General features: G+C 48.6%; 2 protein-coding genes across 2 annotated transcripts; both read left to right on the forward strand.

Moving 5' to 3' along the window:
• The first annotated feature begins 25,704 nt into the window (after positions 1–25,704).
• Positions 25,705–51,178, forward strand: LOC141178747 (uncharacterized). Its single transcript, XM_073660592.1, has 8 exons — positions 25,705–25,765; positions 28,529–28,590; positions 34,352–34,501; positions 34,631–34,810; positions 34,893–35,016; positions 35,096–35,193; positions 35,392–35,482; positions 46,486–51,178. Exons 3-8 carry the CDS (start codon positions 34,424–34,426, stop codon positions 48,207–48,209), a joined length of 2,295 nt encoding a protein of 764 aa, XP_073516693.1. The 5' UTR covers positions 25,705–25,765; positions 28,529–28,590; positions 34,352–34,423; the 3' UTR covers positions 48,210–51,178.
• Positions 51,179–72,361: 21,183 nt separating this feature from the next.
• Positions 72,362–90,036, forward strand: LOC141178783 (gastrula zinc finger protein XlCGF66.1-like). The gene is made up of 4 exons (XM_073660623.1): positions 72,362–72,424; positions 89,364–89,503; positions 89,633–89,812; positions 89,896–90,036. The coding sequence occupies exons 2-4, from the start codon at positions 89,426–89,428 to the stop codon at positions 90,034–90,036; spliced, it is 399 nt and encodes a 132-aa protein (XP_073516724.1). The 5' UTR covers positions 72,362–72,424; positions 89,364–89,425.
• Positions 90,037–144,179: the final 54,143 nt, after the last annotated feature.

Raw genomic sequence — 144,179 nt, forward strand, 5'->3', positions numbered from 1 at the left:
GACATGTCGTTAAGGGGTTAAAGCTGTCAAACAGTTGCAAATCATGCACACGGGAGCGATTCAACCATATCACCGAGCAGCTGTAAATACTCGGCGCTCGGCCCGAGCATACTCGGACAGAACATACTCGCTCAACACTAGTTAAAACAAGTTATCAACGATCCATGGGCTCTACAGGATAGGTGATCACTTATTGAGCATTTGTGTCCAAACATTCATTCTCTTAGAGACTTGCAAAAAAGAGCAGCGCTCACAGCCACTGAGAGAATGAATGGATCAGTGGTCGCATCTCACATGCCGCTCCAGTCTAATGGGGAGAAAAGCTCCACATTCTGCCGGTGTGTGCAAGCAGTCAGACCCCCACCAATCAATATTATCAATGATCCTGTGGAGAGGTGATTACTTGTTTTCACCGGAGAACCCCTGTAAGTGCATCTCTGCCGCTCTGGTCCAAGTATTTAATCGCTAAGGCCACGGCCCTACTATCAGTATTCGGTCAGTGTCCAGTCAGTATTTTTTCTCAGGAGTGGGAGCCAAAACAGGTGATGAACAATCAGAGAAAAGGTATAATAGAAACAAGTCACCAATTCTGCATTAATCAACCATTCCTGGTTTCGGCAGCCACTCCTGAGAAAAATACTGACCAAATACTGATGGTGGGGCTGTGGCCTAATGGAAAAAAATCTTTTCCTAGTTAAGATCAGCGAGAATAAAATGACCGCCATACACAACACAGTCTACTATATCAACACCAATAATACCACATACAAAAGGGACAAATATCGCCACACCTTGACTAGATCACATATTACCACTACATAGTGACCGAATAATACCACATACAAGGAACAAATATGGCCAAACTATGACCAGACCATATATTACCACCCCAAGGTGACCAAATACTACAATACTGATCATGAATACAAAACCACAATACTAACAACACTGTTATTACCACCAGCAACATTATACACAGGAGCTCTGTATATAGTGTCAGTGTACAGGTAACACAGTGATCACCAGTGACATTATAGACAGGAGCTCTGTATATAGTGTATAGGTAATACAGTGATCACCAGTGACATACACAGGAGCTCTGTATATACTATATACACACGTGGTCAAAATTGTTGGTACCCCTCGTTTAATGAAAGAAAAACCCACAATGGTCACAGAAAAAACTTGAATCTGACAAAAGTAATAATAAATTAAAAATCGATGAAAATGAACAAATGAAAGACAGACATTGCTTTTCAACCCTGCTTCCACAGAATTTAAAAAAAAATTAAACTCTTGAAATAGGCCTGGACAGAAATGATGGTACCCCTGAAAATAATGTGACAAAAGGGACATGTTAAATCAAGTTGTGTCCACTAATTAGCATCACAGGTGTCGACAATCTTGTAATCAGTCAGTGGGCCTGTATATAGGGCTACAGATACTCACTGTGCTGTTTGGTGACATGGTGTGTACCACACTCAACATGGACCAAAGGAAGCAAAGGAAAGAGTTGTCTCAGGAGATTAGAAAGAAAATTATAGACAAGCATGTTAAAGGTAAAGGTTATAAGACCATCTCCAAGCAGCTTGATGTTCCTGTAACTACAGTTGCACATATTATTCAGAAATTTAAGATCCATGGGACTGTAGCCAACCTCCCTGGACGTGGCCGCAGGAGGAAAATTGATAACAAATCAAAGAGACGAATAATATGAATGGTAACAAAAGAGCCCAGGAAAACTTCTAAAGAGATTAAAGGTGAACTTCAAGCTCAAGGAACATCAGTGTCAGATCGCACCATCCGTCGTTGTTTGATCTAAAGTGGACTTCATGGGAGACGACCAAGGAGTACACCATTGTTGAAAAAAAATCATAAAAAAGCCAGACTGGAATTTGCCAAACTACATGTTCACAAGTCACAAAGCTTTTAGGAGAATGCCCTATGGACAGATGAGACAAAAATGGAAGTTTTTGGCAAGGCACATCAGATCTATGTTCACAGATGGAAAAATGAAGCATATCAAGATAAGAACACTGTCCCTACTGTGAAACATGGAGGAGTCTCTTTTATGTTTTGGGGCTGGTCTGCCTCATCTGGCACAGGGTGTCTTGAATCTGTGCAGGGTACAATGAAATCTCAAGACTATCAAGGGATTCTAGAGAGAAATGTGCTGCCCAGTGTCAGAAAGCGTGGTCTCAGTCGCAGGTCATGGGTCTTGCAACAGTATTATGACCCAAAACACACAGCTAAAAACACCCAACAATGGCTAAGAGGAAAACATTGGACTATTCTGAAGTGGCTTCTATGAGCCCTGACCTAAATCCTATTGAGCATCTTTGGAAAGAGCTGAAACATGCCGTCTGGAAAAGGCAACCTTCAACCATGAGACAACTGGAGCAGTTTGCTCATGAGGAGTGGCCAAAATACCTCTGGAGAGGTGCAGAAGTCTCATTGACAGTTACAGGAGTCGTTTGATTGCAGTGATTGCCTCAAAAGGTTGTTCAGCAAAATATAAAGTTAAGAAGAACCATCATTTCTGTCCAGGCCTATTTCATCAGTTTATTTTATTTTTTTAATTCTGTGGAAGCAGAAAAGCAATGTCTGACTTTCATTTGTTCATTTTCATAGATTTTTAATTTATTATTACTTTTGTCAGATTCAAGTTATTTCTGTGACCATTGTGGGTTTTTCTTTCATTAAACGAGGGGTACCAACAGTTTTGACCACGTGTGTAGTGTAAGTGTACATGTGTGTCACCCTGGCCTGGATGCCACAAGTGTAATTAAAGCTGTGTCTGAGAGCAGGGGGGAGGTTCTCTAGTCAGGGGAACATTAGCATGCAATGCCTCCTGTCTCAGGCCAGTAGGGGGAGCAGGCTGCCCCTATAAAAGCTGGTGCTGGGGGCAGGGTTAGAGAGAACCCAGATGACCTGTCTCAGGACTGAGACGTGTCTCAGCAGAGCAGGGACAGACAGTTGCACTGCACCTAAGAGGAAGTGTGGCAGGAGGAGAGCCACAAGCCAGAGACAAGAGGCGAAGCAAGCCTGTCTTGGCAGATAACAGACTTAATCTACCAGACTTTGGTGTCTGAGGCTGGAAGGATTCCACATCCCCCAGCAGAGAACCAGTCCGCAAGTGACTGTATATTCCTTGGCCTAAGAAGCCTGGAGGCCCTGCCACAACAGAAGGGACCAGTAAAGCCATACAAGGCTGGGAGCAGAAAGGAACCCACGTCGCAGGCCATACAGGCGAGAAAACACGGAAAGCTCGGAAACGTGGGCTGTTACCCTATCAGGAGGAGATAGCCAGAAGGAGCGCAGAAAGCACGGTAGGCCTACACCCTCACCCTGACCAGGGCCAATTTCCCCGTTGCTCTCAGACATCCAGGTCCCCTCCTAGCCGGGACTGTTTGTGGGTCAGTTTACCTGTTTAGTAAAGACCCTGGACTGCAACCTGTTGTCTGTGTGCTCCTTGCTCCTCCAGCACTATCAGCACTGGGACTACCACTACCATCACTCCCAACATCCATTATACTGCCCTGGGGCCGCACTCTTCCCGTGGAGAGTCACACTACCCTAGCTGCACACCTCATCAGCCCCAGCGGTCTGCATGCAGCGGCGGTTCCTAATAACCGCAATCCACGGGTGGCGTAGTCGGACATTATCAGCAGAACATAGCAGACTACCATTGGCCTGACCACCCTGAGCCACGGAACCGGGTCGCCACTACTACCCCCATCGTCTCCCTATTGCCCGGATCCGAGTGCCCCACGGCCCAGGGGGCGAGTCACATGTAATACACTGACTCACCAGTGACGTCTCTAGGTGAAGTCCTTCATCTTCGCTTTTCTTCTTCATCTGGCACAGACGGCCATCACTTCTTCCAGCCAGGAATCATCTCTGCAGAAAATAACACACAGTTATCAATAACTGATCTCTTCTAGGGAATATTCCGACTCCACCCCCCGACTTCTACACTACACCAGTTGAAGAAAAAAAGCGATATAGTGCCGCCCTGCACAGTAACAGGAGCCCGCTTTTGTCCTATCCCATGGAAAACAATTTCCTAAAAAGTAAATTATATTACAGAAGTAATAATGTCTCTAATTGGACTCTAAAATAATAATGTTCCTCACTGGCCACCATAAACTAATAAAGTATGTTCCTCAATCTGGCCCCAAACAGTAATTAAGTCCCTTGTTCAGCCTGGCACCCCCATATATCCATCCTGGCCCCCCCTTCCCTGCATATATCCATCCTGACACCCCCCATATATCCCTTCTGGCCCCCATATGTCCAGTGTGACCCCTCCATATATTTATCCTAGCCCACGTGTATCGAGCCTGCCCCCTCCCATATACCCATCCTAGTCCCCCATGTGGCCCTCCTGTTCCCCCCATATATCCATCCTGGCCTCCATGTGTCCAGCCTGCCCCCCCATATATCTGTCCTGGCCTCCATGTGTCCAGCCTGCCCCCTCCCATATATCTGTCCTAAAGCCCCATGTGTCAAGCCTGCCCCCCATATATCCATCCTGGCCTCCATGTGTCCAGCATGCCCCCCCTACATATCCTTCCTGGCCTCCATGTGTCCAGCCTGCCCCCCACAATATATCCATCCTGGCCTCCATGTTTCCAGCCTGCCCCCCATATATCCATCCTGGCCTCCATGTGTCCAGCCTGCCCCCTCATATATCCATCCTGCCCTTCCCCCCTGCATATATCCATCCTGACACCCCCCCATATATCCATACTGGCCCCCATATGTCCAGCGTGGCCCCTCCATATATTTATCCTAGCCCACGTGTATCGAGCCTGCCCCTCCACATATCTATCCTAGCCCCCCATGTGTCCAGCCTGCCCCCCACATATCCATCCTGGCCATCATGTGTCCAGCCTGCCCCGCCCCCCATATATCCGGCCCCCCCATATATCCATCCCCCTCACATATCCATCCTGGCCTCCATGTGTCCAGCCTGCCCCACCATATAGCCATCCTGCCCACCCTTTCCCATGTGTCCAGCCAGGCTCCCCTTTATGTGTCCAGCCAGGCTCCCCCCCTTGTGTGTCCAGCCAGGGTTCCCCCTTGTGTGTCCAGCCAGGCTCTCACCCTTGTGTGTCCAGCCAGTGTTCCCCCTTGTGTGTCCAGCCAGGGTTCCCCCTTGTGTGTCCAGCCAGGGTTCCCTCTTGTGTGTCCAGTCAGGGCTTCCCCTTGTGTGTCCAGCCAGGGCTCCCCCTTGTGGGTCCAGCCAGGGTTCCCCCTTGTGTGTCCATCCAGCTCCCCCCTTGTGTGTCCAGCCAGGGCTCCCCCTTGTGTGTCCAGTCAGGGCTCCCCCTTGTGTGTCCAGCCAGGGCTTCTCCTTGTGTGTCCAGCCAGGGCTCCCCCTTGTGTGTCCAGCCAGGGTTCCCCCTTGTGTGTCCAGCCAGGGCTCCCCCTTGTGTGTCCACCAAGGCCCCCCTTGTGTGTCCATCCGGTCCCCCCCTTGTGTGTCCAGCCAGGGGCCCATCCCATTCTGCATCCACTCATATACACACAGACACACACACAGACACCTCTTACCTTCCTGCTCTCCCGTGCGGTGTCCTCCTTCTCCGGCGGCTGAGTTGCGCGCCTCCTTCACTGCAGGCGCATGACGATGACGTCATACGCCGGCCGGGGAAGGGAGACGCGCAGCTTCAGCTGCTTCACTGGGACGTGTGTCACGGCGGTTCAGGTAATGAACGCCGCGTGAGCGCGTCCCTGCATACACTGTGCCTGCGCTTTTAAAGGGCCCGTGCCCCTTAAAACCGCAGGTTTTTTTATTTTTTCATTCTCTTCTCCCCCTCTTCTCTGCAGAAGGGTACCCCGCCAGCCCAGTCCCACCCTGTTGATGACTTATCCTAAAATCGGTCATTAATATATAAGTCCTGGACAGTCCCGTTAAGCTTGTTTTACCTAGTTATAAAAGCCCTTTAAGTCCTCATTATAAGGTAAGGTATGAATGGATCTAATTAAATTCTCCAAAGAGAACTATTTATACATTTTAGTCACTGTGAGCTTTCTACAAGATATTGCGGGCAGTATATAGCGAATATACGGACACAGAGCCATTCGCCGGCTCAGATTGCCAATAAGCACCTTGTAAATATGAGACCTTGACATCATAGGTTACTTGGCTTAATATGAAATTGTCCCTCATGTGTACCGCATTGTGGGCAGGGACTATATGTACATCACTGCAGAATATGTTGGCAATAAAAAGTCAACAGAAATGAATATCATGCAGATCCTCACCAGGACTCCAGCAGTGTCACCATCCTGCCACCATACAGCTATAGAAGGACAATAAACCTGCAGGGTTCTCCCCTCAGTTATTTTTTCCTTTAATTTTATTATCTGTTTCTTACTCACAGTGACAGAACAGTCATCAGATATTTTATTGTTCACTTTTTATTTTACAGTCTCAGCTCTGAAGAATAGAACGTCTTATGAATAAATGACAGCTCACTTATTACAGTGGTGGCCAAAAGTTTTGGCACCCCTGCAATTCTGACAGATAATACTCAGTTTCTTCCTGAAAATGATTGCAATCACAAATTCTTTGGTATTATTATCTTCATTTAATTTGCTTGCAAGGAAAAAACACAAAAGAGAATGAAGCAAAAATCAAAACCTTGATCATTTCACACAAAACTCCAAAAATGGGCCAGACAAAAGTATTGGCACCCTCAGCCTAATACTTGGTTGCACAACCTTTAGCCAAAATAACTGCGAACAACCGCTTCCGGTAACCATCAATGAGTTTCTTACAATGCTCTGCTGGAATTGTAGACCATTCTTCTTTGGCAAACTGCTCCAGGTCCCTGATATTTGAAGGGTGCCTTCTCCAAACTGCCATTTTGTGATCTCTCCACAGGTGTTCTATGGGATTCAGGTCTGGACTCATTGCTGGCCACCTTAGAAGTCTCCAGTGCTTTCTCTAAAACCATTTTATAGTGCTTTTGGAAGTGTGTTTTGGGTCATTGTCCTGCTGGAAGACCCATGACCTCTAAGGGCGACCCAGCTTTCTCACACTGGGCCCTACATTATGCTGCAAAATTTGTTGGTAGTCTTCAGACTTCATAATGCCATGCACACGGTCAAGCAGTCCAGTGCCAGAGGCAGCAAAGCAACCCCAAAACATCAGGGAACCTCCGCCATGTTTGACTGTAGGGACCATGTTCTTTTCTTTGAATGCCTCTTTTTTTTTCCTGTACACTCTATGTTGATGGTTTTTCCCAAAAAGCTCGACTTTTGTCTCATCTGACCAGAGAACATTCTTCCAAAACATAGTAACATAGTTTGTAAACATAGTTAGTAAAAGCCGAATAAAGACTTGCGTCCATCAAGTTCGACCTGTTAGTTCTGTAATTGGTAAAGTTGATCCAGAGGAGGGCAAAAACCCCAAATGATTTGGCCAATCTTCACCTGAGGAAAAATTCCCTCCTGACTCTGAAACCAGCAGTCAGAATAAATCCCTGTATCAACTTACTATTTTATTTTATTTTTAAGTATATGCTGAAATCTGCCTGGTATCTAGAAATGCATCCAGTCCCCGCTTGAACTGGTGTAGTGAATCTGACATCACCGTCTCCTCACTCAGTGAATTCCATATTCTCATTGCTCTTACCGTAAAGAACCCCTTCCTATGCTGGTGCTGAAACCTTTTCTCTTCCAGTCTTAGTGAATGCCCTCTTGTTACCGTAATATCCCTCCTTTTGAACAAATCCCTGGCAAGGTCTCTATACTGTCCCCTAACATATTTGTACACATTTATTATGTCCCCCCTCAACCTTCTCTTTTCCAGGCTGAATAGTCCTAGTTTTGCCAACCTCTCTGGGTATTGCAGTCCCTCCATTCCCTTTATTAATTTTGTTGCCCTCCTTTGTACCTTTTCAAGCTCATTTATATCCTTTCTATATATTGGGGCCCATAACTGAGCACAGTATTCCAAGTGTGGTCTGACCAGTGCTTTGTACAGTGGAAGAACAATGTTCTCATCCTTTGCAGCTATACCTCTTCTGATACATCCCATTACCCTGTTTGCCCTTACAGCAGCGGCCTGACTTTGGGCACTCCAATTTAGTTTGCCATCAATCAAGATGCCCAAGTCCTTCTCCATCTCTGCATTCCCCAATGATTTCCCATTCAGTGAGTACTGGTGACTTCCATTTTTCCTTCCCATATGTATGACCTTACATTTCTCCTCGTTAAACCTCATTTGCCATTTAATGCTCCACCTACCCAGCTTATCCAAATCCCTCTGTAGGTCGGCACTGTCCTCTTTTGTATTAATTGTTTTACATAACTTTGTGTCATCTGCAAATATTGATATTTTACTATTTATCCCGTTGACTATGTCGTTAATAAAGATATTAAATAACATTGGGCCTAGTACAGACCCCTGTGGTACCCCACTAGTGACGCTTACCCAATCTGAGTATATTCCATTTATAACCACCCTCTGCCTTCTATCCCTTAGCCAGTTAGCTACCCACTTGCAGACATTTTCCCCCAGCCCCATCATTCTCATTTTGTATACCAACCTATTATGTGGCACGCTATCGAAAGCTTTTGAGAAGTCGAGATACACGACATCCACTGGTTCCCCCTGATCTACTCGAGAGCTAACCTCCTCGTAGAAGTCAATCAGGTTTGTTTGGCAGGAGCGATTCCTCATGAATCCATGTTGGTTCGGGATTAAAAGATTATTAGCATCAAGATGCTCCATAATTGCCTCTTTAATGAAGCTTTCAAAAATTTTGCCCACAACGGACGTCAGACTCACCGGCCGATAGTTTCCGGCGTCACTTTTCGCTCCCTTTTTGAATATTGGCACTACATTCGCCTGTCGCCAATCAAGTGGCACAGACCCAGTCTCAACAGAGTCCTTAAATATAAGATATAACGGTCTGTCTATCACATTACTTAGTTCCCTTAGTACCCGTGGGTGTATGCCATCAGGTCCTGGTGATTTGTTTATTTTAATGTTACTGAGGCGTTTCTGTACCCCAGCTTGGGTTAGATTTGTCATACTTAGTGGAGAATTAAGTTTGTCACTTCTCATTTCTCCTGTTAGTTCGATTTCCTTTGTGAAAGTTGTCGAAAAAAAATTATTTAATAGATTAGCTTTATCCTCATCTTTCTCTATGATTTTGCCTTCCTCACTTTTTATCGGTCCAATATTATCCGATTTAATCCTTTTACTATTTATATACGTAAAGAACAGTTTGGGATTTGATCTACTTTCCCTAGCAATACGTCTCTCTGTTTCCTCCTTCGCTATTTTTATTTGTTTTTTACAGGTTCTCGTTTTTTCCTTGTAACACATTAGTGCCTCCTTACTGTTTTCCTGTTTTAATCTCTTGAATGCCTCTTTTTTGCTATTTAACGCCCCTTTTACGTTCTTGTTCAACCATATTGGTTTCCTCTTATTTCTGGCCCTTTTATTCCCATACGGTATATACCTCTCGCACTGAGTATTCAGAATTATTTTGAAGGTTTCCCATTTACTATTCGTATTTCCTTGATTAAGAACTTTGTCCCAGTCTATAAGTTGAAGGTTTTCTTTCAGCTGATCAAACTTCGCCCTCCTAAAGTTTAATGTTTTAGTTGTTACCTTATTGATAACCCTACTGAAGGGCATTTTGAAATTGATAATATTATGATCACTATTACCTAGGTGCCCCCCTATCTGTACCTCAGTTATTCTATCAGGCCTATTAGTCAATATTAAGTCCAACACGGCCTTCCCTCTCGTTGGTTCCTGCACTAGTTGGGAGAGATAATTATCCTTGATATTTGTCAAGAACCTTTTTCCTTTCTGCGATCTACAGGTTTCTGTTTCCCAGTCAATATCCGGGTAGTTGAAGTCCCCCATTACAATCACCTCATTATGTTTTGCTACTTTGTCTATTTGTCCTAATAGCAGTTTCTCATTCTCCTCTGTTATATTGGGTGGCTTATAGCAGACCCCCAGTAATATTTTATTATTTTTTGCCCCCTCTATCTCTACCCACATGGACTCGACCCCCTCTTCTCCCTCTCCTATATCTTCCCTTAGTCTGGGCTTTAGACGTGACTTTACATATAAGCAGACTCCTCCACCCTTCCCCTGTTTCCGGTCCCTTCTAAATAAACTATAATCTGTTAAATTTACCGCCCAGTCGTAGCTATCGTCTAGCCAAGTCTCTGTTATACCTACGATGTCATACCTCTCCTCCGATATAAGCGCCTGCAGCTCATCCGCCTTATTGGTCAGGCTTCTTGCGTTGGTCAGCATGCAAGATAAAACTTTGGGGTTATTTAGCATCCTATTCTTCTCTAACGATCTAACTGTACTATCCCCACCCCCCTCTCCACCCTCATTATATTCACTTCTACCCTTCCCCCTTGCTTGCCTCACATCCCACCTATTTCCTTGGTTTCCCCCCCCCGTTTCTAGTTTAAAAACTCCTCCAACCTATTAGCCATCTTCTTCCCCAGCACCGCTGCACCCTCCCCATTGAGGTGCAGCCCGTCCCTACGGTAGAGCCTGTAGCCGACAGCGAAGTCGGCCCAGTTCTCCATGAACCCAAACCCTTCTGCCTTGCACCAACTCTTTAGCCACTTATTCACCTCCCTAACCTCCCGTTGGCGCTCCTGTGTGGCTCGCGGGATTGGTAGTATTTCTGAGAAAACTACCTTGGAGGTCCTTGCCCTAAGCTTCCTACCTAGATCCCTGAAATCATTTTTAAGGACCCTCCATCTACCACTCACTTTGTCATTGGTGCCAATGTGGACCATGACCGCTGGGTCTTCGCCAGCCCCACCCAGTAACCTGTCAACCCGATCCGCGATGTGCCGGACTCGAGCGCCAGGGAGGCAGCACACCGTTCGGCGATCCCGGTCTTTGTGACAGATTGCCCTGTCTGTCCCCCTAATAATAGAGTCACCCACTACCAGGACCTGTCTAGCCTGCCCTACACTTCCCCCCTCCCCCTCATTACTGGAGCATACACTCCCCCGGCGGTCAGAGGATCTGTTGTGCTCCAATAATGCCGGTTCTGAACCAGCCTTCCTATACTTCTTCCCTCTATCCCTTCTAACTGTTACCCAGCTCCCTGCCTGTTCAGCCTGCGCTTCCCCACTAAGCTCCACCCCCAGTGTTGACCCATTGAGTGTCTGCTCGGTGAGCAGCAAACTCCGTTCCATGTTGTCGATGCTCCTCAGTACCGCTATCTGAGCACTTAGATCCAGGATTTGGGCTTCCAAGTGCACGATATGCTCACATCTCTCGCAGCAGTATGGATCCAATCTGACGTGTGTAACTTTATGTGGTGACAATGTTGGAATTCTTCACAAAGGATAATAGGAAATAAATGGACCTTACAAATTATTTCCAACTTCTCTTGAATGTGACAATCCCCTATATACGGTTGTACATTCCTGTCTGGGCACATGGCAGGGTAAGAAGAGAAGGAGCGCCATTTAGCTATTTGAATGCAGATCTTCACCTGTTCATATTCACCTACCAGCTCAAAAGATGACCACAACGAACAGGCTTGGCGCTATAGACTCCATTTTCTAGATCCCAGGGATTGCCTTGCCCATCACCCTTTAACCCCTCTACATGGATCTGGACTTACACAGAGACCCCTAGACTTGGGCCACGTAGTGTTACCTGCTGTTCTGTGGAGTGAGATGGCAAGAAGAATAGTCAGGTAGCCGGGTCAGAAGAACAAGGAGGGCAGAAGATACAAAAATAGTCAGTAAACGGGCCGAGGCCACAACGGGAAACAAATACACAAGTCAGGAGCGGAGCACAGAGGACTGAACCAGAGGAGAACAAGGCTGGATCTGGCAGCTTCCGGCAATATGCTTCCAGCTTTAGTAGGGTGCGGTGCTTTCCAAATGGCTGAAGCAGGGAGCAGATTACTCCAGCTGGACAGCACACACACCTATACCGCCAGACTGGATGGTACTACTGGTCCCAGGCTCCCTAATCTTAGTGGCTGGACAGAGCCTGCACCACCCAGAACTTTTGGTTCTCACATCTCCTCCACCATCAGCGCCGCCTGGTGACAGAAGCAGATGTCACGGGAGCAGATCCTAGAGGAGATGGGACACACCATTGGCAGAAGACCTAATATGTCAAAATGGCCGAAAACCAGAGCAGTAGAAATCCGCATAGTAGTGACTATTTTGACTCCACAGCCACTTTAGAGCCACTACTCTAAAACAGAAGTCATGAATATAACTTTTAAAGCTGAACTGACACAATAACTGATTTCTAAGTTTCCCTTTAAGTGGCAGAAAGACGCAATTAAGTACCTGGGTACACAAATTCCGAGGAACTTGTATGATCTGTATTGTTTAAATTATATCCCCATCCTTGAACAAACGATTCAAAATCTGATGAATTATAACTTGAAACCCTTGTCCTGGTTTGGTTGTATTATTGTGATCAAAATGGACATTTTATCAAATCTTCTTTATACACTGCTCAAAAAAATAAAGGGAACAACAGACTATAACTCCAAGTCAAACAAACTTCTGTGAAATCAAACTGTCCACTTAGGAAGCAACACTGATTGACAATCAATTTCACATGCTGTTGTGCAAATGGAATAGACAATAGCTGGAAATTATTGGCAATTATCAAGACACCCTCAATAAAGGAGTGGTTCTGCAGATGAGGACCACAGACCACATCTCAGTACCAATGCTTTCTGGCTGATGTTTTGGTCACTTTTGAATGTTGGTTGTGCTTTCACACTCGTGGTAGCATGAGACGGACTCTACAACCCACAGAAGTTGCTCAGGTAGTGCATCTCATCCAGGATGGCACATCAATGAGAGCTGTGGCAAGAAGGTTTGCTGTGTCTATCAGCGTAGTGTCCAGAGGCTGGAGGCGCTACCAGGAAACAGGACAGTACACCAGGAGACATGGAGGGGGCTGTAGGAGGGCAACAACCCAGCAGCAGGACCGCTATCTCCGCCTTTGTGTAAGGAGGAACAGGAAGAGCACTGCCAGAGTCCTGCAAAATGACCTCTAGCAGGCCACAAATGTGCATGTGTCTGCACAAACGGTTAGAAACCGACTCCATGCGGGTGGTATGAGGGCCCGACGTCCACAGATGGGGGTTGTGCTCACAGCCCAAAACCGTGCAGGACGCTTGGCATTTGCCACAGAACACCAGGATTGGCAAAGTCACCACTGGCACCCTGTGCTCTTCACAGATGAAAGCAGGTTCACACTGAGCACATGTGACAGACGTGACAGAGTCTGGAGACACCGTAGAGAGCGATCTGCTGCCTGCAACATCCTTCAGCATGCCGGTTTGGCAGCACAGACTGTCCAGGAGTTGGCGGATACTTTAGTCCAGGTCTGGGAGGAGATCCCACAGGAGACCATCCGCAACCTCATCAGGAGCATGCCCAGGCGTTGTAGGGCGGTCATACAGGCACGTGGAGGCCACACACAATACTCGGCCTCATCAGGAGCATGCCCAGGCGCTGTAGGGAGGTCATACAGGCACGTGGAGGCCACACACAATACTGAGCCTCATTTTGACTTGTTTTAAGGACATTACATCAAAGTTGGATCAGCCTGTAGTGGGTTTTTCCCCTTTAATTTTGGGGGTGACTCCAAATCCAGGCCTCCATTGGTTAATAAATTTGATTTCCATTGATGATTTTTGTGTGATTTTGTTGTCAGCACATTCAACTTTGTACAGAACAAAGTATTCAATGAGAAGATTTCATTCATTCAGATCTAGGATGTGTTATTTCAGTGTTCCCTTTATTTTTTTGAGCACTGTGTATATATATATATATATATATATATATATATATATATATATACACTACGCAAAGAAGTAAAGGGAACACTATATACAGTATATATATATAATTTAATTTACATTTATTATTTTTTTACTTTGAAACAGAAATGGGCACATTACTACAGGACAAGAGAGCAACACACTCAAGTAAACACCAACAATGGGTTGGAGAAGCGGCATCAGACCTTGAAGTACAGCTATCTGCATTCCTACAAACACTACTCTTTGAGTCAGATGGTGCGAGTGCTACATTTCGGATTCTTTCCAGATGCATATAATAAGTTAACAAATATTTCATGGTCCTTTAACACGTGACAATACAAGCTGTATGGGAACAGAAGCAATCGTGAAAGGAAACCTGTCACATCCCCATATGGTATTAACCTGGAAATTTTGTATTTATATGAAGGTTAATTGCATTCCGAAGCTGCCCTACTCCGGAACAAGGTGTACCCACTGGGGAAAAAAATACCTTTATTCCTCAAAAATTACCTTTATTCCTGGGATTTTCAGAGGCGGCGGGTTCAGTCACCGTTCTTTACCTACTGATTGTCGGCTATAACCAAGCCCCGGCACTGACAGCCAGTTCGGCACTGGTGCTCTACTGTTCTGGCTGTCAGTCAGTGCTGGGTGCGGTTATAGCCAACACTCTGTATGTAATGAACGGTAACAGAAGCCATGTCTATATGACTGAAAGGGGGAGACTGCCAGAAGTATAAACACTCATTTGCTCCGTATTGACTGTCCACAGCACTTAAAGTCTGGCTGTTTCAGAACGATATTAACCCCATATCTGCAGGTTAATAGCACTTGGGGATGTGACAGGACTCCCTTTAACAACGTGGGTCTGTCAATATACAGCATAATGTGCTACAAATGACATAATTTATGGGCCCTGCATGAATTAACCAATCACTGAAGAATAATAACTTTGCGCATTATTTTACTGGGGAATGTTTAAACAGGTTGATTGAAAATGCATCATAATGCACCGATTAACTGTAAATGGGACTTCTGATTTACAAAACAATTTTATAATATACTTTACAAATTAATTTTATATAATATTGGTATTTGTGTGTAAAATATTTTTATTTTACTTTTTGAAAGGTATGTCTAATTAAATGTGATCAGCTCTGAACAGTACCGGAAGTATGATGTCAACGTTCCAACATTTCTGCACAATCGTTCACGACATTTTATTAAACATATTAAACATGAGCATGTGACCATTTGGTCATGTGATGTGTCTCAATGGTTATTGGGGTGCGATGTTCAGGTCTGACGATCAGCTGATACGATTGAGCGTGCGGTAGTGCGCTTCCGGTTTGCGTGGAGGTGTGTGCACGCACTCTATGGTCTGTTGTGTGGTACATGGTATATAAAGGTGGGTGGCTGATATGCATATGTGCCCCTTGATAAAGGTTTCTTCCGAAATGCGCGTCGGGGTGACGTGTACAGTGGTGCTGAGCTGCCAGTGGCTATCCAGGTAATCCCTATGCATAATTATATCTTATAAATGCTTGTTGCACATTGCTTTGCTTAGTACGAGATCTATTACTATGAACCCTGGATTCCATGATTTTACATACATGAGTTAATATTGTCATGAGAGTATTATATATATACATTTTGAATATATGGATTATATACACATGTATAAGTGACTCTCGATAGATTATTATTCTGGTTAGCTGTATGCTGCCACGGTTTCACATGTTTTTATATTATATTTTGGTCTTCATCAATCTGTCCCCTTGCTGCTGATTACTTGTATACAGTACAGACCAAAAGTTTGGACACACCTTCCCATTTAAAGATTTTTCTGTATTTTCATGACTTTGAAAATTGTACATTCACACTGAAGGCATCAAAACTATGAATTACCACATGTGGAATTATATACTTAACAAAAAAGTGTGAAACAACTGGAAATATGTCTCATATTCTAGGTTCTTCAAAGTAGCCACCTTTTGCTTTGATGACTGCTTTGCACACTCTTGGCATTCTCTTGATGAGCTTCAAGAGGTAGTCACCGGAAATGGTTTTCACTTCACAGATGTGCCCTGTCAGGTTTAATAAGTTGGATTTCTTGCCTTATAAATGGGGTTGGGACCATCAGTTTCACGTCTGGATATTTCCGGAAGTGGAAAAAACAGTACTGGAGATGTCTGTGTGGCCACATCAGGATTGCATGTACCGGAGCTTGGGAATCAGTGGTACAGTTAACACTGTTCCTAAGCGAAGGGTGCTGAACGCTACCCTCATCATTGTCCTTGCTTGCACTGAGATCAGCACCATCAGGGGTCCATGATGAGAGTAGTAGTCTGCTCCCGATGTCTCCAACTGTTAAAATAAGAATAAAGTATAAAATCCTTAAACTCACCCGTGTCCCCCACTGTAATCCATGCGACCGTTCTCGCCGAGGAGCCAGGAAGAATGACTCACTGCAGCAAGCAGCCCCGAGCTGCACTCAGCGAGTGGTGTCCTGTCACTCACTGAGCTCAGCGCAGCTCCAGGGCCGCTCACTGGAGTGAGTCATTCTCCCTGGCTCCTCGGCGAGAGCGGTCAGATGGATTACAGTGGGGGACATCTTCTGACAGGTGAATCTAAAGATTTTTTATTTTTACAGTTGGACACACCGGGAGCAGACACTACTGCTCTCATCATGGTCCCCTGCTGGTGTTGATCGCAGCTCAAGCAGGAAACTATGATGAGGGCAGTGTTCAGCACCCGGCGCTTGGGAACAACACTAACTACACTGATTCCCTGGCGCCGGTACATGTCATCTGTGTGGGACGTTTTTGCGTGTCAGCGTGTTTTGCCCATGGACACACAGTCCGTGGAAACACTCAGACATGTGCACAGACTCATTTGAATGGGTCTGCATGTGTCAGTGTCACCAGTACCAGTGGAAACTGTGACCACACATACCTGAGACACTGACATCTGAGTGTGAACATAGCCTAACGCTGTATTTTAAACATACAAAACCCATCAAAAGAAAACCTGTCATCACAATTTTCAACTCTAAAATAGCATCAGTATTTTTTAATGCTTATTAAAGGGAACCTATCACCATGTTTTCCCCATATAAAGTAGGGTACGCATCTTTCAGCCCTCTGTTAAAGCATTCTAGAATGCTGCATATACACACATGGTCAAAATTGTTGGTGCCCCTCGTTTAATGAAAGAAAAACCCACAATGGTCACAGAAATAACTTGAATCTGACAAAAGTAATAATAAATTAAAAATCGATGAAAATGAACAAATGAAAGTCAGACATTGCTTTTCTGCTTCCACAGAATAAAAAAAAAAATTAAACTCATGAAATCGGCCTGGACAGAAATGATGGTTCTTCTTAACTTAATATTTTGTTGAGCAACCTTTTGAGGCAATCACTGCAATCAAACGATTCCTGTAACTGTCAATGAGACTTCTGCACCTCTCCACAGGTATTTTGGCCACTCCTCATGAGTAAACTGCTCCAGTTGTCTCGTGTGTGAAAGTTGCCTTTTCCAGACGGCATGTTTCAGCTCTTTCCAAAGATGCTCAATAGGATTTAGGTCAGGGCTCATAGAAGCCACTTCAGAATAGTCCAATGTTTTCCTCTTAGCCATTCTTGGGTGTTTTTAGCTGTGTTTTGGGTCATTATCCTGTTGAAAGACCCCTGACCTGCGACTGAGACCAAGCTTTCTGACACTGGGCAGCACATTTCTCTCTAGAATCCGTCGATAGTCTTGAGATTTCATTGTACCCTGCACAGATTCAAGACACCCTGTGCCAGATGCAGCAAAGCAACCCCAGAACATAACAGAGCCTTCACCATGTTTCACAGTAGGGACAGTGTTCTTTTCTTGATATGCTTCATTTTTCGGTCTGTGAACATAGAGCTGATGTGCTTTGCCAAAAACTTCCATTTTGTCTCATCTGTCCATAGGACATTCTCCCAGAAGCTTTGTGGTGTTACGGATCCGGGTGGTGGAACCTCTGTGCTGCGGTGGAAGGAGGGACCCAGAGGGGCGTAACTAGGTATCAACTCGGAGCGACCTAGGTCGTACGGCGGCTCAATCGACTCCGTGACCAGGGAGGGTCCGAGCAGAGGGACCAGGTGCTACTCTGGGGACGACCTTGTAAGGGAGCAGGTGACTCCCATGGTACAGATGGCAGGGACTGACCGGTATTGCAGATGGGCACAGCAGGCAGGCTGATGAGTAATCCGGGTGGATGGACTGGCAGACACGGCAGGCGACAGGTGGGAGCCTCTAGGTAGGTTGTCAGGTGGTCACGGCAGGTGACAGGCAGGAGCCTCTAGGTAGGCTGTCAGGTGGTCAAGGCAAGTGACGGGCAGGAGCCTCCAGGTAGGCTGACAGGTGGTCACGGCAAGTGACAGGCAGGAGCCTCTAGGTAGGCTGTCAGGTGATCACGGCAAGTGACAGGCAGGAGCCTCTAGGTAGGCACAGCAGGTAGCAAGCAGGAGCCTCCAGGTAGGCATGGCAGGTAGCGGGCAGGTGCTTCCAGGTAAGCAGGCGGGCAAAGCCCATAGACAGACTGGCGGACTGAACGGAAGACAGACTGTCGGGCTGGAGAGTAGTCAGGCTGGTGGACTGGACTGGTAGTCAGGCTGGCGGGCAGGACTAGTAGTCAGGCTAGCAGCGGGACCTGAGGGCTGAAGCAGAGGTAAGTACACTGTGCAACAACTATTGCTCGGGCACCTCCATATTGGAGGAGGTGCCTTATATATGGGAGGACCTCCGGCAATTGGCCGGGGACTCCTTAGGGCGGCGCGTGCGGCCCCTTTAAGAGGGAGGGAGCGCACGCGCCCTAAGCACAGTGCCCGGGAAGCTGCGCGCACTGGCAGCAGCAGGAAGAGGAGCGCTGGAGAACGCCGGGCGGGGAGCGCGGCGGTGAGAGGGACGGCGTCTCTGCCTGGCAGGGGGCAGAGACGCCGATGCTACATGTGGCTTGTCAACATGTAGTTTGGCAAATTCCAGCCTGGCTTTTTTATGATTTTTTTTCAACAATGGTGTTCTCCTTGGTCATCTCCCATGAAGTCCACTTTGGATCAAACAACAACGAATGGTGCGATCTGACACTGATGTTCCTTGAGCTTGAAGTTCACCTTTAATCTCTTTAGAAGTTTTCCTGGGCTCTTTTGTTACCATTCATATTATTCGTCTCTTTGATTTGTTATCAATTTTCCTCCTGCGGCCACGTCCAGGGAGGTTGGCTACAGTCCCATGGATCTTAAATTTCTGAATAATATGTGCAACTGTAGTTACAGGAACATCAAGCTGCTTGGAGATGGTCTTATAACCTTTACCTTTAACATGCTTGTCTATAATTTTCTTTCTAATCTCCTGAGACAACTCTTTCCTTTGCTTCCTTTGGTCCATGTTGAGTGTGGTACACACCATGTCACCAAACAGCACAATAAGTATCTGTAGTCCTATATACAGGCCCACTGACTGATTACAGGATTGTAGATACCTGTGATGATAATTAGTGGGCACAACGTGATTTAACATGTCCCTTTTGTCACATTATTTTCAGGGGTAACATCATTTCTGTCCAGGCCTATTTCATCAGTTTAATTTTTTTTTAAATTCTGTGGAAGCAGAAAAGCAATGTCTGACTTTCATTTGTTCATTTTCATAGATTTTTAATTTATTATTACTTTTGTCAGATTCAAGTTATTTCTGTGACCATTGTGGGTTTTTCTTTCATTAAACGAGGGGAACCAACAATTTTGACCACATTTGTAAGTCTTCAAGCCGCTCTGCATAATGCAAAAAAGACCTTTAATCATACTCACATGCAATCCGGTCCGATGGGCATCTCTGGTGTTGATCCATTGCCTCCTCTCTTCTTGCAATCACTGTTTCTTGTGGATGATGCATCCTATGGGATGGGGCTGTGCAAATTTTTATGCATTCAGGAGGCACTCTCCTGATTTATTTATTTTTTTTGTATTTGACCAATTTTTTTATATTTTATAAAGTTTTGCACTTTTATGAAAAAAAATTGTACTTATAAAAGGGATCGTGTTCTTAGCATTATTGTAAGAAGGTGAAGTTGTCATTTTTCAAATACATCAGAAATAACAAAAATAAAACCTACTAAAGTATAGAGTTTACAAGGCTAAAAAATCACTTTTAGAAAAAAGTACTTTTCTATATATAATGTTCAAATGTTATTACTACAATATTTAGTTCTGCTAATGTTATTTAAAGAATATTTCTATATGTAAAAAGGTTATTTATACAATATTTATTTCTGATTAAAAGTTAGAGATTTCTGTGAGTGATTAGTAATTATTGTGACTGTAGTTAAAACACTTCTACTCTGAGGCAAATTACACATTTGGATTTTAGACTTTCACTATATGCATGTGGCAGGAAAAGCCCATGATGCATCTGTATATAGCGTCCTATTAATAACATGACTTGGACATTTAGCCTACTTTTAAAGTCGTGTTCACTTGTACAAGCTGCATGGATGTAAACATCCTTAAAGGGGATATCCGGGACTTTGTTAAGGAAAAAAAAGGTCCGAAGCATTAACAGGAAGTTAGGCTGCGTGCCCACTATGCGTTTTTCAAGTGTTTTTGCTTCAGAATTTCCGCAGCGAAAACACTTAAGCCCCGGAGCATTTTCCGTTTTTGCATTTTCGTTTTTGCTCCCCTTGTTCCCAGAGCCATAGCGTTTTTATTTTTTGGTCAATATGGCTATGTGAGGGCTTATTTTTTGCGGGACGAGTTGTACTTTTCAACGCCATTACTAGTTTTACCATATCCTGTACGGGAAAACGGGAAAAAAATTCCAAGTGCGGTAAAATTGCAAAAAAAGTGCAATACCACAGTTGTTTTTTATTTATTTTTTTTACCACGTTCACTGAATGCTAAAACTGACCTGCCTTTCTTATTCTACAGGTCATTACGAGTTCATAGACACCAAACATGTATAGGTTCTTTTGTATTTAAGTGGTGAAAAAAAATCCAAAATTTGGTAAAAAATAAAATAAAAAAATAGCGCCATTTTCTAAGACCCGTAGCGTCTCCATTTTTCGTGATCTGGGGCTGGTTGATGGCTTATTTTTTGCGCACTGGGCTGACATTTTTATTGATAACATTTGGGGTAGATCCGATGTTTTGATCGCCCGTTATTGCATTTTATTGCAATTTTGCGGCGACCAAAAAACGTAATTCTGGCGTTTAGAATTTTTTTCTCGTTACGCCGTTTACCGATCGGATTAATTCTTTTTTTATATTGATAGATCGGGCGATTCTGAACGCGGCGATACCAAATATGTGTATGTGGGGTTTATTTTTTATTATTTTATTTTGAATGGTGCAAAAGGGGGGTGATTTAAACTTTTATATTTTTTTATTTTTTTTATATTTTTAAAAACTTTTTTTTTTTACTTTTTGCATGCTTCTATAGTCTCCATAGGAGACTAGAAGCAGCAACTATCCGATCGCCTCTGCTACATACAGGGGACGAGCAGGTCCCCTGCATGCAGCAGAAATGGTCCTGTGCTATGAGCGCCGACCACTAGGTGGCGCTCATAGCGACAAGATCATGACAACCACAGGCGTCTGCTGCAGACCCTGGGTTGTCATGCCCCCCATCGGCGACCCGCCATCACGTGACGGGGTCGCCGGTGGGCGGGGCTTATGACGCACTACCCGGAAGCGCGCGTTAAATGCTGCTGTCAGAGATTGACAGCGGCATTTAACATGTTAACAGCCGCGGGTGGATCACGATTCCACCCGCGCCTGTTGCGGGCACATGTCAGCTGTAAGAATCAGCTGACATGTGCTCCGTTCAGTGAGGACTCAGCGCAGCAGACCTCACTGAACGGGCAGTACGCAAATATGCGTACTAATACGTCCCCGGTATTTAAGGGGTTAAAAAACGCTTGGTAATACGTGCCCCATGGTCCCCAATGATAATCCTCATGTGCTGTGCAAATGCTGTGGAAATTTCCGCTGCAGATTATCATTGCGGAAGAATACGCTCCATGTCCATTAATTTTGCCGACACGCAGCGTAATTGCCGCCATTGACTTGCATTGAATCACTTAATATCCGCATGACTACATGTGCACATGCAGATATTAAGCGATTCAATGTGCGGATGGCACCCGGGTCTGGAGAAGAGGAGACTCTCCTCCAGACCCGGGTACCATAGAACCTGTAAAAAAAGAATTTAAAATAAAAAATAACCTTATTCTCACCTTCTCATGGCCCCCAGTATTTTCTCCGCTGCGTCCGGTCTCTTGTACAGCTCGCGGTGGTGTGAAAGGACCTTCCATGACGTCATTTAGTCATGTGACAGGTCACTCGTCTGCTATATACCTGACAGAAGCCCATACATTCTCCTGCCTCCAATAATATATACCTGACAGGAGCCCATAGATTCTGCTGCCTCCAATAATATATACCTGACAGGAGCCCATACATTCTGCTGCCTCCAATAATTTATACCTGGTAGGAGCCCATACATTCTCCTGCCTCCAATAATATATACCTGACAGGAGCCCATACATTCTCCTGCCTCCAATAATATATACCTGACAGGAGCCCATAGATTCTGCTGCCTCCAATAATATATACCTGACAGGAGCCCATACATTCTGCTGCCTCCAATAATATATACCTGACAGGAGCCCATACATTCTGCTGCCTCCAATAATATATACCTGACAGGAGCCCATACATTCTCCTGCCTCCAATAATATATACCTGACAGGAGCCCATACATTCTGCTGCCTCCAACAATATATACCCGACAGGAGCCCATACATTCTCCTGCCTCCAATAATATATACCTGACAGAAACCCATACATTCTGCTGCCTCCAATAATATATACCTGACAGGAGCCCATAGATTCTGCTGCCTCCAATAATATATACCTGACAGGAGCCCATAGATTCTGCTGCCTCCAATAATATATACCTGACAGGAGCCCATAGATTCTGCTGCCTCCAATAATATATACCTGACAGGAGCCCATACATTCTGCTGCCTCCAATAATATATACCCGACAGGAGCCCATACATTCTGCTGCCTCCAATAATATATACCCGACAGGAGCCCATACATTCTGCTGCCTCCAATAATATATACCCGACAGGAGCCCATACATTCTGCTGCCTCCAATAATATATACCCGACAGGAGCCCATACATTCTGCTGCCTCCAATAATATATACCCGACAGGAGCCCATACATTCTGCTGCCTCCAATAATATATACCCGACAGGAGCCCATACATTCTGCTGCCTCCAATAATATATACCCGACAGGAGCCCATACATTCTGCTGCCTCCAATAATATATACCCGACAGGAGCCCATACATTCTGCTGCCTCCAATAATATATACCCGACAGGAGCCCATACATTCTCCTGCCTCCAATAATATATACCCGACAGGAGCCCATACATTCTCCTGCCTCCAATAATATATACCTGACAGAAACCCATACATTCTGCTGCCTCCAATAATATATACCTGACAGGAGCCCATACATTCTGCTGCCTCCAATAATATATACCTGACAGGAGCCCATACATTCTGCTGCCTCCAATAATATATACCTGACAGGAGCCCATACATTCTCCTACCTCCAATAATATATACCTGACAGGAGTCCATACATTCTGCTGCCTCCAATAATATATACCTGACAGGAGCCCATACATTCTGCTGCCTCCAATAATATATACCTGACAGGAGCCCATACATTCTGCTGCCTCCAATAATATATACCTGACAGGAGCCCATACATTCTCCTGCCTCCAATAATATATACCTGACAGGAGCCCATACATTCTCCTACCTCCAATAATATATACCTGACAGGAGCCCATACATTCTGCTGCCTCCAATAATACACTGCTCAAAAAAATAAAGGTAACACTTAAACAACAGAATATAACTCCAAGTAAATCAAACTTCTGTGAAATCAACTGTCCACTTAGGAAGCAACACTGATTGACAATCAATTTCACATGCTGTTGTGCAAATGGAATAGACAATAGATGGAAATTATTGCCAATTATCAAGACACCCTCAATAAAGGAGTGGTTCTGCAGGTGGGCACCACAGACTACAGCTCAGTACCAATGCTTTCTGGCTAATGTTTTGGTCACTTTTGAATGTTGGTTGTGCTTTCACACTTGTGGTAGCATGAGACAGACTCTACAACCCGCAGAAGTTGCTCAGGTAGTGCAGCTCATTCAGGATGGCACATCAATGCGAGCTGTGGCAAGAAGGTTTGCTGTGTCTGTCAGCGTAGTGTCCAGAGGATGGAGGCGCTACCAGGAGACAGGCCAGTACACCAGGAGACGTGGAGGGGGCCGTAGGAGGGCAACAACCCAACAGCAGAACCACTACCTCCGCCTTTGTGCAAGGAGGAACAAGAGAAACACTCCCAGAGCCCTGCAAAATGACCTCCAGCAGGCCACAAATGTTCATGTGTCTGCACAAACGGTTAGAAAACGACTCCATGAGGGTGGTATGGGGGCCCGACGTCCACAGATGGGGGTTGTGCTCACAGCCCAACACCGTGCAGGACGTTTGGCATTTGCCACAGAACACCAGGATTGGCAAAGTCGCCACTGGCGCCCTGTGCTCTTCACAGATGAAAGCAGGTTCATACTGAGCACATGTGACAGATGTGACAGAGTCTGGAGACGCCGTGGAGAGTGATCTGCTGCCTGCAGCATCCTTCAGCATGACAGGTTTGGCAATGGGTCAGTAATGGTGTGGGGTGGCATTTCTTTGGAGGGCCGCACAGCCCTCCATGTGCTCGCCAGAGGTAGCCTGACTGCCATTAGGTACTGAGATGAGATCCTCAGACCCCTTGTGAGACCATATGCTGGTGCGGTTGGCCCTGGGTTCCTCCTAATGCAGGACAATGCCAGACCTCATGTGGCTGGAATGTGTCAGCAGTTCCTGCAAGATGAAGGCATTGAAGCTATGGACTGGCCCGTCCATTCCCCAGACCTGAATCCGATTGAGCACATCTGGGACATCATGTCTCGCTCCATCCAGCAACGTCACGCTGCACCACAGACTGTCCAGGAGTTGGTGAATGCTTTAGTCCAGGTCTGGGAGGAGATGCCACAGGAGACCATCCGCAACCTCATCAGGAGCATGCCCAGGCGTTGTAGGGAGATCATACAGGCATGTGGAGGCCACACACAATACTCAGCCTCATCAGTAGCATGCCCAGGCGTTGTAGGGAGGTCATACAGGCACGTGGAGGCCACACACAATACTGAGCCTCATCAGGAGCATGCCCAGGCGTTGTAGGGAGGTCATACAGGCACGTGGAGGCCACACACAATACTGAGCCTCATCAGGAGCATGCCCAGGCATTGTAGGGAGGTCATACAGGCACGTGGAGGCCACACACAATACTCAGCCTCATCAGGAGCATGCCCAGGCATTGTAGGGAGGTCATACAGGCACATGGAGGCCACACACAATACTGAGCCTCATTTTGACTTGTTTTAAGGACATTACATCAAAGTTGGATCAGCCTGTAGTGTGTTTTTGTAGTGTAATTTTGGGGGTGACTCCAAATCCAGGCCTCCATTGGTTAATAAATGTGATTTCCATTGATGATTTTTGTGTGATTTTGTTGTCAGCACATTCAACTGTACAGAACAAAGTATTCAATGAGAAGATTTCATTCATTCAGATCTAGGATGTGTTATTTGAGTGCTCCCTTTAGTTTTTTGAGCAGTGTATATACCTGACAGGAGCCCATACATTCTAGGCTCAACCGTGCATCCACTGAGGCCCCTGATCATGTGACCCCTGACTCCTCCCCTCCTGTGACCTCATCACAGGTCCTGTGCGCACACAGCAGCCATATATGTGGTGGCGGCTCTGCAGGTGGAGGTATGTGGAGACCCCATTACTGGGCACAGGGGGCATTAACCCCTTCAGCACAGAGGCTCTTTGGGGGTCTCTGTGTGGTGTGAACAGTGAGGTAACAGCTGTGGACAGAATGCGGCTTCGCTGGTTCCCGTCCACATTAGATCCCTTCAGACGACTGCAGGATGAAGGACAGAAGCCCAGAGACGTCCTCACACAATGGCCGCTGCTTCTCTCCTAGTTCCCGCACAGTGATGTAGATACTGGTGATAATCGCCCCCATATTCTCTGTATTCCTCCGGTGCGATGGATTTACCCTCAGGTTCAGCAATGCTCCTCCGCCATCTCTCCTCCACCTCAGCTATTTACCCTTACAATGCCACAAAACTGAACGTTCTTACAGTCACCATTGTGCTCTCTTAGGAAATGTGTGGAATCGTTGGAGGGGTTAATGGCCGCGGGATTAGTGGGGTCTCCTATGTGCTCATTAATTCTCTGCCTTATTTACGGGAGCAGCAGCCGACGTATCTGACAGTACATCCCAGACACTGAATACCATATACTACAAATTCACTGCTGCAGGCGATCCATTGTTTAACCCCTTCGCGACCTTGGGATTTACCATTTTTGCATTTTCGTTTTTCACTCCCCTTGTTCCCAGAGCCATAGCGTTTTTATTTTTTGGGCAATATGGCCGTGTGAGGGCTTATTTTTTGTGGGACGAGTTGTACTTTTAAACAACATTACTAGTTTTACCATATCGTGTACGGGAAAACAATTCCAAGTGCGGTGACATTGTAAAAAAAAAAAAATGCAATTCCACAGTTGTTGTTTGTTTTTTTTTCTTTCCAATTTCACAGTTGTTTTTTTTACCACGTTCACTGAATGCTAAAACTGACCTGTCATTATTATTCTCCAGATCATTACGAGTTCGTAGACACCAAACATATATAGGTTCTTTTTTTATTTAAGTGGTGAAAAAAGAATCCAAAGTTTGCTAAAAAAAAAATGGTGCCATTTTCCGAGACCCGTAGCATCTCGATTTTTTTGGGGGATCTGGGGCTGGGTGAGGACTTATTTTTTGCGCGCCAGGCTGACGTTTTTGATACCATTTTGGGGTAGATACGATGTCTTGATCGCCCGTTATTGCATTTTATTGCCATGTTGCGGCAACCAAAAAAACGTAATTGTGGCGTTTGGAATTTTTTTCTCGTTGCGCCGTTTACCGATCAGATTAATTCTTTTTTTTATATTGATAGATCGGGCGATTCTGAACGCGGCGATACCAAATATGTGTATGTGGGGTAAAAGGGGGGTGATTTAAACTATTATATTTTTTTTAAATATTTTTAAAAACATTTTTTTTAAACTTTTTGCATGCTTCTATAGTCTCCATAGGATACTAGAAGCAGCAACTGTCTGATCGCCTCTGCTACATAGAGGTGATCAACAAGTCACCTCTATGTAGCATAAATGCACCTGTACTATGAGCGCTGACCACTAGGTGGCGCTCATAGTAATCTTTGCATGACAACCACTGGAGTCTGCTGCAGACCCAGGGTTGTCATGCCCACCCATCGGTGACCCGCGATCACGTGAGGGGGTCACCGATGGGCGGGGCTAATGCCGCGCTTCCGGCGCGAGAATGTTAAATGCCGCTGTCGGAGATTGACAGCGGCATTTAACATGTTAACAGCTGCGGGTGGATCGCGATTCCACCTGCGGCTGTTGCGGGCACATGTCAGCTGTAAGAATCAGCTGACATGTCCCCGGTTCAGTGCGGGCTCAGCGCCGGAGCCCCCGCTGAACAGGGGGTGACAGCCTGGTGAGTACTAATACGCCCTGGGCCATTAAGGGATTAATGAAATGTTTTTATTTAATGTGATTAAACCTATTTCTTGTGTTCGGCATATTTACATGGTGGACATTCATCAATGCCGCATTGGTGAAAACCCAGAGGTGTAAGGCAGGTTCTCGTTATCGGCTTCTCTTGGGATTAAACCAGGAGACAGGAGATGTGAAAGGGTCGGGGCCGAGAACAAACAACCATCTCGTAAAATCTAATTTAATTGGCTATCAATATATAACATGGGAAGGTATTTGTTAATAATTCCTTTAATCTGGCTATTTTCTTTGCTGTAAATTGTTACAAATATAGCTTTATCTAAGGTTACTTACTTCTCTGAATGTTTGATTAGTAAATCATAAAAAATTACGTTATCTGCTACTTTAGTGGCTCTATTCATTGCCCATCTATTATAACTGCCTTTTTGGAGTCTGTTGTAAATGATGTTTTTCCTTATTATATTGGAAACTCTTAAAAACGCTTGGTAGAAGGTCTGCCATGTTCCCCAATGATAATCCTCATGTGCTGTGCACATGGTGCGAAAATTTCCGCTGCGGATTATCATTGCGGAAAAATCCACAGCACTACCAATTATTTTGCGGAATTGCTGCGTTTTAGCATTGGACCGCGTGACATCCGCATGACTACACATGCACATGCGGATATCATGTGGTTCAATGCACGGATGGTACCCGGGTCTGGAGAAGAGGAGACTCTCATCCAGACCCGGGTACCATAGTACCTGTAGATAAAAAAGAATTTAAAAAAAACAAAAAAAAAACCTTATAGTCACTTTCGGCGCCCCCGGTCTCCTCTGAGTGGCGCTGCTGTCTCCTTGGCTTTCGGCGGTGGTCTGCAAGGACCTTCCGTGACGTCAGCGGTCAGTTGATGGTCACGTGACATTCACATGACTAAATAACGTTTAGTTATTTACTTTTTAGAGCACCTGGAGCCACCGAAGATACCGGACGCATCGGAGAAGGAGACCGGGGGCCATTGGAAGGTGAGTATAATGTTTTTTTTAATTTTTTTTTTTTTTTTTTACTATTTATGCTGCATTTGCAGCATGATAACTTGGTCACACTATATAAATCCATGCCGGTTGCATGGATTTATATTGTGTGACCAAGTTGTCAAGTACTTTTCCAAGTGATGCTAAAAGCGCTTGATAACCCGCATGCGAAATCGCGCTAAGCTTCTACCTGGAAAAAAAAACGCACGTACAATCCGCATGCGTTTTCTCTGCCAGGGAGATGCAGAAACGCTCAGGAAAAATCAGCAGCATTTCTGCATCGTGGGCACATAGACTTAGAATGGTGTTTACATCCACAACAAGCCATTGACCTTATAATTTTGCTAGCTTTAAGTATATATTTGTTAGTTCTGATTTTAATGCATATATTTAATAAAGGTTTAAAATTTTACTTCAGAGAGGTTTCTCACAGTAATGCCCCCTACGCACACATTATGGTACTACCCCACAGCTGATTAATAAATACTATAATGCCCATAAATTGAGAAGGCTCAGTGTGACTCAGCACCAGGCACCTTGTCCCATGATGGTGATACCATTGAATAGAATAGTGAATCAGGGAGATTTAAGCTCTCCGATCCACCATTCACCCTTCACCTGTGAGTCTAAGACTCCGTGCACTGCAGGCACAATGGCGTCACTACATCCCACCTGTAGTACGGAGCCTCAGTACTCACACTGCACAGACCGGAGCAGCGCACCTCAGATATGGGTTGGATGAGGTGTGTGTGTGTGTGTGTGTGTGTGTGTTTTTATTGTTAACTATCAGGAATTGTTGGGGCATCATATCATATTAAGTGAAGGGCTGTGGGGGCCATCATACTGTGTGGGATCCCTCATTCTGAGCTATATGAGTACACAGAAATACAGTGTCCATTTTAGGACACGATCAGGTATCAAAATCAAACATCAGAATTATGTCAGTTTGAGGCTAAATACCCTGTCTGAGAACTGATTCTGACTAGTGACTTTTACAACTGTAATAATAATAAAAAAAAAAAAAAGTAACTGTTCACTGATGGGACTTGAACCCAAAATTCTGTGTCCTAAAGCCAGTGCACTAACACTGTAGTTTCAGAGGTAATGCCATGCCTGGAAGCAAGGAGGGGTCCCCTAATCAGGTATACCAGCATACAACGCTTTCCTGGCTCCAGACCAGCAAGGAGCTTCTCCCTTTTTACTCAGGGACGAGGGCTGCAGCATAGCTATACACAGCAGGGCCAAAGAGGTAGCGCAAAGGGAAGGCCTACAACTCCACCTGGCTAGGTGGATCCCCCCAACTTGCTTCCAGGCCGCCCGGACCTCTACTACCAGCTAGTACCCGTGCCCCGGTCTGCCTAACCACCGCAAGTAAAGATAAGAGGAAACCGCCACTAAGTTGTGGACTGATTATTAACTGCGCCATCCTCTGCACTACACCATAACCGCAACGTCTACACTGCCCTGGAGCTAAGCTCTGCCTGTGGAGAGCTAAACCAACTCTGCTGCATTAACAACAGCTCCAGAGGACCTGCTCCGCAGCGGCGGCTCCACATAGCCGCATACCACAGGTGGCGTCACAAACTGTATATAAGAACTTTTATTCCCTGAAAATATCCCCTTTTTACTGACCGCCCTGGGTCATGGACTGGGTCTCCGCCACTGTGACATCTCCCCTAGCAACGACCGGCCCGGCACCGAGTACCCCACGTCCCAGGGGGCGCGTCGGATGCCTTACCATTGCGCTATCCAGTCAAGTGATGAAAATACTCAGGGTGACTAAAAGTCATTGTGTGACTTTCTTCAAACATCAGAATCACACATCAAAATCACACATCATTTGAATTTGGCTTGCTTGCAGTCTGTGCATAAGTCCCAATGAGTTTTAGACAAGTTGCACTGAAAATCATATAACCAAATAGAACTCCTAGGTTTTTAAAACTGAGTTAATAGCTTAGTGGTTAGTGCACTGGCTTTGGGATGTATAATTTTGGGTTCAACTCCCATCAGTGAACAGTTACTTTTTTTTATTATTACGGTTGTAAAAGTCACTTGTCAGAATCGCTTATCAAAATCACTTATCAAGATCAGTTCTCAGACAGGGTATTTAGCCTCAAACTGACATCATTCTGATGTTTGATTTTGATATCTGATCATGTCCTAAAATGGACACTGTACAGGAGAACAATTTCCTGGTGATGAGTCAGATAGGGATAAGTAAGTGAGAAATACAGACCTTTGTTCTATCTGGTTGCAGACTTGAATTGATAGGGTGTTGTGTGACAGGAGGGAGACATCAGATTGAACGTTCTGAAGGAAAGATATAATGGCAGTGTGAATCCAGATTCCAGGCAGGGAGCATAGCGGAGTCATAGAGCAGGGAGAAGTCCTTAGCTCAGACCAGGAGGTCTACTTAAACAGTATAGAACTTCGCCCTGGAGGGAGGGGGCAGAAGGCCAGGAGGCCTAATTAAAGAGGTAAAACTTTAAGGTGAGCAGCAGGATGAGGTTCTTAGCACAGGCCAGAAGACCTACTTACAGTAAATGGTGCAAAACTTTGCCCTGAGGGGGCAGAAGGCCTAAATAAGGCTATGTGCACACGATGCAGAAATGAAGTAGAAAATTTCTGCATCTCCCTGGCAGAAAAAACGCATGCGGATTGTACATGTGTTTTCCTGCGGAATACATGCGGATTGACAATCGCTTTCCAGGCGATTTTAGCATCACCTGGAAAGTGCTTGACAACTAGATCACACTATATATAAATCCATGCAAACGGCATATATAGTGTGACCGTAAAAGAATGTTTAAAAATAAAAAAATAAAGCTATACTTACCCTCCGATGGCCCGGCGTGTGCTGCCGCGTTCGTTCCTGGCTTGTTCCTGGCTGCTGGGATATCGCGAGACGCTGCGCTGAAGGACCTGGGTCACATGACTGTGACGTCACCGAAGGTCTTTCAGTCTTGCACGCGAGCAGAGGGAAGGAGACCGGGGGCCATCGGAAGGTGAATATATCTTATTTTATTCTTGTTTTTACAGTTTCTATGGTACCTGGGTGTGGAGGAGAGTCTCATCTTCTCCACACCCGGGTACCATCCGCACATTAGAACGCGCCAATAACGCAAGTACAAATGCAGTCTTGCGGAATTGGCGCGTTCTAATGCAAGTCAATGGCGGCGAAAACGCCGCGTTTCCGCAAAATTAATGGACATGCTGCGGATTTTTGAGCGCAGCGTAAACGCGGAAAAATCCACAGCATGGGCACAGCACATGCGGATTATCATTGGGGAACATTGCTGCCCTTCTACCATGCGTTTTTAATGCATTTCCGCAGCTGCAAAAACGCTGCGGAAACGCATTAAAAACGCATCGTGTGCACACAGCCTTAACGGGATTAAGTTAAGCATAGATTCCTTATCTTAAAGGAAGAGGATTTAAGCAAACTATTGTCTATAGTAGAGAGGAAGTTACAGCGTCACCAAACTGGGACACGAGTCCTTCTACAGAGAGTTGAAAATGCAGTGTCACAGCAAGGAGTGTGTGGCCCTCATTGAATGTATTTTGAGCGTACTATACTAATGAGGAGTCGTACGAGATGCACCTCAGCCAGTAAGGTCCTCACAAATGAACTGGAAGCTGAAAGTAGCTCTAGGGGCCGTAGTGACACATCTCGACCCGTATGGTCCCCACAGGGGATAATGGACCTTCCCATAATGGTTTGCTGGACTGTTGTAGCTTGTAATAAAACTTATGTACTGCCACATGTACCCAGAAAGCTCGTAACTCTGCATGAATGCAGAAGAATTCATAAAGTGTTGTGTCTGATGTCTGATGTGTATATACTTCTCATTAAGTTCTTGTTAAGTAAAGAAAAGTTTATTTTTGGATTTTGGTCTCATTCATTCATCTCCATACCATGTGGTCTGTTCCTGCCGAGTAGAATAGCAGCATGCGGTCTGCAGAGTCGGGAGATATGACTCCTTCCAAACATGCCTAGATATTTTTTTCCTTTTGAGGTTGAGAGGCCCAATTACAGCTATTGATGTGGGCCCTGTGATTTCAATCTATGCCACTGTGAAACTTATTGATCTCATAGTACAATGTCCCCCACACAGTATAATGTTCCCACAGTACTGGCATCTGTCACACAGTGTTGTGCCTACTATCTGATGTATATACTTCTCATCAAGATCTTGTTAAGTAAAGAAAAGTTTACTTTTGGACTTTCGTCTCCCTCATTAATCTCCATACCATCTGGTCCGGGTCTGCCAAGTACAATGGCAGCATGTGATCTGCTGAGTCAGGAGATATGACTCTGCCAAATACATTTATATATATTTTCTGTTTGAGGTTGGGGATCAATTACAGCTATTGCTGTGGCACCTGTGATTTCTATCTACACCATTGTGTATAGGATAATAGAGTATAATAAAGTTGTTATGGATGTGACTTAACTAACATTGTGCTTTGAATGTGTTTTCCCTATAGTGACGAATTCTTGCTTGTAAAACTGTGATATTTTTATTTCATATTAAAACTTTTTTAAAAGTTTAAGCAACTCTCATCAATGCGATCATACACCATACAAGCCTCTGATTGCTCAGGTGATGCACTGTACTACTGTAGTGCCGTGTATTATCCCTGCCTGTCTGTGTAATACTAACGGCCCCATACACATGAGATAAGGGATGGCTAAACGGTTATTTGGCAGACGACATATCTCTCCAGACACCCCCATACGCACACATATTCCAGCTTTCCTGTGGGCAGCATGAGAGAGTCGCCTCCAGACTCCTCTAGCGGAGGGTTATCTACAGCAGTGGTCCCCAACCTTTTTTGCACCAGGGACCGGCTTGAAGCAAGATCATTTTTCCATGGCCCAGCAAAGAGGGGGTGGGGTGGGCGGGGCTTTGGTCATATGGGGGCGGGGTAATGGAGGGATTTGGAGTTTAGTGCATACTTATCATATAGTGTAGACCAGGTCCCCGCCAGGAGCTATGCCAGGAGCCCCACATAATGTGCTGTGCCAGGAGCCGCATCACTGAGGCCCCATCACGCCCTGCAGCAGGACAGGGCAGCTGTCCTGACAGCTGCTGTTCAGCTGCATTTACTTCATCCCAGGGGCGGACACAGACTGTAGTGGGCCCCTGTGCAAGAAATTTTTGGGGGCCCCCCCCTGCCCTTCATAAGGCAACAAAGTTATGTAAACATAACCCCCCCCATGTGCATCTCTCACCCCCCCATGTGCAGCTCACCCCCCGTGCATCTCTCATCCCCCTCCGTGCATCTCTCATCCCCCTCCGTGCATCTCTCATCCCCCTCCGTGCATCTCTCATCCACCCCCCGTGCATCTCTCATCCACCCCCCGTGCATCTCTCATCCACCCCCCGTGCATCTCTCATCCACCCCCCGTGCATCTCTCATCCACCCCCCGTGCATCTCTCATCATGAAGTAGTTATTTCTCATGTCACGTGTAATGAATATCTCCTGCAGTATTACTAATGCTGATCCCAGTGTCAGTAAATGAGATGAGAATTAGTGTTATGGAAGATGAGTCTATGAGAAACGTATTCAGCTGCCGACTCCGAGGAAGAAACTGCTTGTTGTCTGTGGCCTAAAATATATAGGTTTTATTAGTAGATGTAAAGAAGAAAACTAGATACTGTAAAGTAATAAATCTCATATCTCCAGTAATTGTATTATTACACTGAATTCTTTATGATGTTACATTTTTATCTTTTTCTCATTCAGGTCTCTACAATATCAGATCATCTCAGTGAATATCTTCTACAAAAGGGAATTTTACTGATTTACCCAACAAATATGGATATGGACAGAGACAAGATGGCGGAGAAGATATTGCACCTCACCCTAGAGATCCTCTTCCGGCTTACTGGAGAGGTGAGAGATTCTGATGACGTCACATTACATCATTCTTATCTATGGGAATAACAGATGGACAGAACTGGAGAGGTGAGGACTCTGGAAATGTCTGTAGTGAGATTTATTAATGTGTCTCTCCATAACTAGGATTACATAGTAGTGAGGAAGACCTCTAGTGAGCGCTGTCAGGACCCTGTGTCTGAGGGATGGGGAAGACCCCTGAGCCCAATCACAGGGCCTCCATTTCACCCCCTGATACATGAGGACATCAATGACCAGAAGATCCTAGAACTCACCTACAAGATGATTGAGCTGCTGACTGGAGAGGTGACACTGCTGGGAATGCTGGGACATTATACAGTAACGCTATGGAGGGATCGGGGGATGATGGTATCATTGTATGTGTCAGGTTCCTATAAGGTGTCAGGATGTCACCGTCTATTTCTCCATGGAGGAGTGGGAGTATTTAGAAGGACACAAAGATCTGTACAAGGACATCATGATGGAGGTTCCCCAGCTCCTCACATCACCAGGTAATAGGATTAAATACACACGGCCTATAATTATCTGTATGTAAAGAATGAATTCAGTCCCTGTATGTGTTTCCTCCAGATCTATCCAGTAAGAGGACAACACCAGAAAGATGTCCCCGTCCTCTTCTTCCACAGGACTGTAAACAAGAAGATCCCAATGTTCCTCAGGATCATCAGGTAGATGGAGAGAAGGTGTCATGAGATCTCCCCTATGATGTGTAGACGGCTGTGAAGGTCTTGTGCTCAGTCTTGTTTTATCCACCATTATTATATGTTTTATACTTGTGTAATGAGAACGGTGGAGATGGCAGGATTAGAGCTGATCATAGATGTGACTTCTCCATCTGTCTATGATTTTTATAATATTTGTTTCAGGGTGAAGATCTGACCCATATTAATACTACAGAGACATATGTGAGGGGTGATGAGCGGTGTAAGGAGGAGATTCCTACATATGACTACCCAGGTGAGTAGTAACCACTAAATGCCGAAAAGTCACAGATTCTTCTCAGTCACTAGATGTGGTTATCTTCTCTTCGGTGTAGTCCGTTCATATCACAATCAATCAGTCACCCTTTTCCTGCTAAACCAAAACTGTCCCCATTACTTTGAGCGTTGACAGTCCTGTTGGAGTGAGACATGTTCCGACCAGAGCTTACAGTCCGGAGAACGCACCCTACCCCCTGGGATTAGTAGACGCTGACCCTTACCTTCACAGATCCCTAACCCGCAAAGCAAAATGACAGCGTACGTAAAATTTGCTGACAACATAGAAAATCATGTGAACAAAAATATAATCCGTATGGTGGGCCTTGCTTTTATGACGAGACCACAGTCCAAGTCCTTTTTATTTATATGCTCAAATATAAACCATAGTCACAAAAACACAAGAAATATAATAGAATTATATATTTTCTCCTTTCTTTTTCTATTTAAACACTTCCCTGCCACTCCCCCATTCAGAGAAGAGAAAAGAAGAGAAAACCCTTCAATCAATAATTCTTGCCCATATTTCTTAAATTATTTTGCTCCTACTTATTCCAGCTATTCATTTATTGCCTAAGCTGTTGTTAGAAAATTATATTTTTCTAAGTTATCCAGTTCTTAAAAATAAAACCCCTTGCAGATAATAACTGTGAAGTAATTAGATCCTTAGTAGGAAAATCCATCCTGACTCCTATAAAAAAAAAAAATGAAATGACAAAACAATATTCAGCCTCTCAGCAACAAATGTGTTAACTGGTTCCCAAAATTCCCTAATTTCCCGGCAGTCCCAATACACATAAGATAGATCTGCCGCCTCTGAGTTATGATGTTTTTAATTGTAAGTTTTTGTATATAAATATTACAATACACAAAAGTATCCCCACAAGTCCCCAATCCCTCCCGCCCCAACAAAATACAACAAGATATATTAAAGTGCAACATAACCAGTAAAGTAGATTCACGGTTCAGTAAAGGATAGGGAGGCCGGAATGACCTCTAGTTGTGCTCAAAAGTTTACATACCCCGGCAGAATTTTTCCTTTCTTGGCCTTGTTTCAGAGAATATGAATGATAACAAGAAACCTTTTTCTCCACTCATGGTTATTGGTTGGGTGAAGCCATTTATTGTCAAACTACTGTGTTTTCTCTTTTTAAATCTTAATGACAACAAAAAACATCCAAATCACCCTGATCAAAAGTTCACATACCCTGGTGATTTTGGACTGATAACATGCACAGAATTTGACACAAATGGGTTTGAATGGCTACTAAAGGTAACATCCTCACCTGTGACCTGTTTGCTTGTAATCAGTGTGTGTGTGTGACGCACCCCTGGGCCTGTGTCGCACAGCGTTGCGCATGCAGGAGCTTACCCGGAGCCGGATCTGTTGAGGGTTGTAGTCTCGTGGCGGTGACCCGGTCCGTGCCCAGGGAGTCAGACTAAGTGGCGTTGTATTAGCGGTAGATGTTGGACGACTACGCCACCCGTTGAATGCAGCGAAGGAGCTGCCGCTGCAGGGCAGACCGCTGAGGCCGGTGGTAGGATTGTGCAGCGTGATAGTATCACCCCCAACGGGAGGGGTATGGCCTCAGGGCAGCCGACGTGGATGATGGGGGTAGCAGGAATCACTCAGAGACGATGCGGTGTAGTTCAGGGTCTTTACTGGTGATAAAGATAGACCCTCCCGGAGTACTGGCTAGCGATCGGGGCCTGGTCAGTCCTTGAGTAGATGGGATCTCCCCTGGCCAGGCGGAGTTGTAGGCCTCCCAAACTGACTGTACTCTTCTGGCTACCTTGCTAGAGGCGGGTATAAGTAGCCCACGTCCCTGAGTGTACCGTGTGGTGCTCACCCGTATGGCCGGTGACTCGGGGCCTTCTAGTGGCGTCCGCTCCACGACGGCGGTGCTGGTCCCACGCGTGTGACCGTGCCTTCGGGTTTCTTGGCCAGAGGACCTGAAATCCCCTGCCGGTCGGTTTCTGCTGCTGGGTAGGAGTTAGTCCCCACAGCCTCGGACTCCGGGTCCGGTGATAGCTTCTCAGTCAGGGCGAGCTCTGCAGCTGCCATCCCCTGACTCCTTATAGCACTGCTCCCACAGAGCTCCTGATGTTCTTTTCCTATATCTGCTTCTCTTCTCTGTCTCTACTTCTTCTCTACTCACTAACCCTGCCTCAGCCCTAGGTTTATATAGGGGAAGTTCTTCCCCTCCCAGGACTGGGCAGGAGGTGTGGCATGCATAGGATCCCTGACCAAGAGACCTCCCACCTGCTCTCAGACATAACATTGCTGTTACTGTGGAAACCAGACCCCTGGGGTGCCACATGTGTATAAAAGCTGAGTGAGTTTCTGGGATCCAGACAGACTCTTGCATCTTTCATCCAGCCAGTGACGTTTCTGGATTGTGAGTCATGAGGAAAGCAAAAGAATTGTCAGTGGATCTACGGGAAAAGGTAGTTGAACTGTATAACAGATGAAAGGGATACAAAAAGATATCCAAGGAATTGATAATGCCAGTCAGCAGCGTTCAAACTATGATTAACAAATGGAAAAATCAGGGGCTCTGTAAAAACCAAACCACGGTCAGGTAGACCAACAATAATTTTGGCCACAACTGCCAGGAAAATTGTTTGGGATGCAAAGAAAAACCCACAAATAACATCAGCTGAAATTCAGGACTCTCTGAAAACTAGCGGTGTGGCTGTTTCAAGATGTACAATAAGGAGGCACTTGAAGAAAAATGGGCTGCATGGTCGAGTCGCCAGATGAAAGCCATTACTGTGCAAATGCCACAAAGTATCTCACCTACAATACGCCAAACATCACAGAGACAAGCCTCAAAACTTCTGGAACAAGGTAATTTGGAGTGATGAGACCAAAATTGAACTTTTTGGCCACAAGCATAAATGTTACATTTGGAGAGAGGTCAACAAGGCCTATGATGAAAGGAACACCATTCCTACAGTAAAGCTCGGAGGTGGATCGCTGATGTTTAGGGGATGTGTGAGCTACAAAGGCACAGGAAACTTGGTAAAAGTTGAAGGAAAGATGAATGCAGCACGTTATCAGCAAATACTGGAGGCAAATTTGCACTCATCAGCCCGGAAGCTGCGCATGGGAAGTACTTGGACGTTCCAACATGACAATGATCCAAAACACAAAGCCAAGTTGACCTGTCATTGGCTACAGCAGAACAAAGCGAAGGTTCTGGAGTGGCCATCTCAGTCTCCTGACCTCAATATCATTGAGCCATTCTGGGGAGATCTGAAGCGCGCAGTTCATGCTAGACAGCCCAGGAATTTACAGGAACTGGAGGCTTTTTGCCAAGAAGAATGGGCAGCTTTACCATCTGAGAAAATAAAGAACCTCATCCACAACTACCACAAAAGACTTCAAGCTGTCATTGATGCTAGAGGGGGGCAATACACCGTATTATGAACTGGGGTATGTAAATTTTTGATGAGGGCCATTTGGATGTTTTTGGTTGTCATTATGATTTAAAAAGAGAAAACACAGTAGTTTGATAATAAATGGCTTCACCCAACCAATAACCATGAGGGGAGAAAAAGGTTTTTGTTATCATTCATATTCTCTGAAACAAGGCGAAAAAAGCAAAAATTCAGCCGGGGTATGTAAACTTTTGAGCCCAACTGTACCATTTGTCAGAATGTATAATGTATTTCGTCATTTGCTAATATAGTACAAATAACATCGATATCACATGTATACCTTCAGGAATTCTATAGTATAGGATTTAGAAGCTTAAAAGAGACCTAGACATTATCTTTGCAGTTCTCGCGAAGCACAACCGGATCTATCAATCCAAAAGGCCCATCGATTTTCAAATTTAGTGATAGCATTTCTCTTGAGATATTTCTTTCCAAGTTTAGGAGAAAGTTAATCTTGTTTATGGATTCTGGGATTGTGGGGGTCTGGTCGGTTATCCAATGTTGAGCTATTAATTTCTTGGCCATATATAACATTTGAGAAACAGCAGATTTACCATGTTCATCAATAACTAAATCTTTAATAAACCCAATATGCATACCAAAGGAGTGACGTCTATTTGTACTAAGTAAATTCTGTTTATAGCGTCTTGTACGCCCTTCCAAAAGGATTCCAAGTTAAAACAAGACCAAAGCATATGTAATAAGTCTGCTGAGTTTGTCTTACATCTAGCACAGTGAATGTGGTCTCAGCCCACGATCAAATAGCAATTTATGTGTTCTATAAACTTGATGCATCACCTATAGCTGGGAGAGTCTGTGAAGTTCCCTTAATCCCTTTACCCCCGAGGGTGGTTTGCAATTTAATGACCGGGCCAATTTTCACAATTCTGACCACTGTCACTTTATGAGGTTATAACTCTGAAAAGCTTTGAAGGATCCCACTGATTCTGAGACTGTTTTTTTGTGACATCTTGTACTTCATAATAGTGGTAAAATGTATTTGATATGACATGCGTTACTTGGTGAAAAAAAATCGGAAATGTGAAGAAAATGTTGAAAATCATGATCCACCCGCATCTGTTTACATGTTAAATGCTGCTGTCAATCTCTGACAGCAGAACTTAACAGCGCCGCGCCGGAAGCGCGTCACTTACCCCGCCCATCGGTGACCCCGTCACGTGATCGCGGGTCACCGATGGGTGGGCATGACAACCCTAGGTCTACTGCAGAGCCCAGTGGTTGTCATGTAAAGACTGCTATGAGCGCCACCTAGCCGTCGATCCTCATTACTGCTACATAGAGGTGATCTGTTCATCACCTCTATGTAGCAGAGGCGATCAGGCAGTTGCTGCTTCTAGTTTCCTCTGGAGACTATAGAAGCATGCAAAAAGTTTAAAAAATGTTTTTAAAAATATTAAATTTTTTTTTTAAAAATAAAGTTTAAATCACCCCCCTTTTGCCCCATTCAAAATAAAATAAAAAAATAAACCCCACATACACATATTTGGTATCACCGCGTTCAGAATCGCCCGATCTATCAATATAAAAGAATTAATCCGATAGGTAAACGGTGTAACGAGAAAAAAATTCCAAACGGCAGAATTACGGTTTTTTTGGTCTCGGCAACATTGCAATAAAATGCAATAACGGGCGATCAAAACAACGGATCTACCCCAAAATGGTATCAATAAAAACGTCAGCCCGGCGCGCAAAAAATAAGCCCTCACCCAGCCCCAGATCCCGAAAAATATAGACTCTACGAGTCTCAGAAAATGGCACCATTTTTTTTTTAAGCAAATTAGCAAATTTTGGATTTTTTTTCCACCACTTAAATACAAAAGAATCTATACATTTTGGTGTCTACGAACTCGTAATGTCCTGGAGAATAATAATGGAAGGTCAGTTTTAGCATCCAGTGAACGTGGAAAGAAAAAAAAAAAAAAAACAACAACTGTGGTACTGCACTTTTTTTGCAATTTCACCGCACTTGGAATTTTTTTCCCGTTTTCCCGTACACGATATGGTAAAAGTAGTAATGGCGTTTAAAAGTACAACTCGTCCCGCAAAAAATAAGCCCTGACATGGCCATATTGACCAAAAAATAAAAACGCTATGGCTCTGGGAACAAGGGGAGTGAAAAACGAAAATGCAAAAAAACGGTAAATCCCAAGGTCATGAAGGGGTTAATAACCCTTCAGGTGCGTCAAAGGAATTTTTGGAATGTGGAAGAAAACAATGAACATTTTAACTTTTTTTCACAAAAATTTTAATTTAGACCCTAATTTTTTTATTTTCGCAAGGGTAACAGGAAAAAATGGAACAAAAACTTTGTTGTGCAATTTCCCCCTAGCATGCAGATACCCCATATGTGGGGGAAAACCACTGTTTGGGTGCACTGCAGGGTTCGGAAGGGAAGGAGCGCCATTTGACTTTTTGAATGTAAAATTTGCTTCAATAATTAGCGGACGTCATGTTGCGTTAGGGGAGCCCCTGATGTGCCTAAGCAGTGGAAACCCCCCACAAGTGACCCCATTTTGGAAACTAGACCCCTCAGGGAACTTATCTAGATGTGTGGTGAGCACCCTGAACCCCCAGGTGCTTCACAGAATTTTATAACATTGAGCCATAACAATAAAGTTTTCACATTTTTTCCACGAAAATGTTTTTCGGACTCAAATTCTGCATTTTCATAAGCATAACAGGAGAAATTGTACCAAACCATTTGTTGTGCAATTTCTCCTGAGTACGCCGATACCCCATATGTGGGGAAGAACTACTGTTTGGGCGCACGGCAGGGCTCGGAAGGGAAGGAGCGCCATTTGACTTTTTAAATGTAAAATTTGCTTGAATAATTAGAGGACGCCATGTCACATTTGGGAAGACCCTGATGTGCCTTAAAAGTGGAAACCCCCCACATGTGACCACATTTTGGAAACTAGACCCCTCAAGGAACTCCTCTAGATGTGTGGTGAGCACCTTGAACCCCCAGGTATTTCACAAAAGTTTATAATGTAGACCCGTGAAAAAAAAAACCTAACTTTTTCCACAAAAAATGATATTTTAGCCCCAATTTTTTTATTTTCACAAGGGTAAGAAGAGACTCCAAAAATTGTTGCGCAATTTGAACTGAGTACGCCGATACCCTATATGGCTATGTGCCCACGATGCAGAATTGAAGCAGAACATTTCCGCAGCATTTCTGCATGTCCTTGGCCATAAAAATGCTTGCAGATTTTACACGCGTTTTTTAAGCTTTTTTGCAGCGTTTTTAACAGGCGGATTTGACTTGCATTTTTCAAATGCATTGAGTAGTCAAATCCGCATGCAAAATACACAAATAATGGACATGCTGCGGATTTTTCCACACAGAAAATCCGCTGCGGAAAATTCCGCAGCACGTGCACAGAACATGCAGATTTTCATTGGGGACCATGGGGCACGTATTACCAAGTGTTTTAAAAGCGTTTCCGCTGCGGAATTGCACGTGTATGGTAGGCAATTCCCAAGTGTTTTTTTTTTTAGCTGTATAACAAATGCGAAACATATGGGGCGGAGACTCAAGCATGTCACTTGAGCACCCGCGATACTAGGTGCATACCCGAGCACCTGATGTAGTCAAGTAGCGAGCACTTGCGCTCAACACTAGTCGCCATATCGTCATTTTTTTTCTTTACTGCTAACCCTAACACAACCCTAACCCCAACCCTAATCGTAGGTTTAATCCTAACCTCAACACAACCCTAATCCTAATCGTAACCTTAACCCTAATCCCAACACAATCCTAACCCTATCCCAAGGAATCCATTCACTATAATGAGGCAGCAAAGTTACTCTGGAGTTCGTCTTGCCTTTGTTTAGTGGTGTCCTTTCAGAGGTTTACAAAACTGTGGCCGAGGGCACTTTTATGCACGCCTAATAAAAAGACAGACACTGGGATCACAGGCCAGACGGCGTCCACCGTGCCTCCATCTACCTCATTACAGGGAATCTTCTGCCGCGGGTTCCGTCTGAATCATTTATTTCAGAGATTCACATGGAAACCCCGGTGTAAGTGCTCAGCACAGAGCGCAGGATAAATGTGAGCCGAGCCTTACTGCGATTTTTGGGAGGCAGAAGGAACAAATCATCAGCAGGTGAAGAATTGGTTTTATTTATTTTTTACGCCGTTCCTCGTGCAGTATAAGTGATTAGACAACTTTATTCTTTGGGTCACTGCGATTACAGCGATACCAGATTTATATCTGATTTTTATGATTGAAAGCTATCATACACTATAAGACTTTGCAAAAAAAAAAAAAAAGACTAGTTTTTCCATTGCCATATTTTGAGAGCTATAATTTTTCCATATTTCGGCCGACAGTCATGTAAGGCTTGTTTTTTGGGGGACAAGTTGACGTTTTTATTGTTACCATTTTCGGGCATGTGACATTTTTTGATCACTTTCTATTCCGATTTTTGGGAGGCAGAATAAACAAAAACCAACAATTTTATCGAAGAATAATTTTTTTGCATCGCATAACTTTATTTTTCGGCTGAGGAAACTGTCTGGCAGCTTGTTTTTTGCAGGACAAGATGACGTCTTCAGTGGTCCCATGTTTATTTACATTCGTCTTTTGATCGCATTTTATTTCACTTTTTGTTCGGCGGTATGATGATGATAAAGCACTGTTTTTTGCCTTTTTTTTTTTTTTAAACCGTGTTCACTAAAGGGGTTAACTAGTGGGACATTTTTATAGGTCAGGTCGTTCTGGATGCGGCGATGCCAAATATGTGTACTTTTATAGTTTTTTTTTTTTTCAGAATATTTATTGATGGGTATGGGTACATATATATATATATATATATATAGTACAGACCAAAAGTTTGGACACACCTCATTTAAAGATTTTTCTGTATTTTCATGACTATGAAAATTGTACATTCACACTGAAGGCATCAAAACTATGAATTACCACATGTGGAATTATATACTTAACAAAAAAGTGTGAAACAACTGAAAATATGTCTTATATTCTAGGTTCTTCACAGTAGCCACCTTTTGCTTTGATGACTGCTTTGCACACTCTTGGCATTCTCTTGATGAGCTTACATACAGTATAGACCAGTGGAAATCTGTGCTTTGGTCTGATGAGTCCAAATTTGAGATCTTTGGTTCCAACTACCGTGTCTCTGTGCGATGCAGAAAAGGTGAACGGATGGACTCTACATGCCTGGTTCCCACCGTGAAGCATGGAGGAGGAGGTGGGATGGTGTGGGGGGGCTTTGCTGGTGACACTGTTGGGGATTTATTCAAAATTGAAGGCATACTGAACCAGCATGGCTACCACAGCATCTTGCATCATATATATTTTAGCCCCACTTTCACTTTCTGCAGTCTGATCGCAGTTATAAGGGGTCTCTGACCCAAGAGCAGAAACGCTTTTGTCCCTCTGCTAGCTCGCTAAATGCTGCAATTGCATCATTTATGGGGTTAAAATGCCGGGAGCAGAGCGGGCACCGCTCCTGGCACTGAGTGATGGGTGTCAGCTGTCAGAATCAGCTGACACCTGGTGGCTGTCGTACCCGCACAGCCTCTGTGCGGGTGCGATCCGCCAAATGTAATAATTATTACTTATAATGTCAAAAAGGGGTTAATGATTACATAAAGGAGCCAGAGGAAGGCCAAGGAGTAGAACGATAGAGCTTAGGTGGTAAATAAGTTAGGTATCAGATGAGTATAAAGGCATGTTAGGTATAGGGCAGAGACATATCAGCAATATAGGGCCCCACTCAGATAAGTAATGAAGCTTATTAAGTAACAGGGCAGAGACATATAGGGAGTACAGGTGCCCAAACAGATCAGTATAGAAGCATGTTATATGATCTTGCCAGGTGGCTTGTCTGTCTGCACAACGTGTGCTGGATGGCTACCTTTAATGGAGCTGTGAACTGGCGTTCCGGCGCTCCCACTCCTTTGTCTCGTGCATCTGTCTCAGGTTGCGGCTGGAGGATTTAGGTAAGTTTCCGCAATTACTGCTGAACTGGAAGTGCGTGCGTCATACCCGCCCACCGGAAGTTGTGTCACGGGCGGGTGACATGGCACAGGGACTGGGTCTGTTGGGTAGTGCCTGCTCACTGTATGGTTGTGTCACATGTAGCGTAACCATTGCGATGGGCAAAGTCCGCGCTTGTGCTGTAGGTTATATGCGATAGTTTTGTTATATTGTCATCACGGTGTGTGGATGAGCGGCAAAAGTGAGGTTGATCTGGTGCCCTGGATTAAAGCAATAATGGAGAGGGATGTAGGAAATGTATGGAGTCTTGTATGAAACTATACAGTGAGAGGGTATGTCCCTTGTATGTACTTAGATTTGCAAGAATGACACATAGGAGCTGTGTGTAAGAGGAGGAGGGCAAGGGGTGGAGGAGATCTGAGTGGGAGGGCAGGGGAGAGGGGAAGGGGTTTGAGGAACTCCCTTGGAGAGGGGGAGTAGGAGTGGGTTATAGAGCTGATCTAGCGTGTCTGAAAAAAAGATCAGGTTAGCCAATCTATTTCATGGTTGAGAGCCTTGAGGGACAGTGTATGAAGGGCGTGGATCTAGAACCACTCCCACTGTTTATGGATTTTAATAAGGTTATCACCTTGTCTGGGTCTGGATACTTGTTCGATCACCTGGAACCTGAGTTGTTATACTGTATACCTGGCGAAATGATAGGTTAGTAGTAACCAGGTTTTGCCGCAACGGATAGTGGATTTGTGTTTGACAATGCGGTCCCTAATGTGTTGAATAGTTTTCCATACGTATTGTAGACCACATGGGCATTTGACTACATATACCATGAAGTTAGATTCTCTGCAGAATGAATGAGGCCAAGTATGGTGACAGAAGCAGATGCCGCAGGAGCAGATCCCAGAGGTGATGAGACCCACCATTTGCAGAAGCCCTAATATGACAAAATGACAGAAAATCAGAGCAGTAGAAATCCCCAGAAAGTGACTCCGTTTTGGAAATTATAACCCTCAGGAAATGAATCTATAGGAGTAGTGACTATTTTGACTCCACAACCACTTTCTGGAAATTTGCACGCCTGGATGTTGGAGACTGAAAATTGCAAATATATTATTTTATTGCCCAACACATAGTGTTCATATTGTACTCCAGGAGACGCACCCACACTATAAATTAAGTGGGTTCTTCTTACCAGAGTAATGCCAAATATATGGATGCTAAATGTGGTTTGGGCACGCTGCAAGGCTCAGAAGCAAGGGGGAGATTTGAGAGATATTGCTGAATTGGGTTATGGAAGCCATGTTGCTTTTCAGGAGCATTTGAGACCATAATAATGTAGAAACTTCTGTTTTTACACTGGCAGATGATGGACCACGCTCTACTGGTTCATGCTATGAGGTTTTCTATTAGACTGTGAACTGTCAGTGTCTTAGTGAATAATTCAATGTTATTACATAATTTTCCATTTCTACAGACAGTTTAAATGTTCAGAAATATAAAATTCAAGGATATTTTCTTCAAAAATAATAATTGGTTTTATTCTTGGCAGATGACTGTACCAGGAGATCAGAGGGACAGCTGACATCTTCAATTTCTAAATCAGATGATCTTGAGATCCCACAGGATACAATTGAAGTGAATGCCATTACTCCAGATTTACCATCATCCCTTCACAACAAAGATTTGTCATCGGATTCTTTAAAACAGGTCCTGACTTCTGATTCATTACCGACTACTAAGGAAAATCACAGTCACAAAAGAGGCATTAACAGACGAACTGCTCCTAAACGAAAGAAGCCATTTTCACAGTCAGACTATGGAAATAGTTTTCCCCTCAAAAAGTATATTCTTAAACATCAAAAAATGTACACAGGAGACAATCGAATTTCCTGTTCCAATTGTGGGAGATGTTTTAACCAGAAATCGGATCTTGTTAGTCACCAGAGAACTCATACATTGGAGATGCCATTTTCATGTTTAAAATGTGGGAAATGTTTTGTAAAGAAAATATATCTTCTCAGACACAAGAGAACCCACACAGAAGAGAAGCCTTTTTTATGTTCCAAATGTGGGAAATGTTTTAAATGGAAAAGAAATCTTGATACCCACCAGAGAACCCACACAGGGGAGAAGCCATTTTCATGTTCAGAATGTGGAAAATGTTTTGTACAGAAAATATCTCTTCTCAGTCACCAGAGAACCCACAACGAAGAGAAGCCTTTTTCATGTTCAGAATATGGGAAATGTTTTAAATGGAAAGCAAATCTTGATGGCCACCAGAGAACCCACACAGGGGAGAAGCCTTTTTCATGTTCAGAATGTGGGAAATCTTATACATCGATAACAAATCTTTTCGCACATCAGAGAACTCACACAGGGGAGAAGCCATTTCCATGTTCAGAATGTGGGAAATGTTTTGTAAATAAATCAGATCTTATCAGACATCACAAAACTCACACAGGGGAGAAGCCTTTTTTATGTTCAGAATGTGGAAAATGTTTTAAACATGAATCAGATGTTGTTAAACACCAAAGAACCCACACAGGGGAGAGGCCATTTTCATGTTCAGAATGTGGGAAATGTTTTATAGCGACATCAAATCTAATCAGACATCAGAGAACCCACACAGGGGAGAAGCCATTTTCATGTTCAGAATGTGGAAAATGTTTTAACCAGAAATGTTATTTTGTTAAGCACCAGAGAACCCACACAGGGGAGAAGCCTTTTTCATGTTCAGATTGTGGGAAATGTTTTAACCAGAAATCAAATCTTATCAAACATCAAAGAACTCACACAGGGGAGAAGCCATTTTCATGTTCAGAATGTGGGAAATATTTTACACGGAAATCAACTCTTAATAAACATCAGAGAAGTCACACAGGGGAGAAGCCTTTTTCATGTTCAGAATGTGGGAAATGTTTTAACCAGAAATCAAATCTTATCCAACATCAAAGAACTCACACAGGGGAGAAGCCTTTTTCATGTTCAGAATGTGGGAAATGTTTTAACCAGAAATCAAATCTTATCAAACATCAAAGAACTCACACAGGGGCGAAGCCATTTTCATGTTCAGAATGTGGGAAATATTTTACACGGAAATCAACTCTTAATAAACATCAGAGAAGTCACACAGGGGAGAAGCCTTTTTCATGTTCAAAATGTGGGAAATGTTTTAACCAGAAAGCGCATGTTGATAGCCACGAGAGAACCCACACAGGGGAGAATGACTCAACTACACCCAACTGGTCTCTGTATACACTAGAAAGGCCCTAGCTGCACAACTTAAAACACCACCTCGGACCTAACTACCAAATAGACAGTTGAGGAGTTTCTCGTATTTCCTGAGGAACCAGAGGGGAGTCTGCAACACACTGTCAACAAGGGGAAAGAAAAGTGTGACATAAGATATGAAAAACCCTGAATGAGAAACTAAAACACATTCATATAGGGCAAAGAAGGCAAGCTAATGAGAACCAAAAATAAAAGGAGCAAGTATAACTTCCCAGAAACCTAACAGTGGTAGAAGGAAAAGGTACTGGGAGAGAAAGCAAACAGACCAGGAGGATTATTTCACCTTTGTGGTGAAAATTACAAAATTCATCTTCGCCCACAATTATTAGAATTTGATAACATAACATATATCTACAAGAGACTGGTACAGCAATAGGAAGTAACATGGCTCCACAGTACGCAAATCTTTTAATGGCCAAGCTTGAAAGTGACTTCTTGTCTACATGTCCCATCAGGGCTCTTGCCTACTACCATTACTTTGATGATATTTTAATCATCTGGACGGAATCTGAGCAACAGCTTAAGACGTTCCATGAACACTTTAATCAATTTTATCTCACCATTGTTAAATATTAATTATGGATATTCATTTTATTCTTAATTCTGAATTCTGTACCATACATAAGATTGCATCAGCCATCGTGCTGGGGTTTCTAGATGACATGCGCTATTTGTGTATTTTAATTCAGCACCATAATTAAAAGAACAGGTGCTATATGACAGGCCTATAAAAGCCCATGTTAGAGACAGGGGGGGTCTCTTGCCATTCCACAGGACAAGGATATGTGTGTAAACCAGCTGCTGATGTAGGCCCAAGGAAACACGTTCTTTACCCGGACACATGGTGTCATCCTGAGACGTGCTGGACACAGACATATGCAATCTACCATCCAGGATCCCAGGGAAAGATGGGTGAATCTCAATTATTAAGCTAATTATGGACAAATGGACAATCACTCTGTAACTATTTAATTATTTTATGTAATCATTCTTTTTAATGGACAATCCGAGAATAAATCGATACATTTTTTCATAAGAATATCGTGATAGTCATTAATCGATCACATCTGATAAGAAGTCCTCGATAGAAAAAATATACGGAAAGAAGTATTTTTTTACAACCATCAACTTAACACTCAACTACTCCTGTACTGAAATTAACTTTTTGGACACCTTCATTAAGCTACAGAACAATGAAATAGAGACATCCAATTAACCGTCCAACATACCTTAAATGGGTCAGTTCAGTTTCCATCCAAAACACATAAAAAAAACTGTATGGGCTAAAGCCAAGCCATCAGATACAATCGGATATGTTCCAACCCTATGGACAGAGACAAACACCTTGGTGGCCTCAAAAAGACCTTTTTGAACAAGGGCAACTTGGTGCCTCTAGTAGTCACCTACAATCCAAATTTGGCAGCGCTAAAGAGAGCTGCATGGAAATTACAACCTTTATTACAAAAAGATGCCCGGTTACAATCTATATTTCCAGATCTCCCACTTCTGTGTTTTAGGCAGTCCCCAAATCTAAAAAGCATCATTGTCAGAAGCTCCCTGTCCACTCCAATAGCTACATGAACCTTTCCCTGCAACCAGAAAAAATGTAAAACCTGTCCATTTATAATGACACTGACAAGATAAAGATCCCAACTCACATCAGGACCCCAAGATCTCGGGTACTTTCAGCTGCATCACATGTAATGTACTTAATTATATGTATCAAATGTCCAGCTGGGGGTCTGTATGTAGGGGAGACAGGGCAAAAACTTAGAACAAGGATGAATTCTCATCGCCACACAATAAAAGAAAAAAGAATAGATCTACCTGTGGCCAATCATTTTTTTATCCCTGATCATAGCATCATAGACATGAAATTATACCAAAAATAATGAGTACATAATGGCCCAAATAAGAACATCAAGAATGTCCATGCTAGTGCTCAAAATGCAATTATGTTTATTAATCGGTTACATTGTGGACAGCTTATACAAATCTTGGAGACAATAATAGGATAAACAAAGGACTGAGCAGAGAGCCAAGGTAGGGGAAAAGAATAACACGAAGGCAACAGAGGGGAAATAAAGTGCATCTGGTACAGTTAAGGGTCCTTGTGCAAAGTAGCAAAATTGGGTCCCAGTATTATGACAAGGGTAAAAGAATCCGCCCCTATATCCCTCTCTAAAGTGCTAACAGGTCCCCAAATGTAAATTATTGCTCACCAATACTGTATCCAGAAGTCATGCGTCCCTCCATGTCAAAGTGCAGCCCTGACACGTGTTTCGCTAGATGCTGCTTCCCGGGTCATGTGGAGAGGAGTGTGCAAATGGGGAGTTTTATAGGAGCGCCTCTGATGCTTAATTGGCATCACCGGCGCATGTGAGCTGTGTCAGGCCGGTAGAGGAGCAGTGAGGAGGCGTTTCCGAGTGGCCACGGGTCAGGAAGAAAGACTTCCTGTTACGTCAGAGACACGTGACCAATCTGATGGAAGCCCCGCACACATGCTCATTCCCAGCCCCACAGCACCCATGCGCACTGCCAAATCGGCCATCTTTGTTCAGGGCAAGTTAAGGACAAAATCTGCTCTTCCCACCAATAAAAATAGACATGAAATTACTTGTATTGCAAGGTAACTTCAGATCTCAGAGAGACAGGAAAATGTGGAAGTACAAACTTATGACAATCTTTGACACACTCTGAGCTGGAATGAATGTGTCGCATGGATTTATGTCTTTCTACATCAACTAAGGAATGGGCTCCTCAAACCGTTTGGGGGCATCACAATCATGGACCAGACCTCAATCACAGGACAATAAAACTTTCACACTCCTTATCTATGAACTCTTCTAATATTCACCACCACAACTGCTTCTCCCTCTCCCATACTGATAGTTCTGCTTCACATCACTTGTCTTATCTATTGCATTATTCCTGTGCCATGTTGTGTATAAATATGTGACTCTGCAGGTTTTGTGTTATACTATGTCTGATGAAGAGACCTGAGTAGTCTTGAAAGCTTGAGATTTGTTACCATCTTTTCAGTTAGCTATTAAAAGGTATCAATCACTGAAGACTCTCAGATTTTAATATTTTTCTCCAAACAGCAATTTTAAGATCTCTCCACAGGTGTTCAATGGGATTTAGATCTGGACTCATCACTTCACAACGCTCCAGCACTTTGTTTCCACCCATTTCTGGGTGCTTCTTGAAGTATCTTTGAGGTCATTGTCATGGTGAAAGACCCATGACCTAGAATGCAAACCCAGCTTTCTGACACTAGGCACTACATTGCCACATAAAATCCTTTGGTAATCTTCAGATGATTACACTCCTGTCAGTGTATAGTGCTGTCTTCTACAGCAGTCACATCAGTGATTGATGTGGTTGCTGTAGAAGTGACCCGGATCGCCGTGGGATACACTGTATTACGTCACAATGGCGGACAGGTGAGGGATATGGTTGTTTTATATTTTTGTTTTTTTTCAGGAGACGAGGGCTTCAACGGATTAGGCGAAAAATAAATTATTAAAACCGTGTGCAATTTTATTTCAATAAAAGACTTAGAGATTCCTCTCCATTACTAACCTGGGCTTCATGTCAGTCACCAATACAAGGCTGACATGAACCCCAACCCTATTACCGCACTCGCCTGCGTTACATGGCAGTGGGAAGAGCAAGGCTAAGTGCCAGATTTGCCACATCTTATGGATGTGCCGTTTCTGGGTCCGCTGAGGGCTGATATTATTAGTTGTGGAGGGGGCCAGGATTTCAATTTCACTACGGTAGAAATAGTGTAATTAAGACCGACACCTCTTCCATTACAGCCAACCAAGGAGATGGAGACCTAACCAGGATTGTTCACATTTCCCTAAATTAGCACCTAACACCATCGAAGTGGCATCAATTTCATTAGAATAGAAGTAGTTTAATGGAGACCAAAACCTCTTCCATTACAGCCAACCCAGCAGATGGAGACCCAATAAGTAGTGTTCACATTTAAAAAAATTAGGGCCTAACACCAAAACAGTGGCACCAATTTCACTACAGTAGAAGTAGTATAATGGGGACCGACAACTCTCCCACTATAGCCAACCCAACAGATGGGAGACCCAATCAGGATTCTCCATATTTCCAAAAATTAGTGGCAGACAGCAGCAAAGTGGCATCAATTTCAGTACAGTAGAAATTGTAGAATTAGGAATGACACCTCTTCCACTACAGGCAAACGCAATAGATGGAGACTCAATTAGGATTCTCCACATTTCCAGAAAATTAGTGGCAGAAACCAGCAAAGTGGCATCAATTTCACTACAGTAGAAATAGTATAATTAGGAACTACACCTCTTCCACTACAGCCAACCCAGCAGATGGAGACTCAATCAGGAGAGCACCATCCTCTCCAGTCGTTCACCACGTGTCATACTTGTACTCTGTTGTGCTGGTGCATGAGCCAGACTAAAAAATGCGTGAAAGGGATCACAAAAATTGCTTCTGCCACTTACACTACTGCTACTGCTAATATTTTGGTGATGACGAATTGACGTGCTGGAGGTTGGAAGTGTAGAGCTGCGATGCACTCTGTGTGCTTCACTGCTGTCTTGGGGAAAACCTATCTTAAGGTTATGTAAAAGCGTGTTTCCATACTCCAGCATTCGCGGGTCCCTTTCCAGGGTGGGAAGCATCTGCCAAAATTTACTCTTATAACGTGGCTCTAACAGAGTGGCAACCCAGTAGTCAGCACTATTTCGAATCATAACTATATGGGAATCATGTTGCAGATAGTGCAGCAAAAAAACACTCGTATGTCGGGCTCTTCAATGAGTTTAAAGCCCATGCTGTGTTGGTAGCTGGGTAATTCTGATGCTTGCTTCCTCTGTCTCCTCCTGCTAAACACGAAAAACAGAGAGGGGATGATTATCCTCTTCATGTTCAGACTGTTGCTCGCCCCCATCACCTCTTCCTCTTCCATTTGTTCCTCGCCTCTTGCACCTTCACTAACAGTTTTTCTGGTATCACCAACCCCCCTCGATCGCAGTGAACCACCCTCCCTTGGCACCCTGAGATGTCTTCTAGTGTATGACGTTAGTAGCAGAAGAAAGTATTTTTTACTGTGGATGAGGCCGGTATAACATATGAGGTATTCTCCAAACTATTTCAAACTGAGATGTCCCCTGCTGTATAACATTAGGAATCGAAGAAAGTATTTTTTGACTGTGGATGAGGCCTGTATAACATAGAATATGTGCTCCAAGATATTTCAAACTCAGATCTAACCTGTTGTATCATGTTAGTCACAGCAAAAAATAGATTTTTTTTACCCTGCAGAAGCTCTGCATACAGCTGAATTTCACCGCCACTAAAGGACTAGGTGGCTTATAGCAGAGTGTAACACGTTGGTGACCGAAAAAAAAAAATTGTGGACTCTGGCTAGCAACAGAAAAAAAATATTTTTTACTCTGAAAACAGCTGAAGTTCACCGCCACTAAAATAGTAGCTTTCTTATAGCAGAGTGTATCACGTTTGCGACAGATAAAAATATTTTTTGTAGTTTGGCTAGCAACAGAAAAAATATATTTTTTTTACTCTGACAACAGCTGAAGTTCAATGCCACTAAAATAGTAGGTGACTTATAGCAGAGTGTATCATGTTTGCAACACAAAAAAATCTTTTGTCTGCTGTGCCCAGCAACAGAATTATTTTTTACTGTGCATACAGCTGAATTTCACCTACCAATAAATGACAAAGTGGCCTAATATAGCTTGCACTGTCACATTAGCAAACGAAAGAAAAGGTTTTTGTGCTCTACACTGACAAGCTCTGTAGATAGCTGAATTTCAACCCCACAAAATCAAAAGGTGGGCTACAAGGGCTTGCTTGTTTTATCACATTAGCAAGTGAAAAAACAGACTGAAGGGATACTTGTGCATACAGCACAATACAAGCAGTGCACAACACAGTTCTATGCCATGGACACTGCTGTTTCTGTCTGAATCTCAGTAATTGCACAAGAAAAAAATGTGCTGCAAGGTCGATTTCACAGGTAAGCAGCAGAGGACTTATCTACACTATTTGACTACCAAACAAGCGCCCATCTATCTAGCTAATATCTCTCAATAAACAGGAGGAGCACACTGAGCAGCGTCTGTCACTGGCAGTGACATGGATAAAATGGCGCCGAGTAAATATGGCCGCTCTTTATATAGAGAGGACATGTGATTTCAGCACCCAATGGCAGAAGCTCTTGTGCCTGGACAGTGTGAATGCTTCCAGCGCTCTGATTGTCTAGCCGCGCTTTCCTCACTTACAGTTACAGGGGGAAAAAAAAGATTACAAACGCGCTGCTGATATGTCCTGTTCTGAGCTATCACCAGCTCCTTCCTCATCTAACACATACCCCCGCTCATCATACACAAGCACTATGCTAGCCAAACTGTTAAAAATGCTGTAGCTGCCCGCAATCAAGTTCCCACACTTATTTGGCAAACGTTACCAATTTTCCCGAATTTAATAAAAAATGTTCATGTTTCCGATCACAAATTTGAATGTGCCATATTCGTGTCGAACTTAAGTTTGGAGTTCAGATTTCGAACATATTCGCTCATCACTACTTGTTAGCAACTGAAAAAAATAGATATTTTTTACTCAGCATACAGCTAAATTTCACCCCCGCAAAATGACAAGGTGGGATCTTATAGCTTGCTGTATCACATTAGCAAATGAAAAAAAAATATTTTTGTACTCTGCACTCAATTGCTCTGCATACAGCTGAATTTAAAGCCCACAAAATTAGAAGATGGGCTAGTAGGGCCTGCTGTATGACATTAGAAAGTGAAAAAATAGATTTTTTAAGACATACTCGAGCATGGAGCACAGTGCACAACAAAGTCCTATGACATGGGCCCTGCTGTCTTTTTCTGGAACACAGTAATGGCACAAGAAAAAAAAATCTGCTGGAAGGTCGATTTCACAGACACACAGGACACTAGTTATCTAAACTCTCTGACTTAGAAACAACCGCCTATCTAACTAGCTAAAATCTCTCGGTATGCAGGAGCAGCGTCCAGTAGCAGCATCTGTGACTTGTTATAATCAGAAATGGCGCTGACACAACATATCCGCTCTTCATATAGAGAGGACATGTGATTTCAGCAGCCAACGGCACAAGCCATTGTGTCTGGACAGAGTGGATGCTTTCTGCGCCCTGATTGGCTAGTCGCGATTTACACACATAAAGTTAGGGGAAAAAAAAGGGTCAGCTCTTCCCAGCCCCTCCGTCTTCAAACACATCCTCCCGCTCATCATACACCACCACTATGCTAGCGAAAGTGTTAAATAATTTCACCCATATTTTCACCGAATGTTACTGATTTTTGCAGATTTTAAGAAAAAATGCTTGTTTCCGATCATGAATCCCAATTTGCCATATTCATGCCAAATTTGAAATTGGTGATTGTTTTTCGAACATATTTGCTCATCACTAGTCATCAGACGTAATCCCATATTACTGCAGCAATAATCCTGAAATTTGGGGGGTGTATCAGATATTACACTACATTTAAATTCTGGCAAGCGTATGTTGGTCAAAAGTATTCACACTTGGTCACTTAAATATACCATACAATTAGGCGACTGCATAAAAACGTGGCCATCAGACGTGATCCTATATTACTACGGTAATAATCCTGAAATTTTTGGAAGCACATCAGATATTACACTCCATTTAAAGTCTTGCAGGTGTATGTTGGTCAAAACTATTCACACTTGGTCGCTGAGAAATACCGTACTAGTAGGCGACTGCATAAAACCATGGTCATCAGACGTGATTCGATATTACTGCAGTAATAATCCTGAAATTTCGGGGAGCGTGACAAATATTATAGTCCATTTAAAATGGGCAAGTTGCGTGGCAAGGGACGAGGAAGTGGACATGATGGTAATGGTGCACACAGAGGCCAAGGCCACGGGCAAGATAAAATTGTGCCTGCTGAGGGAGCACAACAAACACCCACATTATCTCGAACTAACTTCCTGTCCGAACTTCTAGGGGGCCACAGATCAACACTATTGAAGCTAGAGCAGTGTGAAAAGGTTGTTTCTTGGATAGCAGATAATGCTTCCAGTAAGTTTGCCACCACCACCACCCTGTCTTCCACATGGTCTCATCTCAGTAGCCGTGAGTCTGGACCACATATTCTTCACACTGATTCTCCTTCCTCCCACCATGCCGAGTGCCTGGTAGACAAGTGATCCCACACTTGGACACTCTGAAGAGCTGTTCACTTATCCATTTATAGTTTCGGGCCTCTTGCCCGGCCCAATTCAAGAGGGGCTACAGGAGATCGCATGTAGCAATGCCCAAATATTTTAACAGCCACGGTCACACAAAGTCAACAGTGGGAAACTGTCGCAAGAGGTGGATGATGATGAGACACAATTGCCATCAAGTCAGGAGGTGGCCCAGGGTGCGTACGTGGAAGACAAGGTAGTGGACGACAAAGTCACTGACCCAATCTGGCAAAGTGACATGCATAACGAGGACAGCAGCACAGAGGGGGAGGGAGGCGTAGCACCACAACAGGCAGGAACAAGCAGTGGGGTGGCCACAGACACAAGGCGGGCAACTGCTCCCGGAACACTAACACAAGGGAAGTTGCCAGTACAACTGTTAGTTCTTCCAAAGTCTGGCTCTTTTTTAAAGACTGTCCAGATAACCCCAAAAGGCCATTTGCAACCTCTGCTATGCCAACATCAGCAAGGGTTGCAAAACTACAGCCTGACCACCACCAACATGCTCAGGCACATGACAGCAAAGCACCCAACTAGTTGGCCGAACGCCAGGGTACAGAAACAGTGTCTGCGGGTGACACCACTGCGTGTTCCGCTGTTGTATGTGCACGCCAAGCCTCCGTCCATGATGCAGGTGAAGATGCCTCCTGCCCTGCACCTGTCGTTGCAGACTTGCAACCGTCAGCGTCCACGTCCTTGTCCCAGCACAGCGTTCAGTTGTCCCTACCCCAGTCCTTTGAACGCAAGCGCAAATAAGCAGCCAACACCCCACAGGCCACACTACTAAACTCACACATTTCTCAAATGCTTGCACTTGAAATGGTGCCTTTTCGGCTCATGGAGACAGAATCTTTCCGCAACCTGACGGCGGCGGCCATCCCTCTGTACTTGGTCCCAGCCGTCACTATTTCTCCCAGTGTGCTGTCCCTGTATTACACAAGCACGTGTCCCAGAAAATTATGCGTGCCCTCAACAATGCTGGGAAGGTCCACCTAACCGCGGACATGTGGATACGTGCTTGTGGCCAGGGATGGTACATCTCGCTGACGGCACACTGAATTAAGATAGTGGAAGCTGGGACCCAGTCGGATCCTGGTGCGGAATACATCCTCCCGATGTCAAGGATTGCAGGCCCTGGGTCAATCAGGGTTGCCCCCACATTGTACAGCTCCTGCACCTCCTCCTCGGCCTCCATCTTCAAAATGACCACATCAATCGCAAGCTGGAAGCACTGCCTCGGCCAAGCGGCAACAGGCTGTGCTGAAGCTAATATGCTTAGGTGACAAACCGCACACCGCTGCAGAGTTATTGACAGCTGTAAAAGAGCAGGCAGATCTGTGGCTGTCACCGCTGAACCTACAGTCAGGCATGGTCGTGTGTGACAATGGCTGGAACCTGGTGGTTGCTCTGAAATGAGGAGAGCTCACACACGCATCATGCTTGGCCATTGTGCTGGCCCATATGCCGATGTGCTTCCAGCTCACCGACTGGTGTGCCATGTCGTCACGCATTGAAACTCAACATTGCACATGTTGGGAATTATTTGTAAGCAGTAGTGGGCAGTTGTTGAGTAGCAGCTTCAACACGCCCGTTGGCATTCAGGTCATCCTCCGCACATAAGAACTGATGAGTGGGCATAGATGTCAGACATCTGTGTCGTCCTCCAAAACTTTGAAGACTCCAAGATGGTAAGCGGCGATGACGCCATAATTAGCGTCACCATCCCGCTTCTCTGTCTTCTGAAATGCTCGCTGCTCACAATTAAAGAGGCACAGCATGATCATATGGAGCAAGGAACCATACAGGCTGATGCCACAAAGCCCAGCCTCATCTCATCCCAACTCGGATTGGGTGCTAATGAGGAGGAGAAGCTGGTTTTGTGCCCTACAGACGGTATTACCCACATGACATTCATACCGTTTATTCATCGTGGATGGCCTGAGGAAAGGGAGAATGAGGAGGATGAGTAGGGGAGCATGGACAGTGGTCTTCTTGGTCAGGACAGGGAAGACTTGGCTGTTGGCAGTCCGGCACACATGGCTGAGTTTGTGTTCCTCTGCCTTTCTCATGACCCTCGTGTTGTACACATTTTGGCCTACAGTAATTACAGGTTGGTCACACTTTTAGACCCACGTTACAAGGAGAACTTTCTATCTCTCCTTCTCGCGGTGGAGAGGTCTAGTAAAATGTTTCAGTACTAGAAGGTCCTTGTTTCGTAATTTAAAAAAAAATTCACATCTGAAATTGCTGGCGGCAGAGGTCACAGTACCTTGGACAACCAAGGAGTACAGATGAGAGAGACACAAATATGATGCGCGGGTTACTTTGACAAAAAAGAAAAGTTTTAGAAGATGCTGAAGGACTACCTTGGCGACTGTACCAGCGTCCCGGTGCCTTACAACTATTTGGTATCCAAGCTAGACACATGGCATGAACTGTCTCTCTATGCCTTGGAGGTCCTGGAGTCTAGCATTTTGTCAGAGATGGTTTTTAGTGTCGCTGGGGTATTATAAGGCGCATCCACCTGTCAACTGAAAATGCTAATAGGCTGACTCTTATAAAAATGAACAAGGGCTGGATTGGACCAGACTTCTCATCACCACCGGATGATAGCAGCGGAACATAAAGTCAAATCCAGTGGCTTTTTTTGGGGGGGTCTATTCCCATGCACCTCTTCACACCCAGACATGGGTATACTCTTCCTGATTTTGTCTATTTTCTGTTGTCCTCCTCCTTCTCCTTATCCTACACCACCATATCACCAGGGTGACCGTGAAGCAACACCCACATAATTTTTTTGTAAGGGTTTTTATGATGCCCATAGGAATATTTTTTTAGAGGCCTACCTCTAACATTCTGTAGGTTATACAGTATGTTCATGTATACCCCACAGGGATAAAGGTTTTTCAGCCAATGCACTTAGTGCATGGGCATTACCAGTATAGAAGACCCGCTCCTTAACAATGGTAACAATTTTTTTTAATGAAGACCTCCTCTAAGTCTCTTTAAAGGTGTACTGGGGTTTTTCCAAAATTTGGGCAGCCCTTCCAGTCACTGCATACGCAATAACAGTATAGGAGACCTGCTCCTTATTAATGGGAAATTTTTTTTTAACTGAGGCCCTTCTCTATGTGTCTTCAAATTGGCATTGGGTTTTTTCCAAAATTTGGGCAGCCCTTGCAGTCACTGCATACACAATAACAGTATAGGAGACCCGCTCCTTTATAATGGGGACATTTTTTTTACTCAGGACCTCCTCTATGTGTCTTCAAAGGGGTATTGAGGCTTTTCAAAATTTTGGGCAGGCCTTGCAGTCACTGTATATGCTATAACTGTATAGGGAACCTGCTCCTCAACCCCTTTCTGACGCAGGGCGTAATAATATGTACCTGTGCCCTGGGCCTTAATGACCAGGTACGTATTATTACTCCTCATTGATCGCGCCCGTACAGAGGCTGTGCGGGAGTGATCGCCGCCGGGAGCCAGCTGCAGAGGCATGTGACCCAGGCGCAGCTGGCAGGGGGGCGCAGTCGGGCAGTTTGATGTGTCTCCCCCGGCGGCTGCGTTCTGCCGCCCCCCAGACTAGGAGTTGGCCATTCTCTGAGCAGAATGTCAAGCTGACACTGGCTCAGAGAAGCTGCAGCGTGCTGGCTCCCAGCGTTGACGCTCTGACCTCAGGGTCAGGTCATGTGATCACGTTGCTGACACCACTCACCGGGGCTGCAGCTGCAGAGGCGCAGATTGGTGGAAAGTGCTCTGTGCTTCAGAGCTGAAGACACCGAAGATGGAATGGAGATGAAGATTCATTGTGGGGGGTGATTTACTATGGAGGTGATTTATGGTATTGCTAAGGGATGATTTACTATGGAGGTGATTTATGGTATGGCTAGGGGGTGATTTACTATGGGGGTGATTTATGGTATGTCTAGGGGGTGATTTACTATGGGGGTGATTTATGGTATGGCTAGGGGGTGATTTACTATGGGGGTGATTTATGGTATGTCTAGGGGGTGATTTACTATGGGGGTGATTTATGGTATGGCTGGGGGGAAATTTACTATAGAAGGAGATTTATTGTATGGCTGGGGTGATTTACTATGGGGTGTGATTTACTATGGGGGTGGTTTATGGTATGGCTAGTGGGTGATTTACTATGGGGGTGATTTATGGTATGGCTGGGGGGAGATTTACTATAGGGGATGATTTATGGTATGGCTGGGGGGAGATTTACTATGGGGTGTGATTTACTATGGGGGTGGTTTATGGTATGGCTAGTAGGTGATTTACTATGGGGGTGATTTATGGTATGGCTAGTGGGTGATTTACTATGGGGGTGGTTTATGGTATGGCTAGTGGGTGATTTACTATGGGGGTGATTTATGGTATGGCTAGTGGGTGATTTACTATGGGGGTGGTTTATGGTATGGCTAGTGGGTGATTTACTATGGGGGTGATTTATGGTATGGCTAGTGGGTGATTTACTATGGGGGTGATTTATGGTATGGCTAGTGGGTGATTTACTATGGGGGTGGTTTATGGTATGGCTAGTGGGTGATTTACTATGGGGGTGATTTATGGTATGCCTAGTGGGTGATTTACTATGGGGGTGATTTATGGTATGGCTAGTGGGTGATTTACTATGGGGGTGATTTATGGTATGGCTGGGGGGAGATTTACTATAGGGGTGATTCATGGTATGGCTGGGGGGAGATTTACTATAGGGGATGATTTATGGTATGGCTGGGGGAGATTTACTATAGGGGATGATTTATGGTATGGCTGGGGGAGATTTACTATGGGGTGTGATTTACTATGGGGGTGGTTTATGGTATGGCTAGTGGGTGATTTACTATGGGGGTGATTTATGGTATGGCTGGGGGAGATTTACTATGGGGGTGATTTATGGTATGGCTGGGGGGAGATTTACTATGGGGGTGATTCATGGTATGGCTGGGGGGAGATTTACTATAGGGGATGATTTATGGTATGGCTGGGGGTGATTTACTATGAGGGCAGATTTATTGTGTGGCTGGGAGAAGATTTAGTGTGAGGGAAGATTTATTGTATGGGTGGGGTGATTTAGTGTGGGGGGAGGGGTGGGAGAGATTGTGTGTGTGGGTGAATGGTGCGGACACAGAATGGGGAGGATGGGTGCGTACGCAATATGGGGAGCGAAGGAGGGAAATGTATACGGACACAGTATGGGGAGCGAGGGTGATGTGATGTGTGCAGACACAGTATGGGGGATGTGTGAGGGTAAATATATGAGGAGACAGTATGGTTTACAGGGGGATGTGAGAGAAGACAGTATGAGGAGGGGAGGGGGAAATAATGGGGGGAGAAAAGTGTGAGTGGGCACAGAATAGAGACTGAGTAGTGTTGGGGGTGTAGTATGGGGTAACAGTGTAAGGGCACATCCAGGAGAGGACAGTAAGCCAAGGAGGGAGAGCTTGCAAAAGGCGTCCGACCTCAACTCCTATGCTGTGGCTGCCACAGCTGTGGGGGAGCCAGGCGCCATTTAATTGTATTATCATTGTATGTTCCAAAATGATACATAGCACTTCAATAAGACTAGAAAGTTCATAAGTCTGTGACATAAAATATCACAGACAAAGAAGAGCTCGGTGATCATAAGAAAATTCTAATTTTATTAAACTACAAAATTAAAATGACAATAAAATCAGGTAAAAAAACAAGGATACCTCAAAAAAGTGCCGGCCATTAGATTGTGACTATCAGATTAGTAATATGCAGAAGTATAATAGGAAAGAATTAATAAATTCTTAAATGCTAGTGCAATATATTCTCCCTATATGTTAATAATTACCCGCAGTTTATATATCATATAAAGTATTTTTTCTATTGATCCACTATTTCTGTTACATCACAATTAAGCCCCACATAGGATCCTTATCAGGTAAACTTATTTCACTTGAATGAACATAGGGAGTAGTCAATCTGTATACAAGTCTGCCCCCTTTTAACCCGACGCGCGTTTCACCGCTCTGGCTTCTTACTGGGGGTGTGTCTTAAGTGGGGGGCATAGCCTGGTTAAATATGTCACTGGACCAATCAGCTACAGATACGTTTTTACTCAATCGGCCAATAAAAAATGTCATCTGATGTCATGAAGTGGGTGGTGTCGTTGGCGCATGATGTTCCTGTGCCGCCTCATAAGGAAGTGATCTCCTTCATGTGCGAGGTGAACCACAAGCAGGATACGCAAGCGGTTACTATGATACCCACTGAGTGAGGTCTATGAGGTCCTCAGGAGACGCATGCGCATTACCGCCCATTATTACTTAGATGGTTCTCTGCGCTGGTTTTATATATGTTTGGATATTGACAGGAGAAGAAGGGAGATATAAAAGAATTATACGTATGAGAATGTTTGAATTACCAAAATAATCCAGATTATTTAGTATTTTTTGAATACTATATATGTGTTCAGATTACTAGAAATTACATATGTTGTTATAGCGTATACCTATCACTGTGAAAACTGTACAACTAATTTAAACAAGAAGAGCCCATGGGAGAAGAGTATTATTATACTTATTGTCTGGATAAGTGAAATTAGTGTAGGAAAAATAATTTGCCCAAATGTGTGAAAAGAAATTGTGACTAAGGGAGTATGAGGGAAATGGCGTGTGTTAACCAACAAATATGGAGAGGAGATGCCGAGAAACTGTAAGAAAAGTGCAAAAATATACAGACGTGTAGAAGTGATGAGACGGGAATAGTGGAGAAAATAGAGAAAAGACTTTATGTGATTTATAAACTGCGGGGAATTATTACCACACAGGGAGAATATATTACACTAGCACTTAATCATTTATTAATTCTTTCCTATTTTACACATAGTTCTGCACATTACTAATCTGATAGTCACAATCTAATGCTCTGCACTTTTTGAGCTATCCTTGTATTTTACATGAATTTATTGTAATTTTTATTATGTAATTTAATAAAATTAGAATTTTCTTATAATTCTAGAGCTCTTCTTTATCTGTGATATTTTATGTCCCAGACTTATGAACTTGTCATTTATTTGTAGCCCAGAGCTAATAACACTGGGAAATCCTGACAGCCGGCACCGACTGACCGGACAAAGCCTTCACAGCAGAGCTCAGACAACCATGACAGCCGGCACCGACCGGACAAAGCCTTCACAGCAGAGCTCAGACGACCATGACAGCCGCCACCGACTGACTGGACAAAGCCTTCACAGCAGAGCTCAGACGAGTCTCATCCCTATTGTTATTCCGTCCATGTGTCGTCATCATGTCCGGATTTATCAGCAATGTACAAAAGGTAAAACGGTAAATATTGTAGACGTAACCGTAAGAAATATATATATGTAGGGTCAGTATGTATATATTCTGTACTGTATGTATATATACATTTATAGAGATAAGTGATATAGTAACACCGCTCCGTTCCGTACACTTCGTACACGTGCGGCTCCGCTCCGTACACCTCGTACACGCACGGCTCTGCTCCGTACACCTCGCACACAAGCGGCTCCGCTCCGTACACGCGCGGCTCCGCTCCGTACACCTCGTACATGCAGGGCTCCGCTCCGTACACCTCGTAGACACGCGGCTCAGCTCCGTACACACGCGGCTCCTCTCCGTACACCTCGATCACACGCGGCTCCGCTCCGTACACCTCGTACACGCGCGGCTCAGCTCCGTACACTTCGTACACACGCGGCTCAGCTCCGTACACTTCGTACACGTGCGGCTCCGCTCCGTACACCTCGTACACATGCGGCTCCTCTCCGTACACCTCTTACACACGCGGCTCAGCTCCGTACACCTCGTACACGTGCGGCTCAGCTCCGTACACCTCGTACACGTGCGGCTCAGCTCCGTACACGTCGTACACGTGCGGCTCAGCTCCGTACACCTCGTACACGTGCGGCTCAGCTCCGTACACCTCGTACACGTGCGGCTAAGCTCCGTACACCTCGTACACGCGCGGCTCAGCTCCGTACACCTCGTACACGCGCGGCTCCGCTCCGTACACCTCGTACACGCGCGGCTCCACTCCGTACACCTCGTACACGCGCGACTCCGCTCCGTACACCTCGTACACGCGCGGCTCCGCTCCGTACACCTCGTACACGCGCGACTCCGCTCCGTACACCTCGTACACGCGCGGCTCTGCTCCGTACACCTCGTACAAACACGGCTCCGCTCCGTACACCTCGTACACGCGCGGCTCCGCTCCGTACACGCGCGGCTCCGCTCCGTACACCTCGTACACGCACGGCTCCGCTCCGTACACCTCGTACAAACACGGCTCCGCTCCGTACACCTCGTACACGCGCGGCTCCGCTCCGTACACCTCGTACACGCGCGGCTCCGCTCCGTACACCTCGTACACGCGCGGCTCCGCTCAGTACACCTCGTACACGCGCGGCTCCGCTCCGTACACCTCGTACACGCGCGGCTTTGCTCCGTACACCTCGTACACGCGCGGCTCCGCTCCCTACACCTCGTACACGCGGCTCTGCTCCGTACACCTCGTACACGCGGCTCTGCTCCGTACATCTCGTACACGTGCGGCTCTGCTCCATACACCTCGTACACGCGCGACTCCGCTCCGTACACCTCATACACGCGGCTCTGCTCCGTACACCTCGTACACGTGCGGCTCCGCTCCGTACACCTCGTACACACGCGGCTCTGCTTCGTACACGCGCGGTTCCGCTCCATACACCTCGTACACGCGCGGCTCTGCTCCGTACACCTCGTACACGCGCGGCTCCGCTCCGTACACCTCGTACACGCGCGGCTCCGCTCCGTACACCTCGTACACGCGCGGCTCCGCTCCGTACTCCTCGCACACGCGCGGCTCCACTCCGCACACCTCGCACACGCGCGGCTCCGCTCCGTACACCTCGTACACGCGCGGCTCCGCTCCGTACACCTCGTACACGCGCGGCTCCGCTCCGTACACCTCGTACACGTGCGGCTCCGCTCCGTACACCTCGTACACGCGCGGCTCCGCTCCGTACCCCTCGTACACACGCGGCTCCGCTCCGTACACCTCGTACACGTGCGGCTCTGCTCCGTACACACGCGGCTCTGCTCCGTACACCTCGTACACGCGCGGCTCTGCTCCGTACACCTCGTACACGCGCGGCTCCGCTCCGTACACCTCGTACACGCGCGGCTCCGCTCCGTACACCTCGTACACGCGCGGTTCCGCTCAGTACACCTCGTACAGGCGCGGCTCCGCTCCGTACACCTCGTACATGCGCGGCTTTGCTCCGTACACCTCGTACACGCGCGGCTCCGCTCCCTACACCTCGTACACGCGGCTCTGCTCCGTACACCTCGTACACGCGGCTCTGCTCCGTACATCTCGTACACGCGCGGCTCTGCTCCATACACCTCGTACACGCGCGACTCCGCTCCGTACACCTCATACACGCGGCTCTGCTTCGTACACGCGCGGTTCCGCTCCATACACCTCGTACACGCGCGGCTCTGCTCCGTACACCTCGTACACGCGCGGCTCCGCTCCGTACACCTCATACACGCGCGGCTCCGCTCCGTACACCTCGTACACGCGCGGCTCCGCTCCGTACACCTCGTACACGCGCGGCTCCACTCCGTACACCTCGTACACGCGCGGCTCCGCTCCGTACACCTCGCACACGCGCGGCTCCGCTCCGCACACCTCGCACACGCGCGGCTCCGCTCCGTACACCTCGTACACGCGCGGCTCCGCTCCGTACACCTCGTACACGTGCGGCTCCGCTCCGTACACCTCGTACACGCGCGGCTCCGCTCCGTACCCCTCGTACACACGCGGCTCCGCTCCGTACACCTCGTACACGCGCGGCTCTGCTCCGTGAACACGCGGCTCTGCTCCGTACACCTCGTACACGCGCGGCTCTGCTCCGTACACCTCGTACACGCGCGGCTCCGCTCCGTACACCTCGTACACGCGCGGCTCCGCTCCGTACACTTCGTACACGCGCGGCTCCGCTCCGTACACCTCGTACACGCGCGGCTTCGCTCCGTACACCTCGTACACGCGCGGCTCCGCTCAGTACACCTCGTACATGCAGGGCTCCGCTCCGTAAACCTCGTAGACACGCGGCTCAGCTCCGTACACACGCGGCTCCTCTCCGTACACCTCGATCACACGCGGCTCCGCTCCGTACACCTCGTACACGCGCGGCTCAGCTCCGTACACCTCGTACACACGCGGCTCAGCTCCGTACACTTCGTACACGTGCGGCTCCGCTCCGTACACCTCGTACACATGCGGCTCCTCTCCGTACACGTCGTACACGTGCGGCTCAGCTCCGTACACCTCGTACACGTGCGGCTCAGCTCCGTACACCTCGTACACGTGCGGCTAAGCTCCGTACACCTCGTACACGCGCGGCTCAGCTCCGTACACCTCGTACACGCGCGGCTCCGCTCCATACACCTCGTACACGCGCGGCTCCACTCCGTACACGCGCGACTCCGCTCCGTACACCTCGTACACGCGCGGCTCCGCTCCGTACACCTCGTACACGCGCGACTCCGCTCCGTACACCTCGTACACGCGCGGCTCCACTCCGTACACCTCGTACACGCGCGACTCCGCTCCGTACACCTCGTACACGCGCGGCTCCGCTCCGTACACCTCGTACACGCGCGACTCCGCTCCGTACACCTCGTACAAACACAGCTCCGCTCCGTACACCTCGTACACGCGCGGCTCCGCTCCGTACACCTCGTACACGCACGGCTCCGCTCCGTACACCTCGTACAAACACGGCTCCGCTCCGTACACCTCGTACACGCGCGGCTCCGCTCCGTACACCTCGTACACGCGCGGCTCCGCTCCGTACACCTCGTACACGCGCGGCTCCGCTCAGTACACCTCGTACACGCGCGGCTCTGCTCCGTACACCTCGTACACGCGCGGCTTTGCTCCGTACACCTCGTACACGCGCGGCTCCGCTCCCTACACCTCGTACACGCGGCTCTGCTCCGTACACCTCGTACACGCGGCTCTGCTCCGTACATCTCGTACACGTGCGGCTCTGCTCCATACACCTCGTACACGCGCGACTCCGCTCCGTACACCTCATACACGCGGCTCTGCTCCGTACACCTCGTACACGCGCGGCTCCGCTCCGTACACCTCGTACACACGCGGCTCTGCTTCGTACACGCGCGGTTCCGCTCCATACACCTCGTACACGCGCGGCTCTGCTCCATACACCTCGTACACGCGCGGCTCCGCTCCGTACACCTCGTACACGCGCGGCTCCGCTCCGTACACCTCGTACACGCGCGGCTCCGCTCCGTACACCTCGTACACGCGCGGCTCCGCTCCGTACACCTCGCACACGCGCGGCTCCGCTCCGCACACCTCGCACACGCGCGGCTCCGCTCCGTACACCTCGTACACGCGCGGCTCCGCTCCGTACACCTCGTACATGCGCGGCTCCGCTCCGTACACCTCGTACACGTGCGGCTCCGCTCCGTACACCTCGTACACGCGCGGCTCCGCTCCGTACCCCTCGTACACACGCGGCTCCGCTCCGTACACCTCGTACACGCGCGGCTCTGCTCCGTACACGCGCGGCTCTGCTCCGTACACCTCGTACACGCGCGGCTCTGCTCCGTACACCTCGTACACGCGCGGCTCTGCTCCATACACCTCGTACACGCGCGGCTCCGCTCCGTACACCTCGTACACGCGCGGCTCCGCTCCGTACACCTCGTACACGCGCGGTTCCGCTCAGTACACCTCGTACAGGCGCGGCTCCGCTCCGTACACCTCGTACACGCGCGGCTTTGCTCCGTACACCTCGTACACGCGCGGCTCCGCTCCCTACACCTCGTACACGCGGCTCTGCTCCGTACAACTTGTACACGCGGCTCTGCTCCGTACATCTCGTACACGCGCGGCTCTGCTCCATACACCTCGTACACGCGCGACTCCGCTCCGTACACCTCATACACGCGGCTCTGCTTCGTACACGCGCGGTTCCGCTCCATACACCTCGTACACGCGCGGCTCTGCTCCGTACACCTCGTACACGCGCGGCTCCGCTCCGTACACCTCGTACACGCGCGGCTCCGCTCCGTACACCTCGTACACGCGCGGCTCCGCTCCGTACACCTCGTACACGCACGGCTCCACTCCGTACACCTCGTACACGCGCGGCTCCGCTCCGTACACCTCGCACACGCGCGGCTCCACTCCGCACACCTCGCACACGCGCGGCTCCGCTCCGTACACCTCGTACACGCGCGGCTCCGCTCCGTACACCTCGTACACGTGCGGCTCCGCTCCGTACACCTCGTACACGCGCGGCTCCGCTCCGTACCCCTCGTACACACGCGGCTCCGCTCCGTACACCTCGTACACGCACGGCTCTGCTCCGTGAACACGCGGCTCTGCTCCGTACACCTCGTACACGCGCGGCTCTGCTCCGTACACCTCGTACACGCGCGGCTCCGCTCCGTACACCTCGTACACGCTCGGCTCCGCTCCGTACACCTCGTACACGCGCGGCTCCGCTCCGTACACCTCGTACACGCGCGGCTCCGCTCCGTACACCTCGTACACGCGCGGCTTCGCTCCGTACACCTCGTACACGCGCGGCTCCGCTCAGTACACCTCGTACACGCGCGGCTCCGCTCCGTACACCTCGTACACGCGCGGCTTTGCTCCGTACACCTCGTACACGCGCGGCTCCGCTCCCTACACCTCGTACACGCGGCTCTGCTCCGTACACCTCGTACACGCGGCTCTGCTCCGTACATCTCGTACACGCGCGGCTCTGCTCCATACACCTCGTACACGCGCGACTCCGCTCCGTACACCTCATACACGCGGATCTGCTCCGTACACCTCGTACACGCGCGGCTCCGCTCCGTACACCTCGTACACACGCGGCTCTGCTTCGTACACGTGCGGTTCCTCTCCATACACCTCGTACACGCGCGGCTCTGCTCCGTACACCTCGTACACGCGCGGCTCCGCTCCGTACACCTCGTACACGCGCGGCTCCGCTCCGTACACCTCGTACACGCACGGCTCCGCTCCGTACACCTCGTACACGCGCGGCTCCGCTCCGTACACCTCGCACACGCGCGGCTCCGCTCCGCACACCTCGCACACGCGCGGCTCCGCTCCGTACACCTCGTACACGCGCGGCTCCGCTCCGTACACCTCGTACACGCGCGGCTCCGCTCCGTACACCTCGTACACGTGCGGCTCCGCTCCGTACACGCGCGGCTCCGCTCCGTACCCCTCGTACACACGCGGCTCCGCTCCGTACACCTCGTACACGCGCGGCTCTGCTCCGTACACACGCGGCTCTGCTCCGTACACCTCGTACACGCGCGGCTCTGCTCCGTACACCTCGTACACGCGCGGCTCCGCTCCGTACACCTCGTACACGCGCGGCTCCGCTCCGTACACCTCGTACACGCGCGGCTCCGCTCAGTACACCTCGTACACGCGCGGCTCCGCTCTGTACACCTCGTACACGCGCGGCTTTGCTCCGTACACCTCGTACACGCGCGGCTTTGCTCCGTACACCTCGTACACGCGCGGCTCCGCTCCCTACACCTCGTACACGCGGCTCTGCTCCGTACACCTCGTACACGCGGCTCTGCTCCGTACATCTCGTACACGCGCGGCTCTGCTCCATACACCTCGTACACGCGCGACTCCGCTCCGTACACCTCATACACGCGGCTCTGCTCCGTACACCTCGTACACGCGCGGCTCCGCTCCGTACACACACGGCTCTGCTTCGTACACGCGCGGTTCCGCTTCATACACCTCGTACACGCGCGGCTCTGCTCCGTACACCTCGTACACGCGCGGCTCCGCTCCGTACACCTCGTACACGCGCGGCTCCGCTCCGTACACCTCGTACACGCGCGGCTCCGCTCAGTACACCTCGTACACGCGCGGCTCCGCTCCGTACACCTCGTACACGCGCGGCTTTGCTCCGTACACCTCGTACACGCGCGGCTTTGCTCCGTACACCTCGTACACGCGCGGCTCTGCTCCGTACACCTCGTACACGCGGCTCTGCTCCGTACATCTCGTACACGCGCAGCTCTGCTCCATACACCTCGTACACGCGCGACTCCGCTCCGTACACCTCATACACGCGGCTCTGCTCCGTACACCTCGTACACGCGCGGCTCCGCTCCGTACACCTCGTACACACGCGGCTCTGCTTCGTACACGCGCAATTCCGCTCCATACACCTCGTACACGCGCGGCTCTGCTCCGTACACCTCGTACACGCGCGGCTCCGCTCCGTACACCTTGTACACGCGCGGCTCCGCTCAGTACACCTCGTACACGCGCGGCTCCGCTCCGTACACCTCGTACACGCGCGGCTCCGCTCCGTACACCTCGTACACGCGCGGCTCCGCTCCGTACACCTCGCACACGCGCGGCTCCGCTCCGTACACCTCGTACACGCGCGGCTCCGCTCCGTACACCTCGTACACGCGCGGCTCCGCTCCGTACACCTCGTACACGTGCGGCTCCGCTCCGTACACCTCGTACACGCGCGGCTCCGCTCCGTACCCCTCGTACACACGCGGCTCCGCTCCGTACACCTCGTACACGCGCGGCTCTGCTCCGTACACACGCGGCTCTGCTCCGTACACCTCGCACACGCGCGGCTCTGCTCCATACACCTCGTACACGCGCGGCTCCGCTCCGTACACCTCGTACACGCGCGGCTCCCCTCCGTACACCTCGTACACGCGCGGCTCCGCTCCGTACACCTCGTACACGCGCGGCTCCGCTCAGTACACCTCGTACACGCGCGGCTCCGCTCCGTACACCTCGTACACGCGCGGCTTTGCTCCGTACACCTCGTACACGCGCGGCTCCGCTCCCTACACCTCGTACACGCGGCTCTGCTCCGTACACCTCGTACACGCGGCTCTGCTCCGTACATCTCGTACACGCGCGGCTCTGCTCCATACACCTCGTACACGCGCGGCTCTGCTCCATACACCTCGTACACGCGCGGCTCCGCTCCGTACACCTCGTACACACGCGGCTCTGCTTCGTACACGCGCGGTTCCGCTCCATACACCTCGTACACGCGCGGCTCCGCTCCGTACACCTCGTACACGCGCGGCTCCGCTCCGTACACCTCGTACACGCGCGGCTCCGCTCCGTACACCTCGTACACGCGCGGCTCCGCTCCGTACACCTCGTACACGCGCGGCTCCGCTCCGTACACCTCGTACACGCGCGGCTCAGCTCCGTACACCTCGTACACGCGCGGCTCTGCTCCGTACACCTCGTACACACGCGGCTCCGCTCCGTACACCTCGTACACGCGCGGCTCTGCTCCGTACACCTCGTACACGCGCGGCTCCGCTCAGTACACCTCGTACACGCGCGGCTCCGCTCCGTACGCCTCGTACACACGCGGCTCCGCTCCGTACGCCTCGTACACGCGCGGCTCTGCTCCGTACACCTCGTACACACGCGGCTCTGCTCCGTACGCCTCGTACACACGCGGCTCTGCTCCGTACGCCTCGTACACACGCGGCTCTGCTCCGTACGCCTCGTACACACACGGCTCTGCTCCGTACGCCTCGTACACACGTGGCTCTGCTCCGTACACCTCGTACACACACGGCTCTGCTCCGTACACCTCGTACACACGCGGCTCCGCTCCGTACACCTCGTACACACGCGGCTCTGCTACATCCACACTGTAAACCCCTCCTGACCCCACACATAAACTTCAGCTCATCCAGCACCATGACAACCAGCACAGCAGAGTCCTGCATCCACTGAGGCCCCTGATCATGTGACCCCTGACTCCTCCCCTCCTGTGACCTCATCACAGCTCCTGTGCGCACACAACAGCCATATATGTGGTGGAGGTATGTGGAGACCCCATTACTGGGCGCAGGGGGCATTAACCCCTTCAGCACGGAGGCTCTTTTGGGGTCTTTATAAGAATCATAAGGTTTCTGTTCTGTTTCCTGTAATAGATACATACGACCCAACTATGGAGACAGGAAGGGAGGAAACGTATTGTTCTCAGAGTACAGGACCCCCACAGTGTAATGCCCCCATTATACCCCTTATACAGTATGTATGATGCCCCCCACAGTGTAATGCCCCACACAGTGTGCTGCGGTGCAAGGAGGGACCAGAGGGGCGTGACTAAGTATCTACTCGGCCCGACCAAGGTCGCACGGCGGCTCAGTCGACTCCGTGAAGGCACCTCCTCCAATATGGAGGTGCCCGTGCAAGGTTGTTGCTTTGAGTTACTTACTTGCTTCAGCCCTCAGGTCACCTGCAAGTCAGTCCTGTCTGCCAGTCTGTCTGTGGGCTCCACCCACCCGCTTACCTGGAAGCACCGGCCTGTTACCTGCCGTGCCCGCCAGCCAGCATTACCTGGAAGCACCTGCCTGTTACCTGCCATGCCCGCCAGCCTGCTTACCTGGAAGCACCCGCCTGTTACCTGCCGTGCCCGCCTGCATGCTTACCTGGAAGCACCTGCCAACTATCTGTTTTGCCCGCCTGCCTGCTTACCTGGTAGCACCCGCCAGATACCTGTGTGCCCACCTGCTTATCTACCCAGACCACCCGTCAGCCTGCCAGCCGAAGCTTATCCGCTGTACCGGTCAGTTCCTGCCTTCTGACCCGTGGGAGTCACCTGCTCTCATACAAGGTCGGTCCCAGAGTGGCACCTGGTCCCTCTGCTCGGTTCCTCCCTGGTTCACGGAGTCGATTGAGCCGCCTTGCGACCTTGTTCGGACCAAGTTGATACTTAGTCACGCCCCTCTGGCCCCTCCTTGCACCGCAGCACAGAGGTTCCACCACCCGGATCTTTAACACGGATTAGACGGAGATCGAGCCGGGCGAACCGGAACCAGGCAGGTCTCATGGCAATCCTTCCCCCAACGGAGCACCTCACCAGATCGCCAATTCAGGACGGGTTCATTTTTCTGTAGCCAGGGTAGACCTAGCAAAAGGGAGTGAGAGAGTCCGGATAGCACATGGAAGGAGATCCTCTCCGAGTGCAGCATTCCCACCTGAAGGGTTACAGGCTGTGTGACGAACAAGATGGTCACCGGAAGGAGTCTCCCATCCACAGAAGCGACTGCCAATGGTTCGGCCAGAGGTTTGGTAGGAATCTGATACTTCTCCACAAGGGCCTGAGAAATGAGATTCCCAGCGGCTCCGGAATCCAGGTGGGAGGTCTCAAAGAAGCTGGTCTCACCACTGGAAATAGAAACGGATAAAGTCAAGGACGGAGAGGATTTACTCTTGCCTAGGACGACCTCTCCAAGCGGTCCTAGACACTGGAGTTTCCTGGCTTCACCGAACAGGAAAGGATCAGATGCTCCTTACTGCCACAGTAGAAACAGCTCCCCTCGGCTCGGCGCGTCTCTTGGCGAGACTTGACCATCTTGGTCCGGTCAATCTGCATGGGTTTGGTTCAGCGTGCCCGAGGAATTGCTGGCCTGGAGGTGGGTTTCTGGAATACAGGAGCGAGACGAGGAAATCCTTCTCTCCCGGGTAGTCTCCTTAACTCTTTCCAAGAAACGGTTGTCAATCCGGGTAGCTAGAGACACCAGGTCGTCCAGGGTGGAAGGAATGTCCCGGCCGGCTAGCTCGTCCTTGATCCGTCCTAAAAGACCCTCCCAGAAGGTGGACACCAGGGCCTCGTTGTTCCAGGCAAGCTCAGATGCGAGGGTACGGAACTGTATGGCATACTGGCCCACGGTGAGACTCCCTTGGAGACGGAGCAGTGAGGAGGCAGTGGAAGTCCTTCGTCCGGGCTCATCGAAGACCTTCCGGAAGGCAGTGAGGAAAGCCGGAAGATCGGACACCAGGGGATCCCCTCTCTCCCATAGAGGGTTTAGCCATGCCAATGCTTCCCCGGTGAGGTGAGACATGATGAACGCCACCTTGGCCTGGTCGGAGGGAAACTGATGTGCTAGGAGTTCAAAGTACAGCGTGCACTGGTTCAGAAAACCCCGACATAAGACGGGGTCACCACCAAAATGTGGAGGCGCAGAGAGCCGGGGTCCAGAGCTGAATGCCATGGCACCAGTAGGCTGAGGCGCCGCTGGAGCGGCTGCCGCTCGACTCGAGACGGACACAGATGGGGTGGGCAGCGTGTCCAGGCGGAAGTTGACAGACCGCAGGTAGGTCAGGATAATTTCCTGTTGGGATCTCTGACGAGAAACCTCCTGGTACAGGTCAGAGAGCGAAGGAGCCTCGGGGCCACCTGGTTCCATGGCCCATGCAAACTGTTACGGATCCGAGTGGTGGAACCTCTGTGCTGCGCTGCAAGGAGGGACCAGAGGGGCGTGACTAAGTATCTACTCGGCCCGACCAAGGTTGCACGGCAGCTCAGTCGACTTCGTGAACCAGGGAGGAACCGAGCAGAGGGACCAGGTGCCACTCTGGGACCGACCTTGTATGAGAGCAGGTGACTCCCACGGGTCAGAAGGCAGGAACTGACCGGTACAGCGGATGAGCTCGGCACGCAGGCTGACGGGTGGTCCGGGTAGACCAGCAGGTGGGCACAACAGGTAACTGGCGGGTGCTTCCAGGTAAGCAGGCAGGCGGGCACAACAGATAGCTGGCAGGTGCTTGCAGGTAAGCAGGCTGGCGGGCACAACAGATAGTTGGCAGGTTCTTCCATGTAAGCAGGCAGACGGGCAGCGCAGGTAACAGGCGGGTGCTTCCAGGTAAGCAGGCTGGCGGGCACGGCAGGTAACAGGCAGATGCTTCCAGGTAATGCTGGCTGGCGTGCACGGCAGGTAACAGGCCGGTGCTTCCAGGTAAGCAGGTGGGCAGAGCCCATAGACAGACTGGCGGGCTGGATAGTAGTAAGACTGGTGGACTGGACTGTAGAACAGGCTGGCGGACAGGACTGACTTGCAGCGGACCTGAGGGCTGAAGCTAAGTAATTAACACAAAGCAACAACCTTACACGGGGATTTCCATATTGGTGGAGGTACCTTCTATAGGGAAAGTCCTCCGGACATTGGCCAGGGAATTTTTAGGATGGCGCGCGCTTCCTAAGCACAGAACCAGGGAAGCTGCGTGCACCAGCAGCAGCTGCAGGGAGGCCGGAAGACGCCGGAGCAGGACCGCGGCGGTAAGGGGGACGGCGTCTCTGCCTGGCAGAGGGCAGAGACGCCGATGCTACATGTATGATGCCCCCACAATGTAATGCCCCCATTATGCCCCTTATGCAGTATGTATGATGCCCCCACACAGTGTAATGCCCCCATTATGACCCTTATGCAGTATGTATGATGCCCCCACACAGTGTAATGCCCCCATTATGCCCCTTATGCAGTATGTATGAAGACCCACACAGTGTAATGCCCCCATTATGGCCCTTATGCAGTATATATAATGCCTCCACACAGTGTAATGCCCCATTATGCCCCTTATTCAGTATGTATGATGCCCCCACACAGTGTAATGCCCCCATTATGCCCCTTATGCAGTATGTATAATGCCCCCACACAGTGTAATACCCCCATTGTGCCCCTTAAGCAGTATGTATGATGCCCCCATTATGCCCCTTATGCAGTATGTATGATGCCCCCACAGTACCGCCTGAGGTCCTGCAGTTGGAATGATCCCTCTGGAGTTGGTTTTCCCTTTGCCTGCTCCCCTCCATGTATACCCTCGAGCATGTATACATGCATGTAGGGGAGCAGCCGGCCTTACTAGATATCGAGGCTTTGTACAGTAATATACGGCCTGAGGATGGTATCAGAGGAGTAAGACATTTCTTTAAATCGAGATCAATACAGTGTAGCAGACATAATGACTTCATGGAGGATCTTCTAAAATTCACTCTTACTCAGAACTTCTTTCTTTTTGACAGGCAGTACTTCCACCAGCTCAGGGGTACTGCGATGGGGAGCACCTGTGCCCCCTCATATGCTAACCTATTCCTGGGCTGGTGGGAGGAAACCACAATATTCAGGGATGATCATAAGTGTGGGATCCATATACTGGGGTATAGATAAAAGTATCATTAATATATCCTCTGGTCAAAGACGAGTGAACAATTTCTTGAATTTGTCAGGGAAATCAGTAGAGTTGAGATTTACATCAGAGTTTAGCTATAACCAGTTGCCTTTCCTGGATGTACTAATCTAGAAAGAACTGGACGGACCCTAGGGACCCTCATCTACCATTATCCTACAAGCACTAATAAACTATTGAAGTGAGATAGCCACCACCCCATCCCCCTAAAAAAAGGAAAACCCAAGGGGCAATTTTTATGGTTGAGAAGGTACTGCTGTAATGTCACAGATTTTAATATACAGGCAATAGACATGAACACCAGATTCAGGAAAAAGGGTCCCCACAGTACATTTTGTATTCTGTTTGTAGAAAAGCGGGAGAGACAGACACCATTTTACACATTTATATAAAAATAAGCAACACAGTTATACTTACCTAATGCCTCATGCCCTTGTCCGCTGTAAATGAGAACAAATAAAAAAACACCATAATAATCACCTGTCGGGCGTAATCCACATCAACAGTCACTAATGTGACTGCTCTACATGACAGCCGGCTACATACTGACACAGTCAGTGTCTAAATAAATAAGTGACAGGCAGTGTGTAGAGCTGAGTTGCCGGGAGAAAGTTCAGTTCAGCTGATGAACCCAAGTGATCTCATGGCACCGCCGCTGACCGCAGTGTGATTGTAAGTGTGTAGCCGGCTGTCTTGTAGAGCAGTCACATCAGTGACTGCTGATGGGATTACATCCGACAGGCGAGTATTATGGTGGTTGTCATGGAAGTATTATGGTGGTTTTCATGTATGTATTAAGAAAATATTAAGAATTTCCCCCAACCCTCTCTTCACTCCTTCTCCCCTATAGTATTTGTCAGAGGAGAGGAGCTGACAATCCACCATCTGTCTGTATGCAAATTATCACCCACAGCAGAAGTAGCTAGGAGAAATGGTAGCACAAAAGGTGCTACAAACCCAATTAGCACTCGCAGGCAAAGTGGCTTGTAAGCAGATGCCAGTACTGAGAGTGGTGGCGAACCCAATTAACAGAGACTTGTGATAAATGTACATCTAGCCAAGGAAGATTAGTTCCCGGGAATTCAACAGAGCTCTGCAGCCGGACAAAATATGGAATAGCTAAAGTTCCATAAGTTCGATAATAATGGGGCCCATATTTTTAGTGACAGGGTCAGTTAAGGAACAATATGCTTATTTTTCCGTTGATGTAAGCCCCTCCTGGGAGCTGTGACGCAATAGTAACAACCTGGCATACCACAGCTATATCGTGTGTGGTCTCTAACAGAAGGTAAATTCACAACGGAAAAAATTGTATAATTTTCGGGCCTCTACGATCAACCAGCGATAAGTTATCACAAAAGCCAGATATTTTAATAAAAATGTGAAGGCAGCACATGGGGTTTGTGGGCAGGTTTCACCCTTCGACATAAAAGAATCCACTGAGGGATGGATCAGTATTCATTGCCAGGGGGTATAGAGAGAGACTATAAGCAACGGATCACGTTCCATAACGTTCACATCAAAGTGGGGTGCCCCCACCCCCCCAGCTATATTGAATCGTCTCTGATCTTATAGTAAGTTTCTTCTTTAATCCGTATTATTTTGTGTAACTGCATATGTATTGTATTGTCTCCTTTTGTAAAATCTCTGTATATTTTTCCTAAACACTGCCTCTCTTTTGGATTAAATATAAAATTTATTAGTTCTGTTTCTTTTTTCCCATTCCCCACGACAGCACCCATGGAGAGAGGGAACCGCTCCGAGGGCAGGAAACCACTACAGGTTTGAAAGGCGGAGCCCTCTACTATGCCTCAGTGGTTTCCTGTCCTCGAAGAGACCCTACAGCTCCTCAGGCGCTGCCGAGGGAGTGAAAATTCACCTCGGCGCTACTGCTCCCTTGTCAGTCCGGGTTTCCTGGCTCCTGTGGGGCATGCGGCGCTGTTCCGGATGCCGGCCGGCGAGTCGCATGCAAGCATCTCCGGGGCGGCGTGACGTCAGTTCCGGGGGAACGGTCTATTGTGGCAGAGTGCTTCCCCGGAATCCCCGCCTGCGTCTTGCGTCACATCCGGTGGCGCGATGCTTTGCTGGGAGCCGGCCAGCGGTGGTCCCGGGGTCACGGCTTGGTTTGGTTGGTGCGTCCCCGGGACGAGAGCGGGGGCGTCATCTGGGGGCACGGCCCGAGGGGCATAGTGCTTCACCAGAGAACACCATGGGGCGTATCACGGGGGGGGGGGGGGGAGCAAGAAGAGGACATAAGCTCCCCCCCACCTCCATTCAGTGCTGCATCCCAAGAATGGAGGACACAGCTCAACCTGTAGAACCCATGGAAGCTGCCCCTCCGACCTGTGTAGTCCTGCGTCAGGTGAGGTAAGTCAGGGGTGAAACCCTGGGGAAAAAACTTTGTTAAAAGTACACTTTTTCTATACATTTCCTTTAGGGAAGACCTAGGAAGACTCAAGCCAAATTGAAACATAAGGAATGTGCATTATGCAAATATAAACTAGAGTCAGCTTACACCAAACGACTTTGTAAGGATTGTATAGAAAGAACTTTGTCAGCGGCGTTTCCCTCAGTAATGGATATCATGCAGGGCATGATTAGAAGTGAAATTAAAAAATCGTTCAAAGGGTTCCAGTCCACAAAACCATCTCCCAGCTGATCCAAAGGGAATGGAAAAAAGCAGACAGGAAGGCTTATATTCCCGAGCTGATGAAGAGAAAATACGCTTTCGGAGCAGAGGACTCAGAGACCTGGGACAAAGCACCCAAGATAGATGTGGCGGTCTGCAAAGTCTTCAGGAACTCATCCCTCCCATTTGATGATGCTGGACTAAAAGACCCTCTTGATTGGAAAGTAGAGAGTTTTCTAAAAAGAGCTTGGGAGACAGGGGCCGCAGAATTTAAATCGAACATAGTGGCAACATGCACTGCAAGATCTTTAAGCTCAATTACAAGACCAGATCCGGAATAAATGCCCCAAAGACGAGATACTAGCCTGTATACCCAATTTAGCCAAAGCGGCAGACTTCCTTGCGGACTACTCAGGAGACGCCGTCCGTCTAACAGCCCGAACCTGTGCCCTGTCAAATTCAGCCAGAAGAGCCCTCTGGTTAAAAAACTGGAAGGGCGACTTCGACTCAAAGTCCAGGCTTTTTGGTATTCCCTTCGAAGGGAATTACCTTATTGGGTCCTCTCTTGCCAAAATTCTGGACAAAACAGGAGACTCTAAAAAAGTTTCCCCAGTTAAGTGCACCAAAATTCAAGAGGCCTTTCCGCACGTTCTGAAATGTGGGGGCGAAGCCAAAAGACTCGAAATGGAATGAACCAGAAAGAAACAGGGGAAAAACCTCACAGGTGGATCGTTTTTTGTCCGGGTTCCCAAAAAGAGCGAGAAGACAATGACGCCAGGTCCCCGGTAGGTGGAAGATTAAAACTCTTCTTCCCCGCCTGGGAAAGAATTTCCCTAAGTCCCTGGGTCCTGCACACAATACTAGAGGGGTTGAAATTAGAATTTCTTTCTTCCCCTCCAGACGCTTATATTGTCACCAAAATCCAACCTTCGGGTTTGGTACAGGATATCCTGGAACAGGAGGTTATGTCTCTAATCCAAAAAGGAGTTCTATCCTGTGGGAAAAGGGTTTTACAGCCCCGTATTCCTAAGATAAAAAACAGATCAGTCTTACAGGACCATCATAAACTTAAGGAACCTCAAAAAGTTTCTGGTTCTCAAACGGTTCAAGATGGAAAACACCGAGTCAGTGATAAAACTCCTATTCCCAAAGTGCTTCATGGCCACTATAGATCTGAAAGATGCCTATTATCATGTTTCCATCTTTCAAGTTCATCAAAGATTCCTAAGAGTGGCGGTCTACATTAAAGGCCATCTGACACCTCTACAGTTCCAAGTGCTCCCCTTTTGGACTTTCCATGGCCCCAAGGGTCTTTACAAAAATAGTGGGGGAAATGTCAGCACACATAAGGGAAACTGACGTTTTATTCATCCCGTATCTGGACGACTTTCTTGTGGTAGGAAGATCAGAGTCCGAATGCAACCTGGCAGTCACAAAGGTTTTAAGTATCTTAGCCTCTTTAGGGTGGCTGATAAACTCAAAAAAAATTAAAGGCTCGAGCCAAAACAAAAACAAACCTTCTTAGGCACCTGGTTGGATTCAAGAAAACAAATGTCCTTCCTTCCAGAAGAAAGAAGGGAAAGACTAGAAAGACTAGCTTTAGAACTAATAAACAAACCAGAGACTACACTAAGAAGGGCCATGTCCACCTTGGGGTCCCTCCTGCATGCATCTCGACAGTAATTTGGGCAAGGTGTCATTTCAGACCTCTCCAATGGGATATCCTGAGAGTAGAACAGAAAGCAGGAGGGAACCTGAACACGCCAAAAATGATATCCAAGGACACTCAACTATCAATGATGTGGTGGACAAACGAGTCAAATCTATCGCAAAGAGTCCCATGGGAAATAAAAAATCCCTTTATACTCACTACGGACGCAAGTTCCTGGGGTGTGGGGTGCCCTTGTAGAGGGAAGCATCCTGCAAGGGAGATGGCCTCGAGACTTGATAGATGCATATTCCAACAGGAAAGAGTTAGCAGCCATAGGATTAGCCTAACGACAAATCTTGCCAGTTGTAAAAGATCGTCATCTAAGAATCCTCTTAGACAACAAAACTGCAGTGACCTATATAAACAAACAGGGGGGAACAAAATAAGAAGGTCTTATGGCAGAAACTCAAAAAATTATGTTGTTAGCGGAAGGAATTCTAAGTTCCATCTCGGCAGGCTATTTAAAGGGGTCAGAAAATATAAAAGCAGACTTCCTGAGTCGTCACAGGGTAGATCAGGACGAATGGTCCGTGAACTCAGGAATCTTCCAGAAAACAGTAGGTCTCTGGGGGGGTTCCAAAAATAGATTTTTTTGCGCACAAGCTGAACAAAAAAGTCCGCAAATTCTTCTTAGATCCAAAAGATCTCCCCTGGGGGGTAGACTCCCTTGTCCTCAAATGGCCAGTAGGCCTGCTCTATGCCTTTCCCCCTGTACATCTAATTCCAGCAGTTCTCAGGGATGTACGTATGGAGAGGGCCGAGATAATTCTAGTGGCACCCTTTTGGCCCAGGAGAACATGGTTTTCCTGGGTTCGTCGCCTATCGGTGGCAACTCCATGGGTACTCCCAGAGATTCCAGACCTCCTTTCCCAGGGTCCCATTCACCACCCAGACGTAAAGAAGCTTGGTGCTTGAGCGGCAACTTCTGAAAGCTAAAGGGTGCTCGGGGAGAGTGATTTCCACACTTGTTAAAGCAAGGAAGAAAATGTCAACTATATATTATAGAATATGGAGTAAATTTCTAATTTTTTCAGGAATAAATCCTTTAAAAAAACAAGGGGTACCATACGTGGGGATTTTAGAATTCCTGCAAAAAGGTTGGGAGATGGGGCTAAAAAGAGCACCCTTAAGGTTCACTCTGCAGCTTTAGGGGCCCTTTTTGGAGGAGACCTCTCGTCCCACCCCTTGATAGTAAAATTCTTTAGAGCACTTAGCCGCTCGGAATCTGTTCCAAAACCGAGAGCAGCCCCCTGGGACTTAGACCTAGTACTCAAAGCTCTTTCCAAGACTCCCTTTGAGCCCATATCAGATTGTTCTCTTAAAAATTTGACACTTGTAATAGCCACCAGGAGTGCCGTTTTATCAGCTAGGCGGGTAGGAGAGATTCAGGCCCTATCAGTAAATCAGCCCTTCACTCAAATCCTATCAGATAGGGTTATTCTTTCCCCGGACCCTGCCTTCCTTCCAAAGGTAGTGTCCTCTTTTCATAGATCACAGGATATAGTTTTACCGTCATTCTGCGAGAACCCTAAAAATGAGGGGGAAAGGGAGTTCCACACCCTAGATGTCAGGGAGTCCATCACCTAATGTGATTGTATGCTGAAGGGGAGTGTGGTAATAGGATTTAATTATTATTATTATTATTATCATTATTATTTATTATAGCACCATTTATTCCATGGCACTTTACATGTGAAAGGGGTATACAGAGCAAAAACAATTACAATAATTTTGAACAATAAAAGTCAGTGACTGGTGCAAGAGGAAAGAGGACCCTGAGCGAGGGCTCACAACCTATAAGGGATGGGTGAGGATACAGTAGGTGAGGGTAGAACTGGTCGTGCAGCAGTATGGTGGAGTGGTGGTTACTGCAGGTTGTACGCTTGTTGGTCTTCAGGTTCCTTTTGAAGGTTTCCACGGTAGGTGAGAGTCTGATATGTTGAGGTAGAGAGTTCCAGAGTAGGGAGGATGCACGGGAGAAATCTTGTATGCGATTGTGGGAAGAAGAGATAAGAGGGAAGTAGAGAAGGAGATCTTGTGAGAATCGGAGGTTGTGTGCAGGTAAGTACCAGGAGACTAGGTCACAGATGTATGGAGGAGACAAGTTGTGGATGGCTTTTTATGCCATGGTTAGGGTTTTGAACCAGAGTCTCTGGGTAATGGAGAGCCAGTGAAGGGATTGACAGAAAGGAGAGGCCGGGGGGAATAGCGGGGGGACAGGTGGGTTAGTCGGGCAGCAGAGTTTAGGATAGATTGGATGTGTGCGAGAGTGTTAGAGGGGAGGCCACAGAGCAGAAGGTTGCAGTAGTCGAGGCGGTAGATGATGAAGGTGTGCACTAGTGTTTTTGCAGATTTATGGCTGAGGAATGTGCGGATCCAGGAGATTGTTTTGAGTTGGAGTTGGCAGGAAGTGGAAAGGGCTTGGATATGTGGTTTGAAGGAGAGGTCAGAGTCCAGGGTTACCCCAAGGCAGCGAGCTTGCGGGACTGGGGAGAGTGAGCAGCCATTGACTATGATGGATTCGTCAGATGAGGGGGTTGAGTGAGATGGTGGAAAGATGATGAATTCAGTTTTATCCATGTTAAGTTTTAAAAATCTGTCAGAGAAGAAGGATGAAATAGCGGACAGACATTGTGGGATTCTGATGAGTAAGCAGGTGATATCAGATCCAGAGAGATAGATCTGTGTGTCATCAGCATAGAGATGATACTGAAACCCATGGGACTCTATGAGCTGTCCCAGGCCGAAGGTGTAGATGGAGAAGAGCAGAGGTCCTAGAACTGAACCTCGGGGGACACGGACAGATAGGGGGTCAGATGAGGAGGTGGTGTGTAAGTGGAAGACACAATGTCCGGTCTGTTAGGTATGAAGAGCTCCAAGATAGGGCCAAGTCTGTGATGCCAAGACATAAGAGAGTCTGTGGTAAAAGGGAATGGTCCACTGTGTCAAAGGCCGATGACCGGTCCAGGAGGAGGAGGACAGAGTAGTGTCGCTTGGATTTGGCAGTTAGTAGGTCGTTGGTGACTTTAGTCAGAGGAGTTTCAGTAGAATGGTGCGGTCGGAAGCCAAATTGTAAGCGGTCAAAGAGGGAGCAGGAGGAGAGGTGGGAGGACAGTTCAGAATGGACGTGTTGTTCCAGTAGTTTTGAGGCATCGGGGAGAAGTGGTATGGGTCAATAGCTAGTCAGAGGATAGGTCAAGGGAGGGCTTTTTGAGGATGGGTGTGATGGAGACATGTTTGAAACATGAGGGGAAGATACCAGTTGTGACAGGTTGAAAAGGTGGGCTAGATTTGGGATGAAGACTGTGGTGAGGTTTGGGATGAGGTGGGACGTATTGGGTCAAGTTCGCAGGTGGCGAGGAGTAAAAAGGAAACTTGATCATCCGTAATGGTGAAGAAGCTGGTTTTGGAGGAGAAGGGTTGAGTAGATAGGAGGAGGGGCTGTGGGGTCTTTAGGCAAAAGCTTTGTCTGATGGTGTCAATCTTCTGCTTGAAGAATGAGGCAAAGTCTTCGGCTGATATGAGAGGAGAGGGAGGAGAGAATTAAAAGTGTTGAATAGCTGCTTAGGGTTGTGAGACAGGGAGAGGATATGAGAGATGAGAAGTAGGTTTGTTTTGCTGCAGTAAGTGTGGAATTGAAAGAATTGAGGGACTATTTTAATGCAATGAAATGCTCATTGGAGTGGGACCTTTTCCATCTCTGCTCGGCAACCCTTGAGGCCCTTCGTAGTTCTTTAGTCAGGTTGGTGTGCCAGGGTTGCCTATTGAGTATGCGAGCTGTGGTATGTGTGGGGGGTCTGTCACGGGTGTGTCAGAGGTGACAGTCGCCCTGCAGTGGTTTGCAGGAGATCTCCACGTTTGGCAATGCAGACAGCTGCCTAGATAGGAGGCTGTGTTTAGGACCCAGCGACTACCTCCCTTTAGTCTGGGTGTATTTTTACCTGGTGTGCCTAGGTGGGCGTCGCCGGTTATACTCATTTCTACTTGGAACTTGGCTGAAGTAGCATCACGTCCTTTCTGGAGTCTTTAGGCCGTTTGCCCTTTTGGAGTTTCTTCTAAGCTAAGTTGTTATTCCCTTGTGTTGTCTTCCCTTTTTTGTCTTTAGAGTGCTAGCGGAGGTTGACTAGTGCGCATCTCCTTCCACCCCCAGCTATAGCCTTACACCATGGATAGTAGGGTGAGGCACGTGATCGGCGACAGCAGTGGAGGCTGTATAGGGTGGTAGGGGGAGACAGGGTGATGCTAGTCCAGATTAGGAGGTCAGCTCTTCCCCCTTTCCCTAGTGTCTGGGTTCCCTTTCCCTTTCCCCTCTGTGTTGCACTCACACCTGGCGTGACTCTCTGTGTTGCACTCACATTTAGAGTGACAGGGTCGACTGAGTTCAGAGCTGCAGCTGTTGTAGTAGTAATATATAAAGTGGCAGCAGCATCTGCATCGTGTAATGAACTTATGCCTGTAAGAGGGAGGAGGGATTCTGAGAGTGAATGTAGGTCAAGGTGTTTGAGATTTCTGCGAAGGTCTGCAAGTTTGTGGAGTAAGGATTGTTCACCTGGAGAGGAGAGGGAAGAGAATGTAAGTAGGTTGTGGTCAGACAGGGGGAGAGGTGAGTTAGAGAAGTTAGGGAACAGAGGTGGGTGAAGATGAGGCCTAGTGTGTGTCCATCTTTGTGAGTGGGGGCAGAAGGCCATTGAGCAAGGCCGAAGGAGGAAGTGAGGGATAGAAGCTTAGAGGCAGATGAGTTGGAAGTGTCAACGGGGATGTTGAAGTCACCCATGATGATAGTGGGGATGTCAGCGGAAAGGAAATGAAGCAGCCAGGTGGTGAAGTGGTCAAAGAAAGTGGTGGCCGGTTGGAGGGGGAGTAGATGCACACAGAATGCACCTGAAAGGAGGGGAGAGTAACGGAGGGTGGCAGTGGGATTTGGGTAATGGAGCGGTAATCTGACAGGAGAAAACCTACTCTTCCACCATGCTTGGTGTTGGAGCGGGGTGTGTAAGAAAGATGGAATCCACCGTACGAAAGTGCAGCTGGAGAGGCCGTGTCAGAGGGGTTGAGCCACGTTTCAGTGATGCCGAGTAAGGAAAGTTTGTTAGTAATGAAAAGATCATGGATGTAGGAACACTTGTTGCAGATGGAGCGAGCTTTGATGTTTATAATTATCTGTACTATACAAATATTTCCTGTGTGATCTCTGGGTGATACGCACATCCTTTTTTCATGTGCATGTCACGATCTCTGTCGCCATTTCCAATTACCTGTATTGTGTAGATTTTATACATGCCTTAACAAAGACTTTATCTTTTATATGATACTCTGTCATTTGGGATTTTTTTGATCATTTTTTTTTTCAGTCCGTGGTTCTGATGTTTTCTAGCGATTTTGTCCCCTTACTCTGTAGTCCACAAGTGCACCTAATCAGACGATTTTTACTGTACAATAATTATTATGAAGCACCTATACTGGTTGAGTAGCTTAATTATTTCTCCCTTTTTCGGCAATTGCCCAATTAGCAGCTTAGAGAGGCCTGTCTGTTTTTTTTCACTCGGTGCCGCATGCAACTGTACCTCTGACAGAGAGGGTCTTGAAGAGTAGGATGCTGGTGTAAAAATGTATCAATGTGGAGGGGATAACCCTTCTCCATTAGTGGGTGCATCAATTCCCACACAATTATCCCACTTGTTAATTTGGACGTCCTTTCCTTCTTAGACCCTAAATCTGTGGGTGTACCCTGTGGTACTCTCGCACATCTTTTATAGTTTAACTCCGTACCTAGCCCTCTTACTGGGCAAGTACACCGCGTGCAGAATTATTAGGCAAATGCTTATTTTGATCACTTCGATACTTTTTATACATGTTGTCCTACTCCAAGCTGCATAGTCTTGAGAGCCAACTACCAATTAAGTAAATCTGGTGATGTGCATCTCTGTAATGAGGAGGGGTGTTGTCTAATGACATCAACACCCTATATAAGGTGTGATTAATTATTAGGCAACTTCCTTTCCTTTGGCAAAATGGGTCAGAAGAGAGATTTCACGGGCTCTGAAAAGTCCAAAATTGTGAGCTGTCTTGCAGAGGGATGCAGCAGTCTTGAAATTTCCAAACTTTTGAAGCGTTATCAGCGAACAATCAAGCGTTTCATGGCAAATAGACAACAGGGTCGCAAGAAGCGTGTTGGCCAAAACAGGCGCAAAATAATTGCCCATGAATTGAGGAAAATCAAGCGTGAAGCTGACAAGATGCCATCCACCACCAGCTTCGCCATATTTCAGAGCTGCAACGTTACTGGAGTATCAAAAAGCACAAAGTGTGCGATACTCAGGGACATGGCCAAGGTAAGGAAGGCTGAAAAACAACCACCTTTGAACAAGAAACATAAGATAAAACATCAAGAATGGGCCAAGAAATATCTTAAGACTGATTTTTCAAAGGTTTTATGGACTGATGAAATGAGAGTGACTCTTGATGGGCCAGATGTATGGGCCAGAGGCTGGATCTCTAAAGGGCAGAGAGCTTTACTCCGACTCAGACGCCACCAAGGTGGAGGTGGGGTACTGGTATCATCAAAGATGAACTTGTGGGACCTTTTCGGGTTGAGGATGGAGTGAAGCTCAACTCCCAGACCTACTGACAGTTTCTGGAAGACAACTTCTTCAAGCAGTGGTACAGGAAGAAGTCGGTATCGTTCAAGAAAAAGATGATTTTCATGCAGGACAATGCTCCATCACATGCATTCAACTACTCCACAGCGTGGCTGGCCAGTAAAGGTCTAAAAGAAGAAAAAATAATGACATGGCCCCCTTGTTCACCTGATCTGAATCCCATAGAGAACCTGTGGTCCATCATAAAATTTGAGATCTACAAGGAGGGAAAACAGTACACCTCTCGGAACAGTGTCTGGGAGGCTGTGGTGGCTGCTGCACACAATGTTGATCGAAAACAGATCAAGCAACTGACAGAATCTATGGATGGAAGGCTGTTGAGTGTCATCATAAAGAAAGGTGGCTATATTGATCACTAATTGTTTTGGTTTTTGTTTTTGCATGTCAGAAATGTTTATTTCTAAATTTTGTGCACTGATATTGGTTTACCTGGTGAAAATAAACAAGTGAGATGGGATTATATTTGGTTTTTATTAAGTTGCCTAATAATTCTGCACAGTAATAGTTACCTGCACAAACAGATATCCTCCTAAAATAGCCAAATCTAAAAAAATCCCACTCCAACTTCCAAAACTATTAAGCTTGGATATTTATGAGTCTTTTGGGTTGATTGAGAACATAGTTGTTGATCAATAATAAAAATAATCCTCTAAAATACAACTTGCCTAATAATTCTGCACACAGTGTATTGTCGGAAATTTAACCGCCCTTTGAAATGAACCAGAGATTCATCTATAGAGATGTCCCTTTGGGGGTTGTACGCCTCAGCAAATTTTCTGCTGAAGTGGTCAACTACTGGCCGAATTGTGTATAGACGATCAAAGTTAGGATCGTCTCAGGAGGACACAGCGCATTATCACTATAAGGCCACGGCCCCACTATCCGTATTCGGTCAGTATTTTTTCTCCGGAGTGGGAGCCAAAACCAGGAGTGGGAGATAAATGCAGAATTGGTGACTTGTTCCTATTATACCTTTTCTTGGATTGTTCCTCACCTGGTTTTGGCTCCAACTCCTGAGAAATAATACTGACCGAATACTGACCAAATACTGATAGTGGGGCTGGGGCCTAATGCAAACATTTTTTTCATAGCCAAACAGAATACCGGTGTGCTGTAGAGAATATCAGTACTCCAGTATTGCCGAATCTCTGGTTTTCTAACTATGCCCATATGCAGAACCATGCTTCAAAATGTCCTAATCTCTGCTGCATTTACAGGGGTCCACCTGGCATATGCTGACGTGGGATTTTTGGTAAAAAATTGATGGGCATACAAATTTGTCTGGGCCACCATAAGATTTACTATTTCCTCTCTGAAAAAGAATTTGAAAAAGTCAATTTCAGTGAGGCGTGTAACAGCAAATTTGATTCCTCAGCTTCCGGTGAAATCCAGAATAACAGGCTGATAATTTTCAGGGGTGCAGGCCATATGGGATCAATTGCGGTAGGGATTGCCTAGGTCCTAAGGCGCCTTGTTGGGGGTCCTTCCTCACTGGATGAGGAGGAATAGAGGAATGTGGAATCCATTACCGATTCCAGTGTTGGTAAATGATTCGAGAATTAGCGTTATGGACGATGAGTCTATGAGAAACGTATTCAGCTGCCGACTCCGAGGAAGAAACTGCTTGTTGTCTGTGGCCTAAAATATAAAGGTTTTATTAGTTTGATGTATAGAAGAAAACTAAATACTTTAAAATAATAAATCTCATGTTTCCCTTATTATCTGCAGTAATTGTATTATTATACAGGATTTTTATGCTGTTTCATCAGCTCATCATCTTCTCTCTACAGTGTCGGATCCTCTCAGTGAAAATCTTCTATATGAGAGAATTTTCCTGATTTACCTATCAAAGATGGATATGAGCGGAGACAAGATGGCGGAGAGGATAATGCACCTCACCCTAGAGATCCTCTTCCGGCTTACTGGAGAGGTGAGAGATTCTGATGACGTCACATTACATCATTCTTAACTATGGGAATAACAGATGGACAGAACTGGAGAGGTGAGGACTCTGGAAATGTCTGTAGTGAGATTTATTAATGTGTCTCTCCATAACCAGGATTACACAGTAGTGAAGAAGACCTCTAGGGAGCGCTGTCAGGACCCTGTGTCTGAGAGCTGGGAAAGACCCCTGAGCCCAATCACTGAGCTTTCACCTCACCCCCTGATACATGAGGACATCAATGACCAGAAGATCCTAGAACTCACCTACAAGATGATTGAGCTTCTGACTGGAGAGGTGACATTGCTGGGAATGCTGGGACATTATACAGTAACGCTATGCAGGGATCGAGGAGATGACGGTATAATTGTATGTGTCAGGTTCCTATAAGGTGTCAGGATGTCGCTGTCTATTTCTCCATGGAGGAGTGGGAATATTTAGAAGGACACAAATATCTGTACATGGACTTCATGATGGAGGTTCCCCAGCCCCTCACATCACCAGGTAATAGACAGGACTAAATACACACGGCCTATAATTATCTGTATGTAAAGAATGAATTCAGTCCCTGTATGTGTTTCCTCCAGATCTATCCAGTAAGAGGACAACACCAGAGAGATGTCCCCGTCCTCTTCTTCCACAGGACTGTAAACAAGAAGATCCCAATGTTCCTCAGGATCATCAGGTAGATGGAGAGAAGGTGTCATGAGATCTCCGCTATGATGTGTAGACGGCTGTGAAGGTCTTGTGCTCAGTCTTGTTTTATCCACCAGTATTATTTGTTTTATACTTGTGTAATGAGAACAGTGGAGATGGCAGGATTAGAGCTGATCATAGATGGGACTTCTCCATCTGTCTGTGACTTTTACAATATTTGTTTCAGGGTGAAGATCTGACCCATACTAATACTACAGAGACATATGTGAGGGGTGATGAGCGGTGTAAGGAGGAGATTCCGACATATGACTACCCAGGTGAGTAGTGACCACTAAATGCAGAGAAGTCACAGATTTTACTCAGTCACCGGCTGTGGCTGCTTTATCGACGGTGTAGTCCGTCGAAACATGAATTGTGTCTCCCTCGCCTGTACTCCTTGGTTGTCCAACGAACTGTGCTCTCTGCCGCCAGCGTTTTCAGATGGGAATTTTTTTAATAGTTCTGCAACAAGGGCATCCTGGTACTGCCCCATTTTTGTAGACATGTCCGCCTCATGAATAAGAGCTAGAAAGTCCTCCTTGTAGCGTGGATATAGAAGTGTCACCAACCAGTAATGACTGTTACCAAAAATTTTGAGAACGCGAGGGTCACGAGAAAGGCAGCATAACATAAACTCAGCCATGTGTGCCATACTGCAAAGAGGCAAGACTTCCATGTCCTCACCAAGAGGACGACTGACCATGCTCTCCTCCTCTTCCTCCTCCTCCTGCTCCTGCTCCTCCCTGTCCTCAGGCCATCGACGCTGAACAGACAGTATGACAGTATATAAAGTGGCAGCTGCATCTGCATCGTGTAATGAACTTATGTCTGTAAGAGGGAGGAGGGATTCAGAGAGTGAATGTAGGTCAAGGTGTTTGAGATTTCTGCGATGGTCTGCAAGTTTGTGGAGTAAGGATTGGCACCTGGAGAGGAGAGGGAGGAGAATGTAAGTAGATTGTGGTCAGACAGAGAGAGAGGTGTGAGTTAGAGAAGTTAGATAGGAAACAGAGGCGGGTGAAGATGAGGTCCAGTGTGTGGCCATCTATGTGGGTGGGGGCTGAAGACCATTGAGCAAGGCCGAAGGAGGAAGTGAGGGATAGAAGCTTAGAGGCAGATGAGTGGGAAGTGTCAATGGGGATGATGAAATCACCAATGATGGGGATGTCAGCGGAAAGGAAATGAAGTAGCCAGGTGGTGAAGTGGCTGAAAAAATGGTGGCTGGTCCTGGGGGGCGGTAAATGACGGTGAGGTGGAGGGGGAGTAGATGCGAACAGAATGCACCTCAAAAGAGGGGAGAGCAACGGAAGGTGGCAGTGGGATTTGGGTGAAAGAGCGGTTATCTGACAGGAGAAAACCTACTACTCCACCATGCTTGGTGTTGGAGCGGGGTGTGTGAGAAAGATGGAATCCACCGTACGAAAGTGCAGCTAGAGAGGACGGGTCAGAGGGGTTGAGCCACTTTTCAGTGATGCCAAGGAAGGAAAGTTTGTTAGTAATGAAAAGATCATGGATTTTGGAACGTTTGTTGCAGACGGAGCGAGCATTCCATAGAGCTCCTGTTAGTGGGACTGGGGAAGCGGGGGCTGGTCAGATCCTCTTCCGGCTTACTGGAGAGGTGAGAGATTCTGATGACTTCACATTACATCATTCTTATCTATGGGAATAACAGATGGACAGAACTGGAGAGGTGAGGACTCTGGAAATGTCTGGAGGGAGATTTATTAATGTGTCTCTCCATAACCAGGATTACACAGTAGTGAAGAAGACTTCTAGTGAGCGCTGTCAGGACCCTGTGTCTGAGGGATGGGGAAGACCCCTGAGCCCAATCACAGGGCCTCCATCTCACCCCCTGATACATAAGAACATCAATGACCAGATCCTAGAACTCACCTACAAGATGATTGAGCTGCTGACTGGAGAGGTGACACTGCTGGGAATGCTGGGACATTATATATACAGTAACGCTATGAAGGGATCGGGGGATGACGGTATCATTGTATGTGTCAGGTTCCTATAAGGTGTCAGGATGTCGCCATCTATTTCTCCATGGAGGAGTGGGAGTATTTAGAAGGATGCAAAGATCTGTACAAGGACGTCATGATGGAGGTTCCCCAGCCCCTCACATCACCAGGTAATAGACAGGAGGACTAAATACACACGGCCTATAACTATCGTATGGAAAGAATGAATTCAGTCCCTGTATGTTTCCTCCAGATCTATCCAGTAAGAGGACAACACCAGAGAGATGTCCCCGTCCTCTTCTTCCACAGGACTGTAAGCAAGAAGATCCCAATGTTCCTCAGGATCATCAGGTAGATGGAGAGAAGGTGTCATGAGATCTCCCCTATGATGTGTAGACGGCTGTGAAGGTCTTGTGCTCAGTCTTGTTTTATCCACCAGTATTACCGTATATTCCGGCGTATAAGACGACTTTTGAAGACTGAAAAATCTTCTGTCTAGTCTGGGGTCGTCTTATACGCCGGTAATGCTTTTGAACTTTCAGAAATTGACATGCGGGGATACTCTGGGGGTGTTAATAAGCTGCCGTGGCCGTATCCCTGCCATGTGGGAGTTAATATAAGGTGGAGGGAGTTAAAATACGGCGGCGGTAGGTCCAGACAGTCAGCGCTTCTGTGCTGAAACGGACACATCGCTGCGTATTCCCAGCTCCGGACACAGCGCAGGGCTTCTGTGCCGACAGCTTTCACTTGTCACAGAAGCGCTGCGCTGTGTCCGGAGCAGGGAAGTTCCCATCGCTTCTGTGACAATATATGAAAAGCCGGCAATTCAGCAGCGGCATAAGCCGGCACCCGACAATTTAGAATAGAAAGAATAGAGCTTCACACATAGATTAGATAGATAGAAACATGTCAGTCACATATATATGAAGTACAGTGACAATGTTGCTTACTGTACTTGTCATTTAGCGTAAAGGATTTATCAAAAAAAATAATAGTGTTTTCATGCACCGTCTCTTTAAAAAAGCCGGCCGGCAATTCAGCAGCGGTACCCGACAATTTATAACAGACAGAATAGAGCTTCACACATAGATTAGATAGATAGAAACATGTCAGTCACATATATATGAAGTACAGTGATAGTGTTGGTTACTGTACTTGTCATCTAGTGTTAAAATAAAGGATTTATTTAAAAAAAAATTGGCGTGGGGTTCCCCTTAATTTTAGGCTCTAGCGGAGGTTAAGCAGACAGCTGGGGCAGATGTTTGAAGCCTGGGAAGGGGGTAATACCCACGGAGCTTCCCAGGCTACTAATATCAGCCCCCAGCTGAATACCTAGCCTTTACTAGCTATTAAAATGGGGGACCCCCCAAAAAAAATGACGTGGGGTCCCCCCTAATTTAATAGCTAGCAAAGGCTAGGCAGACAGCTGGTGGCTGATATTAATAGCCCAGGAAGGGAGCCATGAATATTGGCCCCCTCCCAGGCTAGAAACACCAGCCGTCAGCCGCCCCAGAAATGGCGCATCCATAGGATGCGCCAATTCTGGCACTTAGCCTCGCTCTTCCACGCTGCCCTGGTGCGGTGGCAGGGGGTAATAGGGTTGGGGTTGATGTCAGCTTATAATGCCAGCTGACATCAAGCCCAGGTTAGTAATGGAGAGGCGTCTATAAGACACCCCCATTACTAACCCCATAGTCAAAGTTAAAAAAAACACAAACACCCAGAATAAAGTCCTTTAATTGAAATAAAGACACAATTCTTTATTGTTCTAAATTAAACCATACTTACCATCACGCCCATTCCAGCTGAAGCCAACGATCTCCTGCAATAAAAGAAAAATAATAAAGCAACCTCATCCTTACCTTTCCATGGTTCCCAGGACAGCTCCAGCTCTGCTACATCGAGATGACAGGCTGGACCGCAGCAGAACGCTGCCATCCAGCCTGTCATCCCGCAGACACTGAGAAGCGCAGGCATGCTTGCGCTCCTCAGTGTCTCGCTGTGACGGCATCCAGATGAGCCGACAATGAACTCAGCTCACCTCCTGGACGTCCGTCACTGACAGCGTGGGAAACTTCTACTGCGCATGCGGGGAGCAGGAGAATTTTCCCACGCTGTCAGTGACGTGCATGAGGTGAGCCGAGTTCATTGGACATGATCTCGGCTCATCTGGATGCCGTCACAGTCAGACACTGAGGAGCACAAGCATGCCTGCGCTTCTCAGTGTCTGCCGCATGGCAAGCTGAACGGCAGCGTTCTGCTGCAGTGCAGCATGTCATGTGAATGTAGCAGAGCTGGACCGGTCCTGGGAACCATGGAAAGGTAAGGATGAGGTTGCTTTATTATTTTACTTTTATTGCAGGAGATCGTTGGCTTCAGCTGGAATGGGCGTGACGGTAAGTATGGTTTAATTTAGAACAATAAAGAATTGTGTCTTTATTTCAATTAAAGGACTTTATTCTGGGTGTTGTGTTTTTTTTAATTACTTTACTAGAAATTCATGGTGGTCATGTCTAATATTGGCGTGACCCCATGAATTTCGGGCTTAGGGCCAGCTGATAATGCCAAGCTGGCCCTAACCCCTTTATTACCCAGTGAGCCACCGCACCAGGGCCCTGGATGAGTTGGGTACAGCGCCAGAAGATGGCGCTTCTATGAACGCGCCATTTTCCGGGGTGGCTGCGGACTGCAATTTGCAGCGGGGGGGGCCCAGAAAGCTTGGGCCTCCCTGCGCTGCAGATTCCAGCCCCCAGCTGCCTAGTTGTACCTGGCTGGACACAAAAATAGGGCGAAGCCCCACGTCTTTTTTTTTTTTAATTATTTCATGAAATAATTAAAAAAAAAAGGGCTTCCCTATATTGTTGTGTCCGGCCAGGTACAAATAGGCAGCTGGTGGTTGGGGGCAGCCCGTTCCTGCCTGCTGTACCTGGCTGGACACAAAAATATGGCGAAGCCCACGTCAACATTTTTGGGAAAAATTAATTACAAAATTAATAATAATTTAGGGACTGCATCTTTATTAACCCCTCAATTGTCATTTAGTGTTAAAATAAAGGATTTTTTAAAAAGAAAATTGGCGTGGGATCCCCCATCATTATAGTCTCTAGCGGAGGTTAAGCAGACGGCTGGGGCAGATATTTGAAGCCTGGGAAGGGGGTAATACCCACGGAGCTTCCCAGGCTACTAATATCAGCCCCCAGCTGAATACCTAGCCTTTACTAGCTATTAGAATGGGGGACCCCCCCAAAAAATGACGTGGGGTCCCCCCTATTTTAATATGTTTATGAGTGACAGTTTTCCTGCTATATACCTGCATGTCATAAGAATTTAAATTAAAAAAGGACCATGTTAAATTCAAATCTGTTTTTTTTTTAATTTTTACCGGTGTTTGGTATGCGTTGGAAAAGGGGTAGTCTTATACGGTGAATATATCCTAAACTCGATATTTTAACAGGAAAGAAGGGGGGTCGTCTTATACGCCGGAATATACGGTATTTAAATGCCGCTATCATAAATTGACAGTAACAATCGGTGCTATTTTCAGCAGCTGCTGTTTAGAGGCCGGTGCCATCTGTATAACACAGCCAGCACCCACCCTGTAACGAGTGGGCCACGTACACAATCACCCCACGAACGTCGTACAAGTGCATCAGAAATCTGGAAAGGGAAAAAGAAGTGGTACTATTTTAGGGTACAGACAACATTTTGATCACTTTTTAATTCCATTTATTTGTAGGAAAGATGAATAAAAAAAGCTGCATTTTGTGACAAAAAAAATGTTATTTATTTTATTTTTAGCACTTTACCTAATTTAGAAGGTTTTGAAACTTTCAAGCTTTGCTCAATAAAATCACTTTGTAAAAATAAAAATATTTTTTCTGTCTACATTTTCTGAGAGCTACCATTATTTTACTTTTAAATGAGTTATCCAATATTTTTTCTTTGGCATTGATCTTTTAAAAATAACAAACAAATGTGCGTCCCCCTGCTATACTCACTCTAGATAGAAACGATGACTAAGCCGCCCAGATGTGACCGATGCTGAAGCCTGAGATTGGCCGGACAGGCGTCTGAACCAGTGTGTCATTAGATCTTTCCTGACCTGTGCAGTGAATCAGCGATCAAGTAACATCCGGATGGCGAAATCATCACTTCCGGATCTGATGCAGACCACCGGAGCGTTCTCCGCTTCATCCATGGGGGGTGATGACTGGTATGAACTTTTCCATTTGGTTATTTATATAACTGTACAGAGTTTATAATGCAGTATAGGTAATATATTCTGGTGGATTTTTTTTAGGGTGAGGCCAAAATGATCAATAATAGCAATTGTGGTGTTATTATTATTATGCCATTTTTCAGTCAGGATAAATAATGTGATGGCTTTATAGTTTGGGTAGTTACAGATGCTGCAATATAAATTACCGTAGGTTTATATTTTTTTGCTTGTGATTTTTTTGTCAAAACACGTTTTAATGTAAAAAAAGTTATTTTTGTTGTTTTCACTTTATTTTTTTTCTACTTCTGAATACTCCATTATTGCGCATTTTAGAGATACTGAGAGAAAAGGAGCTCCTCCCTATGTCTATCAACTTAGATACCATGCTTGTTTTTCACCACGGCATTTAAGGAGTTAAGCAACTGTTATTCAACATTTAATGTATGGTGTGAAGTTCCGGGGTCTTCAGTGGGCGTAATGCTACTCAGACAACACAGGGGTGAGGGTAAAACAGCGTGGCAATACTTTATTGAACCACAAAATAGGACAATAAACACATAGAACAGTCCCAGCAAATACCCAAGATGGTACAACATTACACAGTCTCACCCTTCCGCTCCGCCTGCCAGGGATAGAACAGCTGCGACTTTGAGACTTCCAGGGTCAACTACCTCAATCAGTTGGCCCCGGCTACTGGCGGACCCCCACATAGAGAAGGTAGCGGCAAGCTTAGGAAGTTAGTAGTCCATCAAGGTACAAGGTCAAGAGACCTGAGGGTCCCACCCTGGCCTCTCTGAGAGTTTCCATGGGGCCAGATGACTGGTGAGTCCCAATCTGGCTTTTACGAATGTCTCCATGAGTTCCAGGCGACCAATGGGTCCCTCCTGGCAACCCCAAACAACATATCCATGGGGCCAGGTGACTTCATCGTCCCAACCTGGTCTCCACAAATGTATCCATGGGCTCTCTGATGGTTAATGGAGCAGATCCGTATCTTTCCAGTCAGGGCTATATACCCTTAGGCTAGAATCATGTAGAATCCAAATCTGGGTCTCTTTAGGTAAAGCCATACTACCAAGCTGATGTTCCAAGTCTATTTCAATCTCTGTCCCATGTCTCTCCTACAGAAGCACATGTCCCTTAAAATAGTCACAGTTCTCCATGCAAGTACACATTCACCGGTTTGGGGGAAAGGGCAGCGCTCAGGTCTCAATGTTTGAGCATTTAATGAATTTGCATAGTTTGTCCTCCTGTCTTGGGAGTCAACAAGCCACAGTGTCCACACAAAGCGTAATCAACATTAATTGTTCCACAGACTAATAAAAGACAACAATCAGGGTTATACAAATACTGGTCTGCCCTTGACCAGTAACAGAAATGCTCATACATAACAAGTCAACAGAAACACAATAGTGTATTTCCCTTGGATTAACAAATCTAATCGTTAGTCTGTGTGGCATCTGTCAGGAATCCAGTATAAATGCTAACATGCCCATCTGTTCTCCATTGCCATTATTACATTACTAATCAAATTGTTGATGCATTTTTTCTGTCCAACAAAAGCATTGTAAACAGGGTATAGGAGGAATATATATATATTCTTATATACGTAGATGACCTATATCATGATATTATATTCTGTACCAGTAGATGCTTTGGTGTCACACGGACATCGGTCCATGTGCGTCGGTGGCATGTGGATGTCGGGCTTGGTGCTTCACTGGAATGCGGAAGGTGATGCATGTGCTTTGATGGCAAATAAATGCCAGGCCGTGTGCTTCAGCGACATCCAGACATCGGGCCTTGTGCTTCAGTGGCACGTGGACACCGGGTCTTGTGCTTCAGTGGCACCTGGACACAGGACCGTATGCTTTGGGGCACTCAGATATGGAGCCCTGTGCTTCGGTGGCACCGGTACACGGGGCTTGTTCTTTGTAGGCACCCGGACACAGGGCCGTGTGCTTCGGTGGCACCTGGATGCATGGCCATGTGCTTCGTGGCACGCGTATGTGGGGCCATGTGCTTCGGTGGCACCCGGATGCCAGGCCGTGTGTTTCGGTGGCACCCGTATGTGGAGCCATGTGCTTCGGTGGCACAGTGGCATCCGCCGGTCCGTGTGCTTCGGTGGCGCTGAGAAGCTGGACTGTGTGCTTCGGTGACACCCGTACTCGGGGCTATGTGCTTTGGTGGCATCCGTATGCGGGACCGTGTGCTTCGGTGGCACCCAGACGCAGGGCCATGTGCTTCGGTGGCACCTGTACTTGGGGACAAATGCTTCAGTGGCATCCGTATGCAGGACCGTGTGCTTCAGTGGCATCAGTAACCGGGGACGTGTGCTTAAGTGGCACCCAAACACGGGGCCGTGTGCTTCGGTGGCACCCGGACGCCGGTCTTTGTGCTTCGGTAGCACCGAGAAGCGGGGCCTTGTGCTTCGGTGGCACCCGGACGCGAATCTGTGTGCTTCGGTGGCACCCAGACATGGGTCTGTATGCTTCGGTGGCACTCGTACGTGGGGCCATGTGCTTCGGTGGCAGCTGTACAGGGAGGTCGTGTGCTTCGGTGGCACCTGGACGCAGGTTTGTGTGCTTCGATGACACCCTTGCAACGGGGCCGTGTGCTTCATGGGCACTCGTACGTAGAGCCGTGTGCTTCGAAGGTACCCGGACGCCGGTCTTTGTGCTTCGGTAGCACCGAGAAGCGGTAGCCATGTGCTTCAGTGGAATCCGTACGCAGGGCTCTCTTATTTGGCACACAGACGTGGGTCTGTGTGCTTCGGTGGCACCCAAACAAGGGGGCGTGTGCTTCAATGGCACTCATGTGGGGCTGTGTGCTTCGGTGACACCCATTCAGGGGGTCGTGTACTTCGGTGGCACCCGGACGAGCGGCTATGTGCTTCGGTGGCACAAGGACGCGGGTCTGTGTGCTTAGGTGGCACCTAGATGTGTGGCCTTGTGCTTCAGGTGCACTCGTACGTGGAGCCGTGTTCTTCGGTGGTACCTGGACGCCAAGCTTTGTGCTTCGGTAGCACCGAGAAGCAGGGCGGTGTGATTCGGTGGCACATGGACACTGGTCTGTGTGTTTCGGTTGCACCCAGACACAAGGCCGTTGTAGCATCGGCGTCTCTGCCCCATACTAGGCAGAGACGCCGTCCCTCTCACCTCCCCGCTCCTGGCGCGGCGTCCTCCAGCGCTTCTCTCCCCGCTGCTTCCGGCACGCGCTCCTTCCCTGGCAGTGTGCTTAGTGCGCGCGCGCGCTCCCCCTCTCTTAAAGGGACCGCGCGCGCCGTCCTAAGGAGTCCCCGGGCCAATTGCCGGAGGACCTCCCATATTTAAGGCACCTCCTCCAAAATGGAGGTGCCCGAGCAATGTTGTTGCAAAGCCTTCACTGTGCTTCAGCCCTCAGGTCCCGTTACCAGTTACCAGCTAGTCACCTGCCAGATTCCTGCTTGTTTCCTGCCAGTCACCTGCCAGATTCCTGCTTGTTACCTGCCAGTTACCTGCCTGATTCCTGCTTGATACCTGCCTGATATCCGTTTACCTGCTTGCAAGCCTGCGGTCCGACGGTCTGCTTTCCTACACCTGTCAGTCTGTCTATGGACCAGCCTGCTCACTCACCTGGGAGCGCTCATCTGCTACCTGCCTGCTAGCCTACCTGGAGGCTCCGCCGTCACTTGCCGTGACCACCTGCCAGTCCAGAGACTCTCGCCTGCTCACCTGGGAGCGCTCATCTGCTACCTGTCTGCTAGCCTACCTGGAGGCTCTGCCGTCACTTGCCGTGACCACCTGCCTGTCCAGAGACTCTTGCCTGCTCACCTGGGAGCGCTCACCTGCTACCTGTCTGCTAGCCTACCTGGAGGCTCTGCCGTCACTTGCCGTGACCACCTGCCCGTCCAGAGACTCTCGCCCGCTCACCTGGGAGCGCTCACCAGCCACCTGCCTGCTGTCCTTCTACCCAGAGACTGTCCCTGTCACTTGCCGTGAGTACCCGTCCTTTTACCCAGAGACTGTCCCTGTCACTTGCCGTGACTACCTGCCCCTCTACCCAGAGACTGTCCCTGTCACTTGCCGTGACTACCTGCCCGTCTTCCCTGGGAGCCACCCGCTTCCTTACATGGACTGCCCCCTTGTATAGTTGCACAGAGGTTCCACCTCCCAGACCCGTTACAGTTTGCTCGGGCCATGGAACCCGGTGGCCCCCAGATCTCCGATCTGCACCAGGAAGTCTTACGTCAGAAAACTCAGCAGGAGGTGGTACTGTCCTATCTACGGTCCGTTAACTCTCGTCTAGGCGCATTGTGTGACTTGTCTATGTCTACCTCTGGTCCAGCCATGCCCATTCCTGCGGTACCGCAATCCAGTCCCTTCTTGGTACCCGACTATGGACCTCGGCTTCTGGCACCTCCACGCTTTGCCGGTGAACCTACTTTAGCTCGGGGTTTCATAAACCAGTGCACCCTGCACTTTGAGCTATTGGCATACCAGTTCATCTCCGACCGAGCCAAGGTGGCCTTCATCATGTCCCATCTTACTGGGGAGGCACTGGCATGGCTAAATCCCCTGTGGGAGAGAGGGGATCCCCTGGTGTCCGACCTGCCGTCTTTCCTCGCTGCTTTCCGGAAAGTCTTCGATGAACCTGGACGGAAAACCTCTTCTGCCTCCTCACTGCTACGTCTCCGCCAAGGGAGTCTCACCGTGGGCCAATATGCCATACGGTTCCGCACCCTCGCTTCTGAGCTTGCCTGGGAAAATGAGGCTCTGGTGTCCGTCTTCTGGGAGGGTCTTTCCGGTCGAATTAAGGACGAGTTAGCTGGTCGGGACATTCCTACCACTCTGGATGACCTGGTGTCACTAGCTACCTGGATTGGCATTCGGTTCCAAGAACGTGCCAAAGAGACTACCTGGGAGAAAGACTTTTCTTGCTCTGCTCCTACTTCCCTGAGACCTGCCTCTCAATCAGTCACTCCGCGGGCGCCCTCGCCTGAACCTATGCAGATCGACCAGACCAAGATGGTCAAATCTCGCCAAGAATCTCGCCGAGCCGAGGGAATCTGTTTCTATTGTGGCAGTATGGAGCACTTCATCCGTTCCTGCCCGGAGAAGCCGGGAAACGCCAGTGTCTAGGACCGCTCGGAGAGATCGTCCTAGACAAAAGTAAGCCCTCTCCGTCTCTGACTTTACCGGTCTCTATTGCTTGGGGAGAAAACCGTCACTTTGAACTTGCCCACCTGGATTCTGGAGCTGCTGGAAACCTCATCTCCCAGTCTCTGGTAGAGAGATACCGTATTCCCACCAAGTCCCTGGCTGAACCATTATCAGTCGCCTCCGTGGATGGAAGACTTCTCTCGGAGACCATCCTGCTCGTCACTGAACCCATAACCCTGCAGGTGGGAATGCTGCACTCTGAGGAAATCTCATTCCATGTGTTGTCCGGACTTTCTCACTCCCTGTTGCTAGGTCTACCTTGGCTCCAGACACACGAACCCGTATTGAACTGGCGATCCGGTGAAGTACTCCGATGGGGTCCAGATTGCCATAGGACCTGCCTGGTTCCGGTCCGCCCAGTTCGCCCTCCGCCTACTCCAGCTAATTTACCAGGTCTCCCGGCTCTTTACTGGCCCTATGCGGACGTCTTCGGTAAGAAGGAAGCAGAGACGTTGCCACCCCATAGGCCATATGACTGCCCGATCGACCTGGTACCTGGCGCCACTCCTCCCCGTGGGCGTATCTACCCGTTGTCTGCAGCCGAGACCCGGGCCATGTCTGAGTACATTGAAGAGAATCTGGCTAGGGGATTTATTCGGAAATCTACCTCCCCGGCTGGAGCCGGATTCTTCTTCGTCAAAAAGAAAGACGGCTCGCTACGCCCCTGTATTGACTATAGAGGACTCAATCAGATCACGGTTAAAAATAAATACCCCCTTCCGCTCATCTCTGAGTTATTTGATCGTCTTAAAGGCGCTAGGATCTTCTCCAAGCTGGATCTACGTGGAGCTTATAACCTGGTCCGTATCCGTCAGGGAGACGAGTGGAAAACAGCATTTAATACCCGGGACGGACACTATGAGTACCGTGTGATGCCCTTCGGTCTCTGCAATGCTCCCGCCGTCTTCCAAGAACTGGTCAACGACATCTTCCGTGACCTTCTTTACTCCTGCGTGGTGGTATACCTGGACGACATCTTGGTCTTCTCTCCGGATCTTCCCACACACCGGAGGGATGTTCGTCAGGTCCTGCTTAGGCTCAGGCAGAACCACCTCTATGCTAAATACGAGAAGTGCCTTTTTGAGCAGACCTCTCTTCCTTTCTTGGGCTATGTTATCTCCCAGACAGGCTTGCGAATGGATCCCGAGAAGCTCTCTGCTGTCCTAAAGTGGCCCCGTCCGGAGGGCTTGAAGGCGATACAGCGATTCCTGGGCTTCGCTAATTACTATCGTCTCTTCATTCCTCACTTCTCGTCACGGACTGCGCCCATATCTGCGCTCACCCGTAAGGGAGCAAATCCCAAGGTATGGTCATCCGAAGCTGAGGAGGCCTTCCTTTCCCTGAAACAAGCCTTCTCCTCTGCCCCTGTGCTGCACCGTCCGGACTGCAACAAACAGTTCTACCTGGAGGTTGATGCCTCCTCCTCTGGAGCCGGAGCGGTGCTCACCCAGAAGTCTTCCTCCGGGAGAATGGTAACCTGCGGCTTTTTCTCTAAAATCTTCTCCTCTGAGCGCAATTACTCCATAGGAGACTGAGAACTGCTTGCCGTTAAATTGGCGCTGGAGGAGTGGCGTTACCTGCTTGAAGGGGCTCTATACCCGGTGATCATCTATACGGATCACAAGAACCTGGCATATCTCCAAAATGCCCAGAGACTTAATCCACGTCAAGCCCGGTGGTCTTTGTTCTTTGCCCGCTTCGATTTCATCCTTCATTTCCGCCCGGCGGACAAAAATGTCAAAGCTGATGCCTTGTCCTGATCCTTCTTGTCCTCCGACCAAGAGGAGGAGCCTATGCACATTATCGACCCCTCCAAGGTGATGAATGTGGCCCCCTTGGATTTGACTCGTCTTCCACCCGGCAAGACGTTCGTGGCACTTCCAGACCGTGAGAGGGTTCTTCGCTGGGGTCATTCTTCTAAACTAGCTGGCCATGCCGGCCAAAAGAAGACCTCCCTACTCATTTCCGGGCATTACTGGTGGTCTACCCTGCGTAAGGATGTGGTAGACTTCGTCTCTGCCTGTTCATCTTGTGGCCGCAACAAAATTCCCAGACACTTACCAGCTGGTCATCTCCTGCCGCTTCCCATACCTGTTGCCCCGTGGCAACACATCGCTATGGACTTCATTACCGATCTTCCTGTCTTTGCCGGGTGTACTGTCATTTGGGTGGTCGCAGACCGCTTCTCTAAAATGGCCCACTTCATTCCCCTGCCTGGTCTTCCGTCTGCACCTGAGCTGGCTAAGGACTTTATTCGCCATATCTTCCGTCTCCATGGCCTACCCCTCCACATCGTGTCGGATCGAGGGGTTCAGTTTACCTCACGCTTCTGGAGAGCCACATGTAAACTGCTGGACGTCACCCTGGACTTCTCCTCCGCTTACCACCCTCAGTCCAATGGTCAAGTGGAGCGGATCAATCAGATCCTTACCAGCTATCTCCGGCACTTTGTTAATGCCCACCATTCTGATTGGGTGGACCTCCTTCCTTGGGCCGAGTTCTCTTATAATAACCACGAGAGCGAATCCTCTTCCAAGTCCCCATTCTTTATTGTCTATGGCCAGCACCTCCGGATTCCGCTCCCTGTCTCCGTTTCTGTGGACAACCCTGCTGCGGAGTCTCTTGTCAGCGAATTTTCTACTATTTGGGAGAGTACCAGGTCCGCTCTTCTTCTGTCCTCTGAGCGGATGAAGAGATATGCTGATAAGAGACGTCTGGATCCGCCTCAATTCCGTCCGGGAGACAAGGTTTGGCTCTCGTCCAAACATGTGCGGCTCAAAGTACCCTCCTTCAAGCTGGGCCCTCGATTCATCGGTCCCTTCGAAGTCCTCAGGCAAATTAACCCTGTGGCCTACAAATTAAAACTCCCGGCCACCCTACGGATTCCCAACTCCTTCCACGTATCTCTCCTCAAACCCGTTGTCTTTAACTCTTTTTCCAATAATCCAGGTGCCCCTCCTGCTCCGGTTTCCGCTGATGACGTCTTTGAGGTAGAGAGTATTCTGGCCTCCAAGAGGGTAAGAGGAAAGACCTTTTTTCTGGTAGATTGGAAGGGGTTTGGTCCTGAGGAGAGAACTTGGGAACCCAGGGAGAACATCAACGCCCCGCTTCTCCTTGAAAAATTTCTTTCTGGCCAAAAAAAGAGGGGGCCTAAAGGGGGGGGTACTGTAGCATCGGCGTCTCTGCCCCGTACTAGGCAGAGACGCCGTCCCTCTCACCTCCCCGCTCCTGGCGCGGCGTCCTCCAGCGCTTCTCTCCCCGCTGCTTCCGGCACGCGCTCCTTCCCCGGCAGTGTGCTTAGGGCGCGCGCTCCCCCTCTCTTAAAGGGACCGCGCGCGCCGTCCTAAGGAGTCCCCGGGCCAATTGCCGGAGGACCTCCCATATTTAAGGCACCTCCTCCAAAATGGAGGTGCCCGAGCAATGTTGTTGCAAAGCCTTCACTCTGCTTCAGCCCTCAGGTCCCGTTACCAGTTACCAGCCAGTCACCTGCCAGATTCATGCTTGTTTCCTGCCAGTCACCTGCCAGATTCCTGCTTGTTACCTGCCAGTTACCTGCCTGATTCCTGCTTGATACCTGCCTGATATCCGTTTACCTGCTTGCAAGCCTGCGGTCCGACGGTCTGCTTTCCTACACCTGTCAGTCTGTCTATGGACCAGCCTGCTCGCTCACCTGGGAGCGCTCATCTGCTACCTGCCTGCTAGCCTACCTGGAGGCGCCGCCGTCACTTGCCGTGACCACCTGCCAGTCCAGAGACTCTCGCCTGCTCACCTGGGAGCGCTCATCTGCTACCTGTCTGCTAGCCTACCTGGAGGCTCTGCCGTCACTTGCCGTGACCACCTGCCTGTCCAGAGACTCTTGCCTGCTCACCTGGGAGCGCTCACCTGCTACCTGTCTGCTAGCCTACCTGGAGGCTCTGCTGTCACTTGCCGTGACCACCTGCCCGTCCAGAGACTCTCGCCCGCTCACCTGGGAGCGCTCACCAGCCACCTGCCTGCTGTCCTTCTACCCAGAGACTGTCCCTGTCACTTGCCGTGAGTACCCGTCCTTTTACCCAGAGACTGTCCCTGTCACTTGCCGTGACTACCTGCCCCTCTACCCAGAGACTGTCCCTGTCACTTGCCGTGACTACCTGCCCGTCTTCCCTGGGAGCCACCCGCTTCCTTACATGGACTGCCCCCTTGTATAGTTGCACAGAGGTTCCACCTCCCAGACCCGTTACAGCCGTGTGCTTCAGGGGCACTCGTAGGTGAAGCCGTGTACTTCCGAGGTACCCAGACGCCGATCTTTGTGCTTCGGTAGCACCGAGAAGCGGGGCCATGTGCTTCGATAGCACACGGACACGGGTCTGTGTGCTTCGGTGGCAGCTAGACACGAGGCCGTGTGCTTCAGGGGCACTCGTACGTGGAGCCGTGTACTGCGGATGTACCCGGACGCCGGCTTTGTGCTTCGGTAGCACTGAGAAGCTAGACCATGTGCTTCAGTGGAAAGCGGACCTAGACACGGGTCTAAGCGCTACGGTGGCACCTAGACACGGGGCCATGTGCTTTGGTGGCACCCGGACTGTGGTCTGTGTGCTTGGGTGGTACACAGACATGGGTCTGTGTGCTTCGGTGGCATACAGACATGAGGCCGTGTGCTTCAAGGTCACTCGTACATGGAACTGTATTCTTTGGTGGCACCCAGATGCGGGTCTGTTTGCTTCGGTGGCACCTAAACATGGGGCCATGTGCTTCGGTGGCACCCAGACACTGGGCCATGTGCTTTGGTGGCACTTGTATGTGGGGTCATGAGCTTCGGTGGCACCCGGAGGTGGGGCAGAGTGATACAGTGGCACACGGATGCTGGTCTGTGTTCTTCGGTGGCACCCAGACACGGGGCCGTGTGCTTTGGTGGTACTAGCATGTGAAGCCGTGTTCTTCGGTGGCACCCGGACACGGGGCCGTGTGCTTCGGTGGCACCCGGACGCGTGTTTGTGTGCTTTGGTGGCACCTAGACATGGGGCCATGTGCTTCGATGGCACATGGATGTGGGTCTGTGCTTCGGTGTCACCCAGACATGAGGGACATTCATACTTGGAGCCGTGTGCTTCGGTGGTACCAGGACGCCGGTGTTTGTGCTTCGGTAGCACCAATAAGCGGGGCCATGTGCTTCGGTGGCACACGGGTGCAGGGCCATGTGCTTCTGTGGCACATGGATGTGGGTCAGTGTGCTTCGGTGTCAACCAGACACGGGTCCTTGTGCTTCAGTGGCACTCGCATGTGGGGCCATGTGCTTCGGTGGCACCCGTACAGGTAGGCCGTCTGCTTTGATGGCATCCTAATGCGGGTTTGTGTGCTTCGGTGGCACCTAGACACGGGACCATGTGCTTCGGGGTCACCCGGACGCGGGGTCACGTGCTTCGGTGGCACTCTTATGCTGGGATGTGTGCTCCGGTGGCACCTGTACTTGGGGGCATATGCTTTGGTGGCATCCGTGTACAGGACCGTGTGCTTCGGTGGCATCAGTAACCGGGGCCGTGTGCTTAAGTGGCACCCAAACCAGGGGCCGTGTGCTTCGGTGGCACCCGTATGCGGGGCCTTGTGCTTCTATGGTTCCCAGACGTGGGGTCATGTGCTTCGGTGGCACCCAGACTCCGGACCGTGTGCTTCGGTGGTACCTATACGCAGGGCCATGTGCTTCGGTGGCACCCGAACACGGGTCTGTGTGCTTCAGTTGCATCCAGACACGGGGCCATGTGCTTCGGTGGCCCTCGTATGTGGGCCGTGTGCTTCAGTGGCACCTGGACGCGAGGCTGTGTCCTTCAGGGGCACCTAGACACGGAGCCATGTGCTTCGGTGGCACCTGGACGCGGGGCAGAGTGCTTCGTTGGCACATTAACGGGGGTCTGTATGCTTCGGTGGCACCCACATGAGGCCGTGTGTTTCAGGGGCACTTGTACGCGGATCTGTGTGCTTCGTTGGTACCCGGACGTCGGTCTTTGTGTTTCGGTAGCACTGAGAAGCGGGGCCATGTGCTTCGGTGGCACTCGGACGCGGGTTTGTGTGCTTCGGTGGCACCCAGACACGGGTCTGTGTGCTTCGGTGGCACACGGACACGGGTCTGTGTGTTTCGGTGGCACGCAGATACAAGGCCTTGTGCTTCAGGGGCACTCGTACGCGGAGCCGTGTGCTTCGGTGGTACCCAGACGCCAGTCTTTGTGCTTCGGTAGCACCGAGAAGCGGGGCCTTGTGCTTCGGTGGCACCCGGACGCTAGTCTGTGTGCTTCGGTGGCACTCGTACGTGGGGCCGTGTGCTTCGGTGGCACCTGTACAGGGAGGTCGTGTGCTTCGGTGGCCCCCGGACGCAGGTTTGTGTGCTTCGGTGGCACCCACTCAACGGGGCCGTGTGTTTCGGTGGCACCCAGACACTAGGCCGTGTTCTTCATGGGCACTCGTCTTTAGAGCCGTGTGCTTCGGAGGTTCCCGGACGACGGTCTTTGTGCTTCGGTAGCACTGAGAAGCGGTAGCCATGTGCTTCGGTGGAACCCGTACGCAGGGCCCTGTGCTTATTTGGCACATTAACGAGGGTCTGTATGCTTCGGTGGCACCCAAACACGGGGGCGTGTGCTTCAATGGCACTCATGTGGCACTGTGTGCTTCGGTGACACCCATTCAGGGGGTCATGTGCTTCGGTGGCACCCGGACGAGGGGCTATGTGCTTCGGTGCCACAAGGACGCGGGTCTGTGTGCTTAGGTGGCACCTAGATGCGCGGCCTTGTGCTTCAGGGGCACTTGTACGTGGAGCCGTGTTCTTCGGTGGTACCTGGACGCCAAGCTTTGTGCTTCGGTAGCACCGAGAAGCGGGGCGATGTGATTCGGTGGCACCCGGACGCGTGTCTGTGTGCTTCGGTAGCACCTAGACACGGGGGCCATGTGATTTGGTGGCACCCGGACGCGGGACAGAGTGCTTCGATGGCACACGGACACGGGTCTGTGTGTTTCGGTTGCACCCAGACACAAGGCCGTGTGCTTCAGGGGCACTCGTACGTGAAGCCGTGTACTTCGGTGGTATCCGGATGCCGATCTTTGTGCTTCGGTAGCACCGAGAAGTGGGGCCATGTGCTTCGGTGGCACACGGACACGGGTCTGTGTGCTTCAGTGGCAGCTAGACACGAGGCCGTGTGCTTCAGGGGCACTCGTACGTGGAGCCGTGTACTGCGGAGGTACCCGGACGCCGACTCTGTGCTTCGGTAGCACCGAGAAGCAGGGCCATGTGCTTCAATGGAAACCGGACGCGAGGCCATGTTCTTTGGTGGCACATGGATGTTGGTCTGTGTGCTTCGGTGGCACCCAGACATGGGTCTAAGTGCTATGGTGGCACCTAGACACAGGGCCCTGTGCTTCGGTGGCACCCGGACTGGGGTCTGTGTGCTTCGGTGGTACACGGACGTGGGTCTGTGTGCTTTGGTGGCACCCAGACATGAGGCCGTGTGCTTCAGGGGCACTCGTGCATGGAACTGTATTCTTTGGCGGCACCCGGATGCGGGTCTGAGTGCTTTGGTGGCAACTAGACATGGGGCCATGTGGCTTCGGTGGCACCCCGACGCAAGGTCATGTGCTTCGATGGCACACGGATGCGGGTCTGTGTGCTTCGGTGGCACCCAGACACGGGGCCGTGTGATTCGGTGGCACCCGGAGGCGGGGCAGAGTGCTACAGTGGCACACGGACGTGGGTCTTTGTGCTTCGGTGGCACCCAGACACGGGGCCGTGTGCTTCGGTGGAACTCGCATGTGAAGCCGTGTGCTTCGTTGGCATCCAGACACGGGGCCTTGTGCTTTGGTGGCACCCTGACACGAGTCTGTGCGCTTTGGTGGCACCTAGACATGGGGCCATGTGCTTCGATGGCACATGGATGTGGGACTGTGTGCTTCGGTGTCACCCAGACACGAGGCCGTGTGCTTCAGGGGCATTGATACTTGGAGCCGTGTGCTTCGGTGGTACCCGGACACTGGTGTTTGTGCTTCGGTAGCACTGAATAGCGGAGCCATGTGCTTCGGTGGCACACGGATGCAGGGCCATGTGCTTCTGTGGCACCCATACAGGTAGGCCGTGTGCTTTGATGGCACTCTAACACGGGTGTGTGTGCTTCGGTGGCACCTAGACACGGGACCATGTGCTTCGGGGGCACCCGGACGCTGGGTCACGTGCTTAGTTGGCACACGGAAGCGAGTCTGTGTGCTTCGGTGGCACCCAGACACGGAGGCATGTGCTTCGGTGGCACTCGTATGCTGGGCTGTGTCCTTCGATGGTACCTGTTCAGTGGGTCTTTGTGCATCGGTAGCACTGAGAAGTGGGGCCATGTGCTTCGGTGGAAGCCAGACTAGGGGCCATGTGCTTCGGTGGCACACAGACATGGGTCTGAGTGCTTCGGTGGCACCCACACACGAAGCCGTGTGCTTCAGGGGCACTCGTACGTGGAGCCATGTGTTGCGGAGGTACCCGGACGCCGGCCTTTGTGCTCCGGTAGCACCGAGAAGCGTGGCCATGTGCTTTGGTGGAAACCGGACGAGGGGCCATGTGCTTCGGTGGCACATGGACGTTGGTCTGTGTGCTGCGGTGGCACCCAGACACGGGTCTGTGTGTTACGGTGGCACCTAGACACCAGGCCATGTGCTTTGGTGGCACCCAGATACGAGGCCGTGTGCTTCGGTGGCACTCATATGTGGGGCCGTGTGCTTCGGTGGCACCCGGACGCGGGGCAGAGTGCTATGGTGGCACATGGACGCGGGTCTGTGTGCTTCGGTGGCACCCAGACACGAGGCCATGTGCTTCAGGGGCCCTCGTACGTGGAGCCGTGTACTTCGGAGGTACGCGGACGCCGTTCTTTGTGCTTCGGTAGCACTGAGAAGCGGTGTCATGTGCTTCGGTGGCACCCAGACGTGGGGCCGTGTGCTTTTGTGGCACTCGTATGTGGGGCCGTGTGCTTCGGAAATACCCGGACGCCGGTCTTTGTGCTTCGGTAGCACCAAGAAGCGGGGCCATGTGCTTCGGTGGAAACTGGACGTGGGGCCATGTGCTTCGGTGGCACATGTACGTTAGTCTGTGTGCTTCGGTGGCACCCAGACACGGGTCTGTCTGCTATGGAGGCACCTAGAGACGGGGCCATGTGCTTCGTTGGCACCCGGACGCGGGGCTGAGTGGTTTGGTGGCACCCAGACACGAGGCCGTGTGCTTCAGGGGCACTCGTTTGTGGAGCCGTGTACTTCGGAGGTACCCGGACGCCGGTCTTTGTGCTTCGGTAACACCGAGAAGCAGGGCCGTGTGCTTCGGTGGAAACCGGACGCGGGGTCATATGCTTTGGTGGCACATAGACGTTGGTCTGTGTGCTTCTCTGGCACCCAGACATGGGTGTGTGCGCTACGGTGGCACCTAGACACGGGGCCATGTGCTTCGGTGGCACCCAGACTGGGGTCTGTGTGCTTCGGTGGTATACACGGACGCGGGTCTGTGTGCTTCGGTGGCACCTAGACACAGGGCCATGTGCTTCCGTGGCACCCGGACGCGGGGCAGAGTGCTTTGGTGGCACACGGACGCGTGTCTGTGTGCTTCAGTGGCACCCAGACACGAGCCCGTGTGCTTCAGGGGCCCTCATACATGGAGCCGTGTACTTCAAAGGTACCCAGACGCAGTTCTTTGTGCTTCGGTAGCACTGAGAAGCGGGGTTGTAGCACCCTGAGGATTCGGCTGCTACAGGGGTATTGCACCTCAACCCAGAGGTGTGATATTCCACTCCCGGGTAAGGAAGGAGTGTGGAACTGAGCTCAGATAGACTGCATGCACTACATACATCCCATTCCAGAGGAGCAGGCCGACGGTACTCCCACTTAGAAATGTGCAGGTACAACCGAGCCTGTTCCTGGCTGGAGTGGGAGGGGGGTGGTACATCCCATGTAGTGTAGGGGCAGATAGGGGGAGCAGTCTGGGTAGTGATAGGAGCTCATTGGGTGCTGGTCACCTGAGCTCACACATAGAGGGATATATAAGGAGGGCACCAACTTAGATCAGGGTCAGACGCTGAGAACAAGTCAGTTGGAGAGAGAGAAGGAAACAGCAGCCCTGGAGAGAGAGAGAGGAGAAAGAAAGAGAAAGACCCAGAGGGGGAAGACTGAAGGGACCCAAGAACCCAAATTAGAGCACCGGGTGAGGAGTCAGCAAGAGGGTACCGGAACCCAAGCTGGTGGGGGCAAAGACATTCCCCAGCCAGAGACCGGAGACCGTGGGCAGTGTCTGTCACGGTCACCTACCACATTCACCCCGAAGGCACACCACGTGAAGGGTCAGGGAACCCAGGGCCAAGGGTGTCCCAAAAGAAGGCCCGAGGGAGCTGGACCTAGGTGAATCACTGGTGGGGACGGCTGAAGAAAGGACAGAGGGAGAGCTCAGGGCCACGCTCTGGACTTGTTTGGGGGTTGGCCGGATCCAGGACCTGGTGGACGCAGCACGGCTCGGGTGGTCACTAGCAGCTGGAGTGACCAGTACAACATCAGCAGTAAGTAAACACCCTTAACTGCACAACCCGAGTCTGTCTTCATTGCCGGCTGCACCGCACCACCACAACCCCCATCCTCTGCGCCTGTCCCCTCTGAGGCTATACCCCTCCCGTTGGGGGTTATCCCACCAAGCTGCACATCCACCATCAGCCTCAGCGGACCCTGCTGCAGCGGCGGCCACAGTGACCGCATCACAACGGGTGGCGTAGTCGACATAAAAGAACTTTAATAACATCTGTAGGACTGCCACATAACACTTAGCTTGACGCCCTGGGCACGGGACCGGGTCACAGCCGCTCGGAGACTACAACCCCCCCCATCTGATCCGGTGCCGGGTATTCCCCTCAAAAAGGAATATGTCCCAGGGGGCGCGTCAACTTTGGCGTAGTCGGCAGGATTACGTGCCCGCAACACCCGGGTACTGCGTGCCTGAAGAAAAGTGCAAGTTTACCTCAGAAAGAAGTCTCCCGCCGGTTCCGGAGGGTCCACGCCATCGGACTCCATCACCAGTCGTTTCCCGCCGATTGTCCGCCATTTCCAACTTGTTCCCGCCATCTGCAGAGTTTCCCGCCACTGGGCGACGCTTCCCGCCAAAACCGCAGATTTCCCGCCTTGGAAGAGCAGCGGACGCCATTATGGGCGTGCCAAAGGAGGGCAAGAGGCCACCTCCCATCGTGGGCCAGGACAGAAAATGGCGCCAAAAGTGGAAACCGCCCCCACCAACAGAGACTGTGATGCTGGAGGTGTCTGTCAGCGTGAAAGAACTCCCCCTGGAGCTGACAGTCACCGAGTTGCCCCGGGACCGCCCTCTAAGTGGGAGGAGACGAAAGAGAAGAGAAAAGATGGGTGTCGCTTGGGGTAGTCTGGAGCGAGCGCACCCGGAGGCAGGAAGCCTGGAAAGGAGCAGCAGAAAAGCTCACCCGGAGATGGAAAGAGAGCAGAACAGCACCGGCCCGCTGGCCAGGAGTCTGCTAGAGACCGAGGAAGGAGGGCAGAGCAGCACCGGCCCGCTGGCCAGGAGCCTGCCGGAAGCCGAGCAGAGCAGCACCGACCCGATGGTCAGGAGCCTGCTAGAGTCCACAACCCCGCTAGGTCTAGCGGAGATCCTAGCGCAGCTCCCCCGAGACCGGGAGTGTGCACAAACTGCCCTGGAGGGCCTCGCAAGGAGGATGGCCCGGGTACAGCGCGAGATACTGGCGGAGTGGAGCCGGGAGATGGCCCAGCAACCAGAGACCAGTCAACGGAGCACGCTACCCTGGAAGAGGAAGCAGACCGCCTCTGAGGATGGCGCAGGAGGACCCAAGGCCGGAGACGGCGCCGAGAAGGGAGCCGAACGCATGGAGGCAGGTAAAGGGGACGCCTATACCCCAAGCCGTGACACCGCTCACCTGCCCCAGCTCCCCGTCGCAGAGCCCGAAAGTCCCCCTGCTGTGCCCGTAGCCGCCATGTCACCGCTATGGACTAGGCCCCGACCGGAAGCCGCCGCAGCGACCCCCGTGACGTCACGCGCCTTGACCCGGAGCGTGACAAAGCAGGAAATACCACCAGCCTGGTCGCAAGGCCTAGTACCCCCGGGCGCCGCATCACCAACAGCGCCCCCTACCTCCGCGGAGCCTCCGGCCTGGCCGCAAGGCCAGGTAGCCTAGGGTGCCGCCGTTCTTACGGTGCCCTTCACCTTCCAGATACCCCAGGCCTGGCCGCAAGGCCCGGGCAACCCGGGCGCTAACACCACCGCGCCCATCACAAGAGGACCCGGACGGGTCTGAAGTAACAACCAGCTATAAGCAAAGAGCAGGAGGAAGACGCCGTTGAGTGCGGCAGAGCAGGTGTTGTAAATAGTTACCCAATCAGGGTATAAAGGAACTGGAACTGTTGTTGCTGCTAAAATAGTCCCCGTTGGGACCAGTGAACTGTTTTACCCGTTAACCCCTTCATCCTACAGGCTGAGGACTGTGAGCAGCCATTCCCTTCCCTCTACCTGGCCGAGGACTGAGAGCGGCCAACTTCCAACTTCCCTGTATATAGTTGCGCGTCCTAAAGCGCCCCCTACCGGTTTTATAAGAAAACCAGATTTTCTAAGAGACTGTCGCACTTTTCCCGGACACACGTTGCACAGTGTCCGGAGGAGGAACCAGAGACAAGAGAAGTCTACGAGAAAGTTTTATCTGATAAGATATGTTATATATATAATGTCTTATATGTTCATATAAAAATTTTGTATGTTTTGGTGTTTTATGTCTTACAGCCCGAGGACGTGCTGTGATTTACCAGGGGGGAATGTAGCACCCTGAGGATTCGGCTGCTACAGGGGTATTGCACCTCAACCCAGAGGTGTGATATTCCACTCCCGGGTAAGGAAGGAGTGTGGAACTGAGCTCAGATAGACTGCATGCACTACATACATCCCATTCCAGAGGAGCAGGCCGACGGTACTCCCACTTAGAAATGTGCAGGTACAACCGAGCCTGTTCCTGGCTGGAGTGGGAGGGGGGTGGTACATCCCTTGTAGTGTAGGGGCAGATAGGGGGAGCAGTCTGGGTAGTGATAGGAGCTCATTGGGTGCTGGTCACCTGAGCTCACACATAGAGGGATATATAAGGAGGGCACCAACTTAGATCAGGGTCAGACGCTGAGAACAAGTCAGTTGGAGAGAGAGAAGGAAACAGCAGCCCTGGAGAGAGAGAGAGGAGAAAGAAAGAGAAAGACCCAGAGGGGGAAGACTGAAGGGACCCAAGAACCCAAATTAGAGCACCGGGTGAGGAGTCAGCAAGAGGGTACCGGAACCCAAGCTGGTGGGGGCAAAGACATTCCCCAGCCAGAGACCGGAGACCGTGGGCAGTGTCTGTCACGGTCACCTACCACATTCACCCCGAAGGCACACCACGTGAAGGGTCAGGGAACCCAGGGCCAAGGGTGTCCCAAAAGAAGGCCCGAGGGAGCTGGACCTAGGTGAATCACTGGTGGGGACGGCTGAAGAAAGGACAGAGGGAGAGCTCAGGGCCACGCTCTGGACTTGTTTGGGGGTTGGCCGGATCCAGGACCTGGTGGACGCAGCACGGCTCGGGTGGTCACTAGCAGCTGGAGTGACCAGTACAACATCAGCAGTAAGTAAACACCCTTAACTGCACAACCCGAGTCTGTCTTCATTGCCGGCTGCACCGCACCACCACAACCCCCATCCTCTGCGCCTGTCCCCTCTGAGGCTATACCCCTCCCGTTGGGGGTTATCCCACCAAGCTGCACATCCACCATCAGCCTCAGCGGACCCTGCTGCAGCGGCGGCCACAGTGACCGCATCACAACGGGTGGCGTAGTCGACATAAAAGAACTTTAATAACATCTGTAGGACTGCCACATAACACTTAGCTTGACGCCCTGGGCACGGGACCGGGTCACAGCCGCTCGGAGACTACAACCCCCCCCATCTGATCCGGTGCCGGGTATTCCCCTCAAAAAGGAATATGTCCCAGGGGGCGCGTCAGGGTCATGTGCTTCGGTGCCACCCGGACGTGGGGCCATGTGCTTCGGTGGCACATGGACGTTAGTCTGTGTGCTTCGGTGGCACCCAGACATGGCTATGTGAGCTTTGGTGGCACCTAGAGATGGTGCCATGTGCTTCGGTGGCACCCGGACGCGGGGCAGAGTGCATCGGTGGCACATGGACGCGGGTTTGTGTGATTTGGTGGCACCCAGATGTGGGGCCATGTGCTTCGGTGGCACCCAGACACGGGGCTTGTGTTTCATTGGCACTCGTATGTGGGGCTGTGTTCTTCGATGGCACCCGGAAGCGGGGCCGTGTGCTTCGGTGGCACCCGATTGCAGGTCTGTGTGCTTTGGTGGCACCTAGACAAGGGGCAGAGTGCTTCGGTGGCACATGGACACGGGTCTGTGTGCTTCGGTGGCACCCGATTGCAGGTCTGTGTGCTTCGGTGGCACCCGGACGCATGGGCAGAGTGCTTCGGTGGCACATGGACACGGGTCTGTGTGCTTCTTTGGCACCTAGATGCGGGGCCGTGTGCTTTGGCAGCACCCGGACGTGGGGCCGTGTGCTTCGGTTGCACCCGGACTCAGGTCTGTGTGCTTCGGTGGCACCCGTATGTGAGCTGTGTGCTTTGGCGGCATCCGGACGTGGGGCCGTGTGCTTTGGTGGCACCCGGACACGGGTCTGTGTGCTTCGTTGGCACCTAGACATGGGCCATTTGCTTCGGTGGCACATGGATGTGGGTCTGTGTGTTTCGGTGGCAAGCAGACTCAAGGCCTTGTGCTTCAGGTGCACTCGTATTCGGAGCCCTGTGCTTCGGTTGTATCCAGACGCCGGTCTGTGTGCTTCGGTAGCACCGAGAAGCGGGGACTTGTGCTACGGTGGCACCTGGACGCTGATCTGTGTGCTTCGGTGGCACCTGTACAGGGAGGTTGTGTGCTTCGGGGGCACCCGGATGCAGGTTTGTGTGCTTCAGTGGCACCCATTCAACGGGGCCCTGTACTTCGGTGGCACCCAGACACGAGGCCGTGTTCTTCATGTGCACTGGTACGTGGAGTCTTGTGCTTTGGAGGTACCCGGACGCCGGTCTTTGGGCTTCGGTAGCACCGAGAAACGGGGTCATGTGCTTCGCTGGAAACCGGGCGAGGAGCCATGTTCTTCGGTGGCACATGAACGTTGGTCTGTGTGCTTCAGTGGCACCTAGACATGGGTCTGTGTGCTACGGTGGCACCTAGACACCGGGGCCATGTGCTTCGGTGGCACCCGGATGCGGGTCTGTGTGCTACGGTGGCACCCAGACACCAGGCCATGTGCTTCAGGGGCACTCGTATGTGGAGTTGTGTGCTTCGGTGGTACACGGACGCCAGTCTTTGTGCTGCGATAGCACCGAGAAGCAGGGCCATGTGCTTCGGTGGCACCCGGACGCTGGTCTGTGTGATTCGGTGGCACCCAAACACGGGTCTGTGTGCTTCGGTGGCACTCGCATGTGGGGCCGTGTGCTTCGGTGGCACCTGTACAGGGAGGTCGTGTGCTTCGGTGGCACCCGGACGCAGGTTTGTGTGCTTCGGTGGCACCCATTCAACGGGGCCGTGTGCTTCGGTGGTACCCAAACACGAAACCGTGTTCTTCATGAGCAATCGTACGTGGAGCTGTGTTCTTCGGAGGTACCCGGACTCTGGTCTTTGTGCTTCAGTAGCACCGAGAAGCAGGAGCCATGTTCTTCCGTGGCACCAGTACGCAGGGCCCTGTGCTTATTTGGCACATGGACGTGGGTCTGTGTGCTTCGGTGGTACCCAGACACAGGGGCATGTGCTTCAATGGCACTCTTATGTGGGGCTGTGTGCTTCAGTGGCACCCATTCAGGGGGTCGTATGCTTCGGTGGCACTCAGACGCGGGGCAGAGAGCTAAAGTGGCAGTCGTACATTGAGCAGTGTGCTTGGGAGGTACCGGACGCCAGTCTTTGTGCTTCGGTGGCACCGAGAAGCGGGGCCATGTGCTTCGGTGGCACACGGACGTGGGTCTGTGTGCTTTGGTGGCACCTAGACACGGGCCATGTGCTTCGGTGGCACCCGGACGAGGAGCCATGTGCTTCGGTGGCACACGGACGCGGGTCTGTGTTCTTAGGTGGCACCTAGACGCAGGGCCATGTGCTTCAGGGGCACTCGTACGTGGAGCCGTGTTCTTCGGTGGTACCTGGACGCCAAGCTTTGTGCTTCGGTAGCACCGAGAAGCGGGGCCGTGTGATTCGGTGGCACCCGGACGCGGGTCTGTGTGTTCGGTAGCACCTAGACACGGGGCCATGTGCTTCGATGGCACCCGGAGGCGGGGCAGAGTGCTTCGGTGGCACACAGACGCGGGTCTGTGTGCTTCAGTAGCACCCGTACAGGGAGGCCGTGTGCTTAAGTGGCACCCAGACGCGAGGCCGTGTGCTTCCTTGGCACCGTGAGGTGGGGCCGTGTGCTTCGGTGGCACCCCAAAGCAGGGCCATGTGCTTCAATGACACCCATACGCAGGGCCGTGTGCTTCGGTGACACACAGATGCCGGGACATGTGCTTCAATGGCACCTGTAAGCGGGACCGTGTGTGTCGGGGCACCCGTACGCGGTGCCTTGTGCTTCAATGGCATATGTACGCAGGGCCGTGCGCCTTGGTGGCAACCGGATGCCGGGCCCGTGTTCTTCGGTGGCACCCGTACACGGGATTGTGTGCTTTGGTGGCACCCGGACGTGGGGCCGTGTGCGTCGGTGGCACCCGGATGCCGAGCCCTGTGCTTCAGTGGGACTCAAACTCGAGGACCTTGTGCTTCTGTGGCACGTGGACGCTGTTCTTTGTGCTTCGGTGGCCCGCGGACGTCGGACTTTGTGCTTTGATAGCACATGGACTTTGGGCAGTGTGCTTCGTTTGTACCCGGATGTCAGGTCTTGTGCTTTGGTGGAAAAAAAAACAGAGGCAGACCAATTGCCAATGAGTGTGACCTGGAGGGTAAACTCTCCAGTAATACATTTTCAGATAACATGCTGTATGTTAGTGGTTGTATTATTATCTATAGTTTGGGTGTAATTTCATATTTTGATAGCTTGTCATATTCTTATATGCGTACATAGATGACCCATAGCATGGCATTATATTCTCTACCTGTGCTGCAAACATTTAGCCATGTGCTTCGGTGTCAGGCAGATGTCGGTCAATGTGTTAGGGTGGCACGTGGATGTTGGTCCGTGTACTTTGGTGGCACATGGACACAGGGCCGTGTGTTTCAGTGACATTCGATTACGTGGCCATATGCTTCAGTGGCATACGGATGCTGGGTCATATGCTTCGATGACAAGCGGAAACCGGGCTACGTGCTTTGTTGGCATGTGGAAGTTGAGCCGTGTGCTCTGGCGGCACGCAGATGCCAGGCCGTGTGTTTTGGTGGCAAAGAGACACCGGGCCGCATGCTTCAGCAGCATGTGGACATCAGACCATGTGCTTATGTGGCATCTGTTTGGGCCATGTGCTTCAGTGGCACACAGAAGTCGGGTCATTACACAGTACACAGCAGGGGCACATTTATAAGATTATCTTAGCACAGGAACATTTTATGTAAACACATCCAATTGTGGAAATTATTATTATTCCAAGATGTATTGATTAAAATGAACTTTTGTTCATTGGAAAACCCCTTTAAGTACCAGATGTGGAGCTGTAAGCAGAGTGACGGATAACTAGGACACAGCAAAGAGCTGCATGCAGGATCATGGACCAGGGACACAGCCGGGATCAGGTTCATGACCACAAGCTATAACTAGAAATAGGCCTTGGACATAACCAGTATATAGCAGGAGCAGATCATGGACTCAGAACTAGGAGATGTAAGGAACAGAGGCCAGGATAAATTTAGGTTGGGAAGCATGGACAGCATCCAGGATTAGGTGAGTAGTCACAGCACAGGCCACGTACAGGGAGTAATTGGCGTGGGCAGGAATTTGTTGCATCCTCAGTGAAATCACATGTGAACGCATACTCGCACAGTGTCTGTTGCAGAGATCAAAGCAGCGACAAGGTGCAACAAGATGTGGACACTAGACGATAAGAGGTGGCCGGGACATGGAGGTCTCACGCAGCAAACAGTGGCCAAACAAGAGCAAGTCACAGCAAGGACACAATCCAAGCAGCACCGCAGTAGCCAAGTAAGTCTTATTCTAATTCATTGGATGGGGCTGTATTGTCAGATGAAGATGCATGCAGTAAGGAAGGAAATATGTTTAACACGTTAATAAAGTGTTTGAAAGCTGAGAAGTGTTATAAGAAAGAGGTGATCACTACATGGCTGAAAGCTCAGAACAGTGAGATACTAGTCACAGCGCAGGGTGTGTTCATTGTCATCCACTTATACATTTGTAGTAAGAGCATCAGGGAAGGAGAGTACGTGGATGTTTTTTGTTTTTTTTAACCTAAGTCTTGGCAGCGAAGACAGACTTAGACAGGTAGTGAGGAAGCAGAGGAGAAATTATTAATGGAATTCACGAAAAAAATATTTTCCATTTTCAAGACTGTCCTATATAGGAATACAAGTGGACTCGCTAAAAGGGCAGTGTAGGCTGCCGGCTGTCAAGTTGATTACCGGAAGATGGAAAGGTGAATGCGGTGTGATGTGATGGTCAGAAATTTTTAGCCATTGTTGGATTCCCTGAAGTTTATATGTAGGGTGATTCTGATGGGGAAGATCTCTTTCAGCCATATGCCATTAAGCTCAATTGGGATGAAGAAAAGGTTTCATAAGATCGGGGTTATGGACTAATTGAACAAAGATTTGGCGGTGCGCAAAAAAATTCTAACAGCTTTTAATGAACCTAGGCGGCACTGAAAACTGGGGTAGAAGGTGATCAGTAAGTATTGTAACACAATAATACTACATAGCATACATACAGTGAAGGAAGTAATTATTTGATCCCTTGCTGTTTTTGTACGTTTGCCCACTGACAAAGACATGAACAGTCTATAATTTTAAGGGTAGGTTAATTTTAACATTGAGAGATAGAATATCCCCCAAGAAAATCAAGAAAATCACATTGTATATATTAGATAAATGTATTTGCATTTTGCAGTGAGAAATAAGTATTTGATTCCTCTGGAAAACAACACTTAATACTTGGTGGCAAAACCTTTGTTGGCAAGCACAGAAGTCAGACTTTTTTCGTAGTTGATGATGAGGGTTGCGCACATGTCAGGAGGAATTTTGGTCCACTCCTCTTTGTAGATCATCTCTAAATCATTCAGATTTTGAGGCTGTCGATTGGCAACTCGGAGTTTCAACTACCTCCACTCCTTTGTTGCCTTTGCTGTATGTTTTGGGTCATTGTCTTGCTGGAAGACCCTGCTCCGACCCATTTTTAATGTCCTGGTGGAGGGAAGGAGGTTGTCACTCAGGATTTTACGGTACATGGCTCCATCCATTCTCCCATTGATGCGGTGAAGTAGTCCTGTGCCCTTAGCAAAGAAACACCCCCAAAACATAATGTTTCCACCTCCATGCTTGACAGTGGGGATGGTGTTCTTTGGGTCATAGGCAGCATTTCTCTTCCTCCAAAAACAGCGAGTTGAGTTAATACCAAAGAGCTCAATTTTTGTCTCATCTGACCACAGCACCTTCTCCCAATAACTCACAGAATCATCCAGTTGTTCATTGGCAAACTTCAGATGGGCCTGCACTTGTGATGAGCGAGTATGTTCAGTTAACCCTTTCGACGAGTATGCTCGGGCGAGTACCAAGTATCTTCAGCGTGCTTCTTTGACAGTTTTAATACATGTGAGGAATGCTTAAGAAACAAGCATTCTTCACATGTATTAAAGCTGTCAAACAGTCGCAAATCATGCACATGGGAGTGATTCAAACATATCACCGAGCATGCTGAAGATACTCTGTACTCGCCCGACCAATGGTTTTCTTGGTGACTGTGGTCCCAGCTACCTTGAGATCATTAACAAGTTCCCCCTCTGTAGTTTTATGCTGATCTCTCACCTTCCTCATGATGAAGGCTACCCCACGAGGTGAGATTTTGCATGGTGCCCCAGATCGATGTCGATTGACAGTCATTTTGTACTTCTTCCATTTTCTTACTATTGCACCAACAGTTGTCTTCTTCTTACCCAGCGTCTTACTTTTGTTTTTTTAGCCCATTCCAGCTTTGTGCAGGTCTATGATATTGTCCCTGACATCCTTAGAAAGCTCTTTGGTCTTGTCCATGTTGTAGAGGTTAGAGTCTGACGGATTAATTGAGTCTGTGGACAGGAGTCTTTTATACAGGTGACTATATAAGACAGCTGTCTTTAATGCAGGTAACAAGTTGATTAGGAGCGTCTAACTAGTCTGTAGGAGCCAGAACTCATAATGGTTTGTAGGGGATCAAATACTTATTTCTCACTGCAAAATGCAAATAAATGTATCTAATTTATACAATGCCAAAGAGCTCAATTTTTGTCTCATCTGACCACAGCACCTTCTCCCAATAACTCACAGAATCATACAGTTGTTCATTGGCAAACTTCAGATGGGCCTGCACTTGTGATGAGCGAGTATGTTCAGTTAACCCTTTCGACGAGTATGCTCGGGCGAGTACCAAGTATCTTCAGCGTGCTTGTTTGACAGTTTTAATACAACAAAAAAAAGACGAACAACCAGCAGAAGAGGATGTATGGTTGTTCGCCTTTTTTTGTTGTTCTGGGAGACATCCGTCTTTTGGGTCATTCTCCAAATTGGTATCGGCTGTGCCTGAGGAGGAGAGTTTTTCCGGTGATTTGGAGAGAGTTTGGACGGATGTGCGTGGTAATCTTCAGGAGGCTAACAAAAAATCTAAGAGGTACTTTGATAGGAAACGGCAAGAGGTTTTGTTTGCTATTGGTGACATGGTTTGGTTGTCCTCTAAGAATCTGCGGTTGAGGATTCCTTCTAAAAAATTGGGTCCCAAGTTTGTAGGGCCCTTTAAGGTGCTTCAGGTAGTTAACCAATCTGCTGTTAGGTTGGAGGTTCCTACCTCCTGGAAGATTAATCCGGTGTTTCATGTTTCTCTGTTGAAAAGAGCTTGTGTGTCGGATGGTGACGCCTCTACCACTGTTCCTCCGGTGGTGGAGGACGGGGAATACGAAATTTCCCGCATCCTAAATTCTAGACGGTATAGAGGGAGTTTGCAGTATCTCGTCGCTTGGAAGGGTTTCGGACCTGAGGATAACTCATGGGTGAGGGCGGATGATGTTTCTGCTTCCAGACTTGTCAGAGCATTTCACAAGAGGTTTCCTGATAAGCCTGGGCCTAGGGGATCCGGAGGATCCTCATAGAAGAGGGGGTACTGTTAGAACTCTCCTGTTAGTTTTTTTCTATCTTGCTGGTCACATGACCTTTTTTTTTTCTTTGTTCATACGTTGCACACAGTTCTTAATAAAATGGTCAGATTTCCCGCAATAAAAGCACAAACCTTCAGAATACCTGCGGTCTTTTTCCTGAGAGCGGGGTGCCATCGCCCCAATCTCCATCGGCTCTCCAATGTCAGTACAGACCCTCTCAAGACTCGGAGCTGACATGGCAGAGGATTTACTCTCATTAACCCTTGCACGCAGTCTCCTGTCCACCCGTATAGCTAATTGCATTGCCTCCTGCAAGTTTCCAGGTGTGGGATAAGCAATCAGCAAATCCTTAACCCTATCACCTAGCCCCGCAAGAAACAAACTTTTCAAAGCTGAATCATTCCACCCCACCTGGGCAGACCACCGACGGAAGTGAGAACAATATTTTTCCACATTACCTGATCCCTGCCTCAAACGTCTCAATTCAGTCTCAGCTGATGAGACACGATCAGGATCATCATACAACAAACCCAAAGCAGAAAAAAAACTATCCACTGATCTAAAGCATGGATCACTAGGTTGGAGAGAAAAGGCCCATCCCTGAGGCTCCTTGCGCAAAAGTGACATTATGAACCCTATGCGCTGTGATTCATCACCAGAGGATCTGGGTCTCAAATGAAAATACAACAAACAAGCATTTTTAAAGGAAAAAAATTCTTGTTGATCACCAAAAAATAAATCAGGCAAACGTACCTTTGGCTCCACAAAATGTGCTCCAGAACAGCTACTCACGTGTTGTTGGAGCTCGGCCACCTCCAGAGAGAGTCCCTGCAGGCGTTGAGCCAAATCCTGAACCGACACCATGATGGAAACTGGAAGTCTTTCCTTAGAGATAATTTTGGGCTGGACTTACTGTTATGATCTGCTACAAGTACTAAGGAAAGAAAGGAGATCTGTCCCTACAATAGAAATAAGCTAGATCCCTACGATGTAACGGGGAACCTGATCCTGCGATCAGACCCGCTAAAGTCCTCGCTAGTCTGTACGAAGACCTATAGATGCAAGAAAGGGATCCCTACAAGAACTAGGGACTGGGATAAAGTTGGACACCTCCTAGCAGAAATTGTAGCAGTAAAAGACAAACACACAACATAGAACAAAGGTCCGAAGACCTAGGAAAACTGACTGAGAAAGGTAACTAAGCACCAAGCTAGCTTAAGAGTAGAAATTACAATGAAGTCCAGCAAGGCCAGGAGGGTGGAGCAGGACTAAATAGGCAAAAAAGGTCATGTGACCAGCAAGATAGAAAAAACCTAACAGGAGAGTTCTAACACCCGTACGCGGTGCCTTGTGCTTCAATGGCACATGTACGCGGGGCCATGCACCTTGGTGTCAACCAGATGCCGGGCCGTGTTCTTCGGTGGCACCCGTACACGGGATTGTGTGCTTCGGTGGTACCTGGACGTGGGGCCGTGTGCTTCGGTGGCACCCGGATGCCGAGCCCTGTGCTTCAGTGGGACTCAAACTCGAGGACCTTGTGCTTCTATGGCACATGGACGCTGTTCTTTGTGCTTCGGTGGCCCGCGGACGTCGGACTTTGTGCTTCAATAGCACATGGACTTTGGGCAGTGTGCTTCGTTTGTACTCGGATGTCAGGCCTTGTGCTTTGGTGGAAAAAAAAATCAGAGGCAGACCAATTGCCAATGAGTGTGACCTGGAGGGTAAGCTCTCCAGTAATTCATTTTCTGATAACATACTGTATGTTAGCGGTTGTATTATTATCTACAGTTTGGTTATAATTTCATATTTTGATAGCTTGTCATATTCTTATATACGTACATAGATGACCCATAGCATGACATTATATTCTCTATCAGTGGATTTAACTGTGCTGCAAACATTTAGCCATGTGCTTCGGTGTCAGGCAGATGTCGGTCAATGAGCTTCGGTGGCATGTGGATGTTGGTCCATGTACTTTGGTGGCACATGGACACGGGGCCATATGTTTCAGTGACATTCGATTATGTGGCCATATGCTTCAGTGGCATACGGATGCTGGGTCATATGCTTCGGCGACAAGCGGAAACCAGGCTACGTGTTTTGTTGGCACGTGGGAGTTGAGCCGTGTGCTCTGGTGGCACGCGATGCCAGGCCGTGTGTTTTGGTGGCAAAGAGACGCCGGGCCGCATGTAGGTTAATTTTAACATTGAGAGATAGAATATCCCCCCAAAAAATCAAGAAAATCACATTGTATAAATTAGATAAATTTATTTGCATTTTGCAGTGAGAAATAAGTATTTGATTTCTCTGGAAAACAACACTTAATACTTGGTGGCAAAACCTTTGTTGGCAAGCACAGAAGTCAGACTTTTTTTGTAGTTGATGATGAGGGTTGCGCACATGTCAGGAGGAATTTTGGTCCACTCCTCTTTGCAGATCATCTCTAAATCATTCAGATTTTGAGGCTGTCGATTGGCAACTCGGAGTTTCAACTCCCTCCACTCCTTTGTTGCCTTGGCTGTATGTTTTGGGTCATTGTCTTGCTGGAAGACCCTGCCCCGACCCATTTTTAATGTCCTGGTGGAGGGAAGGAGGTTGTCACTCAGGATTTTACGGTACATGGCTCCATCCATTCTCCCATTGATGCGGTGAAGTAGTCCTGTGCCCTTAGCAAAGAAACACCCCCAAAACATAATGTTTCCACCTCCATGCTTGACAGTGGGGATGGTGTTCTTTGGGTCATAGGCAGCATTTCTCTTCCTCCAAAAACAGCGAGTTGAGTTAATACCAAAGAGCTCAATTTTTGTCTCATCTGACCACAGCACCTTCTCCCAATAACTCACAGAATCATACAGTTGTTCATTGGCGAACTTCAGGTGGGCCTGCACTTGTGATGAGCGAGTATGTTCAGTTAACCCTTTCGACGAGTATGCTCGGGCGAGTACCAAGTATCTTCAGCGTGCTTCTTTGACAGTTTTAATACATGTGAGGAATGCTTAAGAAACAAGCATTCTTCACATGTATTAAAGCTGTCAAACAGTCGCAAATCATGCACATGGGAGTGATTCAAACATATCACCGAGCATGCTGAAGATACTCTGTACTCGCCCGACCAATGGTTTTCTTGGTGACTGTGGTCCCAACTACCTTGAGATCATTAACAAGTTCCCCCTCTGTAGTTTTATGCTGATCTCTCACCTTCCTCATGATGAAGGCTACCCCACGAGGTGAGATTTTGCATGGTGCCCCAGATCGATGTCGATTGACAGTCATTTTGTACTTCTTCCATTTTCTTACTATTGCACCAACAGTTGTCTTCTTCTTACCCAGCGTCTTACTTTTGTTTTTTTAGCCCATTCCAGCTTTGTGCAGGTCTATGATCTTGTCCCTGACATCCTTAGAAAGCTCTTTGGTCTTGTCCATGTTGTAGAGGTTAGAGTCTGACGGATTAATTGAGTCTGTGGACTGGAGTCTTTTATACAGGTGACTATATAAGACAGCTGTCTTTAATGCAGGTAACAAGTTGATTAGGAGCGTCTAACTAGTCTGTAGGAGCCAGAACTCATAATGGTTTGTAGGGGATCAAATACTTATTTCTCACTGCAAAATGCAAATAAATGTATCTAATTTATACAATGTGATTTTCTTGATTTTTTGGGGGGATATTCTATCTCTCAATGTTAAAATTAACCTACCCTTAAAATTATAGACTGTTCATGTCTTTGTCAGTGGGCAAACTTACAAAAACAGCAATTAATCAAATAATTATTTCCTTCCCTGTATCTAGAAAGGTTTACAAGATAATATGTTTGTCGGGAGTTCTTCTTTAAAGAGGATCTGTCACTTGCCATAAATATGGAAATATTTTACCTGGTCTAAATGATTTTGTTTCCCTGAAGTTGTTTTGGAAAAAAAAATCATATTAATGTCAAATGACAGCTTCTCTTTAAAACATGCATTTTGTAAGCTCTTAAATGCTACTGCACTTTGGTCATTGTGGCCCAGTTTTTGTGCAACTTGCAACGTCACATATTATTTCATACATATTGTTTTTTTAGCTCTGTCTTGTCTGTACATCACATTCATCTTATTCCCCTCTTGCTTTCCTAAACTGAAGGCTATATATCTCCATGGCATTCTGACCTCATGACTGGTCAACAAAAGCCTGACCCCGAGGAGCAATCCTGGTCTTCAGAATTTGCACGATGGGGAAGACCAAGAACAAGCAGGGCCTTTGACAGCAGAACAACTTGACCACAAAGGAGTTTCAGAAGAAAAACTGTTGCCCCTGCAGCTATTTTTACATTTAAAATAGAGTTTATACTTTAATGATTTTAATTAAAAAGTCAATGCTAAATAAAGTTTTGGAAAATGACATTTATCCGGACTTGTGTTTTATTTACATTATTATTTTAAAATAACTGTTACATGACTTCTTTTACGTGAGGTTTAGCTGAGGCTCTAACAGCCTTTACCTATCCTCCATTTTTATGGTAGGTTGGAGAATGGCTTTCCGGATGCTAAGGTGGCCATAGACATGAGTTGGCTATTGATAAGACACTTGTCCTGCCAACACTTATCTTTTCCGACTTCCCATTATAATAGAATGATCAGTATGACTGAGGGTTTACGTGTAGTCAATAGGGACAGCCACTGCTAGACACTAGAGATGAGCAGATTGATGTGCGAGATTTCGGTACAGCATCTAGGTCAGTGGTACCTGGCAGTTACACAGAAGGCCCAAAAATCAATTATCTGCCTGTCAACTGAAAATGCTGACAGGCTGACTCTTATAAAAATGAACAAGGGCTGGATTGGGCCAGGCTTCTCAACAACACCGAATGATAGCAGCATAAGAAACTCAAATCCAGTGTCTTTTCTTGGGAGGTGTATTCCCATGCACCTTTTCACACCCACACATGGGTATACGCTTCCTGATTTTGGCTATTTGTTCTTTTCCTCCTCCTTCTCCTCATCCTCCACCACCATATCTCCATGGTGACCGTGGTCCGTGATGCAACACCCACATAATTTTCTTAGAGGGTGTTTATGATGCCCGTTAAAAAATTTTTTTATACAGTATGTTCATGTATACCCCCCCAGGGGTAAATGTTTGTCAGCCCATACACTTAGTGCATGGGCATTACAAGTATAGGAGGCCCGCTCCTTTCTAATGGAAACATTTTTTTTTTATGAGGCCCTCCTCCACGTCTCTTCCAAGGGGCATTGAAGTGCCTCCAAATTTTTGGCAGCCCTTGCATTCACTGCATAGGCCAACACTATGGGAGACTCTCTCTTTTCTAATGGGAATTTGTCGTTACTATGGCCCTGCTCCGTGTGTCTTTAAATTCTTAGTGGGGTTTTTCCTAAAATTGGTCAGCCGTTGGACTCACTGTATACCCTATAACTGTATAGCAGACCCTCTCCTTTCTAATGGGAACATGTCGTACCTTGTTACTGTGGCCCTGCTCCATGTGTCTTTAAATTCTTAGTGGGGTTTTTCCTAAAATTGGTCAGCCGTTGGACTCACTGCATACCCTATAACTGTATAGCAAACTCTCTCTTTTCTTATGGGAATTTGTCTTTATTGTGGCCCTGCTCTATGTGTCTTTAAATTCGATTTCCCTCTATGCCAGTCCTTTCACCGAGCTAAATACAGCTCTCAGCAAAAAAAGCTGTGGACTGGCTCTGTACTGTCCCTGGCCACATTCACCTGTCCACGTGTTTGTGGTTAGGCGGTCCTTCCCAGTAAGTGCACTGGGGAGGGCACGGGTAATGTTGTGGGACCCGTGCTTGTGGAAGATGGAGACGACCCCGGGAGAAACAGTGGCGGCTGGGGACCGAGTTTGAGGTTATGAAAAGCTTCCGCCTTCACGAGCCTAAAAGGCCACATTTCAAGTGAAAGCAGCTTTAAAGGACTTCTTGGGAGAAATGACAGCTGGGTAGATATGGTTTCCCAAGTCCTTTCACCAAGCTAAAGAACATGGCTGTGGTGAAATACAACTCAGCAGAAAAAGCTGTGGACTGGCTCCGTACCTTCCCTGGCCACATTCACCTGTCCACGTGTTTGTGGTTAGGCGGTCCTTCCCAGTAAGTGCACTGGGGAGGGCACGGGTAATGTTGTGGTAACCGTGCTTGTGGAAGGAGGAGACGACACCGGGAGAAACAGTGGCGGCTGGGGAGAGGAGTATGGACACCCGGCCGCCTCCTGCATGAGGTTATCAAAAGCTTCCGCCTCCATGAGCCTAAAAGGCCACAATTTCAAGTGCAAGCAGCTGTGAAAAATTTGGCAGTATAGTATTGCAGCCTGTGGGTGGGTGGGTGGCTGCATACTTGTGCTTGCATTCCAAGGAATGGGGTAGGGACAACTGAACGCTGCACTGGGACAAGGACGTGGACAGTGATTGTTGCAAGTCTGCAACGACAGGTGCATGGCGGGAGGCATCTTCGCATGTGCCAAGGATCACTTATGATGGCCACACTTTTAGGCAGTGACCTGGGAGTCAGAAATGCTTCCAGAGGTCTTCCCCATGCTGTTCCCATGTCTTTTCAGCACTGTATGCATGTGTCTGATGATGTGTCATACACCACATGGCCAGATAAGGTTGTAAAATGTTAAAATTACATTTCCCAGTGAATGCATTTGTCTTTGTTGAAAGCAATGCTAAAGTGCAAAAACGCATCAAAAACGCTACGTGTGAACATAGCCCAAGGTGTGGAGGAGTATTTTTTGTTATTTATTTTGCCTTATATACAATCATTACCCTGGAAAGGATGTTCCTTAATATATTTCCCAGGAAAATCCATTTTGGTTTTGTTTTTGTATGTTTTATTGTGAGTCCGTAAAAGTGGTGTAATTCTCTGACAGCGTTGTAGACACCAGTGACCTGGGAGTCAGAAATGCTTCCAGGGGTCTTCCCCATGTCATTTGAGCACTGTTCCCATCGATTTGGGCAATTTTTAGGCCCTCTGCAGACCGCCGGGGGGGAGCCGCCTGAAAAATGTTCGAGTTTCCCATAGACTTACATTGGGCTCGTTGCTCGGGTCGAGCACCTGAGTATTCCCATTTGCTCGACCCTAGCATTTTTGTGCTCGCTCATCACTAATCCTAACCCATATCACTAAAGGAGTTACATGTGCTGTCAGGGTTAGGCCTCAGCTAGCCCAGTACTCAGTCCTGTAGGCAAGCAGCAAAGTCACAGCAGGAATTTCAGTAAGCAACAAGGGTTTTTTTTTTTTAAATGGCCTAAAAAGAGTGAAGAAGCCAAGTTCTAGTTTCAGCAATAAGACAAAAAAAAGAAAATTGGAAAATCATACAATGACATGCCTCCACATAAACCATGAAGAACCCAGCAATGCAAATCTCATAAAACAGCAGCACAATGTAAAAGTGGAATTTACCTATAACCAGACAACATGCAAGTAACTTAACCCTTGCACCCGCCAGAGCCCTTCTGACGCGCCCCCTGGGCCATATTCTTTAGGGGGAATATCCGGAGCCGGATCAGATGGGAGTTGTAGTCTTCCGAGTGGCTGTGACCCGGTCCGTGCCCAGGGTGTCAAACTCAGTTGTATGTGGCAGTCCTACAGATGTTATAAAGTTCTTTATTGTCGACTACGCCACCCGTTGTATTGCGGTCACTATGGCCGCCGCTGCAGCAGGGTCCGCTGAGGCTGATGGTGTAGGTGCAGCTTTTGGTGGTATAACCCCCAACGGGTGGGGTATAGCCTCAGGGGGTCAGGTGCAGAGGATGGGGGTTGTGGTGGTGCAGCATAGGTGTTAAAGGACGACAGAGTCGGGTTGTGCAGTTTAGGGTATTTACTCACTGCTGATGTTCCGGTCACTCCAGCTTCAAGTGACCTCCCGAGCCGTGCTGCGTCCACCAGGTCCTGGATCCAGCCAACCCCCAAGCGAGTCCGGAGCGTGACCCTGAGCTCTCCTTCTGTCCTTTCTCTGGCCGTCCCCACTATTGATCCACCCAGGTCCAGCTCCCTCGGGCCTTCTGTTGGGTGACCCTTGGCCTTGGGTTCCCTGACCCTCCACGTGGTATGCCTTCGTGGTGGATGTGGTGGGTGGCCGTGGCAGACGCTGCCCACGGCCTCCGGTCTCTGGCTGGGGTGTGTTTTTGCCCCCACCAGCTTGGGTTCCGGTACCCTGTTGCCGACTCTTCACCCGTAGCTTGAATTTGGGCTCTCAGAGTCCTCTCTTTGTCCCCTCACTGGGTCTTTCCTTCTTTCTCCTCTCTCTCTCTCTCTAGGGCTTCTCTGCTCCTCTTCCTCTGACTCCTCTGCAAAGGCTGACTGACTGACTGACTGACCCTGTTCTCTGATGGTGCCCACCTTATATACACCCTCTATGTGTGAGCTCAGGTGACCAGCACCCAATGAGCTCCTATCTTTACCCAGGCTGCTCCCCCTATCTGCCCCTACACTACTTGGGATGTACCACCCCCCTCCCACTCCAGCCAGGAACAGACTCGGTCGTACCTGCACATTTCTAAGTGGGAGTACCGTCGGCCTGTTCCTCGGAAATGGGATGTGTGTAGTGCATGCAGCCTACCGAGCTCAGATCCACACTCCATCCTTACCCGGGAGTGGAATATCACACCTCTGGGTTGAGGTGCAATACCCCTGTAGCAGCCGAATCCTCAGGGTGCTACATTCCCCCCTGGTAAATCACAGCACGTCCTCGGGCTGTAAGACATAACACCAAAAACATACAAATTTTTGCATAAACATATAAGACATATAAAACTACATATATTAGCAGATAAAACATTCTTTCTTATAAAACATTCTTGTCGCCTCTGGCTCCTCCTCCGGTCACTGTGCAACGTGTGACCGGGTAAAGTGCGACAGTCTTTCTAGAAAACTGGTTTTCCTATAAAACCGGTAGGGGCGCTTTAGGACGCGCAACTATATACAAAAAGGGAAGGTGGCCGCTCTCAGTCCTCGGCCAGGTATTGGGGAGGAATGACCGCTCTCAGTCCTCGGTCAGTGGGATTTAGGGGTTAATCGGGTAACAGTTCACACTTGCTGGTCCCAACGGGGACTATATTAGCAACAGTTACAGTTTCAGTTTCAGTTCATGGTGCCCCGACGGGCAACTATATACAGCTTCTGCTTCGCTGTACTTAGCGACGGCGTCCTCCTGCTCTTTCTTTATGGTTACCTCTAACTCTAGTTTCAGACCCGTCCGGGTCCTCTTGTTCTTCCTCCTCACACCGCAGCTCTTCCTCCGTCAGACGATGCACATGGAGGGCGTAGGGTCCTTTGGCACACTTGTGCCGGGTGAAGGTGACCTCGTCCCCGATGTAAAGGTCACGACCTCTGTGTCCCTCCGGTAGGTGGGACTCAACGTCTCTCCTGGTCACGAAGACGTCGCCTAGGGTGCGGTGGTCTCGGATGAAGCCCCACCCATGCTGCATATTAAACTTTATCACAGTCCCGGTGGTGCGGGGACTATGCGCTGCACGGGGGTCTCTCCTGGCCCGGCTCTTCTGCTCCGCGCTCCTTACTTGAGCTTGCTGTTCCCGGATCCGCCTCTCTCTCCGCTCCCTCTCAAAGTCCTCGAGCTGTTGGCGGCAGCACTCAGCACGCTCCGCTGCAGCTGCCCGAGTCTCTTGAGTGAACCCCATGAGATCTTCTCCGGTGGGGTCCCACTCGAACTGCGCTTCTGCTAGCGGGGGCGAGATCCTCTTTACGGGCTTTGGAGCCGGGATCAGGGGTTCATCCAGGGGTCTCTCTCTCCGGAGTCGGGGATGGTGAAACTCCGGTGGCCATATAAATGGCTGCCCATCCAGGCACGTATGCTGGGCGTACAGGTCCTCTCCCAGATGCGGCACTTTAGGTCTTATGGGCGCGGTGGTGTTGGCGTCCGGGTTGCCCGGGCCTTGCGGCCAGGCCTGGGATATCTGGAAGGTGAAGGGCACCGTAAGGACGGCGGCGCCCTGGGCTACTTGGCCCTGCGACCAGGCCGGGGGCTCCGCGGAGGTAGGGGGCGCTGTTGGTATTGCGGCGCCCGGGGGTACTAGGCCTTGCGACCAGGCTGGTGGTACTTCCTGCTTGGTCACGCTCGGGGTCGAGGCGTGTGACGTCACAGGGGTCGCGGCTCCCGTTTGAGGCCTAGTCTGCGGCGGTGACGTTGCAGCGACGGGCACAGCAGGATAGACTTCGGGCTCTGCGACGGGGAGCTGGGGCAGGTTCGCGGTTTCCCGGTTTGGGGTATAGACGTCCCCTTTACCTGCCTCCACTCGTTCGGCTCCCTTCTCGGCGCCGTCTCCGGCCTTCAGTCCTCCCGCGCCATCCTCAGAGGCGGTCGGTCTCCTCGTCTTGGGTGGCGTGCTCCGCTGACGGGTCTCGGTCTGCTGGGCCATCTCTCGGCTCCACTCCGCCAACGTCTCTCGCTGCACCCGGGCCATCCTCCTTGCGAGGCCCTCCAGAGCGGTCTGTGCACACTCCCGGACTCGGGGGAGCTGTGCTAGGACCTCCACTAGGCCTAGTGGGGTCGTTGTTTCCAGCAGGCTCCTGACCAACGGGTCGGTGCTGCTCTGCTCTTCTACAGTTGTTTCCAGCAGGCTCCTGGCCAGCGGGCCGGTGCTGCTCTGCTCTCCCTCTTCTGTTTCTAGCAGGCTCCTGGCCAACGGGCCGGTGCTGCTCTGCTTTCTCGCCATCTCCGGGTAAGCTCCTCCGATATTCTTCTCCAGGCTTCTTGCCTCCGGGTGCGCTCGCTCCAGACTGCTCCAGGCGGCACCCATCTTTGTTCTCTTCTTTCGTCTCCTCCCCCTTCGAGGGCGGTCCCGGGGCCACTTGGTGACTGTCAGCTCCAGGGGCTGTTCTTTCACGCTGACAGACACCTCTAGCATCACAGTCTCTGTTGGTGGGGGCGGTTTCCACTTTTGGCGCCATTTTCGGTCCTGGCCCACGATGGGAGGCGGCCTCTCACCACCCTCTGGCACGCCCATAATGGCGTCCGCTCTTCCAAGGCGGGAAACCTTTGGAAATGGCGGGAATCGCTTCCCAGTGGCGGGAAACTCTGCAGATGGCGGGAAAACGCTGTTAATGGCGGACAACCGGCTGGAATCGACCTGTGATGGAGTCCGATGGCATGGACCCTCCGGAACCGACAGGAGACTTCTTTTTGAGGTAAATTCGTTCTTTTCTTCAGGCACGCAGTACCCGGGTGTTGCGGGCACGAGATCCTGCCGACTACGCCAAAGTTGACGCGCCCCCTGGGCCATATTCTTTAGGGGGAATATCCGGAGCCGGATCAGATGGGAGTTGTAGTCTTCCGAGTGGCTGTGACCCGGTCCGTGCCCAGGGTGTCAAACTCAGTTGTATGTGGCAGTCCTACAGATGTTATAAAGTTCTTTATTGTCGACTACGCCACCCGTTGTATTGCGGTCACTATGGCCGCCGCTGCAGCAGGGTCCGCTGAGGCTGATGGTGTAGGTGCAGCTTTTGGTGGTATAACCCCCAACGGGTGGGGTATAGCCTCAGGGGGTCAGGTGCAGAGGATGGGGGTTGTGGTGGTGCAGCATAGGTGTTAAAGGACGACAGATTCGGGTTGTGCAGTTTAGGGTATTTACTCACTGCTGATGTTCCGGTCACTCCAGCTTCAAGTGACCTCCCGAGCCGTGCTGCGTCCACCAGGTCCTGGATCCAGCCAACTCCCAAGCGAGTCCGGAGCGTGACCCTGAGCTCTCCTTCTGTCCTTTCTCTGGCCGTCCCCACTATTGATCCACCCAGGTCCAGCTCCCTCGGGCCTTCTGTTGGGTGACCCTTGGCCTTGGGTTCCCTGACCCTCCACGTGGTATGCCTTCGTGGTGGATGTGGTGGGTGGCCGTGGCAGACGCTGCCCACGGCCTCCAGTCTCTGGCTGGGGTGTGTTTTTGCCCCCACCAGCTTGGGTTCCGGTACCCTGATGCCGACTCTTCACCCGTAGCTTGAATTTGGGCTCTCAGAGTCCTCTCTTTGTCCCCTCACTGGGTCTTTCCTTCTTTCTCCTCTCTCTCTCTCTCTAGGGCTTCTCTGCTCCTCTTCCTCTGACTCCTCTGCAAAGGCTGACTGACTGACTGACTGACCCTGTTCTCTGATGGTGCCCACCTTATATACACCCTCTATGTGTGAGCTCAGGTGACCAGCACCCAATGAGCTCCTATCTTTACCCAGGCTGCTCCCCCTATCTGCCCCTACACTACTTGGGATGTACCACCCCCCTCCCATTCCAGCCAGGAACAGACTCGGTCGTACCTGCACATTTCTAAGTGGGAGTACCGTCGGCCTGTTCCTCGGAAATGGGATGTGTGTAGTGCATGCAGCCTACCGAGCTCAGATCCACACTCCATCCTTACCCGGGAGTGGAATATCACACCTCTGGGTTGAGGTGCAATACCCCTGTAGCAGCCGAATCCTCAGGGTGCTACACTTCCACTTACCCTGGTCATCACAGCTGCCATCTTTACACCCTCTCATAAAGGCCCTCATCACAGCACACAATCTGCTGACTGCTTCCTCTCTGTGGTTTAAATCCTGGAAGCTGGCAGGAGATTGGCCAGGAGACCATCAGTAAGCAGCTGCTGCAATTCATGTCTGATTTCTAGCCAGGATTGGGGCTCATTCACAGGATTGTATTTTTGGTCCGGGTGCTGTCTGTTGAAATAACGGACCACACTCGGACCATTGTTATTCAGTGACACAGTGCAGATGAGACATTTTTTTTTCACTGAATTTGTGTGAGAAAAATAGTGCAGCGTGCTCTGGTTTCTTCTATAAATCAGATGAGACTCGCACATTCAAGTCTGGGTGCGTAAAAAAAATCAGATGCCATACAGAGCCATAGTATAGCTTTCGATTTTTACAGATACATTGCAAAGGCATTACACATTAATCTAACTCTCTATCTACACAGCGCATAACAAATACTGCTTGACACATTGACTTGGTGGATAAAAGATTGGCCACAGCCTTTATTAAAATATTAAAACACTAGCTTAATTTGGTCTGCCACATTAAGTTTCATGACAGATCATTTTAATAGTAAAAAAAAATAATCTTAATAGTAAAAAAAAATAATCTTAAGAGTAAAAAAAAATAATCTTATTTAGTTACTCGTACATCCAAAATTTCAGATGTCTAACTTCAAAACTGACGGATTCCATACAATCTTTGAACCCCTATAATATGAAGAGGGAAACTCTTGAGGGTGGAATTATCAAAATTCCTTTCTTAGTGCTCATTTAAGCTATAATAGAACCTATCTGCAAATTTCAAGATGCTAAGTTCAGTGGTTTCGGCTGTGCGTTGACCGCTAGGTGTGTCAGTCAATCAGGTTTACAGTTTTATATAATCTTCGCCTGTATGGTGTGTTTATAAAAAGTAGCCCTATGTCCTTCCCCAGGCTTGAAATTATCCATATCAAATTTCATCACAAACGGATTACTAAACACTGATTAATAAACAGGACGGACTGAAGTTACTTGCGTTTAATATTGTTCGTGTTAGTAAAGAATTAGTATGTAATTGGAATAATGGACGTCTGCAGGTAATTTATCTATGTGTTTTTACTGCAATTTACTCCTGTAAACTATGTTATTTGATTTCTTTCGTTCAGCGAAAATATGTAGATTTTGCGATTTAGAAACACGTGAGCAAGCTACGTATAGCTGACCGTGGGAAAAACAGGGCGTGCCTAAATGTATCCCCGCTACCTTCAAAGTTTGCCCTTGCGATTTATTGATGGTCATTGAAAATTCAACTTTAAGTGGGAACTGCAAACGTTTGAAATTAAAGGGTAAGTTATTGGGTATTATTGGGATGCGTGGTATAAGAATATTTTCACCCTTAGCTTCTCCAGTTAAAATTGTGGCCTTTACAATGTGCCTGCCTAGTTCAGTGACTCGCAATCTAGTGCCATTACATAATCTCGGGGCGTCCAAGTTGCGCATTAAAAAAACGGGTATACCGACCTTTAATTCGAGCTTATGAGATGGGACCCCGGATAGCTCCAAAGAGTTAAGATAGTCGACGGGGTAGCTCGTACAGTCTTCAGATGACATGACTGTGTCGATGGAGTTGTAGGTTGTTGCATCGCTGGTTACTTGGTCCAAGATAATTTTATTGATTTTCGCAACTGTTTCATTTCTTGGTGCTAGTATAGTTCTTTCACATAGCCAATTTTCATCGTGGATGTTTTGTTGCAAATTTGGAAAAACTTGAGCAATAAGTGCGTCTTCCGAATCCACAACATGACAAAATTGGTTAGTGAATAGAACCATAACTTCTTCGTCAGTTTCGATTCGACCTTCACCGATCTCGAGCAGTTTCTCAGCGTACGCGCCCGACTCTAGATCACTGAATAACTGGACACGCATGTTGGTGGTGAGGTGCAGCTTTTCAACTTTGGTCCATAAATATGAGGATTTCAGACATGCGTTAATTTCGTCTGCTGCAGTGCCTCGCTCGATGACAGGCAAAGTTTGCCTAAAGTCCCCAGCCAATAAAACAACCACACCACCCATTATTGTTTGTTTACTGTGTAAGTCTTGTAGACAACGATCAAGAGCTTCGATGGCGCGTTTGTGTGACATTGTGCACTCGTCCCACACGATTAGTTTGCACTGTTGCAACAGGAGGCCACGGGCGCTGCTCTTGCTGATATTACACGATGGGGTTTCTTCGTTCACCAGATTAAGAGGTAATTTAAAGACTGAATGTGCCATCCGTCCACCACTTAGCAATGTTGCAGCAATTCCAGAGGAAGCCACAGCTAATGCAACGTTATGACCGCTACGAATTTTTGCTAAAAGTAAATTAAGCAAGAAAGGATTTCCTGTACCACCCGGGGCATCAAGGAAAAAAAGTCCGCCTTCACCATTCTCAACTCGTCCTACTATTTTGTGATAAATCTCTCTTTGATCAGGTAGCAAACGTGGCTCAGTTTCGCAAACGTGAGCGTCTAACTGGTTGGTATCATAGCTTAGCTCTTTTATCAACTCGTTCGACAGCTCTCCTCTACGCCGCGGTGAGGGTAGACTAAAATCGGACAATTTCTTTCCAGAAATTATTAATATTTTGTCCTCGATAAGCCCCAACGCCTCATTGAAACAGAGATCATCGTTAACGTGATCCATTCTTTCAAATCTGTGCATGATATCCTCTGATAACGCAGTTTTATACTTGTGCCAGAGTTGTAGAGGATTGGATAAACCGCAAGTGCATATCAATATGGCAAACAGCTCTCTTATTTGCGCCGGGGAGCGATATAGCACGGCCTCTTCTAAGGTGGTATCCTAGTGGTTATCATCTTCCAACAACCCCATCTTCTCACACACCTGCCGAAAAGTTGCAAGTTCTTGACCTTCAAATGTTTTTAAATCCGAGAAGTTGGTTGGACCCCTTATTACATTCAGCAGCATACGCAAGCAATAACATTCAAAATTGCTAACGTGCACCGTGTAAATGCGACCTAGAGCGTCTCCTGCCTTCACACCTGGCCAGCCATCGACAGGTGTTCCTTGTAAACGACGTTTTCATTGCTTCCGAGCCACATTCCAAGTATAGTAGCGAGGCACGTCAATGTAAAGTAATGTTTTTGCAAACGTATCACTTTGGCACAACAGGAAAAATGCAGTTAGTGTAGTTTTAGGTGGTGCTTCTCATCTCTCTCTAAAATTATTTTCCATAAAGTAAACCCTCTCGCCATTGGGTAAATGAATCACGAGATGAGTGACGGTTGGGTGTCTCTCGTGCAGAGGCAGACCTAAGATCCGCCACGTTGCTTCGTTACTACTAACATATCGGCCGTTTCTAAAGGTCTGCACCTCATCTCTTGGGTCAATGTTAACATTCCCTATCTGGCGGATGTTAAAAATAGCCTTGTCGCTACCCTTATTAATATATTTACAAATATATTTTATCGCCTGTACCGTATTACAGAACTCTACATTTAAATGAAAATTAAAATTTTTTGATAAGAGTGGAGAATATGGGACCACCCAGCTATTGTTCACCAATATTTCCTGTGTTCCTCTACGGGTTTTTATAATCGTCGTGCGTCCACCATTCTCTGGTGCTCTGCGCCTGTACAAAGAAAGGATAACCTTTGTCATTGGTTTGAGTATCTTTTAAAAGCTTCCTCGGATATTTTTTGGTACATTTTGTAACGGGTCTGGGAGGCGGAACCTCTGAGCTACTATACAAGGGGGCGGTCCTTGTAAGGGAGCGGGTGGCGACCAGGGAAGATGGGCAGGCAGTCACAGCAGGTGACCGGGACAGTCTCTGAGTGAACGGGCTGGAGGTCACGGCAAGTGACCGGGGCAGTCTCTGGATGAACGGGCAGGAGGTCACGGCAAGTGACCGGGGCAGTCTCTGGATGAACGGGCAGGAGGTCACGGCAAGTGACCGGGGCAGTCTCTGGATGAACGGGCAGGAGGTCACGGCAAGTGACCGGGGCAGTCTCTGGGTAAAGGGTAGGTACGACCTGTGATGGCAGAGCCTCCAGGTAGGCTAGCAGGCAGATGGTAGATGTGTGCTCCCAGGTGAGCAAGCGAGAGTCTCTGGAATGGCAGGCGGTCACAGCACGTGACGGCGGAGCCTCCAGGTAGGCTAGCAGGCAGGTAACAGGTGTGCGCTCCCAGGTGAGCGGGCAGGAGTCTCTGGAATGGCAGGTGGTCACAGCACGTGATGGCGGAGCCTCCAGGTAGGCTAGCAGGCAGGTAGCAGGTGTGCGCTCCCAGGTGAGCGGGCAGGAGTCTCTGGAATGGCAGGTGGTCACAGCACGTGACGGCGGAGCCTCCAGGTAGGCTAGCAGGCAGGTAGCAGATGTGCGCTCCCAGGTGAGCGGGCAAGCTGGTCCATAGACAGACTGACAGGAGTAGGAAGGCAGACCGTCGGACCTCAGGCTAGCAAGCAGGTAGGAGGAATGTCAGGCAGGAAACAGACAGCAAACTGGCAGGATTCTGGCAGGTAACTGGCTGGTAACTGGCAACGGGACCTGAGGGCTGAAGCAGAGTAGTGAACAGTGCAACAACATTGCTCGGGCACCTCCATTTTGGAGGAGGTGCCTTATATATGGTGAAGTCCTCCGGCCATTGGCCGGGGACTCCTTAGGACGGCGCGCGCGGCCCCTTTAAGAGGGAGGGAGCGCGCGCGCCCTAAGCACAGTGGCCGGGAAGGAGCGCGCGCTGCCAGCAGAGCGGGAGGAGGATGCCGGGCTCGGAGCAGAGGGGTGAGGGGAACAGCGTCCCTGCCTAGCAGAGGGCAGGGACGCCGGCGCTACACATTTTCCTTCCTTCATGCATGGCGATGAAGAATTGAATGTACCACATGGCCCGTGAATCATATTCTTTTTCACTGTATCATAGAGCTTTTGATCGGTTTCTGGGTTTGGTATCTCAGCACATATGATTTCGTCAATTTGGTTCGGATGCAATTTTTCCTTTAACCACAGCAGTAAGTGCACATAAGGCAAACCTCGCTTTTGCCACTCGATCGAGTACATGAAGCATTGCATATCACCAAATATGTTACCTTTTGTAAGTAGAGCTACCAACTTCTGTACTTTTATTCTAAATACTCGAGCTGTTAAGTCTTGTCTGTCCGTTGAATTTTGACCAGCCATAAGCTCTTTGGTGATTTCTGGTCAAGCGGGGTTGCAAGTCATTGTAATAAATAAATCAGGCCTCCCATAATTACGTACGTATGTGAACGCATCTTGTGTGTATTCGTGTAGGTATCTCGGGCTATTTACAAATGATGACGGGAGAATCACCATCTGACCTACGTTATTTGGATCCAAATCCGCATCATTTCTTATTGCATCTTGCAAGTGAATATAATTTTCTGCGCGCAGTTTTTTTTATTTAAAGAAATGAACCTTAAGCGCTCACTTTCCATCTTTACATACATGTTGACCAGAAACTGATGAAGTAGGAGCCTACACTTAAGCATCAAATTAAAATCGCTGCGACGGACCATCAAGTGAAAGGCATAAAAATCTTTGCAGGACACCTTTTTGCTTGGCATTGCTTGTTTGGTAATTGGATTTATCTGAGGAATATCAATGCTGTACCCCTCTTGTCCTTTCCAAAAAATTATTGGGTACTCGAGAGCATCATAGAATCTATGTGTATCGGGAACCCTAGTGAGCATGCCATCGCGCGGCTGCACAACGATGTCCCGAGACATAGTTTGTTCGCTACTAACTATTACAGCAGCTATTTCATTTGTAGTAGGGGCATTGAATCGTCTCTCATGTTGACCACGTGGTACACGGTCTGGGTGAATCACTACTTTGAAATGATCGTCATTGATCATTCTGTCTCTAGCCGTTTTAAATTCATGCACCAAAATGTTGTGGTCTTGAAGTACTCGTTGTAATTTTTTAACTATGTTTCTATCTACGCTTTGCACGCACTCAGTACGCCTGTTGATTTGTTCTTCTTCGTCACCTATGAAATAAACTTGTAAAAATTGTGGTTGCGAAATGGACGTAGGAATTAAAGAACCGATACGGTGGTATACTTGTCCTTGTATTGTAAAGGTCGGGCAAAACCCTGGCATTGAGACAATTTGATCTGCTCCAAAAGACGTCATATGAAAGCACATGTTGTATTTTCTTATATTATTTAGAAAAAGGCGAGATTCATCAGTTTCATTAGAGAAAAGCTCTTTTAAAGGTTGAACTGGCTCATCTATATAAGGAAGAGCTACTTTCCCGCCCAAACAACACATACCTGCTGCTTCCTCTTTCCACTTAAGAGCTCCGCAATATTTGCAATCTATGGTCATTGCTTCTATTTTTATAAGCTTGTGAGTTTCATAATAAAGAGTCTCGTCATACTCAAATGCAGCTTTATTAAACAATATCCATGTATTTCTTGTAAATGTTTGACGTCGCTGTGCTGCCCTTTCAGCAACAGTGCGTCTGCGAGATTCGGCCATTTCATAAGTTTCAGTGGCTCTTTGGGACGCCATGTAAGTCGCTTGCTGCTGACGTCGAGCTTGGGACTGTTCTGGAGTTTCAGCAGCCCGTTGAGACGCCAGATACTCCGCATGCTGTTCACGTCGGGCTTGGGACTGTTCTGGAGTTTCAGCAGCCCGTTGAGACGCCAGATACTCCGCATGCTGTTCACGTCGAGCTTGGGACTGTTCTTGAGTTTCAGCACCCCGTTGAGACGCCAGATACTCCGCATGCTGTTCACGTCGGGCTTGGGACTGTTCTTGAGTTTCAGCAGCCCGTTGAGACGCCAGATACTCCGCATGCTGTTCACGTCGGGCTTGGGACTGTTCTTGAGTTTCAGCAGCCCGTTGAGATGCCAAAAACTCCTCATTCCGTTTACGTCGGGCTTGGGATTGTTCTGGAGTCTCTGCAGCTCTATGTGCCGCACAACGCACCGCCTGCTCAAGCCTTCGTTGCTCGGCTTGTTGAGACGTCTCATCACGTCTAATTATTTTCAGAGCTCGGGCTTTATTAGAGCTTTGCGAAATGTTAGACTTACGCTTTTGCGGCATTTTTATAAGTACTAATTACAAAATAGGTACTTAGTAAAGTTCAAACAAAATACTAAAACAATCTAATTAGTTATATTACGATCGCTGTACAGACGATATCAGTTGTATATGACTGGTCTATGAGGAGCAGCTGTGGCGCGGTTACCCATAGCAACCATTCCCAGTGCTCTGTGGGAGCTGAGAGCAGCCTGCTGGTGCTGTGGGTGACATGCTGCGCTGCACACACACAGGGCTGTGCTGCACACAGGAGGGGAGGACGCCATTTGTGTAGCGCTGCTGCCGGTGCTGTCAGGCTGCAGTGTGTGCATCCTCCATGGAGCCGCGCTCAGGTTACTGCCCCTCCCCGTGTGTGAGTCACTTCCCCTCCGCCCAGGTGAGGCGCTCGGAACTTTCCCGGCTGCAGCAGCTGGCGCAGGTGAGCGCATGTTTTATTATACGGTGTTATGTGGAGGGACAATGGCGGCGGGGACCCCCTGTGTGAGGACAATGACGGCCCGGTGCCCCCGGGCAACCTGCAGGAGGAAGCCTCACACTCCCCCCGGGCTGTGGGCGCGGGCAGGCCGTGCTGGGACGTGTAGTTCCCTAGTAACCTGTTCCTGACATATGGGCTGTTTTCTGGGCTATTTTTTTTTTTTTTAAGTCTGAGAAAATGTCATAAATTATCCTTCTCCCTTCAGCTGTTTCCAGAGTGTAATGTATCAGGGTGAGCTCATGACTGACAGCTGCCAAAGTTTCTAGGAAATGTCAGTCCCTGGGGGTCGTGTGTGAACCCCCTGTGCCACACTTGTACCTGGCCACGGTATATGATCACCCCTGTATTCTGACTGTGGACAGGCGGCAACTGTGACCTCACTATACAATGATCCACTATGGGCAAATGATTGTATTATCAATCTCTTCTGACTGCTGTAAATCAGCCATTTAAATATCACCTGTGTATGTGTGTATATAAGAGTTTGATAAATATACTAAAAAGTTTGATAAATATACTAAAATGTGCATTGTAAAATAGTATCTAATTTAATTAAATTTATGGTTCACAATTTTGGTCATAGTGGCTTCCACATAAAAGGTAGATATATGCTGTCGCGGACTTTTATTTAGAACTATTCAAGACAAACAATTCTACGGTACATCATCTTTGTGTAACTCCAACGGTTTAGGCAGCGTACGCCAAGATAACTCTCAGAGGCCAGATTTTTTTCCGACTTAATTGACATGTATCGTTATATTACGACCAAAATTACATAAAATCATTACAAATTGTAGCCTATATGTTATTCCGATGTATAATCTATATTACTGTAAAGTTTCATGCAAATCCGCCCAGTAGTTTTTTCGTGAAAGAGTAACAAACATACATACTCACAAACTTTCGCATTTATAATATTAGTAGGATGTTAAAGTTTGTGACGCACCTGTGGATTGCGGCTAAAGGGAGCGGCCGCTGTGGAGCCGTCCTCTGAAGCTGATGTTACTGCAGCAGGGATGGTGCGGCTCTCCACAGGAAGAGCTAGCTCCAGGGCAGTGTAGATGTTGTTGTAGGTTGCGCTGGGCGTTGTAGTGCAGGGAGTGATGGCGCTGCAAGAAACACAGACAAGGTGGTGCAGTCCTCTGGATCTTTACTCACGGTTATTGCAGTCCAAGTTACAGACGTCAAGGTAACTTCCCGTGCCGTGCTGCATTTACTCAGTGAGGGGTTCAGTCCACCCCCAGGTAACTCCGGAGTTCATAGCAGGA

The sequence above is a fragment of the Phyllobates terribilis genome, unplaced genomic scaffold (assembly GCF_046119375.1).
Source record: "Phyllobates terribilis strain yellow unplaced genomic scaffold, ASM4611937v1 Scaffold_30__1_contigs__length_15301838, whole genome shotgun sequence".
In the NCBI taxonomy this organism is placed as follows: Eukaryota; Metazoa; Chordata; class Amphibia; order Anura; family Dendrobatidae; genus Phyllobates; species Phyllobates terribilis.

What these genes read in the sequence shown, in the direction of transcription:
- LOC141178747 (XM_073660592.1), top strand. Translation starts at nt 34,424, where the DNA reads ATGGATATGGACAGAGACAAGATGGCGGAGAAGATATTGCACCTCACC. An exon ending in CCAGCTCCTCACATCACCAG is followed by an intron (nt 35,017 to 35,095) that starts GTAATAGGATTA and finishes TGTTTCCTCCAG; the next exon opens with ATCTATCCAGTAAGAGGACA. An exon ending in TCCTACATATGACTACCCAG is followed by an intron (nt 35,483 to 46,485) that starts GTGAGTAGTAAC and finishes TATTCTTGGCAG; the next exon opens with ATGACTGTACCAGGAGATCA.
- LOC141178783 (XM_073660623.1), top strand. Translation starts at nt 89,426, where the DNA reads ATGGATATGAGCGGAGACAAGATGGCGGAGAGGATAATGCACCTCACC. An exon ending in TCTTCCGGCTTACTGGAGAG is followed by an intron (nt 89,504 to 89,632) that starts GTGAGAGATTCT and finishes CTCCATAACCAG; the next exon opens with GATTACACAGTAGTGAAGAA. An exon ending in TTGAGCTTCTGACTGGAGAG is followed by an intron (nt 89,813 to 89,895) that starts GTGACATTGCTG and finishes TGTATGTGTCAG; the next exon opens with GTTCCTATAAGGTGTCAGGA.